At 44.5% G+C, this 138,507-nt stretch overlaps 38 protein-coding genes across 38 annotated transcripts in view; 16 read left to right on the top strand and 22 right to left on the bottom strand.

The window, feature by feature from the left end:
• Positions 1–579: 579 nt before the first annotated feature.
• AOL_s00007g330 (uncharacterized protein) lies at positions 580–5,958 on the top strand (the record flags this gene model as incomplete). The annotated part of the gene is made up of 3 exons (XM_011120231.1): positions 580–1,057; positions 1,164–1,499; positions 1,871–5,958. The coding sequence occupies 3 exons, from the start codon at positions 580–582 to the stop codon at positions 5,956–5,958; spliced, it is 4,902 nt and encodes a 1,633-aa protein (XP_011118533.1).
• A 549-nt stretch (positions 5,959–6,507) lies between these two features.
• On the top strand, positions 6,508–7,993 carry AOL_s00007g331 (uncharacterized protein; the record flags this gene model as incomplete). The annotated part of the gene is made up of 3 exons (XM_011120232.1): positions 6,508–7,129; positions 7,337–7,795; positions 7,887–7,993. 3 exons carry the CDS (start codon positions 6,508–6,510, stop codon positions 7,991–7,993), a joined length of 1,188 nt encoding a protein of 395 aa, XP_011118534.1.
• A 588-nt stretch (positions 7,994–8,581) lies between these two features.
• On the bottom strand, positions 8,582–10,222 carry AOL_s00007g332 (uncharacterized protein; the record flags this gene model as incomplete). The annotated part of the gene is made up of 3 exons (XM_011120233.1): positions 8,582–8,682; positions 8,796–9,278; positions 9,442–10,222. 3 exons carry the CDS (start codon positions 10,220–10,222, stop codon positions 8,582–8,584), a joined length of 1,365 nt encoding a protein of 454 aa, XP_011118535.1.
• A 1,221-nt stretch (positions 10,223–11,443) lies between these two features.
• AOL_s00007g333 (uncharacterized protein) lies at positions 11,444–13,180 on the bottom strand (the record flags this gene model as incomplete). The annotated part of the gene is made up of 1 exon (XM_011120234.1): positions 11,444–13,180. One exon carries the CDS (start codon positions 13,178–13,180, stop codon positions 11,444–11,446), a length of 1,737 nt encoding a protein of 578 aa, XP_011118536.1.
• Positions 13,181–18,898: 5,718 nt separating this feature from the next.
• AOL_s00007g334 (uncharacterized protein) lies at positions 18,899–19,882 on the top strand (the record flags this gene model as incomplete). Its single annotated transcript, XM_011120235.1, has 2 exons — positions 18,899–19,146; positions 19,258–19,882. 2 exons carry the CDS (start codon positions 18,899–18,901, stop codon positions 19,880–19,882), a joined length of 873 nt encoding a protein of 290 aa, XP_011118537.1.
• Positions 19,883–21,043: 1,161 nt separating this feature from the next.
• AOL_s00007g335 (uncharacterized protein) lies at positions 21,044–21,697 on the bottom strand (the record flags this gene model as incomplete). Its single annotated transcript, XM_011120236.1, has 3 exons — positions 21,044–21,358; positions 21,486–21,602; positions 21,671–21,697. The coding sequence occupies 3 exons, from the start codon at positions 21,695–21,697 to the stop codon at positions 21,044–21,046; spliced, it is 459 nt and encodes a 152-aa protein (XP_011118538.1).
• Positions 21,698–22,292: 595 nt separating this feature from the next.
• Positions 22,293–23,950, top strand: AOL_s00007g336 (uncharacterized protein; the record flags this gene model as incomplete). The annotated part of the gene is made up of 2 exons (XM_011120237.1): positions 22,293–22,511; positions 22,586–23,950. 2 exons carry the CDS (start codon positions 22,293–22,295, stop codon positions 23,948–23,950), a joined length of 1,584 nt encoding a protein of 527 aa, XP_011118539.1.
• Positions 23,951–24,612: 662 nt separating this feature from the next.
• AOL_s00007g337 (uncharacterized protein) lies at positions 24,613–25,358 on the bottom strand (the record flags this gene model as incomplete). The annotated part of the gene is made up of 2 exons (XM_011120238.1): positions 24,613–25,001; positions 25,178–25,358. 2 exons carry the CDS (start codon positions 25,356–25,358, stop codon positions 24,613–24,615), a joined length of 570 nt encoding a protein of 189 aa, XP_011118540.1.
• A 2,348-nt stretch (positions 25,359–27,706) lies between these two features.
• On the top strand, positions 27,707–28,700 carry AOL_s00007g338 (uncharacterized protein; the record flags this gene model as incomplete). Its single annotated transcript, XM_011120239.1, has 4 exons — positions 27,707–27,784; positions 27,843–28,007; positions 28,068–28,127; positions 28,203–28,700. The coding sequence occupies 4 exons, from the start codon at positions 27,707–27,709 to the stop codon at positions 28,698–28,700; spliced, it is 801 nt and encodes a 266-aa protein (XP_011118541.1).
• A 6,172-nt stretch (positions 28,701–34,872) lies between these two features.
• AOL_s00007g339 (uncharacterized protein) lies at positions 34,873–36,979 on the bottom strand (the record flags this gene model as incomplete). The annotated part of the gene is made up of 3 exons (XM_011120240.1): positions 34,873–35,300; positions 35,366–35,934; positions 35,988–36,979. 3 exons carry the CDS (start codon positions 36,977–36,979, stop codon positions 34,873–34,875), a joined length of 1,989 nt encoding a protein of 662 aa, XP_011118542.1.
• Positions 36,980–38,318: 1,339 nt separating this feature from the next.
• Positions 38,319–38,837, bottom strand: AOL_s00007g340 (uncharacterized protein; the record flags this gene model as incomplete). The annotated part of the gene is made up of 3 exons (XM_011120241.1): positions 38,319–38,538; positions 38,619–38,713; positions 38,799–38,837. 3 exons carry the CDS (start codon positions 38,835–38,837, stop codon positions 38,319–38,321), a joined length of 354 nt encoding a protein of 117 aa, XP_011118543.1.
• A 4,169-nt stretch (positions 38,838–43,006) lies between these two features.
• Positions 43,007–44,384, top strand: AOL_s00007g341 (uncharacterized protein; the record flags this gene model as incomplete). Its single annotated transcript, XM_011120242.1, has 4 exons — positions 43,007–43,130; positions 43,197–43,258; positions 43,342–43,703; positions 43,781–44,384. The coding sequence occupies 4 exons, from the start codon at positions 43,007–43,009 to the stop codon at positions 44,382–44,384; spliced, it is 1,152 nt and encodes a 383-aa protein (XP_011118544.1).
• Positions 44,385–49,776: 5,392 nt separating this feature from the next.
• AOL_s00007g342 (uncharacterized protein) lies at positions 49,777–53,532 on the top strand (the record flags this gene model as incomplete). The annotated part of the gene is made up of 4 exons (XM_011120243.1): positions 49,777–52,130; positions 52,188–52,360; positions 52,413–52,903; positions 52,957–53,532. The coding sequence occupies 4 exons, from the start codon at positions 49,777–49,779 to the stop codon at positions 53,530–53,532; spliced, it is 3,594 nt and encodes a 1,197-aa protein (XP_011118545.1).
• Positions 53,533–54,766: 1,234 nt separating this feature from the next.
• Positions 54,767–56,325, bottom strand: AOL_s00007g343 (uncharacterized protein; the record flags this gene model as incomplete). The annotated part of the gene is made up of 3 exons (XM_011120244.1): positions 54,767–55,560; positions 55,634–55,859; positions 55,939–56,325. The coding sequence occupies 3 exons, from the start codon at positions 56,323–56,325 to the stop codon at positions 54,767–54,769; spliced, it is 1,407 nt and encodes a 468-aa protein (XP_011118546.1).
• A 4,600-nt stretch (positions 56,326–60,925) lies between these two features.
• Positions 60,926–61,291, bottom strand: AOL_s00007g344 (uncharacterized protein; the record flags this gene model as incomplete). The annotated part of the gene is made up of 1 exon (XM_011120245.1): positions 60,926–61,291. The coding sequence occupies one exon, from the start codon at positions 61,289–61,291 to the stop codon at positions 60,926–60,928; it is 366 nt and encodes a 121-aa protein (XP_011118547.1).
• Positions 61,292–62,610: 1,319 nt separating this feature from the next.
• Positions 62,611–63,566, top strand: AOL_s00007g345 (uncharacterized protein; the record flags this gene model as incomplete). The annotated part of the gene is made up of 2 exons (XM_011120246.1): positions 62,611–62,863; positions 63,016–63,566. The coding sequence occupies 2 exons, from the start codon at positions 62,611–62,613 to the stop codon at positions 63,564–63,566; spliced, it is 804 nt and encodes a 267-aa protein (XP_011118548.1).
• Positions 63,567–65,285: 1,719 nt separating this feature from the next.
• AOL_s00007g346 (uncharacterized protein) lies at positions 65,286–66,355 on the top strand (the record flags this gene model as incomplete). The annotated part of the gene is made up of 2 exons (XM_011120247.1): positions 65,286–65,576; positions 65,678–66,355. 2 exons carry the CDS (start codon positions 65,286–65,288, stop codon positions 66,353–66,355), a joined length of 969 nt encoding a protein of 322 aa, XP_011118549.1.
• A 482-nt stretch (positions 66,356–66,837) lies between these two features.
• Positions 66,838–68,406, bottom strand: AOL_s00007g347 (uncharacterized protein; the record flags this gene model as incomplete). Its single annotated transcript, XM_011120248.1, has 2 exons — positions 66,838–68,034; positions 68,113–68,406. The coding sequence occupies 2 exons, from the start codon at positions 68,404–68,406 to the stop codon at positions 66,838–66,840; spliced, it is 1,491 nt and encodes a 496-aa protein (XP_011118550.1).
• Positions 68,407–70,775: 2,369 nt separating this feature from the next.
• Positions 70,776–71,290, top strand: AOL_s00007g348 (uncharacterized protein; the record flags this gene model as incomplete). The annotated part of the gene is made up of 2 exons (XM_011120249.1): positions 70,776–70,819; positions 70,903–71,290. 2 exons carry the CDS (start codon positions 70,776–70,778, stop codon positions 71,288–71,290), a joined length of 432 nt encoding a protein of 143 aa, XP_011118551.1.
• A 1,966-nt stretch (positions 71,291–73,256) lies between these two features.
• Positions 73,257–75,065, bottom strand: AOL_s00007g349 (uncharacterized protein; the record flags this gene model as incomplete). The annotated part of the gene is made up of 1 exon (XM_011120250.1): positions 73,257–75,065. One exon carries the CDS (start codon positions 75,063–75,065, stop codon positions 73,257–73,259), a length of 1,809 nt encoding a protein of 602 aa, XP_011118552.1.
• An 8,050-nt stretch (positions 75,066–83,115) lies between these two features.
• On the top strand, positions 83,116–84,487 carry AOL_s00007g350 (uncharacterized protein; the record flags this gene model as incomplete). The annotated part of the gene is made up of 3 exons (XM_011120251.1): positions 83,116–83,195; positions 83,302–84,220; positions 84,368–84,487. The coding sequence occupies 3 exons, from the start codon at positions 83,116–83,118 to the stop codon at positions 84,485–84,487; spliced, it is 1,119 nt and encodes a 372-aa protein (XP_011118553.1).
• A 328-nt stretch (positions 84,488–84,815) lies between these two features.
• On the bottom strand, positions 84,816–85,909 carry AOL_s00007g351 (uncharacterized protein; the record flags this gene model as incomplete). Its single annotated transcript, XM_011120252.1, has 4 exons — positions 84,816–84,923; positions 85,041–85,711; positions 85,802–85,813; positions 85,891–85,909. 4 exons carry the CDS (start codon positions 85,907–85,909, stop codon positions 84,816–84,818), a joined length of 810 nt encoding a protein of 269 aa, XP_011118554.1.
• Positions 85,910–86,994: 1,085 nt separating this feature from the next.
• Positions 86,995–88,104, bottom strand: AOL_s00007g352 (uncharacterized protein; the record flags this gene model as incomplete). Its single annotated transcript, XM_011120253.1, has 1 exon — positions 86,995–88,104. The coding sequence occupies one exon, from the start codon at positions 88,102–88,104 to the stop codon at positions 86,995–86,997; it is 1,110 nt and encodes a 369-aa protein (XP_011118555.1).
• Positions 88,105–88,945: 841 nt separating this feature from the next.
• AOL_s00007g353 (uncharacterized protein) lies at positions 88,946–91,461 on the top strand (the record flags this gene model as incomplete). Its single annotated transcript, XM_011120254.1, has 2 exons — positions 88,946–89,158; positions 89,224–91,461. 2 exons carry the CDS (start codon positions 88,946–88,948, stop codon positions 91,459–91,461), a joined length of 2,451 nt encoding a protein of 816 aa, XP_011118556.1.
• Positions 91,462–93,866: 2,405 nt separating this feature from the next.
• AOL_s00007g354 (uncharacterized protein) lies at positions 93,867–94,277 on the top strand (the record flags this gene model as incomplete). Its single annotated transcript, XM_011120255.1, has 1 exon — positions 93,867–94,277. The coding sequence occupies one exon, from the start codon at positions 93,867–93,869 to the stop codon at positions 94,275–94,277; it is 411 nt and encodes a 136-aa protein (XP_011118557.1).
• Positions 94,278–95,600: 1,323 nt separating this feature from the next.
• Positions 95,601–96,105, bottom strand: AOL_s00007g355 (uncharacterized protein; the record flags this gene model as incomplete). Its single annotated transcript, XM_011120256.1, has 2 exons — positions 95,601–95,776; positions 95,889–96,105. 2 exons carry the CDS (start codon positions 96,103–96,105, stop codon positions 95,601–95,603), a joined length of 393 nt encoding a protein of 130 aa, XP_011118558.1.
• A 2,279-nt stretch (positions 96,106–98,384) lies between these two features.
• On the top strand, positions 98,385–99,064 carry AOL_s00007g356 (uncharacterized protein; the record flags this gene model as incomplete). The annotated part of the gene is made up of 2 exons (XM_011120257.1): positions 98,385–98,680; positions 98,806–99,064. The coding sequence occupies 2 exons, from the start codon at positions 98,385–98,387 to the stop codon at positions 99,062–99,064; spliced, it is 555 nt and encodes a 184-aa protein (XP_011118559.1).
• A 263-nt stretch (positions 99,065–99,327) lies between these two features.
• On the bottom strand, positions 99,328–100,964 carry AOL_s00007g357 (uncharacterized protein; the record flags this gene model as incomplete). Its single annotated transcript, XM_011120258.1, has 2 exons — positions 99,328–100,578; positions 100,644–100,964. 2 exons carry the CDS (start codon positions 100,962–100,964, stop codon positions 99,328–99,330), a joined length of 1,572 nt encoding a protein of 523 aa, XP_011118560.1.
• A 959-nt stretch (positions 100,965–101,923) lies between these two features.
• On the bottom strand, positions 101,924–106,974 carry AOL_s00007g358 (uncharacterized protein; the record flags this gene model as incomplete). The annotated part of the gene is made up of 4 exons (XM_011120259.1): positions 101,924–103,143; positions 103,198–105,444; positions 105,502–106,268; positions 106,343–106,974. 4 exons carry the CDS (start codon positions 106,972–106,974, stop codon positions 101,924–101,926), a joined length of 4,866 nt encoding a protein of 1,621 aa, XP_011118561.1.
• Positions 106,975–110,899: 3,925 nt separating this feature from the next.
• Positions 110,900–113,464, bottom strand: AOL_s00007g359 (uncharacterized protein; the record flags this gene model as incomplete). The annotated part of the gene is made up of 1 exon (XM_011120260.1): positions 110,900–113,464. The coding sequence occupies one exon, from the start codon at positions 113,462–113,464 to the stop codon at positions 110,900–110,902; it is 2,565 nt and encodes an 854-aa protein (XP_011118562.1).
• A 4,328-nt stretch (positions 113,465–117,792) lies between these two features.
• AOL_s00007g360 (uncharacterized protein) lies at positions 117,793–120,117 on the bottom strand (the record flags this gene model as incomplete). The annotated part of the gene is made up of 1 exon (XM_011120261.1): positions 117,793–120,117. One exon carries the CDS (start codon positions 120,115–120,117, stop codon positions 117,793–117,795), a length of 2,325 nt encoding a protein of 774 aa, XP_011118563.1.
• Positions 120,118–123,029: 2,912 nt separating this feature from the next.
• On the bottom strand, positions 123,030–123,822 carry AOL_s00007g361 (uncharacterized protein; the record flags this gene model as incomplete). The annotated part of the gene is made up of 3 exons (XM_011120262.1): positions 123,030–123,118; positions 123,246–123,437; positions 123,558–123,822. 3 exons carry the CDS (start codon positions 123,820–123,822, stop codon positions 123,030–123,032), a joined length of 546 nt encoding a protein of 181 aa, XP_011118564.1.
• A 282-nt stretch (positions 123,823–124,104) lies between these two features.
• On the bottom strand, positions 124,105–125,691 carry AOL_s00007g362 (uncharacterized protein; the record flags this gene model as incomplete). Its single annotated transcript, XM_011120263.1, has 1 exon — positions 124,105–125,691. One exon carries the CDS (start codon positions 125,689–125,691, stop codon positions 124,105–124,107), a length of 1,587 nt encoding a protein of 528 aa, XP_011118565.1.
• An 896-nt stretch (positions 125,692–126,587) lies between these two features.
• Positions 126,588–127,433, top strand: AOL_s00007g363 (uncharacterized protein; the record flags this gene model as incomplete). Its single annotated transcript, XM_011120264.1, has 1 exon — positions 126,588–127,433. One exon carries the CDS (start codon positions 126,588–126,590, stop codon positions 127,431–127,433), a length of 846 nt encoding a protein of 281 aa, XP_011118566.1.
• A 1,343-nt stretch (positions 127,434–128,776) lies between these two features.
• Positions 128,777–130,361, bottom strand: AOL_s00007g364 (uncharacterized protein; the record flags this gene model as incomplete). Its single annotated transcript, XM_011120265.1, has 4 exons — positions 128,777–128,906; positions 129,031–129,157; positions 129,473–129,752; positions 129,975–130,361. The coding sequence occupies 4 exons, from the start codon at positions 130,359–130,361 to the stop codon at positions 128,777–128,779; spliced, it is 924 nt and encodes a 307-aa protein (XP_011118567.1).
• A 3,642-nt stretch (positions 130,362–134,003) lies between these two features.
• On the top strand, positions 134,004–135,281 carry AOL_s00007g365 (uncharacterized protein; the record flags this gene model as incomplete). The annotated part of the gene is made up of 1 exon (XM_011120266.1): positions 134,004–135,281. The coding sequence occupies one exon, from the start codon at positions 134,004–134,006 to the stop codon at positions 135,279–135,281; it is 1,278 nt and encodes a 425-aa protein (XP_011118568.1).
• A 539-nt stretch (positions 135,282–135,820) lies between these two features.
• AOL_s00007g366 (uncharacterized protein) lies at positions 135,821–136,909 on the bottom strand (the record flags this gene model as incomplete). Its single annotated transcript, XM_011120267.1, has 1 exon — positions 135,821–136,909. The coding sequence occupies one exon, from the start codon at positions 136,907–136,909 to the stop codon at positions 135,821–135,823; it is 1,089 nt and encodes a 362-aa protein (XP_011118569.1).
• A 599-nt stretch (positions 136,910–137,508) lies between these two features.
• AOL_s00007g367 (uncharacterized protein) overlaps positions 137,509–138,507 on the bottom strand; it is a gene marked incomplete at both ends in the record, with an annotated part of 4,438 nt that continues 3,439 nt past the window's right edge. The window contains one exon of the mRNA XM_011120268.1: positions 137,509–138,507. This exon is cut by the window's right edge and continues 842 nt beyond it. Coding sequence (XP_011118570.1) covers positions 137,509–138,507 — 999 coding nt within the window.

Below are 138,507 nucleotides of genomic sequence, written 5' to 3' on the forward strand. Positions count from 1 at the left end.
AAAATATCTGAATGGGACGAATCAGCTACCGGAAACATTGGAAACGCCGAAGGATTAATTGGCGGGATCAAACCCTCGCTATTGGTTCTTTCATGGGGTGAATAGAGAAGCCTTCTCAGCCGCTCGGCGCCAAGGGGCGCCGGCACTCGTTTTTCGGGGGGCAAATTCAACAAACTAGGGGCCAATTTCGTGTAACTGAGCCAAGGAAGCGGACGAACAAAGTCTCGGTCTGGTATAGCGGTGCAGGCGCATTGTGAAGGTTCTCTTGCCATGCAGAACATTGATTCCGCGGTCGTGAGTCGGAATTAACAGGCCCCTTTCTCCCCGATTTTTGGGGTCTGCGATTTCTTAAAACCCTCCGCATGCTTAAAGCATTTTCCTCCTGAAAGGTTTTCTTGCAAAGGTTCTCTGGAATATCATCTAAACCGACGAATTCAATCGAGACCAACGTGACGGACCCACAATATCAGCATTTCTGTTTTAAAACTTTCGCTAGGAGATTAAATTTAAATCGAAGCGAACGAAGATCGCTCGTCTTACCGCATAACCTAACGGGTCCTGGAATTCGAATCCTTTGCGATGCGACCGTCAGCAGTTTTATCGGCTCTTGCCCTTTCGACTTCCTTGGTCGCTGCCCAAAACCAGCAGAGCACAATCAACTTCTCGACCATCGAGATCTTTAACGATCTAAAGAGATGCCTGAAGGCCGTTTTCATTTATGATTATGGTATCAACAATGGCCCTGTTCAAAAGCAAATCGGCTGTGAAACCAATGATTGTATCTGCCGTGCCGATACTCTTCAGGATGCCATCTCTACCGCTGGCCTCCTAGCCCAGTCCGCCTGCAGCAACAGTGGCGACAGACTCACTGCTACTTCGATCCTCTCACAATATTGCATCGACAAGGGAATAACGGCTGGTGCACCGGCACCAACAAATAACGCAGGTGCGCCAGTCACTGTTTTTGCTACCACCACTGTCGCTCTGACCACTGTAACGGCGACGGTTACTGTTTCCTCTGCTTCCGAGCTTTATCCCATAGCCGGAGTGAGGAACAGTCTACTGGGCGCCAGCGCGGCCATCGTGGTATCCCTTTTTTTAGCCTAAACCTTGAGGCTGACTTTGTAACCCTTTTCTCGCTTTCATCGGTGTGGAATCAAAAGTATCGACTCCAGTATCTGCACCTAGTACTCCGACACCAGTTACGGAAACGAGAGATGTGGTCTCGACGATTTCTGGCTCTCTTACAACCATTTATTCCACGGTAACCACGATTCCAGGTCAAACCTCCATACCTCAATCCTCCAATAATGGATCAAGTGGCAATTCAAATATCGGCGCGATAGCAGGGGGCGTAGTTGGTGGATTAGTAGTTCTCGGTGCTATCTTAGGTTTTTTCATTTGGTTTATGCGGAGGAAGCGTAATAATTCTTACTCAGCGACCGAACAAGGTGCCCCTCCCAGTTACGAAAAAGACCTTCAACTGAACCAATTGGGTGGTATGGACATGGATACGCAGGTTGGTGGTATCCAGACTTACAATGACAGGCCATAAATCACATCCTGTACCTTCTTCGAATTTCCTCTGGACCCAGCATCAACCAACTTTATGTCGTCTCTTATTTTTTCTTAGCGGCTCATCTGTTAAAATTCTTGTTTTTTATATATACCGAAATGTAGATGAATGTATTTAATTTAATCACGCACATATAACTCTAGTTTTGTACTAATTGGCCAGGTCAGAATTAATTCATTTTAAATTTTGGCTCTTTAACTTTGTCAAAACGTTACTGAACTTCCAAAAAACGTGTTGCGAGTTGGATCTTATCTTATCATCCCACTTTCTTTCGCGCTAACCGGAAACGGACAGACTGCCTTTTCCAAACCAAAATTTTTAGCCATTCGCCCTCTTCGCCTTCGAGACGGATTAACCAGCTAATAACATCCCCACGTCTCAAACCAAGAAGACATCGACAATATTTGGTCAAGTACGTCGCCTCTGGGCCAGCCAACAGAACGGAGGCAGACCCTACTATCAATACTGTAGTACCTCCAAATTCCCGTTATATCAGTCCCAATGGTCTCCGAATGTCCATCGAATATCTCCGTTCCGATCCCACAGCATGCCTCCTCCTGCTGCCGTTCCTGCTTCCGCCCAGGACAAGGGTATTCCTTCGCGGGTTGCTCAGGAATAATACATTACAAAACCAATCGTTATCATCGAGAACGGTAGAACGGCAGCTATGGACAGTATCAAAAAGTTCGCCGTGTCTTGGAACTGCCAGCTCGGACTCTGGACGGCGGAAACGGGGCTCTGGTATTCAACAACGGCGGGAACATGGATTGAAAAAACTTCCTCAGATTTTTGCACGACAATACTCAGAGAGGGGAGGATGGAGGTCTGTCCGTTCCTCTTCGAACAAAAAATCGGACACCAAAACAAAAGAACAACCTGCCGATGGATTTTCCATGCTCGAAAACGCGGTTAAAGCAAGATCTCATAGGACCAACATTATCAAAAGGAAAAAGCAGCAAGATGCTGTGTTCCACCAAATGGCAGATGATAACGATAAGTACTATGCAGGAAGGGAGAAGATGGAGGAAGAAATCGAACAAATCAGAGACAACTTGGAAAAGTTTTGGAACGTACGACCTGGTCGTTATAATCGCTCCGAGGACAACGAGGACTTCTTCTGGCTGTTGGAGCAAAAATATCCTATTGGAAGCCCTTCGACCCCACAGCAGCTTTTCGATCTTCCAGGCGTAAAAGCTGCATTCCCGCCGCGTCAACCACCGAATATCTCAACGACGAAAGGTGACGAACCTGCGGGTGGACAGGATGAAGTCAAAAAATCCAACATTCAGCCGGTACCTGATGGCGCCCCAGATGAATTTCAGACAAAGAGCGGATCCGTATCTTTTCGAATGAACTCGCTTGACGAATTCGTCGTTTTCGCCCCACCGTTTAGTTCGCAGGCAGAAAAGGAAGACTATTATGCCTTATACCTCGACAAGTTCCTCCCACCTCATCTACAGGGTGAAAACACGCATCCGAGCCCTCCAGTCAAATCCAATTCAACTCCCTCACTAGCCACCGATCTCGTCGACTCCACTTATCCATCAGTTTTTGGATCTTTAGGAGAATCAAGTGCACCTATCCACCAGCGAGAAGATCATTTAGAATCTATATTGCAAGATCTAGAGGTAGAGTGGGATGCTCGATGGACACAGACATCCTTTAATAGGCTTCTATATACTCTTGAAATCGCTCGTGAAGACGGCGTTGACGTTCTCAACTCACTTTTGCTAAAGAGAAGACAAAGGGAAGTGATTTGGGTAGCTAAAAAGATAGTTGATACGATGCCCGGAATTGCCAACTTGAATCTCAATGTCTGGCGGCTTGTCAATGCTGTTGGTGATCAGGACAACCGTAAAAAGCCCGGCATAGACAACACTCTGCAGGACGGTATGGTTATGTACACAAGAGAGGAGCTAGCAGATATCGCTCGGCGAAGACGTGGTGTAGGTGTACTTCTCAGCAGCCTTACGTCTATGCTACTGAGTGGCTGGAGAGCAGAAAAGGCCAAAGCCGATAATACTGCTTTCAACGCAATTACCATGATTGATACGCCACCTATCCTCGATCTTTTAGATGGGCCATCGTCTCATTCTTCACTTCTTGTATCCCCTCTCGGGGGTATTCTCAATGAAGTTCCAGAGGGCGACGAAATGCAAATGACCGCTCAAGAATTATTTTCCACAGTTGCACAACTTCTCGCTTATCTTCATGTGGAAAACCATGTACCTCCTATTGTCTACTCTGAAAAGCACCCAAGGCTCCATGCGAAGCAGGCTGAAATCATACGACTGATGACGGCCGAAATAGAAGCAGCGTATGGACGGGAGCTGGGCTTGAATATACCGCAGCCGAACCGAGCCGAAGAGAGGATAGATTGGAGTCTATGGATCGAATTGGTCAATTGCATCGCTGCTGAACGAGGGCTTGGGGTTAGTGCGACATGGCTGCTACTCCAACACCGGGATGAGATATCATGGGAAGGAGCTAGCCCTCGTGGGCCATCAAACGATTTCAAGAATCCCGACTTGACCCAAATGTCCTTCGAAATCCCCCCGGAAATATCAACTACAAAGAAGCTTGTTCTTCCTTCCTATCTAATCCCTCAAGCTACATCCACCTGCCTCCATAACGCCGCACTTGATGCTTGGCCACCAGAGACCCCCGGTCGTATGATACGGCTTCTCACCAAGGTCGCTGAAAACACCGGGCCTTTCGATGTAACCTTTGCTCGTGCGCTCCTCGACCATCCTGAAGTCAACATATTTGCATCTTATGCAGAAGATATACTCAAAATCCCAATAGATGGCAAATGGACCTTGGATATCCACTATCAAATCCTCATGGGCGCTTGTATTCGCCGTGATCTTTCACGCACGATTAAGGCATGGGCAGATATCGAAAACTGCATGCACGGTTCATCTCCAATCCTCGAACTCCAGATCGACAGTGATACCGAACTCCCAGCCGTCGAATTCGCACCATACGGGACGTTCGCGCATCCTCTATATGTCATCATTGCCATGATCAGCCACTGTCGAAGCCGTAGAAAATTTGGTCTACTACGATATATTCTCAAAACTGCGGTTCAAGAAGAGCACATTCGCAACAACGGTAGCTTGTTGAATTTGATGTTTCAGCATGCCGGTGATACTAAAGATTTTGCGTTTGCGAAGTACTGCCTAGGCCTCCTCGCGCCACCGTTGGCTCACCGGACGATTACCTCAGTCTTGAATATGCATTTGTCTCTGGGGCAGCAAAAAGAAGCGCAGGCTATCCTGGACTTTATGAAGAGAAGCGGCATTGAACCTGATCATGTGGATCTTGGCATTGTTGCAAGGAATACATTCAAACAAAGCCACGAAGAAGGATATGCACTAATGGACAGAGCCGTTTCGAGAGCCGATGAGTATAAGAAGAAGGTTCTGGCTACAGTGACAACAGAAAAACCTTTCAGGGATGGCGTGTTTCTACCAGTTAAGAATAAAATTTCTGATCCTATCGGACCGGCTGCATGGTTTGCGACATTGGTAGCTGCGGTAAGAGGCAATAATAAAGAGAAGGCATCGGAGGCGCTAAAGGCTTTGGGAATCGATTTTGCGGACCCCAGAGCTGCGTCTAAGATGGGTGTCAGAGTATTCAATACTTTGCTCACTGGGGTATGCCGTCGGGAGGGATCTGTACAGGGCATGAGAATGTTCAAATTATACTGCCTGCCAAACAAGCAATTGTTAAAGATGATGGACGAATCAATCAAGTCGCACCGCAGCGGAGATAGACGCATTGACGACGAGCAAGACCAAGTCGGTAGTAGAGTTGGGCCTGGGATCATGGAGAATAGAGGTCCGCAGTGGGACTCAAATAACCCCAAGGTGGAAGAAAAGAAGAGAGAACTGGAGGGTGTGGTGGTACCTGACATAATAACAATAAGAATTATTGTTCATCAAGCACTCAGGGAGAAGAGAGACTACTACACCACTAAAAAGATTCTAGAAAACCTTCCGATGTCGGATAGCGACAGAGCATGGATGAGAAATGACGCATACTTCGAGACGAATTGGAGTCATGTCATCAACTGGGCGAAAGGGGTGTGGAGTTTGATGCAGTATGGGAAGCATGAGTGGCAGGATATGATGCAGGCAAAGATCTTGGGTAAACGATCACAGGTCCATGATGGCGGGTTGCGGGAGAGAGAGTTGTTAGAAATGCTTGCAAAGCAGGCTGCTGAAAAAGAAAGCATAAAGACCACTGATACCGGGATTGTTGGCGAGAGTGAAAGGAAGAATAGTGAAGACGATAACGACGATGATCTATTGAAGGATTATGACCTACCACCGGAGTTGACTATGGATGATTGGGAGAAACCCAAGAGGTCTAGATAATGCCGCGCACCATGCACCGGCGTTGTAAATATTGTAAAATAAGAGTACATAAGGGTTAGGGATACTGATATAATATAGATCTAGATGCACATTTTCAAGTTAAAGAAGCAATATTTTTATAATCAGGCCGTGCTTTGGGGCTCAAATTTGGAGCTGATCATGAGTGCCAAGTATTTTTATGTGAAATCCAAAATAATGAATCTAGTTGTGAAGCTCATTACCGGAATGCAGAAAAGAAAATACATATCCTGGTTCTAATTTATGAGGCTATGCTAATTCTCGAATCAAAAATAAATTTCCAACTTATATTTTCTGCTTTCCTACCTTACAAATGAATCCCAGACATGCATATGAGCATATGAGGCAGTATCAATGTCCCGAGTCAAAAAGTGCCTGAACTTGGGAGAGCCTACCAATATTTATACATGCTATTTCCCAACACAAATTGTCTATGATCGAGTACTCCAAATTAATCCAAGTACTTTGCACGGTCAGATATACTTAGTACTTAGTATCTTCTATAGCACGGGTTTAGGACCGCCAAAGAGTATGGCAGTGCACTCATTTTCTTCTTTAGCCGACTTAGTTGTCGAACTCACCGACGGCTCTGATGAACACCTGTTTCTTGTGTCGTCCGAAATCCTGAGGGTTGTGTCGCCCGTGTGGAGAAAGGCACTGGATCCTGAGTCCAAATTTGCGCCACTGGAAAAGATAACAGTCGATGGAACAGAATACCGAAAAACAACATTGGACGAGATCGATAGTACCTCTTTAACACATGTTTTCAATATCCTTCATCATCGAGCTGGCCCGACACCTCGCTCGATAACCTTCAAAAGTTTGCGAGATATCGCCGTTTTAGCTGACCAGTACGACTTTGCGGATGCTCTTGCGCCATGGCCACAATTTTGGATCGAAGATTTGGCAAAAGACAGTGCTAAACAGCTGGAACCTGGGTATGAGGATTGGTTGCTCATTGCGACTATTTTTGCAACGGTCCCCGTCTGCGAGACAATTATCCTCAATATCTCGAAGCAGCTGATATGCGATTTGGTGATCTCGCCTCCCGGTAATTTGGATGAAAAGGTAAATCTGAAACACGAAAGATGGAGCATGGCTAAGCAGGCAGGAGTGGAAACCAATCTTCAGCTTGTTCCTGAGAAAATTCTAGGTAAAGTACTTGGCTGTTCTTCATTATGTCCTTAAATTCCCAGCTTGTCCTTTAGGCCTTTCAAGTCCCACGATGTGCGCAACTACCTAGGTAGACCTCGAAGTAATGTTTCCCAAGCCTACAAAGTACTTCGCTATGGCGCAGAGATGCGCGGAAGGGGGTTATAACAAAAAAGCTAATAGTGGTATTCTAAAAACTGTAACATAGAATTCATCAGGGAGGAGCAGGAAAAACTGTTGACAACAGCCTTACTTCCTCTTTGGATCTTTGCAAAGAATATGACAGACTTCTCATTCCCGGGTCCAAAACTCGATGAGAGCGCGCGCTGCCGGAATCCTGAGTGCTCTTCGCTCGCGCTCGGATCACTACTTAAGTCTATCAATAGCCTGAAACTGCAAAACATCCTCATGACGGAAGAATTTAAGATACCCGAAGGCTATTCACCCGAAAGCCTCATCAGAGAGATAGAAAGTATAAGAATGACAACATTAACACTTGAACGAGATTTCACTTACAGGGAAAGCCAATACACTCTCAGCGTATTCTGTGTCACACATAATGCTAGTTTTGCTTCCATTTCATCCCGATTCCCGACGCTGGCCCAGAAAATTCCCGAGGATTTTTTTTTGGGTAACCAGTACGATTCCGTGACTAAACACACCTCTGGTATGTTCTAATGGAATTTCGGCGAAATCTTTCACAACTATTTCTATATGTCGTCCCAACTGATCATATTCATATTTGTTCTGGCATCTAGGTCGTTTCGCGACGTGTCCCGTGGCCCGTCACCTTGCCTCTCAACAAACGAATGCAGTCGCTCTTTTGCAGCGCGTCAAGGGTTACTCAGCGGCAATTAGTAGCTAGGCTACTCTAGGCTACTCTAGGCCTGGCATTCCGAGAGTTGATTTTTCTACGAGTTTATGAGGCCTGATTTGTCAAACCGTAATCGATATAAATCCTGTTTGGTCTTATGACTATAATCGATCTATGCGGCATTGGCATAACTACTAGACTCAAGACTCGTGATTCGATACGAAGGTGTTTTTTTATGGCGTTTTGAATAGTTACGTTAAAGTTTTTTTTTTTTTTTTTTTTTTGGCGTAGATACATGTTTCGAATTTTATAGAACCCTCTTCAAACCCGCTATGGGCCCTAGATGGTCATCGATAAGTATCAAGTAGTAGGTGTGAGCCTAAATTATAAATTGATTCCGGAAACTTGAGTATTTTACAATAATCCATAGAGGACCAATGATATTAGTCTGAGAACTAGCTCTAGTTAGCTTCAATCCCAATACAAAAGATACCTAGTCCAGTTAGATATCATAGAGTGGAAATAAACAGTCAATATCATGATATCAAGGGCCCAACAAAAACTCAAATGTTTCTTACATATACATAAACCCTAAAGCCTTGCCTCGTGTACTCAGTCCGAAGCTTGACAAATTCAGCCCTATGCCTCAAGACTCTGGTAGCCTTCTACTAAGTTCATTATTTCCTGAGCATTTTCTTTTATTTTGGATAGCTTCAGGGCGAGAGGGCAAATAGCCGTACCTAAACACGAAATGCTAAGATTAGCACCCACAGATAATTCCGTAGGGAGAGTATGTGATAAAGAATGCCTACGCCAAGTGCTTGGGATAAAAGCGAACAGCAAATCAACTTACTCTGCGTACTAGCGATATCCCGATCGTCTCGTAGGAATATGGGTCTGTTAGTATACGATAATGGTGTCCGCATAACCTTAATGTCAGAGTCGATTGTGGATCGCAGCTTGACAGCAACAGCATTCTTTATTGATTCTTCAGTGTCGCTAGACTCTATTTTCCTGTGGATATTACGTATTTTGAATGTTGTCATTTGGAGCGCTTGAATCTTTCGGGCAAGATCTTGCAAAGAGCATCGGCCCGGAGGTAGAAGTTCGTCTTTTGTTAGATTTTTCGTCAAAAGATGGTTTAATCCTTGTTGATTCAATGATTGAATCAGTGTTCCGAGAGCCATTGCGGAACATTCATTGTTTTCGCAGAGTATGATTTTATCGTTGTGCATATTTAGAAGCGGAGTCCCTGAATCCAACAGCTCTTGCACAAAAGAATAGAGCGGCGCGAGGATTTTATAACTGGTAGATAATCGCTGTTCAAGAATAAAGTCTGTTTAAATTTTGAAGATAATTCATTAGCATACTTGTATATTTGAGTCAAGAGAGTCAATATCCCCTATAAAGTCAATTCGGTAAACAATTAAACGGGCTGGAACCCGGGGCAGGTGCACGGGAACATCGAATTCAAAGCTAGTCCGTGAAGTTATAAATACCTAGAACCCTTTGTGGTACCATCTCTAAGTTCACGTGCACCAAGTCGAAATCTTTCCCCCCATGCTCTCGGGTTTCGATTGGCTGGCTCACGGGTACAGTTTGAGAACCATTATCTGCCCCGGCATCCCTCGACCCAAGTTGGGTTTCTTTCCACCTATAATACTTTGTCTCCCGTATATCGTTGGACTCGCTAGTATCCACGCAAATATCTCTGATCAACTCTTTGGAAACAAGCTGAATGATATTATCACATGCCACGCGCTCAAGTCGGCCGAAAACTGACGCTATAAAAATCCAATCTTCAAATCCAACTCTAACATAGTCCGGCCCCCAAAGGGAACTCAATTCTCCTCCTTTTCCGGAATCAATCCAGCCCTCCGCGAAATATGAAGTTACTGCTACACAGTCATACTGGTCAAGAAGTAACGCCAGATCCCGAAGAACTGAGAAATTAAATTTCAGGAAGGCGGAACCAGTTGTGGCGACAGGACCTGGCTCCCGCCCCTTCGGTATGTTTCCAGTACTATAATGAAGAATGCCTAATAGTATTTGAAGCGATTCGGGTTCAACTCCCTCGACGGTTATCCTTCTATAATCGTGGCCATCCACTGATACAGTTTGTAAGGGCGCAAATCTGGAGTCCGGGTCCAACAGCTTCCTCCATACTGGCGAAGCCATCCTTAAAGCTGCCGATGAGACAAGAAAGCTATGTTGCTGCTGCTTTGTGTCTGTCAGGCCGACCAGAAGATCTGCAATTGGTGTGTAACTGTATGCCTTCATGATTTGATAATACTTTTTTATTCCCCACCTCGATTATGATCTTGTCGGTGATATAATTTACTTTGTAGTTTCAATTACGATAAGAAGACTTCCAGGCCAGTAGGAAAAGGTCTGATTAGGTGTAGTCTTGTGCGGATTATTTATATCTCTGAGGCTAGAAACGCCGGAAGAGGCTTTCCATTTATTTTGGATCCTTGAGTACGGGGTAAGCTCTTCGGCATGGGACTTTTGTATGCTTGGCGGTACTGGTACTGACAAACAGTGCCTGAATTCTCGTACAGGTTCCGCAGCTGCCGATATAGTGTGTCGCATTGAATTCGATCTATGGAAAGATGACTCTATGATTAATATCAGCCCCATGAATTGAACTTCCACACAATAAAACATGGTTATTCGCCCATGAATTTTAAGCAATGACATCAGGTTGACTAGCTTTCAATAATGTCGATATTTGTGTTGCCGTTAACATTCCATTGATATTTATTAACCTGTGCCACTAGCTAGCCGGTACGGTACGAGCGCGCTGGCTAACGTTGGGCTCCATACTCTGTAAAGACTTAACCCACCAGTCCATCTTTCATCTTCTCTCCTATTCCAAAAAATAAATAATTCATGCCCGCTCGAGTAATAAAAGACGAAGGCTCTATAAATATACCCGCATCACAGCCGTCAATCGAGTTGCCCTAGAAATCAACTAAATTCAAGCAAAACCTCAGCCTCACACCAAGAGCCTCGGAAGCCACAAGTGCAACAAATCAATAAAGAGTCATAAATTGAAACAAACCGCGATTTGGAGCAAAAATGAATTAAACCCCCAAAAATCAGGTTAGGATAGGAGAAGAGGATTCCAGTTTATCTCCCCTATTGCCACGAAGACGGCCGCGTAACAATTACTTAACACGTTATTAATACCGAAAGGTATCAAGAATATATTAACTCTCGGTACAACTAACACGTACGTATATATAAACTGGAAGAAATAATGAGGAAAGCCCTCAGACATTTTACTCGCTACTAGCACACTATCACACTGACATTTGCTTGATATTACAATACGATAAACCTTTGAAATAAGAATAGAAGAAGTGGAGTGTTGCATTTTTCGTGTTGCCTGAATTGTGTAGAGTAAGCTCATCAACCCGCGCGAAACGACTCCTCTTTTCTGCATCATAGCACTACCTGAGTACTAGCCTAACTCGCTAGGTATTTAATGCTGTGAATTCACTCCACTACCGCCTCTGCCTCCTTTGGACGATTTTTCCATTCGCAGGTTCTGCCGCTAGCTTTCTGCAAAACATCCTTATTATCCTCAGTCCACCATTTCTTCAATATCATTTGTCCCCTCCTTGCCATTCCTGCGTCTCGATTTCGATAGACACTGTCAATAGCTCTAACATCCTCTTGATCATTCACCAACCATCTCTTTTCCGTCCCCACCCACTCTTCATAATCCATTCCTGGCCATTCCACCCTCACATTAGCAGTTAGCCTATCCTTAACCAATCCTTTCAGTTTGTTGGCTTCAAGATTTACGGCTTTTCCCTCTCGTGCTTTTTCATCGTTTTTCAATGATCTAGCGTTGTAGAATTGCAAGTATCGGCTTTTGCTAACAGCTTGTGATACAATGTTTAACGATGCCTGGCTCATATAGGCATATCCAAGGTCGATGTATCTTAGGGACTCTGAGGATTTTATGAGGTTTACTGCACTTTCAACGATATCTTCTTCGATCCAATTGAACTGCATTTTCAAGTCCATGGTGGCATATGATTGACCGACATCGATCATGCGAATAGATGGGTGTCCGGCTAAGGCATCAAATAATGCTGCGACACCGGCTGTGCTAGCACCCACGGATTGTAATGATAATCGTTCGACCGATGTATTCTTCTTCAATCCTTCGGCAAGGACTTTTAAGCCGCTATCTCCAAGAAGATTATTGGACATGTAGAGCGATGTGAGCTGGCATGTCTGTTGTGAGATGAATTTTGAAATGTAGTTTATGGCGGACATCTCGCCATCTTTTGCTGGTAGTATACCAACACCGTTCATGTACAGCGAATGGAGTGGGGATGGTGTAGCAATTGGTAGAAAATCGCTGTAATGGTCCGATAGTTTCTCAAAAACCTTGGAGAGGCAGTCGTCTCCCAAGGCAGTTTGGTCGAGATCCAAAGTTCTGAGGCGAGGTAGCTGTGAGAGGAGTTTGAAAAGAGATTCGTGAGAGCCTGGGCCAAGCGGATTGCGTTTTAACCAAAGATTCTCGACAACTTTCGATTTCGACATGGCATCGACTAGGATGCTGAATGATTCGGTGTCGATGCAATTTCCAGCTAGATACCAAGTCCTCATGGCATCCGGTCGTTTCTCAAGGAAATTGGCGATTGCATGTGCGCCATCTGGCCCAATGATATTATTCCCAAGTAGGAAATGCTCGATAAATGTATTCGACTCGAGTGACTCCATGAGCTGGGATATCGACGGGCCAACAACCATTTTACAAAGGTCCATCCGACGGTCGGAGTACACTACTCCACGCTTGAACTCAAGAAATTCGGTTTTGTAATACGGCTCATATCCCGGCTCGAAGTTCTTCCCAACCGGTCTATCAACCTCCTCTTTAATATGTTTCGATTCATCAAAATGTGCATCGAACTCGTCGGCCGACATGTCCTTCATGAGATGTGTAAAAAATGGCTCAAGCTCCTCGTAAGGTGCTACCTCCACAGGCATCGGCAACGAAGCTGGCTGTAAGACTGTCGACGGTGTGATCTTTTGGTCCCATTGACCCCATCCTTTTATCTTCTGAACCCACTTCGCACTTGGGTTCACTCCCTTGTCGCCGCCTTGCGACCGCATTCCGCATGTTGGACCGACAGCATGCGACGGAAACAACTCAAGTCGGTCCATTATCCGGCTGGTATCAAGACCTGTGAGGTCCAATTCCACAGCTGTTGCCATTTTATGGAGACGTGATAATATTGGTCTATCCTTAGATTTCTTAAGAAATTTTGTGAAAATATTCGGAAATACTATTGCATTTTGAACACGTGAGATTAGTACTGAGAGATTCAACGGGGGTTTTGCGAAAGAGCGACGGAGAACATGAGAATGCATACTTGTTGTGGGTGATTGAGAAGAAGTAGAAGAAGCGAAGGTCTACAAATTGTCGCGTACAAAGCGAGAACTATTTGGAAAAATGAATTTACCCTGCTTGGAATGACCACTGACTACTGATATGCTGCGTCCCAACTTGCCGAATTTATAGACGACGTTTATTGGCCATGGTTGAGGGTGTGCGGGGGAGCTTACTGTTGGCGTTTGACTCAATGGCCAAACGAGGGAACGTTGTCGAACTGCCAAGGAGATCCTTCACCTAACTATGAAGCGGAATCACATTAATTGCCGTGCTGGAAGAACTTCGAAAACTTCGTATTCTTTAATATAGTAAGTTGACACGGTGATATCTAAAAAGTATGAAAAATCGAGCCAAGAAATATGCAATTTAAATATTTACTCATTGTTCAATTTTATAAGGTAAGTCCCAGCCTCGGACTTTACAACGTATGGCCCATCTTTGGAAGGCTTCGAAGCCGAAGTTTAGACTTTTGGCCAGTAGCCGTGATGAACACAAAAAGTTCAAACCCACAACAATTGCAATTAATTGATGTTTTTAGTTCTTCGGGATTGCATATTGCTGAAGCATCGAATTTCAGGTCTAGCTAGGACTCTGTATAATATGTTGAAGAATTCTTCTAGTACACCGATTAGAGATACTTTTTGTTAAATTCTATCCTTCTTTTTAATTAGTTAAGTTGACAAGAAAAACCTGGTACTAACCGAGCGCGTCGAGCGAAATATGGGAGCTATGGCCTATATAGCTATTCGAAGCTTCGAAGCTGCCTAGAAAATCTCTCTCCGCCATCGAGATATATAGTCCCTATAATAGAAGCACTTTATCCCGTGAACTAAATGCAGAGTAATATATATTGGAAGGATTCAACTCTGTACTAATCGCAACTTCAATCGATCGAGTTTATAGTCCTAGTTAAAAATTGAAAAGATAAATTTAAAATTGCCAAGTGACCGTGGGCCTAGCAGGAGACCCAAATCTATACCGTCATATGTTAACCTATTTTCAAGGTATTGACGCCATAGGCACTATAGTACTAGCTTCAACGGCGAGGCGGTTTACGGAAGCTAGACTTTTACTGGCGACGAGACAAGACTTTTACTATTTTTTTAAAAGGTTTTTGTGTCTCATAACCAGCGTCACACAGTCCTCCGTTGTTTCTCATGCAGGGTGATGAGAGGGTAGTTGAAAGGTGCTATAACCGGTCCTTGCCGAAATTAACCAACTGTATAGGCATAATACTAGCGTGAGTATCGCCAATGGCTATCGATTCCGAATGGTTTTTCGAAAAGTGGCATAGACGCCTTACCATTGAGATTTATCTCGCCGTCAGAAGTACTACTGCTCCTCAACTGTTCGTTGAGATATTAATATATATATTGAAGAGAAATTCAGTATTCTAATTTGTCCGAGGGGGGTACTTTCTATGAGACAATTGAGGCTTTAGGCCTATAGTTATCAATGTCGATTAGCTCGAGAATTAAATACTGGCGGTACCGTATATATATATATATACCGCGGTTACCTTCGAAGTCAATTAAATTTCCTGCACATTTACGAATAAGGGGGGTGTGACGAGTTCACAACCTAGTGATTTCACCATGGTACCGGCGTAGCCTTCAAACTCCAGAGGTTGCCTCGTCGCTAGTCCAGAGGTAACCGCCTTTACACAAGGTACCCGGAGAAGCTCTATCTGTTAGTCTGAAAAGAGAGTAACTAGAATTAAATAGGTAATTTGCAATATTCGCGATGAAGATTTTGAATCCATTCAATATTCCCACCTCAGGCTGCTCTGCTGAACAATAAGAGCTAAACTGGTCGACTTTGTTATTAACTATGATCCTCTTCATCAATTAAACGTACCCACAGTCAGCAAATTAATTTGTGAAACTCGAAACTCGTAGCTATAAAAAGGGCTTGTGTATGGCTAAATCTAGAAGGCATGGCCCGATGTTTTGACCAGTGGCTGACTGCTGTGTTAATCAGCGGTGGAGTCACATTGTCGGGAAATTTGTGTTGCAGGTGCGTGGGCTTTTTTACCGAGCTCGTCGCGGTTACATCAAAAAAGGAACAATGTCAGGGCCACACCCACCGCCAAAATCATGCCACTTTCTCGTCCACAAAACGTGTCGAGGCTGGTTGAATATCTCGATTTGAGCCGAACAAAGAGCGGTTGAAGATGCTATACGGGTTGACGACTTGGCCAGGGAGGTGCATCTATACAGGATACCTGCACTCCTTCGCACACCACGTACGAGGTACATATGCATGCATGTTACACGGGATCCAACCGGTCTTTCGATTCCAACATTGAAGCCTGTGATTTTTTCTAACTGTCGGGATCCTTTGTTACAGGGGCGAGCTCTTTGGGGAGAAATCTAATACGAATTCATGTTCTTCCGGAATATGCCAGAAACCCAAGGTGGTTACTATTTCGGATCCGGGTGTCAAAGCGGGCGAGGAAACTCGTCACTGGTGGCACGAGCTATGGGCTGCGTTTTGATAGACTGCGCATCCCACCCGCCATGAGATATCCTTCCCAAGGGTTTTCTCATTCGGAATTCGATGTACCCCAAGTTCATTTTGGCGAGGTACTTACATCACTGTGCTACTTTTTGTTCAGCTGCAAGTCTGGGTGGCCCCCATCATTACGTATATCTGCGGTCTGTTCCAGATTCAGATATTGATGTGGGTCATGAGCTCACGCTAACACCGTACGAAACTAAGAGACCTGGATATCATGGGAGAAACATTCTCGTGCCTCAGCCGCCACAAAACCGATTGGACGATACAGAAAAAGCTTGCCCTTGAAGGTCCCCTCTCCAAGAAAAAGGTCTTGTCTACACCGTTTGAACTTTCGCCCGGCACGCGCCGGACACTTCTCCAAGTCTTGGGATAAGGGGGCCAAAGCCGCCAAATATAAACAAGCATTTGCCAAGTTTCCTATCCGCTGCCAGCCAAGAAAAAGCTTCGCTCCTCCAAGTCCCAACCTGGTGGGATTATCCACAAAGAGGATTCAAACTGCAGCACTAAAGCCCGATGGCCAAAAAAAGGGGAGGCTCTTTCACTATTAATATATTTTTCTATCTCTTGGCCTTCATCTGATATCGTATTCTTTTTAATCTTCGATATTCTGGCAGTTTTATTGTCTTATCGACGTCCTTACATATCCGATCTAGTTCAACGCCCTTTCGCGCTGGCTGACGACGACTTCTAGAAACTAACTTTTCTTATTTCTCTATCCATCTTCCTTCCCACCCCCAATCTTTTTTTTCTTCTGTGTACACGGAAGATCGATCGAATTAAAGCGGGGCCAGTTGTTGGTTCCCATTTGTCAAGATCACGACTAACAGGGTTGAGACCTTCCATCGTTCTGGTTTTGCTTCGAATTCGCTACGCCTACGCACACCCTCCCAGCCCAATTGCAACCTAAACCACCTTCCGGTCTAGCCCGCAAGTCAATTTTCAATGGAAAAGAAACAGACAGCCCTCCTGAGGTCCTGAGGTCTGGGTGAGAGTGTCGATTCTAACCGTCTCCGGTTTCACAGAAGATCAGATCCTTAAATCATTTTTTTATTTTTATTGTGGTTACAATTTCCCAAACCCTCGGAAGCGCCTCCCACTTCCAATCGGTTGAATACAGAAGGGCGCTCGCTCGCTCGCTCGCCTTTTTTCCCTCTTTACACATCATTCCAATGTCGGCAGATGGTCATGGTCACGGTCATACAACATCACGGCACTACGACATTGCAGGACCAGGCCCCAGGGAATCCAGCCAGACTATAGAGTCGAGGTTGACACCATCTTCATGTACTGTCCGTTCCACAACGCCGTTTGCTTGGCCACTAGGTAGCAGAGGGAGGAGGAAATCGTGGCATAGTATGATGGTATCAAAAACGCCCCGCGTGCTGTTGAGATTCACTAGAGCGGTACAAGTATTCTGTTCCGGTCTTGTTTTGGCAGCTGGTGTTTTCTCGGTGGTCAAGTTTGGGATACAGCAACAGGAGGTGTTGGTAGTCAAGGATGGTTCCAGTTACGTGGACGTCGACTACAATAGTCTTCCAGACGGAAGAGGCGATTGGCGACCTGTCCTACTAGTAGCCCTTGTAAGCGTCCCTCTTCTCCGAATTCTTCCTCGTTCTTCTTCCTCTTCTTTTTTCCGGCTTAATCTTTCCTTGGGTTCGCGCTTTTTTAATGGTGTTCGCTCCCTACATATATCTATCCCTTCGTATCAAGTGTCGTCGCTTGAGGTTACATTTAAAGGTTGCCCAGCCCGGCCCAGCCCAAAGATCAATACCAAGAATCTTCAAGTCGATCGGGCAAATAGAAGGGCTCGAACTTTATCCTTGGCTTCCGAACGAGGGTTCGGACGTCGAAAGCGGAATCTTGTTACCTATTTATATCCCTTTTTGCTTCTCGCAAAGCAAAGGCTTTACATTACGTTTCTTCTGAGGTCCTCTGGAAGGCCGAAGGAGTCTCGAAGGCATTGAAAGGCAAGACGGCCTGGGTACCGGGTTTACCACATCCGCGACACTTTACCCTTAACTTACCTAAGAACTTTGTTTTTTGTTGCTGATGAACAAGTTTAAAGTCATGCGGATGTTTTCATTTTTCTTCCGAAAGCCTTTTTACTGACCTGACTCTATTATAACTGGGGCGACAGTCTTCTGTTTCTCTGATCGTTTTCCCGTTCCTCGCCATATTTAGACGCAGACGTCTTAGTGTCGTGATCGAGGTTGTGCTCCTAAGCCTTTGGTGCTCCTTGTAAGTGCAGTCATTCTTTAAATACCGAACTTCCTACTACAGTTGACTCTTATCACCGTTTATGTTTATCGTATTGCTCCTCCTCCTTCTCCTTCCCCCCATGCCATGTCCTTCCTGCAGAGCTGTTTTTATCTAGCGGCTTTCCACGTCGCATCCCCTTCATTCCTACCTGCCTTTTACTTGCGTAATCCGCAATCATTTTCCGAAAGGCAGACTTCCCCCATTGGTGTTCTAAACCTGGCAGCACAACACAGTCCAGGCAACAACCCCTCGGCTCCCATTTTCGACATCAAACCGTGAAGGCTTGTATGTTCCACGTGCGTTTGGGGCTTGTCACAAGCATTTCCTCTGGCCCTTCGCAGTCGTGGAAATGGCGCTGTCTCCTGTCCCATTCTTGTCAATTATACCCGACGGGTCCCCTTATCCCTTCACCTGACGCCTATGGACCGTTACATCGAGTTCATCTCACAAATAACCTTCTGCAGGGAATAAGTGGCTAACTAGTAATAATTCGTTTCTCTGCTACGGTCGGTTCCGTATGTATGGTGTATCTGAGAGTTGACGAGGGATAACCCTTGATGCATATTACTATATTCCGGAAGGGAATCATCGGAAAACCTTTTTTTACTTTTCCATTGGACACTAGCGTTCCTTGGTGTCTTTCCTTTCCCACAATATATATATGTCAATCAGGATCCCTCTCTCTCTTGGCATACCCCAGCATCTAGAACCTACCCTAGGCGGAGTGACTTTTTACTTTGCTTTTCGTTTCTGCATATAGTATGACATTATATGTTCCGACTATCTTGACACCATTTGAGCCAAACTGTTTACGCCCGAAAGCACCGTTCGAGTTTTTGGATGATCATACGAAGGAAACTTTAGCGGTTGGAATTGATATTGGGCGAAATACAACCGGAGACTCGTCGCTGGCGAGTGCTTCATATACAAATCCCGGGAAGATCAATAGCGAAATATATACGTATTGCGTCATGTCGCAAGTCGGGGTTGCCGCTGGATTAATCGTGATGTAAGGATCTTTTGCTTCTGCTTCTTCTGCTTCTGCTTCTTCTTCCTTTTCCTCTTGTCGACTTCTGTTTTGGGAGTCGTGTTTTTCATGCTTACTAACATCCTATCAAAGAGTATTCACATTCCTCTCTATTGTCCTATTGCTTCTCTTATCATACCAGGCAACCGATTATCTCATAGAGCGTAGAGCTCTTGAACTTCTTCAACATCATACCCTTCCATCAATGGTTCAGCAAGGCATCTCACCAATCTCAAATGCATATCAGACAATCACAAACTCTCTTCCTCAATTAAGATCTACAAATCAACCCTTAGACGAAGAAAACAACTTCCATCCCCATAATCATAATCATCACCATCGTAATCATCACGACAATAGAAATCTTCAATACCACGACGATATGACACCCATTCACAATAACCATCGACAGAATCACGACCACCATCACTACTCTAAAGAAAAGTCAAACTCATATTCTTGCTCCCATTCACAATCTACATACCAGCCGACCACTACAACATCAATAGCGCCGGCATCCGATGCTACAACATTAGGAGCTACTGCTCCTACAATATTATCAAATCTATCCACTGCTACAAGAACACATCTAGAACAACCGGAGAATACAAACCATGACCGGATACGAGACGAAGATGATTCACCTAGACCTTTACAGTTAAAAGGCTGGGTAACACAGGGTTATCAAGTCGATCGGCTTCCCAGTCGGAGACAGTAATTTGCATTTTTTTTTTTTATATAGACAAGATCCCCTTTGGATCTTCTTTCTTGCATTTATGGTGGGAATTTGCTATTTTTCTCGTCTTTTTTATTTATCTACATATATCATTACATGCTTATTATTACTTTTATTCATTTAATGTTTATGAGCCTAAAATATTCTTTCTTTTTTTATGTACATAAAATGAGATTGTTCGCATGTTTTTTTGTTGTATTTAGCGTTCGTTTTTTTTTGTTTTGAGTTTCTTTAAACTTATGGGGTGGGATACTTATCTATAGTAGTAGTATATATACAAATGCTGGTGTTACAGTGGGTGGCATGCAGTTGAAGATTCTGAGATACATAGGAAGTTACCTAGCAAGTAGCTATCAGGGGTTTGACCGGTAACGAAAAGGGTTTTGGAACCTAGATATTCAGAAGAGAGCCCAATTCTAAATTTCTTATAGTTCCATTACTAAATTCGTTTTAAAGGTTACATCTCTCATATTGTGAAATCCTGAACCGAATGTGGGTTCATGGGTCTAGTTACCTGGACAAATCTCGAACTCTAGTGAAACCTATGTTCTTTGGAGAACGGGAGGGATCGAGGTATTAAGACGGTACGCATATTCATGCTTGGTCTGGAACTCACTCACGACACATAGTGGAGTGGGGTTTTAAAAGGTTGAAAACGTTCAAACTGTAGAGCACCGTTGTCCAAAGGTTACAATAGTGTCTCAAGTATACAGTGACAGAATAATTTGAAGTATACTCTCTTCGACATAAAATAAATTGAGACCACGCCGGCCGTAGGTATATGTCTTGATAGGCTACTCCAAGCCGTTAACTAGGCTGTGTTCTCCCAAGACAGTTTTGCCTTCTGTAGAACCCCTACAAAAATAAAATAAAATAAAATGTAAAAAAAACGATATCATTTCAATGCAAATGAAAACGCCGAATGTACTTTGCACCTCATCACACAGGTCCAAAAAGAAGCTTCGAGATCATCCACAAAAGTAAATCGTTATAATAAGACAAACAAGCCAATGTGCCCCTTTCCCACGAATATAGGAAGAAAAAAAGAAAAAAGAAAAAGATAGCAAAGAAAAAAAGAAACGCCATATATCCTTCGTATAGCTGACATCACGATAGTCCTTCTATCCGCTCTCTTTAAATAGTTTATTTGGCGTACTTCCTGGTCCACTCCCTTGCTGTCTTTTCAAAGGAATCTGGGCTGTTCTTGAATTCATCGGCAATGCTTGTCTCAACGGCATCGTCGACATTGGGTTCCTTTAGCAGGCCAGCCGCCATTTCAAGAACCTGGGAGATCTTGCAGGATGGCTTCCAGCTCTCTGAGCGGAGGATGCCAAGGCACATGGATCCCTTGTCGTCGTTCGATACATTTGGGTGGTAGATCTTGGTGGTGAAGTTAAGGGTTGGTGGTTTGAATGGATATTCAGTTGGGAGTGTAAGGTTTAGGGTGAAAACACCGCCCTATTACGTCGATAGATATACATGTTAGTCAAAGGAGCTTGGAGATTTCGGTTTGTTTGAAAAGTGGTGTTGACAAGGAAGACGGCGATGGCGGGGTTTTGAAGAGAAGAGCGGGGCAAACACGTACAGAGTATGGCGACCCTTGAGGTCCAGTGAGAATGACATTCCATTTGAAAACATCACCTTCAGACGCGAGACCAGCGGAGACACCTGGTACCGGATTGTTGGAGAATTCGGCAAGCTCCTGTGGGGTCACGAAACGTGTTAGCCTTTATGGATCCTGTGGCCTTTCCGGGCGGATAATGCACACACCTTGGTGATTCTCTTGACGGCGGACATAGTGACGATGTTTTAAGGTTTGAAGTTGAAGGTCTAGGATAAATTGTAGTTGATAAGATGTTGTTTTATCGACGGAGAGGGAGGGTTTCTGGGGTATATAAAGGGCAAGTGAGGGCGGAAGGTTCCAGTTGTCAGAACAGGTGGATTGAGTCAGCTACAAAGGCGCAGCTTCAGGCAGGTACTAGGAGCCCAAGTGTGACAGGGGTGCCAAGGTGGTCTTGCTCAGCAGCAAGGCGGATAAGGGGCCAAGTATTTGATAACTTTCGAAAAATCTCGAATATACGGTGAATAGCTGGCCGTGATGATGTGGAGAGGAGGAGGAAGAGTGGAAGGATTCTAAAAGTGGTGATCTTTCCTTTGGTGTTTTCGGAGAAGCTGTGGACTCGTCGGCCGTCGGGGAAGCACTCTGGGCCCCGGGCTTGGCATTTTCGGACCTCCCCGGAGCCTACCTTCTGTCGCAAATTTCGTTTGAGCTCGCGCTGCTGCAGACAGACAACCACACCTTAAACCTCCCACCGACGCCAATATCAAATACCCACGATAGACGAACCGAATCACTGTTCGAGCCCTGCAAGAAAGGGTACATGTCCAGGGAATGCCGTTCGGCATTGGCGGCAAGAATGCCATTCATGCCGTTGACAATGCTTCGCCTCAATCGACATCTGGGTCTCAGTTGGCCTCATTAGTTATACCACAAAATGCCCAAGATTCCGCGGCAGCCCCGTCGGACATTATTCCAATAGTCAGGGATATCAAACCGGAACCTCCGAAATCATGGAAGGATAGCATAGCCAGCAATCCTCTGCTGACAGCCGTACGTTCGTTACACCAATGTTCTAGATCAAATGCGCAGCTAATTGATTAACATAGCATTATCAATATGAATAGGGAGTCGGTGTCGTCGGCTTCACAGCCAGCTTGGCAGTTGCTCGCAAGTCTGTGATGTTCCTGGCTGATGCAGTTAAACGACACTACTTGATAAAGCTAGAGATACCTATTCGGGATCAGTCATATGCTTGGTTCTTACAATGGATTCATCAGCACCAACGGAACCTCGCACAAGCAAATCGTGGCGGAATAGCACAGGCAGATGCACCACACGTATCGCCATTCAGGTCTCCAATCAAATACTTGTTTACCCGCTATACACCACGGACCCATTATCTCTCAGTAGCAACAACACTGTCTCAACATGAGAACGGAAGCATTAGCACATCGTTTGCTTTACTACCGGGTATCGGCAACCACATCTTCCGGTACAAGAATGCATTCATTCGAATGGAGCGTACCCGAGAACTTAAGAATCTTGATCCTCAGGGTATCCCATGGGAAACCATCTCTCTAACAACTCTTTACGCTCATCGGAACATCTTCACGGAACTTCTATCTGCCGCACAAGAACAGGCATTAAAGAGTCAGGAGGGAAAGACGACAATATACACATCCTGGATGACAGAATGGCGGACATTTGGGCAACCAAGGACGAAAAGACCCTTGAGCTCTGTTGTCCTAGATCAAGGCATCAAGGAGAAGATTGTTCAGGATATCAATGACTTCCTAGCTTCTGGCAAATGGTACCAGGACCGTGGTATTCCATACCGTCGTGGCTACCTACTCCATGGCCCCCCCGGTAGTGGCAAATCTAGTTTCATAAAAGCTCTAGCTGGAGACCTTAGCTATGATATATGCCTCGTCAATCTTTCAGAACGAGGTCTCACAGACGATCGATTGAACCACCTTCTCAGTAACATGCCAACGAGGAGCATCGCTCTACTAGAAGATGTCGATGCGGCGTTCAACAACAGGAAGCAGAAGAACGAAGAAGGATATTCAGGCGCCAACGTTACGTTCTCCGGCCTTCTAAACGCGCTTGATGGGGTTGCTAGTAGCGAGGAAAGGATATTGTTCCTGACAACAAATTACAAGGAGAAGCTAGACGATGCATTGGTTCGACCTGGAAGAGTTGATATGGCTGTGGAAATTGGGCTAGCAACAGAGTGGCAAGTAGAGAGGATGTTCCAACGGTTCTATGGTGACGATGAAGCAGAGCTTGAACCTGAGAGAAGGGAGAGAGTCAAAGAGCTCTGTCAGGAATTCATAGATGTCCTAAGAGCGTCTGGGGCATTTGAAGGGGAAGGAAAGAGCGGCATCAGTACTGCTGAACTGCAGGGATTGTTTGTCTATCACAAACATAGTCCTGAGGATGTTGTGGCTACTGCCAAAGCGATGGTACAAGCTAAGCAGGGCAACTAAGTCCCGTATCTTCTTCCAATTTTTATCTATATAGAAAACTTATACCTGTATATATATTGCATGGGGACATCTGATTATCCGAGTTCTGTACATACAAGCCGAATGAAGCATCCAGACGAACAACAGAAAGGCTAGTCCAAGTTCTTCTGAGAGACTGCTGCTGCCCTCGATGAATATTCAAAGGCCCATAATTCAAGCTCGACTACTAAGTAGAATAACCAAGTCTTCGAATTCCCAGCCCTTCTAAGTAATGCCCTCTTACCACAGCTAAAACCTTCGGCGGCTTCAAACTACAAGAAATTATACAGATCATCCCCCTGTGTTGATTCATAATTCATAATTCTTGTAGATTAAGATATATTTTATGATATATTTGTCTTTATCAACTCGAATCAGGCGCATATGCCACAAAGAATATATGTTTCAGCGAGTAGACGGATATATAACTGTATCCTTTAGTAAATACATGTATACTAGTGAAGAATGTAGTCTAAAGAATGTAAGTTAGAAAAGGATAGAAAATAAACGAACAAACATTATTCAGGCGGTACTTAAGGTTCGCAACCTGTATTCAAAATACCAGCCGCCTGAAGCACGCAAGTTATAACTCATGTCGCGACATCGAGGTGTACGTGTTGCACAGAGGCCTACTTGTAGATCAACTAATAATATCTAATCTCATAGTTAATCGTAAAATTCCCAGTGCTGTTGTAATACGTCCACCCAGTCTCCCAGAGGTCAACCCTCATCCCCAAAGTCCCCTCACCGTACCCCTCAGCATCCACGCCGTCGCTATAACTATTATCCCAACTCCATTTCAAATCTCCGTCCGTTCCGTCGAGAACGTAGGTGATCCACCCACTGTAGGTGTAGCTGTCGCCGCTGGGCCATATAGTCCAGGATGCGGAACCCTGGGAGTTAATGTAGTCTGGGGCAGTGTAGCGCCATTCAGATTGATTAAAGCTTTTAGAGCCCCAGGAAAATGTGTGGTATGTTTTGTTCGTGATATTGAAGGTTATGCCTGTTGCAGCGGTGGGGTAGGATCCGAAGACTAGATATTTAGGAGGAAAGTATAATATTTGTCAGTAATTGATTTTCGAGCTAAAAAATATTATAATGAAGAAACAGCAGTAGCATAGGGTAAGCCTTTTTTAAAAAGACTTTGATGTATATACAACCGAATGAGGGTGCGGAAGGGTTGCTGAAGAAGTAATCTTTTATACATACCACCCGCTTTGACTTGTCTTTCGACTTTCGACTCGACAATAACTTCTTTGTCGTTGTCGGTGAGGCTTTCACGATGTGCGGCGATTCCAATTTCTTGTTTCTCTTGTCCGACCTCAACGACGGTAGGCTTGACGACAGTGAGGTCGACGGCACTGGGTTGAAGTACTGCTGCGGTGCTCATGGCTATATATCAAAAAGAAGTATTTAGGATATGTTGTATGTTTTAAAAATTGAATTGCGGTGGATGCTGCTGGTATCAGATCTGAAATCCAATAAATGGGAGCTTGCTGATTGACAGAATATTCTGAAGAACAAGGAGGAAGATAGAGTTCTTATTTATACACTAGGATTCGAAGATGCTGCGACGCAAGCTGTGCCTGTGTTCTAATATTTGGATAATCGAATCGAGCTCATCACCAACTTATCCTATCATGGCCAGACTACGGGTTTCCTATCTAGACATGTCACCATATTGTGCATTCCACTCCGCTTTGTGCGCGCGTACGCTGTTTGAGTATATGTCATGAGATCACAATATTTTTACCGGCCTATATTGCGATAAATCGATAAGAGTATCTAATTCTCTCAGCTGAAAGGCTTCGGACTCAAGGCCCCGTTTGTCGCCATTTGCACGCATCGAAATTCAGAATCCGAACTTCTACGGACCCTAAACCTGGTATTATATTCTGGCCAAAATGTACGATTTGCGGTCTGCATATACAAGCAATAATTCTTGAATCATGCTTGAATGGTATGGTATCTACGTCATATCGTCAATTGAAGGGTACACACATACTAGTCTAGACTTGTTTCATAGGTAGTTCAAACTTTCAAAGTCCAGCTGACCCGATGCACGGAATTCTGGAGTGCATTGACAGCTCGCTTGTACACTCGTGTGGGGACGGGTGGATCTTTTTGATTGTTAGGAGTACTAGTTCAAAAGCCACATACTAACTAGAGGCGTCGTGAATGCTGGACCCTGCGCATCTGCGGGAATGCGTGCTATAGTATGCATATTGGACAAAGATACACTGCCCTCATCTACGCCTATTCTCGAGGCTGACAAAGATGGTCGAATTCGCGAACCGTCGCAATTGGGATATATGTTACCATTCGCAATCGGAGTTGGAATCGGAATCGCGACGGAATCGGAATCGCAATTCATGTCGCAATTGGAAGCCCAAATAATCCCCATAGGTTTATTTTAATATACAAAAATTTCATAACAAGCTACTAAATATCTGTTTCTAAATGCTATAGAAGCAATTGGATAAATCTTATAACTAAATCTATATCCCTCACTTTTAGTACTTTATATATCTGCCTGTTAGCTGCTAACTAGCCCCTGTTGTAATTTCTTCGAATTCCTAACTAGATTTTCCAACATGTGCAACACGATATTGCAATTATGATGTGCATGACAGCTAGACATGACTTTTAATGGGGTATTGGATATCCGGATATGAAGTAGTAAATAAATTTTGGCTTTCCATAAGCGCCTAGGATGAGATAACGGGGAAGCAAGTATCGGATTTGGGATTTTAGATTCGGAGGTTTGGCCAATTTAGGTGTCGCATACATTGGCTGTGGGCCGAAAGTTTGTGGTGGATATTCGCCTTGAATTTGTCATAAGGGTGAATCTATACATCTGAGAGGGTTCTGGAAGTACTGGCGGAATGTAAGCCCTCCTGGCAATCTTTTGGCAGATTAGTTAGCCTCCATCGATCACGTTAAACGATTACACAAAGCTAGGGTTGAGTAGCTATTGCTACCGTTTTGTAATTTGAGGGTATATACCTATCTCAAAAGCACAACTGTAGCTATGAATTCATGAAACATAGTTATTTTGCATGCCCATCGCTAGTTACGCATAAGCTCTGCTCGCTGTATCGTGCGCGTGCTCTTCGCCCGCTCTTTGGTATAGCCGCCTTGATACAATTGACCCTGAGGCCTCATAGATGAAAGATATAAAGTAACGATAGGATTTCCTCCGCGGATACAGTTTCCTGAGTGTTTCGTAAGCATCATGCCTTGGTTCCCCGTAGCTAAAGAGTTCTAATAATTGAACTTACTCCTGTTAGCCTCCTGGAGTTCTAAGAGTAGATGGAGCTGCTCATGAGAGCGCTTCCTAGTTGAGGAGGGTGTACTAGTAGTTCTATACGTATATATACTGAAGTATCGGTAATTAGGTTGGCGTAAGGTTGAAGGTGAGGTTTCTATGGGAATACACGGCCGTGGAGAAGCCGGTAATACAGTATAGATGCCGTCATAGACGTCTACTATCACAGCAGTGATCCGTAAACGGAAATACAAACCCGCTGAGAAAGTTTCCCTCGAAACCAGTTGCACTATTTAAGGAACCTCCTCTCACATACAATCCTCCCTTCCCTCTACTTCTTTCTTTTTCAAACACTCTATCCATACCTTGAAGTTCCTGAGTTACCCTCTCAGCCTCGAAGATTCTCCCCAACCACTTCTCCCACTTGACTCCTCCTCTGACTGTGCACATTCACGACCCCACCTGCAACAATGCGTACTACTCAGGTCTTCCAACTCGGCTTTGCCGTTCTCACTTTCTTCCTCGTTGGCCTTCTCCATGGTGTAACCGTAAGTATTCCCCCAAGCAACTTTTTGGTCTCTTAGAGGTACTAACGGCCGGTCTCAGTACGCTGCTGTCCTGCCAGCCAACAAAGTTGTTGCTGGGAAGAAAGAATTTGTCGACTACCTGACCCATTGGTCGGGTGAAATCATGCCTTTGGTTCCTCTCAGAGTCGAAGGTGAATACTATCCTGGTGGCCCGCTCTACGACTTGCAAGGCAATGGTCTTGACGTAAGTTCTCCAACCCAGTAAATCTCATCCACCAACCCCGTGTTGACAGAATCCCTATAGGCCATTGAATCGCAGCTGCTTGAAGACCCGCGTTTTAACCTAACGGCCTTTGGAAACTCCGTAAGTACTTCCAGCACTTTTCCAAACTACGTCATCAACAAATTTCCACTAACAATCACTGCTTCTCTCCCACAGACTCTTGACTTCACTGGTGAACCATCTGATGGTGAACTGCAGAAACGTGATCGTCAGGTCTACTTGTGTGAACGCAAGCCACGTGATTTCGACGGTATCGTTCCTGAGGATGTCAAGCCTGTCATCGACAAACTCCTAAGACCCCCATGGCAAAAAGCATTCTGCTATGCAGACGCCAATTCTTGCACCTTCTTAGGTTGTCATGGAGAATCTGGGATCTTCCTGTGCAATCATCGCAACACCAACCTCCGTACTCTTTGTGGATCTGCTTGTGGTCGCTTCTCCCTAAATGTGTATAATCGCATGATGAAGGATAAACGGCAACACTCCCTCAAGTTGCCTGCCCACGGTGAGCCTATCTGTAGAGGTTGGAACCTCAACAGTTACAGATACATTGGCTGGTCCTGGCTAGAGAGTGATATGTCCTGGGAAGTTGATCTCATTCCCTATCGTGGCAAACCTTGCCCTTTGAACGTTAACGCTCCTCTTCCTGGCTAAGGAGGTGTTTTCTTTGATCTTCTTTTGCCTGTTCTCCCTCTTTCGTGTACATAGACCTCTTTTTTTTTCTTTTTGCCTAAGGAGCTTAGCTTTTCTTGCTCCCAGAACAGGCCTTTCTAGCGTTTCTTTTCTGTCAATTCTTGATAACGACCACTAATGCCTGTCATGATAATGACTGAATGAACTTTTTTCTTCCCTGAGAGCCAAAGATTGTTTCACCTTCCTGCCTCCCTCTTGCAAAGAAGACGCGTGACGTCACTCATTTAACATTCTCTGAGTATCCAACGTCATTTCTTGTAGGTCTACCATTGCATCCTTCCACCTCTTCCTCTGCTCCCTTCAACCCCTCGTTCAACTCCTTATTTGCTCCCTTCCCCTATAAAGAAGGCAATACCAAAAACGAACATGATTCCCGTAGGTTCATTATACTAGTATCTCCCTGTCGAATCATCTGTTTCAGCGTACAGTATTTCATCAACTCGTCGATGATCTCCAAAGTAAACTCGGTTCAAACCGGTTCCATCAATTTGGAATCCCACCATCTGCGAACCATTTTATAAGGCTGTAAGTGTAGCATATCGATATAAGATGCTTCGAGGATTCATCTGCCACCTGATGCAATTGAAAAGCGGAGAGATATATATATAGGTGTGTATCGGTTTCATAATGTGACCGGAGCAACGGGTCCCACAACTCGCACCTGCTACACCTTGGAGCATTGATGGTACTGAAAATAACGCTTGTTCTTTCTCGGGTCTACTAGCGTCCGAAATTGTATTTTCCATCGTTTCGCCCAGATGGGTAACCAGCTGCTCCGAGCTGGAGAATCACCGATGTGGTGGATATGTTAACCGCTTAGCCATGAGTCCCACAGAAGTATCTAAACCATTTGATTTAGAAGGGTCTCGTTTGTAGTCTGATCATCACCATCATCACCAAAAAAATGATCTTCGAGCAAGCAAATGTCTTCAATGGATCCCATATGCCAGCCCTAGGGTTCTTAGGAAACAACTAAGGCCGTTTCAATGCTGAAAATGGAGTATTCCAAAGTCGAGATCGAGGAATGGTGTATAACAGGTTCGATGAAGGCGGTTCTATTTTCATCCGGCGTTGGGTTTTCAAGATATATATTTTCATTGAGCGTATAAAGACTTGTGTCTGAAGGACATATCTCGTCGAAAGTTCGAGGGAAGAATATTTTTCTTGTTTGCTGCCATGACTTGTTGACCTGTTTGGTGGTTTCATGCAATTGCATTGCATATTCGCAGCGTATGCCCAACATAGAAGTTTCGTTGGGACGGGTCCATTCGACCCGAAGGAAGAATAGAGGAGGCCAACTGGACTCTGCCGGCCGGCCGGCTTTACTTTATATATAAACTTTCATGTGAAATTAGCATCAAGAATTTGCGTAGACTAGATGATATTGTGGTGCCATCCGTTGTCTTCTGCTTTTTTTGACGACTTGAAAGTTCTCCGGCGGCGTAGAACCTTGAGCTCTTTTTTCTTTTATCTCTCTTTTCTAGAATTCTCAGTAACCTCGTGGAAATTAACATTGTGATATCAGGGAAAACCCGCTATGGAAGTGGTTTGATAGGGTTCACATACCGCTTTTACGACCACGGTTGGGTACCGTGAGATTATTGAGCTAGTATTGTCGAATCCATAGGGAAAATACGAGGATATTGCATTCTGTCTGTCTACCACCGCCCCTGCATAGTCTAAATTTCCCTCGGAGGCTCGTCAAACTTGATGTTTCCTGTATTTGGTAGAAGATTGTGGCCCCCTTCTATACGTCTAGACATTGAGTGACCTAAATCCTTGTATAAGAATATTGCGTCAAAAAGCTCATAAAGGATACTTACTAGCTTGGGCGGATCTGGGCAAACGAGAAAGTTGAGGGGAAAGGGACTCGACATGATACACCCATGCTACATGCGCATGTCGATATCATGGTGAGAGCCAAGTCATATTTTTGCTCATTCAGCTTGTAGGTTCGTAATTCAAAGTAAAAGTCGACCCAGCATCATAGTAGAATATTGCCTGATCCTCATCTGTGAAGTCCAACTGGATAAGTCTGTGGTATTTCCAATCAGTTTCCACAAAGACTAATCGAAGGCTTTAGATTAACTAGAATAGTGAGAGCGTGAACATACCTCAAGAACTGCCGCGGTTCAGCAATTGCAGTATGTGAGAACATACAGTCAATTTATAACCATATAATAAACTTAATGGGTATCTCAAGACTCTCAAAATATATAGAATCGTCGAATTTATGATTGCAAGCCGTGAAAAACGCTATAAAGCGGGATAAGTCGAATGCGAGTAGATCAATGAATGTGAATCATGCCTTGTGATGGCGGCAGGACAAGCCAGATAAGTGGCACGATTCATATCTAAATTTTGTTGTCATTGGGGAGCCTCTTTCCTGTGTGTTCATGAATCCCAAGCTTGTTCTCTAATTGCATAGTCTCCAGGCTTAGATCGTTGCAAGTTGGATCCATTTTCAGAATCCATCCGAGCGTATTCTCAAAGTACTACTTCCAATGTTGTCGTCTATCGATTGCGGTTGCTTTTTGTTGGTATATATAATCGCATAGATTATGCCGAAGAAATCAAGTTGGTTTTTGATTTTTATACTTTTGCCATAAAGTTATTGTTTAGTTTTCTTCTCCTGTCTCTTGAAATATACTTATTGGTTTCCAGTGTCATCAGATTTTCGAAAAAAGCCTTTGCAGAGAGCATCTTGACTGTATGAGAATGTAATTGGATCCCTCACTCCATGGGGGGTTTCTAGAAAGGTTGTGTATAATCGTAGCTGACTGGAACACATCCAGTAAAAAATTTATGTTTCCCTAGATGCCTCTGCGTTATGCCCCAGAGCACTTGCCTTGGAACAGGATTGTCCAAATCCTTGGAACAGCGCATAGAGTTGTCATTTGGTTTGTCCGAACTTGTTGCGTATCCGAGCGCGCGAGGTCATTGGTGTATTTTCAAGTATATCTGTCTAGAGACCGGTGGCTTGTATGGGTTCAAGGGCCGGAGGATGCGCTCTTTTTCTGTAATTCTTTTGGTGGCTTATCATCGTACGCCCGTTATCTTCTCCAAAACTTCATGCTTCCGGGACGACTCCGCCGGCATGTATAACACTCCGGAGCCCCCGAAGATGACTTGCACCTGGCGCGTTATAGGTGGGGATGTTATAACCTGATATGCCACGACTAATTTCTTTCGATTAGCCCATGAACTTATGGTTCCCGTGTCAGACTGTGGAACATACCGGAAACAAGGTTGTGCGACTATGCCAAAGGTTGAAAATCTTTTCGGTCATGACTCTTAGGCATTCGAAATGTAATGCATCCGAATATATATACCCCTATCGGAAAATGAGCCATGCTCAGAGAGTTCACTGTTTGTCAAGTGTATATCATGACGAGTGTTTATGAAGTTGCAGGGGCTAGACGACGTGTCAATGGGGTCGGTCGATATTCGCCGATATGAGAATCTAGAGATCCGAATGTTTCGAGAAGAAGCTGTGAGTCGAGGTGTTTTAGGTCTTCCTGTGAGACCGGCTCCTACAGACCATATATATATTAGTGCTGATAAAATTGTATATGATTTTGGGGTAGTCTTGTAGCCAGAAGCTTACTTACCGGTCAAAGCTTTTCCGAATTGTTCTCCTCAGATCCATAGAACTGGTACATCATTATTCAGTTCAAAGCTTTTTTCCCCTTTAGTCTTTCGATGTATTCGATAGTCAACGTTGCAAAATAGGGGCCAATGCAATCTTGGACGAAAACAAAGAGAATGATGTGCCATGGATTCAACAGTCGTCAAAGTTCCCGCCGTAGGTCGATGACTTGAAAAAATCATAGAAGAGCCGTCAGATAAGGTTTCTGAAGAGAATTTGCTGTTATGAAGCATTGATAAGGAGCTGGCGGTTTCCACACTTAATTATAAGCGTATATGCTTTTGCGCATTCTTTTATCATGGTATCAGCGCCATGATACCACGCGCTGATTACGTTCCACCCTTCGTTGAAAAAAAGACCGTAAAAACCATCTGACGAGATCATCCAGTTAAATTTCAGCCCGATGACTTAACGTCGTAATAACGCAAAACTCCTTTGCACTGTCTGAATACGAGACTACGTCGTAATATCAATTCAATATCAAGTCATGTGTGGTTTCGGTGCACAAACATTAGCTGTAGGGGATCGAAATCTGTTAGCACATATGTACTGAGTTCGACACTTATGGCAACTTACATCCACCTCTTTCCTTTTAGGGTTGTAATATAAATTACCGTAGAAATATCTTTTTCAAGTCCTACCATAAGTAGAAGCATAATGTCCCACCACAGAATACCCTGTCAGTAATTTTTGATAACATGGGAGTTCAGGAACCCCATTTTTGAGCTGCCAAATTATATACATAAGATCATGGAGATGAGTCGCCGTTTTTCGTCAGTCGTTAGGAACCAAGTCTGCCTACCAGAGGGTGGGTTCTATATATATTCGTAGATACTAGCATAACCCTGCGACCCTAACGCATGTATTAGAATGGATTATGATGTGGTGGTTTGGTTATTGGTACTTACTTACTAGTCTCGAAGCCAGAGTGAGTTTGGACACGGTCGTGTTAACCTCCCATGATGGTGGTATAAAACAACTAAAGGCCTTCAGCCTGGTCTCCACATTGACTTATGATTTCAAGAATCTCGATAGCAATGAAAGTTTCTCGCTCTTCCATTACCATTAACCCTTCAGTCTAGCCGCCGTGGCCAGGAATTAGGTGTTAACATGTTTTCCGATCTCATTTGGATGTTAACACCTTAAAGGCTCGAAAAGGTTCGAAAGGTTCTCGATATTGGGGTAGCAGTATACGTATTCGGCATAAGAAGGGACCAAAAATTTTCAAGTGTTTTTATATATATAGTGACCGGCAGTGAATAGAAAGAGAAAGGAAGTCAAGAAATGATTCGGGGGGGTGGGACCTCTTTAAATAGGCAGATAACTTTCCACGATTAGTTGGACTCACGATCTGCGTGCTGGCGCTTGCACGAGGTATCCAGGCAGTTCAGGACACTATAATTACATTCCGGAACCCTCTGAAAGCGTGCCCCGGATCATACTGGAAGTTTTTATAATGGGAACATTGAGCTCTCCTAGATCACAAAGAGTAGTATCTAGCGCACGCATTAGTATATTTCATCACTAACAACCAATCAAGTACTAACGCTCTTCGGATTTTAAGACAAGAGGGTATATATAAGGAGTAATTTGAACAGCATTACCAAAAGCAGGAAATCTTTTGAGCATACATGTACATACATAGCTTCAAGACTAGTACACACACATAACTATAGAATAGAACACACTAGCCAATCCAGAAGTTTCCCGAATTCTCTAGGCAGACTTCACTTAAAATCCGTATGTTTTAAAATTTACCACTTGTACATCCAATTAGAAATTCCAGAACCACCCACAATCAAAATCTCCTCCTCAACAAAACCAGCCTCACACGTTAAGTATCCTAAAATCGAAGCGGATGATACATCATGAGAACGAACCACAGCCTAGTTGTGAGAATTCGAACGAAACAAGGCACCATCACGGAAAAAAAATCCAACACCCAGCCCGCGTTGCATGTCGTCAGGTTAAAGCGAATCAAGGACACAACCTAATGTTGGCCCAACATAGCTGACCAGGGCACCGGCTATCTCGGAATCCCAAACCCTTAAGCAAAAGTAGACAACCTATTGGTTGTTTAAGTTATCAATCTTACCACCGATTTGATCAGTACTGTGGTGCGTGTCTAACTAAATTTAGTAACGTTAATACGTTACAACCCCCACTCTATACATATCACCCTACACTACCTTTAGATGGGGGCGTGCGCTCCAGCCAGCCAAAGATTTACCGACATTGGGATTTATCTAGACGTCGATTTAAAAAAGCTTACTTCTAGTGTTAATTCTGAACCTTAGGTAAAATGAATGTATATATAGTATTCTAAAATCTAGCATCTCAAAAACACAACAAACAATGAATGCTAAGTCCACTAACAAGCTAATGAATCCTCCCAGTTTCCCCCCACCATAACCCATTAAATCTTCTCTACAGAAGTCTATGCTCCAACGATTTGTCTATCACCCTCTATGCGTTTGAACACCTCTAAAAATCCCTAAAATATCTATCGCTCCAACTCGCCGCATCCCCTTCAAAGCTGAAGCCTCCAAAATGAACATCGTCCTCCCTCTTCCCTGCATCCCTGCCCCACCAGCTACTCCTAGTAATAACAGGGCTGAAGCTCGCCTCTGTAAATTCAGTGGCAAAGTTCTCGGCCATGGCGGGGTCGGTAATCAGTGGTGAGATTGGCGGTTCTAATTCCCGACGCTCCAATTTCTTCCAATCGATCTTGCGGAAGAATCTGTGCTTTTGGATAGTGGCGAGGTCCTGCGGCATTTTGTAGCCTAGGCGTTTTGTTGGCTCTTTGCGTAGAAGCCGTGTCAAAAGGTCCTTGGCGTCAGGCGACAGATAAAAAGGAAGTTTGAGCTTAGTTTTATTAATCTTATTAAGAATTTGTGTATTATTTTGTCCGGCTATGGAAAACAACTAGCATCAGCATCATGGGTTTGGAGAGAAAGAGCTATTAGATAAAACTTACGGAATGGAGGACTCCCCGTGAGCAAATCAAACAACAAAGCCCCAAGACTCCACCAATCGACCTCGAACCCGTATGTCTTGCCCTCCAATACTTCGGGTGCCATATATTCTGGAGTACCGCTAAGGCTCTTGCACCTTGCACCATCTTCAGCAACCTTGCTCAGCCCAAAGTCCGTCAGAAGTAGGTGGCCTTGGGAATCGAGGAGACAATTCTCGGGCTTCAAATCGCGGTATACTACGCCCACATTACGGTGTAGGTGATCGAGAGCGAGAATTATTTCTGCAGTATAGAATGCTGCTGTATCCTCGGGGAAAATCCGTTCGGCAGCGAGATAGTTGAAAAGTTCGCCGCCTTGGGCATATTCGAGAATTAAGTAAAGCTTTTGATGGTCTTGGAAGGCATAAAATAACTTCACAACGAATGGATGACGAACAGATTCAAGAATTGTTCGTTCGTTCTTGGTCTGTTCAATCATCCGCTTGTGAACTTTGATTGAGGCCTTCTTAAGCTGCTTCTGCGCATAGAGGCGCCCGGTCGCCCGGTGTCGAACAAGTATGACAGTACCGAACCTTCAAACACGTTAGCACAATCGTAGTTTAGATCAAAAATAGTGTATACTTACGTTCCCTTCCCAAGCATCGTGAGTGGTTCAAAATCTTCAGCACACATCTTGCGTCTATCGGGTACAGGGGAGGTTTGGCCGATCGCGATCCCGTTAGTTGAGCCCTCTTCAACATCGCTATGTTGTCCACTACTAGTTGGCGATTTCTTTGATTTTGCATACGACGATACAAAGTCATGTTCCAGCGGGATTTCATAGGAATCATCTGGTTGCCCATCCGAAGAGTTCGAACTGCAGTTATGAAGAGAAAGCTGATTGGCCAACTGCTCCGCTCCGAACTTAGTGTTAAGCGTAAGCTGTGGAATCTGGGCGGCCATGCTAGCCTCTCTCAATGACGTTGATAGAGAAGACACGTTTGACCGAACGGGAGCCGGTGAAACCCCGCGCTTCATAAAGATAGGAGAAGTATGAGGGCTGTTTTCCTTCTTAAGGTCTAAGGAAGGCACCTTGTCGGTAGCTTTTAAAGTCTCAACCCTACGAGGTGCCAGGGCTGGCGACTCCTCCGTAATTTTAAGAGGCATAGGAGGCGCTGGCGACCGAGAAGCGTTTTGTTTACTCTTCTTCTTCCGATCTTTCCTCTTGCGGCTCTTGGACCTTGATTTCCTATCTCCATCATCCACAGCAAGAGAGTCAGCGTTGGTAGGTTTGGCAGCTCTAGACCTATCCTCCTTCTCGGTTTCGACAGCCGATCCATTGACGATGGTTCCTGCCTCTTGATCGACGAAAAGGAGTGCTCGTTGACCTTGAAGGACGACACTCGAGCGTCGCCTATGCGCTGGAGGTTGTGTTTGGGTAGATTTAAAGACGCTCGCTGTGCTGCTTGTGACAGTGATGGATCTTTGAGTTTCCTTCTGAATTGTAGTTGTCATGGTAGTTGTCGAAGAAACACTTGCGAATCCAGGGGAAATCCAACTGTCATCATTAACTGAAACTCGGTGCTGGGAAGAACTCCCATGTTGAAAATCCGGGTCTACGGCGTCGAATTGGAACATTTTGGCAACCAAAAACCCCTCGGTATGGATTAGAAAACACTCGGTCCCGCCGATGTCGATGTCAATGCTGTCGGGTCTAGACCCCGATCTAGGGAGAACCGCCGAGAAGGCGGGGGAACCACGGTACCCTCAAAGCCGCAGCTTCCTCCGTATATATTCAAATATTAAAATAGAGGTCTAAGACCCCTTCTTTGCAGTACTCAACCCCAGTAATACTTGTACACAGGAGGCGCCGTTGATCAAGGTGCAAGGCGCCGTACCTTGGTAATTGCAAAGAATAGGAGGAAGCCGCCTCCGGTGAAGAGGGACGAAGCAAAGACTGGAACGGAGACCGAGGAAGAAATGTTGACGCCCATAAAGTGCAGATTCGTCATATAGAGATGTACTGGGTACTTGCGAAGGCTGTTGTATGCGGTGAATAGGTCGCTAGGTCGCTGAGAACTGCGGTGATGATGATGGTTTGTGGGGGATGAGAAGTGAAGAATGTTGGACAGGAAAAGTCAACTTAAAGAATGCCCGCCCACACAAATTATTTTTTTTTCAATTCTTATTTTTCTTCCAGGCTATTTTTACTCCACTTCTGGCTTCTCGAGCAAACAAAAAGGCATTAACAAAACGGCATCCGACAAACCACAAACCGAGTGAATCGGAACAAGGAAGCGGCGAACCTGGCAGGACGACCAGCTGGCTCCACCGCAACCTCGCATGCTACATCCTGCAACTGGCTGCTGGTCGATGCCTTTCATGCGGGAATACGGGACATCTGGCACCTGCCCTGGTGGTCGTATATCCCTCAGAGTCAGGTTGTGGAGAAGCTATTACCTACAAAACGGCTAGACATGGCCGAATCTCTAGCGATGGCTGGGACCAAACATCCTTCCGGAATTAAAATTTATAAGAGTTACAACATCGATTCGATTCTCTGACAAAACTCACAAGGTAGGACCGTGGCCCTGCGATTGTCCACCATTGGCTGCGTCGGTTCACCTGATCCAAATCACTAGTTTGTCCAAAAATGGGCGGTTACCCGATCCAGCACACGAACCGAATTCACAAGGATGCAGCGAAACTCGGGTTCAGGTTGGAGTTGGTTGATTCGATTCGAGTTATCGATAGTAGTTCTTTTTTAAAAAAATAAAAAATAAAAAAAAGTTCAGATGAAACTGTAAAGAAAGTTGGTTATGACTTTCCCTAGAAGAGGACTTGGTAAAGACATATTAGCTTATTTATTTAACCTAGCTGAGGGACCAGTCTGCCAATATCTAACCTGGACTTGTAAAGCTTTCCCTTGCTGGCTTTGAATATATTCGTTGATTCAAACGGAGCAGGCAGCGAACTGCTACAAGAGCAAAGCCTCCCGAAAATGATGTTCATGCTCACCAGCAATATGGCGCCACAAGCCCAGATATCCATCCGCAAGCGTGGAAGTGAATTCACAGGGTTTGACTGGACATTTGAAACCATCAAATGAAGCAGGCCAAGGACGAATAGCACGGCTTCTAATGGACTCCATTGAGTGGGTTGCCTTGTGCTCGTCTAGTTCTGCCTTAGTTGTGTAGCTGTTAAATCGGAGCCGTCAGCTTTCAGCCCTATCCAGCCACAAATTAAATTGAACCAGATCATGAAGAGCCTTGAATACATCTTGATTCGACTTTCAGGGGTTCCCATTGCATCTCGGACGCAGATTTCGCAATGTCCGAATAAACCAATAGATCTATCACCCATTAAAACATCCTATAAAACATTAAATTTACCGTTGTCAGTACTGATACATACAACTCAGGTGGACTTTTCACGGGTATGTAATGACAGTACTTACGGTAACGTCAACCTGGTGAACATCTGTAATTTTCGACATACTGACGATTGGTCAAATTTCGAGGAAGATACTGGAAAGGGTCTCAAAATAGCTGGTTGGCAGTTTTATCAATGCAATCCGTGAAGAGAGAGAGATGGTAGTTGTTCTCAACTCTCTGTCACCTTGTTGGTGTCAGGTGTAGTTCCAACACAGAATTCCATACATCTCAGAGATGGCTAGTACTATAATACTATAGCCAGTGTATACGTGTATGTAATAGAATCCAGCGATTTTTCAACCACAAAGGATCTTAGATATTTCCAATCAGATAGACTCCATAGGGATAATCAAAAATATATATATTCTGAGGGTGATATCGGAAGGTTTTTAATGTATATTTTGGAATTTATTATCATACTTTCGTTAGTTTAGTCTCGGGACGATCCGGTCCCGTTTGATCGAAATTTAACCTCCTTGACTTAGGTATCGTAAGCTCCTCTAAGCACCTTTTGGGGTTTTCGAATATATATCTTGTTGGGCGACGATAGTTATAGACTAAAATATTGTAAAATCCCAAACATCAGTCCGATCAATAGATCCTCATATTCTAGGACTGGCAATAGTTCATTATAGCAAGAGTTCTGCCAATTCATAAACACAATATTGGATATTTCCCCTTCGTGGAAGAAGGTCATAGCTGTATACGTAAAAGCGAATTTCATCCAAAATCCAGAGATATCACAGACTTGATCTATATAATTTAATAATTTAGGATTGTGATGCGACGACCGCTTGGCCGTGCGAAAATGCATGCCCTCAAATATTACTTCGTCCTACGGGACGCCCATGGACCGGTTTAATACGAGTGCCACCCTCGAAAGAGCTTTTTGAAAAGGATGTACACTATGAAATTCAATCTACATCTTCTAAAAGTTTCAAGGTATGTCTTCAATATCATAATTATCTCTATCTAGATCTATAGATATCTTGACGAAGATATATAGCTTTCTTTAGATTTATAGATAGCAATATTATATAAATGGGGTAGTATGTTCATGTTCGAGGCAAGAAAAAAGTCACTAGAATCGATCACTTCTACTTCTGGGTGTGATTATGCCTCCGCTGAACCACCAGTAAATACCTAACCTTGATCAATCGAACCGCCCTGTTAATTATTCGATAAAGTGCATATCTATATGTATCGGTTGCTACTCTGTATACATGTAAAGATAACAGTATTCGCCCACGACATCATGCATACCCAGGTTATATATGAAATCGTTCTTTTGCAATTGTGAGAATAATTTGCTATCGAACCACACATCTCAGATATCAATCGATCATGACTATGATCCGCATCTGTGCTAAATTGCATTATTTATATATCTTGAAAATTACAGAATAAATGTCCCCTAAAGCATTTCGCAGAAAATTGATACATAAATCAAGCCTGCTATAGAAAGGAGGGCAGTCATGTAGTCTGCCTTATTATCGCTGTATCTTCAGATACATTCCATTCAGTCTGCCCGTTCGAACGGTCGGTTTTATATCCGCCAGCTATTTGACAGTATTTCAATTCAAGTTGGGGTTAACAAAATTTAAAAATATTATTGTTCGGTCCCAAATGTCTTTTAAGAACGCTAATGGCGGCAGCGATTGGATATATAATGAGACTGGCGAGTTTTCCACAGAGAGCCATTCGTATAGCCGTCTGGCACAATGGCTCCTGAATTGGTTTCTCACTTAGCGAACAGCTGAGCCGTCTGGCGAGCTGGTCAATGATGACCGCAGTCATCCATCTGAGGCCCCGAGTCTTTGATGATAAGTCATTCTTTTAGGTCTGACATGACACGCTAAGCTTCTCTTCATAATTCCAGATGTTTAGGGTCTAGCCACAATATATACCCGAAGTGGGTCGGCCGGCCGCTTCGACTGATTACGATTGATCACCTAAGGATCCGAGTGCTTGTTAACCTTATAAACCATGTTCTCAGCGGGCCCCAATGCGCAATTATGCGATAATTAGGGCAAGTATACCCATTTTGGCCTTTCGGCTTCTTCGGCTTATCAAACGTGGGGGTAAATATAGATATCGATCGACGGTCCAGGCCAGGCCAGTGATAATATTTGTCTATGGCGTTCAAAGTTTAGACATCAAAGTTCCAACGTATACTTGACTACTCGTCTATATAAATTTATTGTATATAACCAATTCCTGAAGAAAGTTTTGTAGATATCGGGCTTGGGTAATGATATATAGGATTGATGTATTTAATATATTATAATATAATTGAGCGCTTCAGCCCTAAAGAAGTCGTTTGGATTAAACCCGAGTTCAACCCAAGCTTAAGAATTCCGAACAGAATATAAATATTTTAATGTCTTGTTTAATTGCGCTGTGACGCGGCTTGGATCGGGGGACAATTCCCCATTAGAAATGCCTCGCAAATTTATACATTTAGCTATCGACTTGTTAATATTGGCCGCCATGCACGGCCATGTGGTTGGCCCTGCTGGGTATCTATAAGCCGGCTGTGTCGTTTTTGTTAGATCTGACGTCCGGCTTTACAATGCAATGAGATGGTCATTGCATAGATTGTCTCGTTGTCGCCTTTTCGAGACTCGACCAGTACTTGTTACTAGCTGTGATAATCGGCCTCGGAACTCGACAGCTTGCGAGGGACCAATTTCCAGGATACCTTCCAGTCATGAATATTCCCTCGAGCAATTACCTTACATCGCAAGCGTCGGCACTCATCAAGGCATTAATATTAATGCCTCCTCACCTGAGCTTAGCTTCGTGAATTTGAAGGCCCTGAGCTCAGGTCTCTTTCTGTCTCATGACACAGATTGCAACACTTTTCTCATTCGCCGGCCCTTCGTGGTATAACGGAAGATATTTAGTTGAAAGGGTTGTTATTACATCCAAATTTCTTGAGAAGTATGCTTCCAAATGCAAGCACGGACGCAATGGGGGGCCTGTCGATCGCAGTCGACGTTGGGAATAGGCATGTCAACGGAGTTCGCCCGTTCTAGGTGCGGTGAAGCTTAAGTCGCCAAAAGAACGACAAGGTTCCGACGGTAATGTTTGACATTGTGGACCAAAGCTGGAATTGTATTGGAAGATACTTACAAAATGGTAGTGCTTGCGGGAGGGTGCCCGGGAGGAAGGGAGGGTATATTGATATACATAGAGATCTGGTGTGCATATATCATCTCATCAGTATTAATGCACTTATAATTATGACCAACGGTTTTTGGGTCGCGATACTAAGTTACGAGAAGTATTGGGGTTCTGGTATACTTTTAAGCCTGAGATATACACATATACTTGAAAGTACTAGACCCCTGATATACTTGAAGTCCCAGGGGAAAAATTCGCAGACTTGAAATGTACAAGTACTAACATGCGAACGAGTAGAGCAAGATCCCTAGTAGTTGCAATTTTCAGAGACCGTTAAGAATAAAAATCCTGGACTGTGGAGGAGTACATCGAACTTAAGGAGAATTCGTACTCCTTTCAAATGGATCGGCTCGACAAGGAGTGTGCATATGATAATAGTATTGTTCTGAGCGTAATACTGTATACCTTCTATTATCCCTTGTAAACTCCAATTCTTCGATCGAGGAACGCCCGTTTATCCTCCCTTCGATTCATGGGTACATCAATTCGCCATGGTACCACGGCACCGAAATAAGTAGAATCTGTATTATTATAGTATATCCTCGGGGACCCCGCGACCCATTAAGAATGATCAAATGACTGGAAGTTTCTGATGAATAATTTTAAACCGCAAAAGCTAAGGTTCGGGTCTATATCCCCAAAGCGTATTCGCCGTTCGATGGATAACATGACATCAAGCTAATATATATGCCTCTGGCGAGCATTTGCAACATAAATATAACCCATAGTGTGAGATAGGCTTCTTATTCTGGAATATGTTCGGATTGCCCGTGATTTTTGTCCAACTCCAGCTGAGTTTGGTCTAGACGTCTGTGGACTAAGAATCCTTAGTCGCAATCGATTCACGGGCTCAAAGAGTAGTGTATATCGTCGAAGTCTATATAACAGAGGTTATCTTCTAGCTTATGTTTGATCTCACCATCCTCACAGCAGATATTCGAGACCTTCTAGTTTAACATCAATATTACCGCTTCGCTATAATTTCTACTCTTTAGAGTCATCTGATCTCTATATATCATAATTTACATTACAAGTTCTATAAACCATGCGTTGGATACTATCTTCACTATATGCTATCGGGTGGTGTGCTTTCGGGGTGTCGAGTATCGCCATCCCGAACATCAATGCACTCGCCGAAGGCATCAACATTGAAAAGAGACAGTTGACAAGTAAGTTCGTTCAGAATCACGAAGCAGGATACCTGAAAAACCACAGGCCAATCTAACCAGTATTAGGTGTTCCCGAAAACTCGTACCCAGTGAAAAGCGCTTTCGTCGGAACTGCTGGTAATTGGGCGGTATGTTTCACTTCCAATATATAGCACTGCCATAACTATATTCGTTACATAACCATAAACCTAACATTTATAATAAATAACAGAAATTCTTCTTCTCCACTGACAATGGAAAGCTATACATGGGAACCTGGACAAACACAGCGCCGTCGCTTGCATATGGCTACGAGGAACTTCTTCCCGCGGGTAGCGTTAAGGCTAATACTCCGATTGCTTCCACTATGTGGGATTTGAATGTTTCCGTTGGCTCTGGCCTCGGCTGGACTAATGCAGACAAACGAGCTCGTGTCTATTATCTTGACTCAAATGATATTATCCAAGAGCTTATCTATGGTGGTGGCACTGCTGGTTGGAGTGCTGGTACCATCGGCGCCTTGAATATTGCCACCTCTGGAACAAATGGCATGAGCGCTATATCCTTCAAACTCAACAGTGCCGAAAGCGTCAGGTTCGTAGTATATCTCAAATTCATTTCGAGGAAAACGTTTTCTTGTCCTAATCATTTTGTAAATTTTACATAAACAGTGTTTACTATGCCGAGTCATCTGGAGCCGTCAAAGAAACCACCTGGACTGCGTCCGGAACCCCCCAGTGGACCACAGTAACAGTCGCCTCCAGTGCATCCGCTGCATACGCCTTATCCCCAATCACCTTCGTCAACACGAACACCTGGTCCGCAGCCGCGCCCTCCATCCGTGGATTCTACGGTAGAGCTAATACCATCCGTGACGTCGCCTGGGATACCACCTGGTCTACTGGCAACGTCGCACAATCATTCATCGACTCCACCGGCTCCACCAACGGGGGCTACTCATTCTCCGCTTCAGCATGGAAAGTCGACGCCGGCACTCCAATCGTTCACCTATTCTGGTGCGGTGATGGTGCTGCAGCTGGTACCCTTGGAACTGTTTATCGGGCACCGTATAATATCACAGCTAAGACTTTGGGGGCGTTGACTGCTATTAGTTTCACACAGGCACCTCATAGTTTTATTGTTACTGGTGCTGGTACAAATGTGGTGACTCCTCCTAATGGGAACCATTTGTTTGCTTGGGGGAACAGTACCGGTACGCCGGCTTTTTGGCATTATAGACTTAATGGGGATTCGGCTCAGTTGGCTCTTCATTGAGTTAAGATCCTGAGGCCTGGCGACAGCATGCTAGAATTCACACATCCATGAGTTCACTAGAATACATCCGAGTACTTTATATCACAGTGTTAGATAATATCACTTAACTGTACAACAATCGCATTGACCGCCTCTTAATTTAATCTCAAACGAAACACTCCCAACGTTGCGACTGTGTTGTATACGTTGCATTCCACACCACCAGTGAGCTTAAAAAAAGGAAAACTTTGTGTTCGACAGGCCTTTGACTTCAACTATAAGTTAAGCGACCGACTAAACTTCTTGGAACCTCGCCCTAATAGCAAATGGAAAAATTGGAATCGTGATCAGGCCATTATATGTTCCCGTGTGCACAGATAAAAAAATTTTCATTTCATTTCGCCAATTTGAACGTTGGGTAGACTCTCGTATTCAGTTAGTATACTGTTGGGTTTTGACATGCATGTTGGCTCTCACTTCTTTTCTTCCGCTTTACTTGATAATTTAAATTTCAAAATTCATCTCTCCGTTTCTCCGAGCCATAACGATTTTCGTTAAACGACATTACGTTGGGCGTTCTACAACATGTTGGCGTCTGCATCCGTTGGCGGTGGATAAGTACTAGTTGAGTTCGAAAAGTTTGGTAACAGGTAAAAAGCCAACGTATGCGTGCGTGTATATGCATATATGGCGCCGGGTGTGTCGGGATCCAATGTCGAATTTCGGTACACTTTTTTGAAGCCACTGTCCAAGATAGTATCGGTTATGAGAGTTAGGTTTTAATCCTCGGTTATGACGAAATTGGGAAGTCAAATTTTATATTTCGGGGTACCGCGCGTGGTATCTTGGATGCCGTGGGCGCGTGGCAGTATATTACCTTTAGGATAGAGGGATCCAAGAATAATCACTTACCTCTGAATCTTAGATGTTGCGATTGGTCTAGTAATTACGTTCGCGTTAAGCGCATGGTTTATGTTGAAAATCAAACTGGTTTCGATTGGAAGGTCGAAGTTGTCCCAATTAGAAGATCCGAATCTAGATATACATCTAGGGATGTAACTTCTGATGACCATGGTACTAGCGCCGAAACCAATCACTCGAGATCTTGGGGGAGACCAATAACTCGGACAAAGGATTAATTTAATGCCGATTGGAGATATCCGATTTGAATCAATGAATTTGTGAATCAGACAAATTCGTGGAATGCTGACAAGAAACTCAAAATCACATGAAAATCGACCAATTTTATAAATTTACACACCCACATTACTAGACTAAACCAAGGAAACTCGTCAAAGATATGAAGATGTCACTAGATTGCGAGGATTCAAAATCCGAAACGGATCTTTATGACATTCCTCTCGACAGGCCTTAAACCAATTGCAAAGGTCCTAAATACAAATGCCTCTTATGATCCATCTCAGCCCAAAATCTTATAAGCGAGAAGCAGTTCAAGTATTACGCTAGACATGATCAAAGGTACTCATGGCTCGATTCTTTCTACGTAGTACATCTGCACATTCAGAGCATACGCCACTTTAATGGCGCTTCACATCACCTTCAGCGTTATCGGCAAGCGGCAAAAGATCAGCCAATCTATTGCCGAAGAATCCGGACAATTCGCTGTCGAAGTATTGCTATTTCCGATTTTTTGCGGAATCAGCACGATCGTGAGTTGTCGTAATCAGTGTCGAGGTGGCTGATATCAGCCAGAGGCAAGTTGAAAGCGGGGAAGCAGTGTGGAGACCGTTATCAAGTTGACCGGAAGGAATACCTTATAATATCATTCTAGAGTTTAAGTTGTCGATAGCGATGCTGGTTGTGTAGGGATTGTCGTGATATCGATATGTGAAACCTTGTAAAATCAGGATTTACTATAGCTACATAGCAAGTATACTAGGGTACTTGTAAATCGCTACGTCCATTGAATTTTACTATATTAATACTACAACCATTCTAAGAGTATTGATATATTGTAGAAATGAGATTCCCGATACGATGGTATTCTCAGCCCATTGACGGAGAGTTTGAAAATGTTCGATACCTTAAATGATATCATATCATGCTTTTTTGACCTTTGTAATTTCGGCCCTCTCCTTTATGTTTCTCCATCACGACCCAACGTTCCGAGACCCCAACAAGTCTCAGGGGACCGGCAACATTTATCATCCCGAGTCTAATCTCAACGGCCTCGCTCGGATGTTCTAGCCAACGTTCGCGTTCATGATTATCGTCGCTGGGACAATTATTTCAATATAGCGCTCATGAACGTCTGAGCTGAGGAACTCTCCAGACTTGAGCGTAACGTGCACTCCATATGTTAGCACACAATTATAAGGCTCAGGAACACACAAAAAACTTTCAGCAAGGCGAACCCACACCGGACCCACTCAGTTTTCTTCTCCTCCACCCCCTGCTGGGGGGAGATCAATCGGGTGGAGCGACCGAATAGGAAATTCCATGGAACAAGTTCGAAAATCCCACATCGGTGGCTGCCCGCATTGCTTTGGCCGTTCCCCAGTTCTTAATCTTAAGATTGCGTTGAACAAGGGCATGGTTCTTCCAAAGTACCGGGCCGGGATCATAAGTAAAGGAAATTAAGGCTGATCGAAAAAAATTCTCTCCTAAATTTCGGATTGAGTTGACCGACTTGTGGTGTTTTCGCCCTATGGATTCGTGAAGAATGGTCATTGAAGGTGCGGAAAATATTTCCTGCAGTCGCCGAGTCATACATGTACACGTGTACGGCGGCAGCGCTGGTAATGATTAATCATTATTAACTGTGGAGTGTCTACGGGGGCTTATGAGTATGGGATAGAGAGCTCTGGAGATGTGATAACCTATTATTCCGGTCGTGTGCAATGCAATGAGTTCAATGCACAGTACTAGTTCGATCACACTGTATGTTGAAGTTAATTACATACGTGTGCATGCGTGTGATCATTCAATATTGCCCGATCAAGATCACGATCACATAGCCAAAATGTTGGGACCTGGGGTCGAAGGCTAAGAGGGAACAGAAAATATCTTAACAGAGAGACTTAAGAGAGGGAAGAAGAAGTCTGAGCGTTTTAAGCACGCAGCTTCCAAACGTTCTTACCAATTCCTCGGGTACAGCATGCAGAAAACGGGTTCCTGATCTCCGCCGAACGGGGGCTAATTCTCCTTGAAACGAAACAGGCCGGGGCCAAGCTCTTCGTTTCGTCCAGGAGGCCAGGAGGTTCAACTTTCCCTCGACATGCCAGATCTCGTATAATTTTCGAGGTTTGCTCTGCCACGGGAAGAAAAAAGTAACATCATAATAATGATTAAGTATACATCTACGAAAATTTGCAATGCAAGCAAAGCATGGCAGCGCAAATCTCGAACTTCTGTGGCTGTGGTTTCTCCTTTAACTCGCCTAACCTTAGAATGTCGACGTGCACGACTCAAAACCGTTAAATCTGGCGAGGGAAAGCAAAAACCTTGGGCCGAATAGGTCTAGCCACGCCTCCTAGTGCTTCTAGCCCGCCCTTTACGTACGATGGCCTCCATACGGACGGCCTGTATCCGGTCCCTGCCTAGATTCCCCTTCTCTCTCTGTGTTCTTTTTTTTTTTTTTTTTTTTTTCACATTTGTTGCATTGTCGCCTTGCAACATTAGCATCGATTAAGGGTACTACGGCCACGGGCGGCTCGAAAGTTTTTTGATTGAACATATGCATGTAATATTATATATCCCAACATCGTAATCGGTACCTGATTTTGGATTATCATTAACAAAAGTGTTAAGGGTTGGGAGTAAGCCGCAAGGTAGGTGGTATTAGACTTCGTCATACGTCAATCTTATTTGCAATGGAGAGAGGTACATGTACACGTACTTTATAATGTGATATAGACGAGACAACTGTCTCAAAGCTAGAGACTTCGTTGAATCGGTCGATTGAATTCTGTAGGTCAATGCTTTCGAACGCGGCTCGAGGGAAGGGTTATCCCCTGATACTTAGATTCCAGGCTACGAAAACTTTCCCACTGGCATATTGTGGCTTCGATTGTGTATCGATAGATCACATCGAAGGAGAAAGATGCTAGACCACTAGTATACCACGGAGTGCATGTAGCTGCGGCACACCTGCAGTCGACTACTCCTTCCTCGGACTCCTCCTCGGAATACGGAAACATGCTACCTTGAATTTGTCTCTCTCTGTCACCAAACCCAACCGAAAAATATATGTTCTCTGCAGAAAATAGTAACAATCGAAATAACCCCCGCTGAAGAGAGGAGAAGCCATATCGCAGCGCGGCGTTAACAAAGTCTATGTGTACCCTATTGCAATTGCAATTGCATGGATGCATATGATATGAATACCTAATGTACCCCATTCTGGGCCTTCCTTTAATTACTCTAGATAATTCTCAAGATTTCTTTCCCCAGTTTTTTGTTTGATTCTAGTAATCAATAATTTTTGCATATCCAGTTAATTCTATCATTCCTTTGTCGTCGTCGTCCAATAATTACGCACTCGCTTTTTTCAAATCCGGCACCAAAAACATTGTTTCCAATCCAGTAGCAGAATCCAAATTTCATGACTTCGAATTCGCTTTCGTTAAAATTTGACACGGATTCTGAAGTTATTCTGCTCCCGCCAAGTATCGAATTCCGGCCTGCCTAAATAGAGAGAAACAATAATAATAGCAATCAGTTCATTATATGATCGTGCGGATTGCCAACAGTGCAGCATCGACTCCCTGCAAACTCCTCCTTGTTAGCCGACGGTACCAAAAAACAGCCCAACAACCCTATTGATCCAGCAATTAATTTCACGCGGGTCAGTTCACAAGACCATTGTGAGGAAATTATACCTTGCAGATATACCGGTATATCGATCGTACATACATAAATACGTTCATTCGACAATTACGGCCCATAAGCCCCCAGAGGAGGTCGAAATTTGGAACGAAACTCTGCAGACCTATCGACAGCGCAGTGCAGCGCAGTGCAGCAACCTTGAAAGGATTCTACTTTAAACAAGTATTTTTGGACCAACTGCAAGGGAGTCTCAAGCTGTTTCGCAAGCCTTAAGCGCTAAAACGTGAGTTTTCAGTTGAAAGAGGTGTTCCCGAGAGGAGAGACCAGGCCGGTTATTAATTGTATCCCGGACCGTTCTCCGCTTCCGCACAGGCAGGCACAGGAACAAGGCACCATCTTGATTGGGAGTGCCTCTGGATGAGAGAGAGCCACCACTCGGACGGTAACATACCCTGTGAAACCTGACTTGGCTCGCATTTTGATTGACGCAGAATAGTGTTTTCTTTTCTTTTCTTTTTGAGCGTATTTGTGTTTTCTTCGTTGCCCTTTTTCTTGGGCTCTCTTCTTCTTCTTCTTCTTTTTTTCCCTTTTAATCCCTCCTTCCCGAGGGACTTCAAGGCATTGAATGCCTACTGCAATTCTTCGAGCCCGCAATATCGAACATTTGAATCGTATAGAACTCAAGTATCACCATTTCGACGAATCCGAACCCCGGCAGATACCGAACCAGGTTCGAACACCGAGAGCTGGAGCGACTGGAGTTGGATGGCCCATTAGTGGTGGTGGTGTAGAATCCAATATCAAACTTTCGAACAAGGGGAAAGATAATTCGAGAGCGGGAGCCACATCGAGGGGTGGTTTAAGACCAGGAACACCAGCAAGAGCAGCAACAGCACCAGTCCCAGTACCGGCACCGGCTTCGATAAATTCGGGATCTCGAATCCAGAGATGCGAAACAGCAGCGAGCAACCGATCTAGACGTCCGAAACAGCGTCAGGTGCCAGTTGTCGAAAAGCAACAACCTGCAGCACGCCGGTTAGTGCCTTTCACAAACACTAGAGTGCCGGTGCCGACACCGATGCCGATGATAATGGTTGAAGAGCGCCGCGGGACCAACATTGGCGACGGCCACATGGCCAGCCACGGTGACCCGGTCATGCCACCGGCACAGGCACAAACACAGGCCCAGATGCAGACGCAGACGCAGATGCAACCGCAGATACCGATACCCACCGACTACAACAAGTTCTACAACATCAATTCGAACCATCAGGGCCAGCGGAGTGGCATTGGAATGGCAGTGGGTATGGCGGTTGGAGTTGGAGTTGGAATTGGAGTTGGGGCAGCTGTTGGAGCAGCAGGAACAGGAGCAGGAACAGTAACAGGAACAGGAGCAGCTTTCCCTCCGCGCAGGGATTCCAAGAAGGGAAGCAACCCAGTCGACCGCCGTCAACCTCCAACCTCACATCCTTCCGACTGGCCGCTCGACTCTTCTTCCTCATCTCAACAACCTCAACAATCTCAATCTCAACCTCCAACCCCTCGCCATCATCAATACCATCACAACCACCATCACCACCATCATCAAAATCAGCAGCAGCAGCAGCAGCAGTATTCCTCTCATCGGGTACCCTTGCAAAGACAGCTCTCTCAACCAAACACTCCTTCCAGACGTCATCAAAGTCCCGGTCGGCCTCCTACCGCCGGCAGCAATACACACACTTCTCCTGGTCCTCCTTACTACGATCATGACAGGGGACATGGTGTCAATCCTCCTCTGAATAGTTACCGGTCTACCGAGCATATGCCAAATGCTTCGTCTCAGAGGTCTTCTCCCGTTCCTTTCGAAAATCATCATCCCGGCCAGCGCCACAGGCCCCCGCCTCCGAACGGTCCTACGTCTCACGGACAATTTCAGAATAACCAGCCGAAAGGCCTAAGAATCCGAACTGGTCCCACACCACCGCATACACCCTCCCAGAATCGAGGTCGACCGACCCCTGATCAACGTTTTCCGACCGATAGGAACGGGAGACTCCCTGAAGAAAGCGGCATGAAGTCTCCTATTATCCAAATGCCGTTGGCATTTAACAAGATTACCACCTCCAGGCAAGACCAGTCTCGTTCATCTTCCCCCACTACCACAAGATCACCCATCGAATCTTTCCATTCATCACTTCCGAACATCCGTCCACAAGGTACCAGACGGCCGACCGTTCTTCGTGAGGAAGTATCACCCCAGGAACGTTATTCGCCACGTGGTACATCCGAAAGTTTGACCATGAGTCGACACGATGAGATTTCCCATGACAGGCCCCAGTCGGCTCCGAGAAAGCCATCGCCATCGCCAGAGAATTCTCAACAACGACCACAGTCCCCTGCAGTTAATGAAGCTAATGCCTCGGCACGAGGCTCCCCGCGCATGATCGGTCAACATGACGACGCCGTTCGGTCTTCAGTTGTCACGAGCCATTCCGCCACAACCACATCGGCTTCAGAACCTGGTGACATCTCCGGCGAAATGTCGGTTGAAGATGCTATCGATATGTACGGCTCTGACGACGATGACTGGGATCCCACCGAAGTCCCAGTTATCGACAAGCAAAAACGGACCGACAGCGGAACACCATTGGAAGGAGGAGCAACGCCCAAAAAGGTTTCTATGAAAGAGGATAGAATGAGCCGAAGTGGTTTGGCCGATTTTTTGATCAAACAGCGAGAAGAGGCTGCCTCTCCGTCCTCCCCTACGTCAGATGAAAGAGGTGTCAGTTTGGTGCTAGAAAACGGTGTCAACCTCGAGGCCGAGCTACATGATGCTCAAAATAACGAATGGCAAGCAATCACCGATAAGAGAAAATCATCCATTCCAGCCGAGGCCGAGATAGCCGATGACTGGAGCGAAATTAATCGTCCTGCTCCAGAGGACACACCTCCTAGATACCCTCCAATGAAGCCATCTGCACCTCGTGATCGATACGGGTTAGTCTTACCGAGCCGCATGTTTTGCATGAATTCCCTAGTTAACATTCGTAATAGGTTCCGTACGGAAACTCAGTATATTACTGCAGCTGAATACAACGCCTGGAATGTCAAATACGAAGATATTCTTGTTCGCCGGCAGAAAAAGTGGAATGGTTTGCTCAAGGAGGCCGGACTGACCCCCCTGGATAACGAGGTTCCCGTCCGATTCCCACCTCGGTCTCAGAAAGGTATGGTCCGCTCTTTCTCGTATCTGGAATCCGGTTACTGACTCCTACATAGTCAAGAGGTTCGTTCGAAAAGGAATCCCGCCAGAATGGAGAGGCAACGCTTGGTGGTTCTACGCTAGTGGCCAGAAGTACATCAACAAACATCCGGGTCTTTATGAGAAACTTGTTGCTCAAGGCGCTCCAACCGATTCTGAGGCCCCAGAACTTATTGAAAGAGATCTCCACCGCACTCATCCCGACAACATCCATTTCAAGCCAGAACAAAAATACCCTCTCTCCAATGGCGCCAAGTTAACAAAGCATAAGCAATCCAACTCTAAGATCGTTGAAACGCCTATAATTCAGAGTCTTCGACGTGTTTTGACAGCATTTGCGGTTTACGTACCCAGAATTGGCTACTGTCAAAGCTTGAATTTCTGGGCTGGCATGTTGCTTTTGTTCATGGACGAGGAGAAGTCGTTCTGGATGCTTTATATAATCACACACCAATACCTTCCTGGCACGCATGAACGTAGCCTGGAAGGTAGCAATATTGACCAAGCTGTAAGTTCTCTAATCTAATTTATTACCTTTATCTCAAGTCTAACGCAGCATAGGTCCTGATGATGGCTGTCAAGGACGCCATGCCTCACGTCTGGGCTAAGATTAGCCTTTGCCTCGACGGTACCTCCGTCAACTTCAACAACTCTAAACTGCCGGACATCACACTTTGCACTGCCTCTTGGCTCATGTCTGGTTTCATTTCTAACCTTCCGATCGAAAGCGTTCTCCGTGTTTGGGATGCCTTTTTCTACGAGGGTTCGAAAATCCTTTTCCGCGTATCCCTTGGCCTTTTTAAAATCGCCGAACCAGCTATTCGAGCTGTTGGTGATCCAGTTGAGGTCTTCCAAATCGTCCAAACAACACCACGAAAGTGCATTGATGCCGGTGCTCTTATGGATCTCTGTTTCAAACGGAGGAACGGATATGGTCACCTGAGCCAAGACGATATCGAGAACAGGCGACGAGAACGAAAGGACCTACTCGACCGCGAAAAGCGAGCAAATGGCGAAGATGTCCCCAGGACCAGCAGAGATGATATGTCACTTCGCAAGGGCTTCGCTAGAGAGTTGATCGAAGAAGGAGAAGACAGCGTGAGGAGATTCAGGAACTTTATCCACCACAAGAGATAGTTTCCTTCGTTCGGTTTTGAGTTTCGATTCCGGATCTTCTAGTATATCAGTATATACCCCTCAATGAGGGGCTCTACTGAATCCGTATCCCCAACTCGTGGTCACTCACAAGTTGTGACCTCTTCATTTCATTTGTGTATATCATTACCCTTAATATTCTTTCATGTCGCTTTTGTTTTCGGCAGCTTTTCAAGCGGAAAATTATCTATGGCGAACCGGCGTTTCTTTCAAGGAGACTTCTGCATTTCCCCCTTTGCTTATTTATTACCCCTGCTTTACATTCCCCTACAACTTTATTTCCTTTGTCTAATGTCTTTTTTCCCTACTTATTCGGGGGGGCATTCCTGCCTCGGGAGGCGTCGCTGAGGTTATTTCTCTTCTGTTTTATACACTTTACAAAAAAAAATCCGGGCAGGCGACAATGGGCTATTCTTTTATTCTGTTCATTATCCTTCGATGTCACAATGCATCCCAAATCCACTTTAGCCTTTGCTTCTGCGGCTGTGACTTGTTTTCACTTCGTTTTCGTTAGTTCTTCTTCACTTCTGCATGTCTTTCCCATTATGAACCTGGGACTGGCCACCTTTTTACCGCGTACATACCTTTTTTCTTCTTTGTTTTTAATTCTCTTCTTTTCTTCAGCCAGCCTCTTTTCCTTCTATCATTTTCAATTCATAAGATCTTCAGGTTCTTACTCAAGCCTCCCCCCCTTATTTTCTATTTCCGCCCACATTCTCTGTATGACCTTTTTTTTTTTCCTTTTCGTCCGTTTAATGTGGGATATTACTATTATTACTAGGATAGACAAAACTGAAATATATTCAAAAAAGGGCGAGAGAGAGATTATCTTATGAAACCTGACTCCACATTGATCCTTTCGTATCGTTAATATATTAAAAGTGATAGTAGTATTGATTAACTTCTGATTGCTTAAATTTTAGTTTTAATGACGAGCTCTTGTTCACAAAACTTTGGCCGTATCATTGGGATCTATATTATAAGAGTAGTAAGAACTAGACCCCGTGTCTTGAACTCTGTATTGTTTCAAAACATATTATAGACCCCACAACCTTCCCGCCACGTTAGCACGTAAGTATTATTAAGATATTTCCAAACACACATTAAAACACCGTAGACAATAAAGATTGCAGACTCGAAACCTTATCATGCGTATCTTGGTAAAATTTCGAGCCCTTGCAAAAGCTGGCATTGGGACGTAAGGGGTCCGTACGCTTCAAACAACAAAATCACCAAGAACATATCCCAAATCCATCATTGGTTGTTGCTGGGGTTGTTCTTCAACTTCAGTCACCAGAGTCGCCCTCCTCAGTCTTTCTTCTTGTATCATAAATATCTGTTCTTCTGTCGGTGGGTCGGGCCCATACCATGGTTTTAAAAGATCATCTGCAGCGATACCCCCCGTTCTTCTCATTAATGGAGAATCTATTACTGCCTTTTCGAAGAATCTACCCAACCGACTATTCGGTCCGATAAAATCATATGCGACCTTAACACCGAAATACATCCCCGTAGATCCGAATTTGAATTGCGGAGCCCGTTGATAATCCACGGACCTAGCGATTTCACGACAAACAAGTTCAACTTCGAAGGAACCGATCGCTTGTTTCAATTTTTCTGTCAATGGGTCGTATTTGCCAAAGTATAGTTCGAACCATGGTATAAACTTCGATAGGTGGGATATCAATACTAGGATGTAGACATTGTATTGATATACTGTTGTGGAGATTGAGACGTTTTCGAAGAAGAGTATGGTTTCGAATAAGGGTCCTTGTTCGTCTATTGCCGAAAGGTAGGGTATCGAGGTTGACGGGATTGTGTAAGTGTATGGTTCTTGACCAAAGGTTTCGTTCCATTCGCGACGCCAGGCGAGGAGTTTGTGAGCTACGTCTATACAGCGTTGGACGTGGAGAGAGCCGGCTTCGCGGGTGATATTTTGGGAAAGTGCGTATCCTTCTTCTACTAGACGAGGGAACGGACAAGCGATGTCTATTAGTCGATTCCAGCAGCCTATAGGTTGTTTAAAGTAATGTAAGAATTTGTACGTTGAACTGGTTTCATTTAGGGGCGATTAGGTACGCACTTTTACCGCCGGGGTAGTACTGAGCTGGTATGTTTATCCAATCTTCACGTTCTAAGAAACTTCGCTTTCTTTCCAACATGGCGTTCATGAGGATGTATGGCCTGACTACTTCAAGTATTGCGCCTGCTAGTGGGTCGTGGAATGCATATGGTCCTAGTGACAATATCAGTCGACCGAGAGCGGCAAGGTGGTATAGCCATGTCAATGCTGACGATGAAGTTAGGACCTAGTCAAGATTTAATTAGTAAATCTCATGTTAAGGAAAAACCGCTGCTCATGATCATGCTTCAAAATAGCGTACGAACCTCATAATGTGCAGCCATCATACAGGTGTATAAAAACACAGCCGGATCCGAGTTTGCCAGCCCATTCTTGACATAATTTTTCAACTGTCTTAACAGTTTTAGATATAATATATGCCCTTGGATCTTTGAGTTCACGTCTCTCTCCTTTAGTGCAAAATACGTGGTAGCACATGATGCATAAGCGTCCTCGAGTTCCTTGCGGGTCTCTGGAGAATCACCACTCCTGAAGTGTGTTGCGTAAATGTGACCGAAACGGTACGGTACCATAGCGGTCTTGAAGACGGATCGATATGGTGCAGAGACATGGATGAAGTCCTGGACGTAGACATTGACATAGACTTCGGACTTGTTGATGGGGATGGAGATGTTGAAGGGCATATTCTGCATTATATTGGGCGTGCTGCTTGAAACACAGGTATCCTGGATCGAATTGCAACGGCCAGAGAATTAGCCCAGCTTCCTTCTGTATCCGTATTCCTTATCGATAGAAGAATACGGTAATGTGTGTGTGTGCATGCATCTGTGCATATGTAGGTACCGGTTTCTGCTTACAGATCGGATAACCTCCCCTTGACGGTCCTTCGAGTTCTTCCCCTTCCTGGGTGCGCCATTGGCGACGACTAGTTGCAGCCGGCAGCTTTCTATCGTCGTCGTCGGAGTTTCTTCCCACGTTATTGGTGACCCTTTCTGCTGGGAAGTATAGACAAAATGGATCGGGCGAGAATAACCCGGGCAGTCCTTGCCTATCTTTTGACACCTGATGCATCCCGGCCGTGTTTCATCTGATATTTTCGCGGGGTTAAGATGTCAGTTATTATAAATCTGCAAATTTGACGCAATGCCGCATTTTTCTGCGAGGTAGACGTGATTACTATTCTGTTGTTGAGGGTTGAAGGTGGAATTTTGATACAAATTGGGAGAGGATTTGGTTATGATAACTCGCTGAATACAGCCCGATATGGAAGCATTCTGCGAGGTGCCGCTTTTTTCTGGTACGGCTGAACCTGAGAAAGGGGATATCATGGAAGTAACTACTTTACATACCGCACTTTATTTTCCGGTCTCGACAGGTCTTGCAGCCTTTACTGCGGCCGGCAACTCCCACCATGGCTGTTTTTGTGATGCGCCAAACAAGTATTCGAATGCTCGAATGAATTGAGGATAAAGTTAAGATACTGTTAGGTAAGGGATCGATGCAAAGATTACAATTTAACAAGTAGGTGTCTTGTGAGCGGTAGAATGCTTTATCAGATCCCGCAAGGTGCTAACCCACTTTTAAATCCTCTGGCCTTTTGCCTTTCTCCGCAAAACGGGACCCTGAGGTGTTTCGTTGCTGGCAGAGGGGCGGCAAGCTAATATAGGGTATGGTCTGACTATAGAGGCTTGGGAGAGCGCCTTTGTAGTTATCTCGAGTAGGCAAGGTCCTCCAACATTGCATGCGCATGGTGTGCGGTGGAAAAAAACCGAATTGGATTATGCAGTCTTCGAACAATCTAACAGAACAGAGGCGTGGGATACGACGGCCATTGTGCACAACCTTGGCGGCTATGTACTGTACTTACATATATGCAAGCCCTCGCGTATGGTATACCCTCAGACTCCTTTTTTCTCTAGATTTCTTGGAAGGTACTTTGCAATGTTGTTATTGCAGTTCAAAAAGTCGGACCGATTGTCGCGACATTCAATACCTGGATACCTTTGTACCCCTTCGCCAAGTCCGCAGTGTTCCAATCGGTGGGCCCCCTTCGCTTAACTTGAAAGTTATCTATCATGGATCCATGACTGACATGGAATAGTTAGACTGGCTGGGGCTCATGATATTTGCCTTAACTAGATCCAACGAACCATCGCGCACGGTTCAATGCAAGTCGGGCAGAACAGGAATTTCTGTCCTTCTGATGGCTTATAATTAGCTCCCACACTGTCACAAGAACAGAAAAAAAAGCCTTTTCCTCCGGGACATAAAAAGGAATTTTGAGAGCCCCACCTTCGTTATATTTCTTTCCAGGGTTGTATATGTGTACGGTGAGTAAAACCTGCAGAAAACTTTCATGCATGGAAAGGAAGAAGCGTTGTTCGGCCCTTCTATGGAACCCACTTCGCAAGTCGGATATCTGGGACACCGAAAAACCTTTTTTTGTTCGGATCCTCTCAAGTGTTTTACCTTGTGGGGAAAGTTCTGGGTGCTACCTCGCTTACAGGTTGGTATCCACAGAGCGCTCGAGCTAGCAACTTCGTGTACTCTGTAGTTAAGTACGATGAAATCGGGTAAGCTCCTGTGGCCTTACTGACTCGTGATCTATAACTCTCATTATTGGATACTCTAAATTTCTATATAAGGTTGTGTACTTGGGTACGTAACATCCGCGATTGCCAAGGTGCAAGGTGCTGATGAAGTTCTCCAATGACAATTGCATGTTGGATTTTATGGCGATATGCTCCCTTGCACTCGATTTGAGTCACTTCAGCCCTGAAAATATTTCTATCGGATCGTCTTAAATTTTCAGGAAACATTGCTGCGGATAAAGCAGCCGGCGACGGGGTGCAAGGTTATTTCTAGTTGTGAGTATCATGCATGCAAACCATAGGCCTATATCCACAAGCCCCCACTGTACTATAGGTTCCATTCGATATATTAGAAGCAATATAGGTGCATGTTGGATACCATGGATAGATACATATGTTTAAACGACGGGGTATTCAGTCAAGCTGACTAAAGAACTGGGTGGCCTTCGTTTGTCGATCGTATGTCGGTGCCAGGAATGGGGTTTAATTTCAACCTGCATGAGGAAATGACTAGGCTTGGAGACCAAATGTTCGGCCCTGCAGCTCCCTGCCCTCATATGTGCCGGGTCTGGAGGCTAAGCTGGTGTAATTGCCTGCACGTTGGAGGTTGCATGAAATATGGGCATCTCCGAACGCGACAGATATCGTGTCATGGCCGTGAGCCTATCGGATTTGCGTGGTAAAGGGGAAGGTATTGGCTTGGATCGTCGCGGTAAATACTACCTATAGGCCTCGTAACTATGCATAACTATATAAGCAAAAAAATCTAAGCGAACTATACAGGTAGTTAATATCGATCTAGTGTCTGCATACGAGCACCCGCAAGGCTTGTAGGCTTAGTGTAGTTTCTTTAGTTTCCATTTTCTGGTTTCTTTAGTTTTGATTGAAGAAATGTTAAACCTTACGATATACTAGTTGGTTCGGGTGCCGATTTTACACTAGTGAAACGATTTCGTGATATCTAGTGATCGTGGGTCAGCCGCAGTAGTCCCTCTATATCAACATTATGTTAGTACATATATACATGCCTACGGCTTCTTACTGAAGTTTGCTGACGCTAACCCGGAAGGCACGGCCCTAACTAAGCATGGGGGGCATATCCGGATCTCCATGATTCAGTGACCCACCTCTTTTTTTACCGGATAGTTAGCAAGACAGACAACGGTAATTCCCGAAACAAGGAAATACAGGACTTCTATATCGAACGTCATCACCTTCCTAAGTAGCTAGATCAATTGAGAAACATTCGAAACATCGACATCTGAATACACTCTGGCACAATTTCTTGGTCCTTGATGACTTGACCGACGGCCTAAAAGTCATTGATCATGAGACATGCACCTGCACGGACCATAAAGAAACCATGGCATTCTCGTATAGGATTATCAGTTCCATAAATCTCCGCTCGTGCAGTTGCTGATTGTTTGCTGATTGTGCAAGCGTACGTATGCAAAACTTGGCTAGCCACGGCGAGGTCACTAAAAGGGCCCGTTCCGTTTCCGTGTTTCAGTTATTGGAGTGACACTCTTATGTTTCAACCCGTATATATACAATCTTATCTCGTTAATTGCAACAAAGGGCCCGACCTAGAGATGATCGCTGCCTTTCTAATTAATGTGTCATATCTAAACTGCAGTTGGCCCTAATCACCATTGATCTCTAGGCCCTCCAAGAATCATCTCGAGATCTCGGCCTTGATTATATTATGAAACAATTTGTTCGATAGTTTGCATGAATGTAAAAAAAAAAAAATACGCACTTAAAACTCTTGCATATTCCTATTCTGTAGATTGTCTTTGGCCCTAGGAATTTACTCTACGATGTGGAGCCAATCGTTCTTGACCTTCGATCGAATGGCTAGGGGGCAATCTAGGGTTGGTCGCAAGGCACCGATGCACTCATGTAGTTGATTAACCACAGCTGATCAAAAGCCATGAAAGGGACCTTAAAGGAAGAAATAAGTCTATTAATATTAAGCCGCCGTAGATCCGGTATATGCAATATGCAATTGTGTTATAGCATATATAAAATTTACAAAATAGCATTTTGTAGTACCGTCTCGTAACCAAACTATGTACCAGTATGCACCTATACCCCAAGACCACCCGAAGAGTCGAAGGGTTTAGATCCGAATGACGTCCGTAATAACCCAATGCCGGTCTTTCTTTGATCTTGCAGACCTGGCCAATGACTGGTTGGCCATGGGTTGCCAATGTTGTATTTTTCCGCGGTTAGCAACACACCTCGGAGCATTAGCTCAGCCCTTCAACAGAGTCAAGGATTCAAATCCTACTGCATTGATGACATGACATGATATTCTCGTCTACCACCTCAAGTCTAGAACTTAAGGGCAAGCTGAGTTTACTGGTACATGGTGAACTGCTTATTGAAACATCAGGTCCATATGTATACTAGCCATAAAATATAAGACATGGCTGATATCCAACCCTATACACATGCGTGACGTCGACCTATAGCTTAGTTACACAAAAGCTCATTGCGGGAAGTTTATCAGAAATGGGATTCATGCAGCTGCTGACGGCCTCAACTGCCAATGGTGATGTAAGCTGGCTTCAAAACCTGTTCCCTTAGAAGGTCTTATGACCGGATTACTAGTTTAACATCCCAGTTTTTGGCGGACATGCAAGTTATGAAACTTGCCGACTTTTCCCATCCATCTACCCATTCAAGAATAGCTCGTTTAACTTCCACGGTAAGTACTATAGCTCCATGGTGCTAATAGGACGGGTACATGGTAGTGGTCTCTCCCATCCTTTTCCATATTGACCACGAATGTAACTTCCACGTATGGGAAGAAGGTATTCCCCTTAAAGTACTCCCATGTTTCGAACCGAAGCTTGTAGACTTGACCGTTCTCGATCTTGAAGTCTGACGACCAGGCCGTTATCCTTCCATCGGCGTTTGTGCTAGCCGTAGCGACCTGAGTAGGCTCGGGCGATGATGAGAGAGCAGCGACTGAAGGTGATAGAAGGCTTAAGGTAACCGGTACCGAAGCTGCTGGAGCGCCAGAGGCTGTGTCGAGGACGTGACAGGTGATTGGAGGCATTTGGGGCGTAGACGAGGCTATGGAAAGGTGTGAGATGATTGTTTGCAGCCGTGAGGTAGCTGTTGAGTTTGGCAGCTGCGGCATCCAAGCGGCAGGATGTTAGATAGAAAGAAGTTTCCCGACTCCGGTCAATTGAGTTTTCTAAGCTACTCAGTCGGACAAATAAAGATAATTACTATGAGCGAGACGCCTGTCTTATAAGAATTTGGCTTCGGCAAGGAGAGAATATTCGAAATCGAAAGAGCTATCGGAAGTCGCCGATGTGCAATCCAAGATAGCCAAGACCACCATCCATGGTGTTGGAAAAACCTTCAGCAACACAATTCCAGGGGGCTCTTCGGCTCGAATGCGGGACGAAACCAACTTAAATGAAGTATATAAAGTAAGTAAGTATGTACTGAGAAAGGAATAAATAACCTCGAGGCTAAACAAACGAAACGCTGGGAAGGAAGAATTTGCAGTTTGATCTTATCAAATTGATACCAAATCAACAGCTTGTAATTGGGTTATTCATCTCGCAATTTTCACTTGTCTTGATTAACCGAAAATCGAATAGGGCAACGGCGCGCCGGCGAGGTATGCAGGTATTCCTTTGGGGGACACGGGATAGGCACGGGGTTGTCCTTATCTTGGAATAACGTTAGCGAATTCTCAGGGAAGGTAGCCAGATCAAGGAGGCTCTGCACGGGGACCAAAAGTATCGCACTTCATGCATGCGGTACTGATTAGTCTGTTCCTGGGGCCAATTATAAGTCGCGAGCCACGAGGAAAATCTGCGGTTCCGCGATATCGGCATGCGTTACGGTAGTTAATCGAACAAACGGTGCATTTTTAGTTAAAAGGCCATGGTTGTATCATCCAATTGTTCTATAGATTGAAACGATTGCCGGCATATCTTCCCCACTTTTGATTGAGAACCGGAATCCTCACGATCGGGATGGTGGTTGTTGAGGTCCATGTACTTTTCAGCCTCCTGGGGAATAATTTCAGCCTCTCTTCACTATAATTTATATAAGCATGCCTAGGGTCCCTTTCGCTTGATTTGAAACAAACTTTTACAGGCACCGTCCCGGCCACGGAACAAGCCTAAATACCTGCTCATTCAAGAAATGGTGTATTCCCCGCTACGAACCCAGGTTTTCGACAGGTTATACCATAGTTCGCGATCTGCAATAACAATCCTTGCTATAATAATAATTTCGTTTATATCCGATACAAGGGGCGCATGTTATTTTCCCGATGGCTCTCTATCTAATGACCTACCCTGCGACCCGAGTGCCAGCAACTCCATGTGCTGTGCATACGGTACTGACTGCCTTATGAACGGTGTATGCCATTCTTATGCCAATACCGATAAAGGATATGTATCAATTTATGCAAGAGGTAGTTGTACGGATCAATCATGGGGGTCTTCAGCTTGTTTAAGCGAGTGTATCTACGAAGGGACATATAGCCAATGGGGGCCCCTCATCCCCTGTAGTAACAATGTTGATGCGTTCTTCTGTTATTTTGCGGAACGTGACAATGATGGAGAGCATTGCGAACAAAGAACTGATGTTTTTACTTTGGTTGGTAAGTCAGCACCATATATTCTAAAATCTCATAAATCCACCATTCATATATCATGGCTAATTGAGCTTTAGGCGGGAATAGCATTAGAACCACAATTGGAGTCGCCGTATCCACCCAGGTATCTACACAGATATCTACACTCAGATCAATAGAGACTTCTATCGAAACCACTATCAAAACTTCAATTGCGACTATCTTCGTGACACCTTCTCCAAGTCCTTCGCCGACACCAGATTTACCTTCACTCGATACATCCCTACGAAGTACACCTTCGAATATCGTTTCAGACAGTAGATCTAAAACGACTTCAACTGATGCTAACACCCCAACGAATGTTTCGTCACCCGCCTCATCTTCCGGACCTAATCCCGTCATCGTTGGGGGCGCAGTCGGCGGGTCTATAGGGGCACTATGTCTATGTTTAATCGCCTATCTCGCATACGCACTTGGGAAACGGCGTCAGGCTGAGAGAATGACGCCTTCGGAGCCTATGTGGCAGTTACCGCATGGCCCGAGTCAGACTCAACGACATTATCCTACGAATATGCCTATACTTCCAATGGCAGTACACCAATATCCGCATCCACCGGTATCTCCTAGACCAGCATTGTCTCCGGATAGTATTCCCCCACCACCTGCTGGTGGATTGCCACCCGGATATACGCCATATAATGCCCAGTCATTCGGGCCGCCGTTAACTTGATTACGGAAGCTGAAATTTATGGACAAGGAATTATGATTGGCGCGTTAGATATCGATATCGAAATTTCATTAATCGGCTGTGTTATCCTGTCTATAAGTATTGTATCGTAACTGTACATGTTATATATATAATATCGATATATCTTGATCCTGGATTGATATTAATATTTGAAGGGGGCGTAATAAAGAAACTTGAATATCAATCGTAAGTAGAATTAAGTATAAAACTGCTTATTGACGTGTTCATGAAATTTATAGGGGGTTTTAGAGTCGGCTCAGGAGTACAAGTTAATAACTAACTACTTGGAACATCTGCTTAATTAATCATCGATCCTCTCTGCGCAATGCTCGTAGTGGGGCTCTTTGGCCCAATGTCCCTAGCGGCGGCGTTTTGGTTGGGCCGAACCAGTCCGTTTAAAGCTCGAGACTGCGTGCCCAAAGTCTCCTTCGGCTCTCAATTATCGCCCGACTCCGAGGTTCCACTTACTTTTTATTGGGGGGGTTCAATGCATCTAGTCCATTGTCCGTCGGGAAGCATCAGCCGGACGGGCTAGGTAAAAACAGGGAGCTTTCGTATTTCGTGCAAGCTTGAACCAAAATTAATTGTAGCATGTCGCATAGTGCAGATAACCACGATCGAACGAATTAAGTCGGAGCAATTAAGCCCTACGACTCGGAACCACCCAGCCAACTAACCCTATTTGTAAACGAGACGTACTAGTTATCTCCATAAACTCCATTCGAAGTTTATCAAGCACGAAAAAGCGGAGATAAGTTTTTCCAAGATGTCAGCGGTTTACATGAGAAGCTATGATAGCTCTTAATTTTTGTTCAATGTATTTAGTTTATTCAGTTGTTTTTGTTGTTTTTTTAACGTTCGCTCAACCGTAATTCTGAGATGAGCGATATCCATGTCCCTTTGAGAGAAATTATCCCTTTCAACTACCGGACACCCGGTTTTTCGGGATATGTTTCTATGCCGATGCTCAGCCAGCTGCGCGCTGCACGAAGCAGCATATGATCGTATACGAATGTATAATGCATGTAAAGCACGACTCATGATGGCAGCTTTACGTCAGGATCCAACGTCGCACAAAGGGTAAGCCGGCCAAGGGTTGGTATTAGAATACGAGACCGAGCTGGGGGAACCAGTTTAGTCATCCAGGTTAAGCTCTTTGCCGACTCTCGGCCGTACATTAATAGGTCTCCTTTCGTATGCGAGGCAATACTATAACCGCGGCCCGATACGAAGGTTATTATTAAGCTTCTTCGTTCTGATTCGAGGATTCCATTTGTGGTATCGTCTACACCAACACATGTGACGGATTTGGATTTCTTAGTAATCTTGATCAAGTTCAGCTAGCTTAGCCATACGCATTGCATTGGGTTCCACATTTTTCGATTCCGCAATTTTTGGGCGGGAATACCCCATTTTTGAAGATCACACTGGAGAGCTAGAGGACCAGGTGTTAATAATACATGCCATTATAGGACTGCATTGCGTGTCAACATGGATTCACTGTGTGTCCCGAAATTGTATATAAAGGGCACTGGATTTCGTTTTTGACCCGGAATATTTTATCCTACATCTCATTCAATCAATATAAAACGCATTATTCTATAGAATATATCTTCGAAAGGGTATTCTTAACTGAATACTACATCTTCCTCACCTTCTTAATTATATACAATTGGATATCGAATAATAACTTATTTCAACATGTCGACACCAGTCAAACTTATCTGGGGTGCTGCCCAGCTCTCTCCTCATCCAGAAACTGGAGAAGTCACCCACGTTCATGAAACCCTTGATCTCCTTCGTAGTCTTGGTATTGAAGACCTCGATACCGCTCAAATCTATGGCGATGCTGAGGAAACCCTTGGGAAGGCTAAGGTTGCGGATAAGAAATTTATTATCTCTACCAAGCAAGGTGGTGGGTTTAAACCTGGTTCTGGCACCAAGGAAGGTGTACTAGAGCATGGTGCCTATGCAAGTGAGAAGTTGGGACCTGTATGTACCTATTGACTCTTTGGCGGATTCCGATCATGGGTCGGGGGTTTCGCGAATTCGGTTTTATCTGAAAAGCTAATTTTCCCTGCTTCATGTTTTAGATTGATATCTATTATCTCCATGCCCCGGACAGCTCTATTCCATTGGAAGATACTCTTGAAGGTATCCAAAAGCTCTATGAAAAAGGTACATTCAAGCGTTTCGGTCTATCGAACTACCTCCCAGACGACATCCAAAAGGTCTACGACATCACCTCGTCAAAGGGTTGGGTCAAACCTACCGTTTTCCAAGGGAACTACAACCCCTTCGCTCGAGCCCAAGAATCCACTACATTTCCTCTCCTCCGCAAATTGGGAATTTCATTTTACGCCTATTCCCCACTAGCCGGTGGACTACTAGCCAAAACCAAGGAACAACTTGCTGCTGCTGCCGGCAGATGGACTCCGGGTACCCCGCTCGGTGATATCTACCGAGCTTTGTACGACAAGGAGGAGCTGAGAAGTGCTCTTGATGACTGGGAACAGGTTGCAAAGAAGGAAGAAATCTCATTAGCTGAGTTGGGGTATAGATGGGCTAGATACCATAGCAGCTTAGAGTCACAATATGGTGATGGTGTTATTTTCGGAGCATATGACGAGGCAAGGATTAAGCAGACTATTGGATGGTTGAATAATGGCCCATTGAGTGAAGAGGCAGTGAAAGGGATTGATGCCATCTGGGAAAAGATTAAGGATGTTGCCCCGGTGGACAACTACAACAGCTTGCCTCGAAAACCCTAAATATTTTGAATCGATATTATCGGGTTATAGATTATTTAAATCAATTGTTAACATAAATTGATATACAAGTTTACGTGTACAATAAATAAAGAATTTCACTGTTTGCAACATTGACAAAGATTTGATTTTACAGTTGCTACAAAGCTACGAAGTAGATATACTACTCAAAATATATCAGTAATTACGGTGGAATTTGTGAACCTGCATGAGATGGCTTCGGGATTAATTGGGTTAAGTTCCCTGGAATTTGTGGGGTTTATTTCCTCTTTAATCTTTTTTTCTAGCTATTATACTAGTTTCAAATAAAACTCTAATCAAGGAGCTAAAGCCCTGAAATAGCTCTCTCAAAAAGATATTCTGGCGAGGACTATGAGGTTTCGGAGGTAACTTTACTCAAGAAATGATTTTCCAAAGGAGGCGAGTAGTCGATGTTGAGTATGGGAGAGATATTGATCGACATTTAGTGCTGATTTTCAAAATGGTTAAAAACCGCGTCCACGAAACCCGCGTCCAGAGCCTCTTCCCCCTCTATCACGAAATCCTTGTTGAAAGTTTCCTCGCTGAGAGTCTCCTCGCTGAGACTTCCCTCGTTGGGAGTTTCCTTGCTGATTGTTTCCTTGCTGATTGTTTCCTCGCTGAGCGTTTCCTCGCTGATTGTTTCCTCGCTGAGCGTTTCCTCGCTGAGCGTTTCCTCGCTGAGCGTTTCCTCGCTGAGCGTTTCCTCGTTGGATATTTCCTCGTTGAACGTCTTCACGTTGAGTATTTCCACGTTGAGAGCCTCCTCGATGAAAGCCTCCTCGATTGCCCCCGGTATTCAAGTTCTCGATCTCAGGCGGTGGTTGGTCAGTCAAGGCAGATTGGTGATTGGTATTGTTGGTCGATTGTGCGGCACTAGTTCTTCTGGCTTCGAGACTAGTTCTTCTGTTTCCTGGATTAAGATCTTCAAAGGTTTCGATCTTAGCAGCTGGCTTTCCATAAGCTGGTCCAGATACAATTCTTTTATTCGAATTACCCCGTTTTCCACCACGACATCCTTTCCCAGCTCTTGACCCTCGTCCAGAGAAGCTATTACCACGTCCTCTGGAATTTTGACCCACCTTCATTTTCACATTAGAACCTTGGCGCTGAGTTTCACCGGTTCGATTATCGTTGGTTTCATGACTTGCTTCTTGCGAAAAATATGGTTTATTTCCTAGTCCTAGAGATCGTCTTTTCCTGGGTGGTCTAGTGCGCGACGGCTTCTTGGGGGTTGAAGCCAGGTTCGAATCAGATTCACTGCTGAAGTCTGTGGCTCTTTTATCATTTCGTAATGGTGATCTAGACATCTTAGAGCCGATTTGATTTTTCTTTGTGGGGTTACGTTGCTCTTGTCGGATATCTTGCTGGAGAGCCGTACGTTCTGGTTCAGGGTCCCACGTACGAGGAGCCAGGGCTTTTTGCACAACTTGGATTTGATCAGAAGCCCTCTCAATATCCTGAAAGAACGCAAGCAGGTCCTCAGACGAATTCGTGCACTCGCGAAGAATGATCAAATTATTGGTAACATCACGAAGGTTTATTGGCTCGAGCCTGACAATTGGTGGTGGGGTTTCCATCAAATCGACTCCTTGAGTTTTGGTATCAATACAAGCGTAACTCGAAAAATTGCTAGCGACGCTAGCTTCAGTTGCGACGTACAGCTATAATTGTTCCGTATCACCGGTTAGCTACTCTAATATTATATTATCGAAATCGGGAAATAGGGATGCGGAACTTACCGTAATCTTGCCATGCTTCTCCAAGTCGTGCAACGCGATGTAGACCGTTTCGTCGGTTAGTAAATTGAACAGAGCCGCCTTGGCTGGAATCGTGAGTCTGCATCGTTTGTTATTCCAATTGGTGAAATCGATGGCAATGAATCTTCGTGACTTGAATCTGCCTTTGGTTTCGAAGTAGGAGCTTAAGATGATGGGTAGCGTCTGCTCCGGACAAGGGTATTTCGTGAGGATAGAAGCATTGGCTTCATAACATCCAGCGCAAAGGCGTCCAAAGCTGAGATCTTTTGGAGGCATTTTTAGATCGTATCGCTGATAATACTGTGAAAGAGTTGAGAGGTAGATAGGTATGAAATAGGGATGGCGGTAGGGATAAATGGATGAAGAATTGGGATTGGAGATCGTTGGTGGTTTGGTGAGTGAAGGTAGAGGGAACTAGATTAGCTCAATTTGTAATTGTTTTGGTAGTAGTTACTCGTGCTGGAGGAAATAGAATGCTGGTGAGGGAAGAATGAAGAAGTTGAAGAAGATGTTGAAAGATAAGCAGAGACAGGATAATAAGAGATGATGAAAGACTGAGAAGTGCGAGGTTGGGAGTAAGATGGTGATTTTGATCCAGATAGTTGGGTTGCCGCGATAGAAAACTATGCTAAATGAGAGAGAGTCCATGGCCCCTACTCCTATCGAGACTGCATAGAAAACTCCCAAGTCGGATGTTTAAAATCAGTTTGCTCCCCTCAATTATTATGCCAGTTTCAGTGTTTTATAGAAAAGCGAACAACAGAGACGTCAGGGTGGTAGTCGTGGCGATAATGAAATGAAGGTGTAGCTTTGGTTTAAGATATTGCCAGGCATGTATAGATACCACAGTACCTTTCCTAGATTCTTAGTCCAATCTGCATGAACGAGCCATCTACAGGCTTTGATGAACGCTATCGAGGTGAGCAACATCTAAAGACCTCGCTCGGGGGCGATATTGCCGCGGCAAGAGCAGAGGGTAGTAGACTATCTAAATTATAGATTATACATTTGAAATGTTAAGCTTGATAATTAAAGAGTATGGATAGTATTCTCAGAATTCTCAGAATTTTTTACAGTATTCAAACCATATCGTATATTACTTGGTCTAGAAGTGCTTATGGTCTGTTCTGGGTACTGGCACGTTCCCACTTAAAGCAGGCTAAATCTCCCTTTACACATCACGAAATAACGATTATGTTGAGGCGAATATAATTAGAGGACCTCTTGAGTCCTATTACTCATTAACTTTGTTTTCCAGAGCTTTTTATGAAATGTGATCCTCAATATCCTGTCACTTGATAGGGTTATATTATATATATTACTGATTTCCGGAGATCAAAAGAGTGTTTAAATTCTAAACACCTTAGCTTGTCCAAGAAGCAACTCACCCGGTCACCTCGAACGAAGCTAGTAGTACTAAAATGTTGATTTAACGGAAGTCATAAATTCGAATGACTTAAATAAGCGTATTATCTATCAACGAGAGACTATAAATATATCTAGCCCGCATCGAGAGCGGCTTGTTCTAAATTCCAACATCTCTGTTTTGTGTTGACAGTGTTGGCGTTTTAGCCTGCGAGCACAGAGCTAATATGCACAGCGAACTCGGTACTCCAGTATTCACGTATTAACTACTCAAATACCTGTCTAACTAGCAAGTATTTAGTCTCGAGACTTAGAAACCTACTGTATAAATACATAAATCCATAAAAGGTATGTTAGTACTCTAATGTAAGTTAATCCTCAAGTAGTTATCAAAACCTGCAAATACGACCCAAAGAAGCCAGTGCAAACGACTCAGAGTCGTACGTACTGCCAATCAACTAGGCCCCTTGACCTTGTAAACTTTTGTGTAGCATTGCGCACAAAAAAAATGCAGGGATACAAAGTGGCGAGTTACAACCGTTCGTCAGATATTCAAACCTCTTCGATTGGCCTGATATACATGTGAAAAAAAAAAAAAAAGTCTCCAAGAAGTAACTCATAAAAAGATCCTCAGCTATTCACTCGCATTTCATTCTTTAAAACTAAGACAACTGATTTACCCACAATCTAGAACCCCGCCCCTCGCGTAGCATCGGGACTGATAAAGATCGTGGCGGTCGAAGTAAAACATCCCTTGCCGGCATGCCCTGGTAAATCATGATTAACTTGACTAGGAAGGATCCTTCAGAATGTAACCAACCCCAGATTCCTAATAAAGAAGCATCTTGTAGGCCTATCTTGTGAGCCTCAGAGAACGATTCCGTCTTTTTTCCCGTTCCCCCTGTTATTAAATACTTTTTGATAACGATTAACGGATGGGTTTAGCCTGAAACGTCGTTAGTTCAGTAACGCTGCAGATGGCATGCATGTGTCGTGATTTTGTATATCGAAGGCTGCCATTTATAAAAATTTACAAGCCCTTGGTGGTTCCAAGACCAAGGGCAGCGATGGTTAGAATAACAGCAATATAGAGTATATAAAATGGGAGGAGTCTGCTCCGATTTATCTTAGTCCTTTCATTTTCTAGCGGATATAAACTCCGAGGACTACCATTCGACAACTTGGATATTATAAAGCTCTAGCTCCATACTATTTCAATCCCGAATCTATACGTGCTCTTGAGTTCTAGTTCCTATATAGATCAAAGCTAAAAAGACAAAATGCAATTTTTCACTACCATTCTCGTCGCTCTCAGCCTAGCTAGGTAAATAAACACACATATCTCCAAATACGAGACTTTCAGTCCTCCAACTACAAGGGTTCTAACATCAGTATCTCTATTTCCAGTGCTGCCATTGCCGCCCCTCACCCTGTTTCTGAACCCATCATCACTAGAATCACCAATACCGACGCCAGAATCGAAGGGCCCACAGTCACTAGAATCGTCAATCCGGGTGTCAGAACCGGCCCACCCACCGTTACCAGAATCACAACCCCAACTTGCATCACAAGGTTCACTGTCACAACATCCTACCCACCTAAAAATCAACGATACACCACTACTATCTACAAGACCTGGGCAGCTATCCCCCATGATCTCGATTGTAAGGGTTGTAACTTGGATGTTATCACCAAGACAATTAATACCTCAAGGCGACCGGATGCTACTGTTACTAGGGAATCGACCTTGACGAGGGTTCCAATGTGTTATTTTTTCCCCACTCCGCGTCCTTAGTTGGATAGTATATTATAGGTGATAATATACTTCCAAAAAGCGGGCCTAAACTGCTAGTCTCGTCCAAATATAGGATGTGAGGCCCAGGGAGTGTTTCTGTACATGTATTTGATTTTTCCGGCTTTTAATTTGCTTTTGAATACCCTTCGCAAGCGTCTGTACATATATATCCACCAGAATGTAGAAATCAACACCTTATTTTACTCGGATACCAAACATATATACACAAATACTAGCAAAATAGTATTTTGCATGTTTCTAACCCCATCTCCAAATATTAAATGACATAACTGCGCCCCACCACATGTGTACAGTATGGGTATGTACTCGAGATTTACAATAGATGTTGATATTGATAGACCCTTATTTGTCTTTTTAACGTCCCGAGTTTTCACGTAGTTAGTATAAAAGCTAAGTTCCCGCCAGATACAAAGATTTCAAAAGAGCCTATCTAGATTTGTAAAAAAAGATCTAACATTAATTTATCGTTTAGAGAAAAAAATAATAAAGAATGGGAAACTAGCAACGAAGCGAAAGCCCCCAGTTTTATTCTACATCGTAGTTGTGTAAAATGTTCAAAGTTCTCTTCCAACTAGGGTCCACTTCCACAGGATACCCTTCTGGGGTAGATAATCTCTTATGGAAGATAAAATTTCATTCTGTATGTCTGACTGCCGCTGGCCAAGTTTAGTAGATTGCCACCCAAAACGGCCCAGCCCCGGTCTAGTCAAGCGCGCTTGAGTTCGCCTGTATGTTCCTAAGTTCAAGACCACTAGAGCAGCCGTCCCGTTCCGAAGTTGTAAAATAGCCCAACCTTCCTCATAGCTGTCCATAATTGAAGATTTAGATGAGTATATAGTGTGCATGTACAAAAGGATGAACGGGTGAAGGATTGGAGAACAAGAAAGATACTCCAAACCACCGTAACCCCCCTAGCGAAGTCATGCATAACGACTCTCTAGTGAATATGACGAGACCGGATATTTGCTAAACTTTTGCTTCGCCCAGTTGTCCCGGGGGTAGACTTCGCTGGGAAGGAGGTCTCCCTAGAAATATGAACAGATGGGATTAGATTTACCAATGTAGCAAACCTAGAATGTTGCGAATTCAGCTCCCCGCATTTTTTTCTGAAGGTTGTAAGGTCAACTTCGGCCTTAACTAGACTTGGATTTAAAGTCGTCAAAATGAGTCTATCTAAAGGATGGACTACATCTTATTTATATATCCTTACTGTTCACATTGAGAAGCATCTTCAAGTCTTGTTTTTTTTATATAAATTTATATATTGTATTTCGCGTTTTTCCAGCTTTATATAACATTTTGCAAGGACGTACATTTTGCATCTCATTTGCAATTGGATATCAGAGTAATCTCGGAGGAAAGCTCATGATGAACAAGTTGAAAAAACAAGAAAAGAAAAGAAATCGTAATAGACCCCCTCCCCTTTCCCAAGCATATAATAGTAAAACCAAAGCATAGATCTCAAAAGGACAGGAATATAAAAAAAGCCCCTTACCCTTTTTTTTTTTAAAAAAAAAGAGATTCTTAAAAATAACAAAATTCAAAAACTCCAGATTTGTCGAAACACCGTAAAGAGTCGAAAGGATGATGTCGATACAAGAGAATAAAGAGAAGAAAAAGCAAAAACCCCCTCCAAATTCGTGGCAACGAAAGGATACCCAAAGATAGGAAAATAGTGAAATGAGAGAGCCAAGGCAAACCCCATGACAATCGTAAGGAATAACAGAATTTTGTCTTCAAGTTTTCGAAGGAAATGCGAAAAGGAATACTTTTCCATGCAACCGGGAAATTTTGAAAGGAATAAATAGCAATAAACACCAACCATATGACCAAGGATAGGGGATATCTTCAAGGAAATAAATGCGCGAGAGAGGTATAAAAAGAGGAGGTAGGAGGGGGCAGCTAACTAGGCCGCTGGGTATATAAGAGAGGGAATAGTGATAGTTTAGACGGCAGCGGGGTTCGCACTAATACGAGTGTCCGCAAATAAGGGTTCCAAAGGCACCGGGAATGGTACTAGTGGCATTGGTGTCTTTTGCCTTCCTGGTTGCGTAGCATCCGATTTTCTCCGCTGAGAAGGTGTGAGTGACGAGTCCTTTCTGGGTGCATTCTTCTTGATTCCAGAGGAGTGGATACCACCAACGACACTATTAGTTCGAGAGAGTGCGTTATTCTGGTTTGCTCTGAACGCTGTAACAGGAACAGAAAAGGCACGAATAGGAGAAGATTCAGAGCCTCGGCGGTCTTCGGTAAAGAGAGCAATTTCGTCAAAGCTGACTAAATCCTCCGGAGCAGCATCAAGGTGATGTTCAACGATATAATCACCCCACTGAGTAGTGTCGAAAATGGATGAGGCGTCCCATTCGGAACCCACGAAAATATTCTTATTGAAGGAGGAGGAAGAGTCCCAATCATCGCTAGGAATTGAGTTACTGTATTGACTTTGGGATGAGAGGTAAGCGAAGAGTTCTTCGCTTGCTTTTCCACTAGGAGTCGTGACGGTAGTGTTGCTGCTCGAATCGGCCTTGCGGAAGTAGTCATCGGCGGTCATGGTAAGGACGCGGTGGAGACCATCGACGTTCTCGACAATGCAAATAAGACGCTCGGGGTTGAGCTTGAAGAAACCGGACTTTGGTGGGGAGAAAGCCTTAAGAGACTTCGTCGGGGTCTTCTCATCAACGGATTCGGGGACTGGGGTCGGAGATGGTGATCTCGAGGGAATGGAAGGTACTAATGACATGTTAGAAGGACTATCGATCGTGTAAACAGGGGTCTCCTGCTCACCATCGTAGATCGTAGCATCACTATCGTAATCAGAATCGTCAAGGGCTTCGTCAGAGAAGTATTGCTCGAACATGTCGTCCGAATTTTCACCGTTATCACCGCTGATCGTGTATGAATGGTTCATTATTTTCTGAACTACCGGATCATCCATGTCCATATAAATATCTTCACCTTCATCATCGCTGTCTTCTGAAAGAGCAGCGGGTGAGTGTGGAATCTCACATTCAGTAGGAATAGCCTCTAGAAACCCATCATCTGAAACTGGAGCTGGTGCCCCAATAATGAAATCGGTCTCCTCGTCGAGGATACTCTGATCATCTTCATCAAGGTCATCCATATCATCATCTTCATCGTCTAATTCGTCAATGTCAGATGACAAGTCATCGTTGTCTTCAACATCGCTAGCTTCGGATTCGGAGATCAGGCTATTGTACTCGTTCAATGCACTTTCATCATCATCAATCTCAAGATCCATTGTCAAGGATGAGCAGTCGCTATCGCTTTCGTATGCGAAAATTGGAGCTCCGGTGCGCTTCTTTGTGGGTGTCTCGTCCTGGTGGTGGTGGCGTGCAAACGTCCCGATTGTAGTAGGCCCCGCGCTGCCTGTCTTCTTATTGCGGATTTTCTTGGAGGAATGTTGTTTTCTGCCTTTAAGATGACCTCTTGATGTCAGTGCGGGGCCTTTCACATAAGGTTTGTCGACTGAGTCTTCGGAGCCATCTTCGCTGTCGTTACCTTCTCCCTCGGCGATCTGGCTCGAGTCGTCTCCAGTATGGTCCCAGGATCCTTTGATTTCACTCTTCTTAGGAGGTTTGTTGCTGGAGCTGTGCTTCTTGCTTTTCGGTTTCGAAATCCGGTTGCCACCAGAGCTAGGCTTGTGGAAGATGTCTTCGATATCCTTGCGAGTGCTTCGAGGGGTACGGCATGACGCCAAAGTCCACTCCATTCTCATTCTATTGTGACGAGCCATTATGGATGTGAAAAGCCGAGATCAACACGGCCGGAATGAATATATTTCTTTTTAAAGATGTATGAAATACCTCTTCACGGGTATACAGAGAATATGGGTATGTGTGATGTCAAGGGTGTAGAGCCTGGGAGTCTGCCGTTATCATGTTAGCATCGAGTAGCAGCATATTGGGCAAATTAATTCTTGGGATGCCAGCATACCTCAAGAATTGTATATGCCAATTGCTACTCGGCAGGATCGGCAGTACTGATTATATATATCAGTAGGAAGTGGTGAGAATAAGTGAGAATGGTCGGTATCGGGTTTGAGGTATTCGTATAGGAGAAGGGGGTAGGAAACTTTTGGACGGGTTTGAATTCAAAAAACTTTTTTGGTATGAATGAATCCCCAATATCACAGTGTTCAACGCCGAACAGATGTATAAATATATATCAATGCAAGCGGAAGACGGAAATATCACTTTTGGTGTTCACAAGGTATTAAGTAACCGAGTAGATGTTTTAAAGGAGAAAAAGGCCTGTCTGTCTCTGTCTGTATATGGGAGAAGAAGGGCTTCACGATAGGCAGAATCTGCGGGTGTTGGGAAATGTGTTGTCGATGAAGTTAAAATGGCTGTTTGCGACAGAAACGCCAAGAAATGGACCGGAAAATTCTGTTCAGTAAGGGACCGGTACGAGCGGGAGGAAGAAAAAAGAAAGAAAGAAAAAGGTAATTGGGATAGAGTTGGGAGAAGATGTCTGAAAAAATATATATTTCAGAGATCAAAAGGGCAGATAGTCACTTTATGAAGGTGGAAGAGTTTTTCCTGCTTTCTTCGGAGCTCGTGGAAGGGGACGGGGTGGTGGTGTTTGGGAGTATATGTAGGAGAGCGAGTTAGAATATATTCGGTCTCGTCGATGCGATGTGTTCTTGTCTTTGTATTTGTCTTTGTCTTTGGTCTCTCTTCTCTCGACTGCGACAACGAGATTGAGCAATGATGATAAGATAAATGATATCTGTATCTGTATCTGTCCCGCTCAATATCGTTGGGATAGTGGTTGTAATTGGTTTGGGTGCAGGTTGAGAGCTTCTGGATTCGATATGTAAGTGCAATGTATACTATGATCCTTCTTCACCAAAGAGATCACAGGCACCGATAGATCGCGTGTGTGTAGTTGTCGATGTAGTACTTTATATGGGATACTTTGTATTCAATTTAATTCAATTAATTAAATCAGATAGATCAGGACGATGATTTAATGATCAAGTCGTCCAATATTCGTTCCGTTCTTCGATATCGTTCGTACTATGTTGCTAAAGCTGATGGCTGAGATAGCGGAGATATACTTCGCTACCCCAGAGGGGCATTTACAGCTCTGCGACAACCTGCATGTTGATGTACTAAAATCTATGGTTTCCAATGTTGAATTTCTTGCTTTTGATTTGGGAAAGAGTGTTAAATCAGATACCACCGAGCAGTTTGGACCCTGCGAGACGAAAGAGTGCTAATAAGTTCCGAAGGGAAGAAGAGGAAGAGAATAGAAAAGAAGAAGGAGAGAAAGAGGATTTTGGGGAAGCGATGGCGGTTTAAAGCCAGCTGTGGTTTCGTAGCACACGCACACACTCACACACACCTCTCTTTTCTTTCCCGTTTTGCCTGGGGGGTTAATCAGCACGACGGTTACGTTAGTTTCAGAAGGACTTGTCAAGCAAAGAATCCATTTCTGAGTCGACGAGCGAGCTGGTTTTCCTTTCTTACTTTCTTTTTTTCTTTTCTTTCTCGTCTTGTTTTCTTATTTCTAAAAATTGTTCGAATGCCGCTCAATTCAATCGATCAAACAGGCAAACTACTCGGTGTTGGGCAGGATGTCACTCGACAATCAATCCATCCGAGCCTCTTCTCTCCCTCTTCATCTGCACTACGGTATACACTAAGGGAGGCTAGGAGGCTAGGGAAAAAAAATTATAATTTTTTCATGCCAGGTATCGATGCTTTTTTTTTTCATTTTTCGTGGGCGTCAGACAGGTGTGGGATGGGTGCTCAAGCTAGTTGACTGCAGTGGGGCCTTTCTAACCGGATCGGGTTTAGCCGGCTCATGCATGGCTTCATGGACCCGCCTGATGGAAGCTTTGGTCAACAAGTCCTGGGAGCTCTATCTTCAATGACAAGGTACCTTGCAAAAAGGGTCTTCGAAGTGGGATGTTGGGTATATCGATACCGTCCCGCCATTTTCATGAATTAACCAATAGTCTCGAAACAAGGGGGATGCTGGGAACCATGTCTTGTGTTCATGGATTCTCCAGAGCACTTTTTACCAGCAACTACCAGCAACGGCCAGCATTGCAAAGCCATGTCATTGATGGCAATTAATTCTGTGCTCTGTACTCTGTACTTCGTCCATACTATTCTCACACATGCACATATGTCTTCCACATGTCTGTATATGTGGATGTATGTATGTACTCTGTATGCGTAAGTATGTGTATCTTGACCGATTGCAATTGCATCTGACAGACATGGAAAGACAGCCTTAGTTTTCGGCCAGGATCTCATCCTACGTCTTTGGTCGTGTGTCAACGGATTATCTCCATGCTCCCACTTACGTGCCTCCTTCATTCTGATTCATTCTCTGACTCTCCCGGGTTGAATCTAGCGTCCTACGGTTGCGGGGTAAATCAAAATGCTTTGACGTGAAGATCCATCGATTCAATCATCACAGTCTTCCGAACCTGAATCCAAACGGATCAACCTTCTCTTATGGCGTCAGAGAGTCTAGAGTCCCGCGATCCCGTCAATATCTGCTCAATCTCCCCTCCAAGTAAGGGCGACTATCAGCCACTCGAGACGGATTATATTACAACTTTTGACTCCCTTGCATTTAACTTTTTTTTCTACCATTTGCATGCAGTTGCCTCCGTCTAGTTGGGATCTTGGATGTAAGTACTCAGTACCTCTACAAAATTCTAACAGCAAACAAACACCGTTCGTTTTTTTTTTGACCCACAGTTTGTTCATACATATAATGGGAAAATCACAATCTTGAAAAAGATCCGATGAATCGATTGGGCAAAGGGTGGGACCGACCTGCTCGACCTTCCCTGTTAGTGCATCTCTTTTTTGCAGCTCAAGCAAAGAAGACGTTTGAATGCACGAATCTGCAGATGTACGGAGTAGACACAGTACGTATTTTTAGGATTCTGATAAACAAGTTAAGATGGCCCGCCGTCAGACCAGAACTTTGGTTTTTCCACGAAGTTTCATTGACTTGGTCTCTTCATAAAGGTGGAGAAAGCAACCCGTTTATGGAACCCTAAAACCTTAGAAAAAGAAACGATTCCTTCTGAAAACAGAGGTAGGCGCGGCAGAACGAATTGCGAAAGGGAAAAAAACAAGATGGCTTTTAGCAAGCATTATCAGCCAGTATGCAATGCAATGGCAAGAGGCGGCATTTGTCGTCCGCGTCCCCTTCTCGCTATAAACGGGATATTCCCTAGCTGGGAAACAGGATGTGATCTTCAAGACCCTCGAAATCCAGGATGCATAGACGATCCTTCTCCTCGGCCTCGTTTTCGCCGTCTGGTAGTCGTTACCGGAGCGGGAGGGAGGAGAATCGATTATCCTATTCAACGTACCACGCTACAATGCATACAATGTTAACTTCGGTCTCGAGACTGTCATGTTAGCTTTTCGCTTGTGAATCAATTAGCCTTAGAAAGGCAAAATTCTGCAAGCTAAGGTTCTCAATTGCAATTATCCGACCCCCGAAACAAATTTCGCCCATGGCTGAACCAATGGAAGCATTCCGTTATTCAGGAAGCGATGTCATAGAATTAGCAAAAATGTGGAGAAGCTTAATAGCTGCTTGGGTAGTATACATGAACCTTGTCTCGTGATCATCTCTGCTGACGACTGGTGGAGTTGTGCATTAACACTTCTTCCCTTCTTTTTAGCCTTTGATGCACATAACATTTCTCGAATTTCTCGAGATTCTCATTACAAAAAAAACGCGGGGTGATTTTTTTTTCTCGCTTGTTTCCAGGATTAGTTTTTGACAGTCGCCTTGGCTCCTCCCGCTTATCGATAAGGGCTTTTTTTAATTCTTAGCCAGGGTTAAATCGACAGGGGTAAGCATTGGCAACAAAACGTGATCTGAAAACTCTGCATCACAATTCGGATATATCGATATATCGACGCGAAGGCGTGCTGAAGATGTTGATATCTTGACATCCGACGATACCGAAACCAATGTGGGGGTTCAACGTTTGCATGAAGATATAAACTAGTCGACCCATTTACAGCTGCAAGCATTAGCTAATATCGTCCAATACTCGCCACCCAGCAAGGAAATTCAGGCATACAAGCGTAAAACAGCCGATAGGAAAGTCATGGCCTTCAAACGAAATCATTCACCTTTTCCAGTCACGGTGTCGACCAAATGGGCTAGCTAATCTCATACTGACACCTGTTTCCTGCATGGGGAGCTCAATCGACTCGGACTGTCAATTGTTCATCTTTTGAATTCCCTCTCAACAATTCGCTCCTTCGAAACCCTTCAGATTCAAACCCATTCCAAATGCTCACCCCATTGCGACAGGCTGTAAACCCACCAAGCTATTTACGGACACATGTACAAAAACCATTGGCATACAGGCCAGGCAAAGGAAATGAGAGAGAGCGCTGACCAGTATAGGCAACCAGGTTATCCGTCTGCACTCTTACCTCTATAGCCTAGAGTGCTGGGCTATAGCATGTTTTTCGGGAGCGCTCCCCACACTGCACGCTAGTGTTATTGCATGAGCCGACATTTCGCTGATGCAAGCATTAACCTGCCTTTTGGAAGGAAATCCAACCAAGAGCTCGTTTGCTGGCCTGTCGCACTAGTCGCCCGGCTATAACATCTTGCCTGTATTCCTGGCAATATGCTAGCTATGTTAAGCACAGGCTGTGTGTATTTTTTTTGGCATGTGGGCTGTTTTTTTTTGCGGAGTTCATGCAGGGTCGGACCGGGTCTTGTTTTCGAAGTTTAAAAAAAAAGATTAATTGCGAAATTCCTTCGTTTAGCGCGGAGCGCCTTTGAGGGGGCGGTGATGCGAAACACACGAGCAGATACCATTATCCTACTAGTAAAATATCGATAAAAGCAATGCTTATTTTTTTTAGCTTTGTTTCCGGAAAGGACACCAGTAGACAAAAGCTGTTAGGTTTACGACACTAGACAAAAAGTTCTAAAACATTCCAAAACCTTCGATGCTTTACCAAAATCTAACATCTCGAGTCGAAGCCTCCCTTTCCAGCCTCCCTTTTCCATTGGCTTTTTAATTTTAATTTTTTTTAAAAAAAAATAACCAAAACTTGAACTACCTATGTCTAACGACGGAGCGGGGCGAGACGCAACAGGTTGATGAGGGGTGGGAAGCATGTCAGAATTTTCCGGACTGGGTGGCGTTATTCTTGCCCCTCATTGCCTTAATCCTCATTGTTAAGAAGTGGGGACCCTGATCGGAAAAAGTAACCGCTCTTCGCTCGCCTGTGGCAACCTTTCTGTCGGAAGCTACGTTTATTTGGCAGGTGGATTTTGTCGCCATCTCAGACCTACAAGCTTCTTCCAAGGGAGCTGCTTGATCGAGCTCCCGCAGCGCAGGGCGCCGGATGCCGAGTTTTAAGTTTCTTGGTTAGTTGTTCAGCTTAATGGTAAAGGATTTTTCGGTAACGAATGCTGCTGTTCAAGGTGCTAACCTAAGATGGGAAGCTAGTTAAGATGGAGATGCTGCACGTGGCGAGCTTCCTGCTTCGTCGTTTTTGTGCTATAGCGAACTGAGGAATATTCGTAAGAACCATTTAAGCTATTGTTATTGGATCAACGTTCTATATTATTTAGTAAGAATCTAGGCTAATGGTTTAGTATGAAGAAAGTAGCAGATCCAGTCCACCGACATCGGCTGCTCTGAATGCAGATGTTGGATGCCATGAGTACCCATGCTTCCGAAATTCCCCCGTTGAGCTGGAGATACCCTGCAACTAGGTCTCCTAAGACAAATACTACATTACTAGAAGGGATACCGAAAGTGCCAAGCTTCAAGGCTGTTGGAACCTATCTTCTTGAAATCTAAGTTATAAACTGCAAAGTTTGAGCCCTGAAGCTTGGACCCACGTGAGCAATTTCATGATATTAGGCGCCCCCGTGAATAAACTCCGATATAATTATTATAATATGAGAAATAAGGTTCTGGCTATAAAAGCACAAGACTTAGATCACAGTCTGAGTGAAAAGAGAGATATTAGGAATTTATATCTACTTAAGTGGATATGTAGATACGCTCGTTCGCTTCTAGCACTGGTCTTGAGCTCGTTGTAAAATTTTTCGCACTAACTATAACCAAAGGACTTTGTTTTCAGCACGATAATAGTTATCTCTCGATCATATCTGTTCAAGTAAAGATACTCTTGTATTTTTCAATTACAGTTCACCTCGAGGCCTCAAGGATCTAAACTATTATATTTTCTATTAACCATCACTTCAGTTTATATATCCAACATATGTACATGTATAAGTAGATAAATAAATGGTTACACACATGCACGATCCCCGGAAAGATCAAATGCACATTCCTTCTAATAAGAATGGCTCGTAATGTGTAACCTCGCTTGACGTGATCTGCCATAAACGACCGAATTGTTTCTTTCCTTTCTTTCCTTCTTTCCCTCCTTCCTTCTTTCCTTTTTTCCCCCCCATGGACGGTTGAACAATGCTCTGTCATTCGCGTGGCAGTTGTCCTGACGCAAATCGGATTCCTCCTCCAAACAGGTTCTAACACGTGGATCATATCATGCGTATCAAAAGTTGGCGTGGTACGAACAGCAACATGCTAGTTTGATGGCTTGATAGTCATTGGTAGCGAATGTAGCACAGCTGCTGTAAATTGATAATTGGTTTCGGGTAGTGGATGCATATGAGTAACATAAGATCACAATGAATTCAAGGACGTGGGGGTTGTTGCACGTTGATGTTGTCGAGAAGTTTGGTTACATAATAATGCAACAATGTGCAACACAACGGGCCTACTCAAGGCTCTTCCAGTTCTAGTAGCCCATTACGAGACTAGTAGCTGATAGATATTGCTAGAAAGCGTTTTACTTCCATCAATATCTTGAATTAAGTAGTGGAGCCTATTTTTGTAGGCATTATTTCAAGGTTGAGGTTGAGATATATCGTGATGAGGAACGAGCTACTAGCTTTTAGAAGCAACATAACTATTCAACCCAGCGCTAGCTATATAGGTGCCCAGTACCTGTAATCCCAGACTAACTAAAACCTCATCGATCATCTAGATTGTATTAATCGCTTCTCCAGTGAATAAACCGACCACTTAGTAGCTCCTCTAGGTAGAGGGCAGTAATGCGAGCATATCAGCTGATAGGCATCTTTTCTAATCGAACATCTGATGTGGGGAATCACTGCAGACGGACTTGGCGGTTAGGAGTATGACCTGTCTAAGTACTCATATATAAGCTTACTTAGTTATATGAGCTCAAATGATGATATGATATCATAGCTGTAACTCTAGTACTACCTAGACTCCAGCTAAGCTCTATGAAACAGCCAGTTTCTTCTGCCCACCATCATCACTACCATCACCGCCATCACCACCACGTGCTACATCTACATCTACACATAACTTTGACCGACAACGTAATCTCACTCATAACGTAACCCACGCCCTAACATATTCTTCAAGCCCTCAAAGCTCCGCGCCATCTACGTCTCGTCGACCCACCCTAAAATCCTTATTTTTTCCCTTGTTTGCCCGCGTTCCTCACGTCCTTGAGTCTTTTAATTTCTTTCTCATGACATCCAATCCTTTCATCCCCAATTTCAGGCTTGGTCCTACCATTCGACTCCCCCCCACACACTACCCAGACCTCCCCAGAAACCCTTATCACGAGAACGATCTTCCTGCAAACTACTTATATATCACTGTCAGTCCCTCAGACGGGAGCAGTAGTTGCAGTTGCTCTTGTTCCACGTGTTCAGATCTTGAGCTTAAGCAGCCAGAAATACAATACGCTGATATGTCTGCTCCGACTACCTCCAACACGAAGGGGGTTGTTCCCAAGAAGGATGATGAATCTCCACCTCATCAAATCGGATTGTAAGTCCATTCAATTTCTGTTTCTCGACTTCGTTTGATTCAGTCCGATGAATTCAAGAAATCTAGGTGGTTGTGAGTCCAAGTTAACTGATTAATGTGATTACAGAGTCCTCGACTCCGAGGTAATCCGCATCACGGCTGGTGAAGACAAGCCAACCTTCTATGTCCACCGTGCGGTCTTGGAAAAATCCGACTCGCCCATCCTAAAGCAGGTCATCTCAGGTAAATTCAAAGAAGGCCGAGGCGAGAATGGGTTGGATTGGAGCTCTGAAGATCCAGAGACCGTTCGTCGATTTTTGACGTACCTCTACTCTGGTGACTACTACGTTCCCAAGCCTGAGCTTAAAAGGTCCGCCGATGAGCTCCAGAACGGTGTTGAATCGGGCTCCGGGACAGCTCAAGCTGGCAACGCTACCGAACAAGGAAAGAAATCCAAGACTGATCCGGATGAACAAGGTGTTGAACAAACCGGAGCTATTGTTCGTCCATTGACACCTGTCCAATACCATCTTGAGCACATTCGTCTTCCAACTTGGAGACAGAATACCGATGCCGGAGATCTCGAGCATACTCCACGCGCCGGGAAAGAGTTCGCATTCGGCGAGGCCATGCTTGCTCATGCTCGCCTCTACGTCTTCGCCCAATACCATCTCCTTAAACCGCTTGAAGTTCTCACTCTCCAACGTTTGACTCAAGTGATGGTTCTCGCTGAGACCCACTCCCACAACCTCGAGGCTGACATTCTCCCCATCGTCGAGTACACCTACCATGCTGATGATTTGAATCGCCCAGGAGACCTCTGCGAACTTGTCTCGCAATTCGTAGCCATCCACTTCCATCGTTTCGAGGGAGAGGAATTTTACGAAATCTTGGAAGCTGGAGGTGGCTTTGTTCGAGACGTCTGCTCTAAACTGGGGCGTCAGTTGATGGCTAATGAGTTGAAGTCTAGTGGAGGGCGAGGAAGAGTCGCCCAAAAGGCCTATGGGAAGGCGGGGAAGTTGAATCGTGTTCACCCACCCGGACCAGTAAGTTCTAATCGTCCTTTATCCTACACGGGATTTAAGTCAAGGAGGAAATCTTTCTTTTGCATCAACCCAATCTTCTCTTCTTCCCTTTTCTGATCCGTCTCAATTGCCACTATTATTATTACAGGCGAATGGAAACTAAAATAGTGTTCGGTTGGACCCGTCCTCGACAGTATCGACTTCCCCCTAATGTTCGCCCACCTGCTCTTCCGGAGAGTATTGCACAATGGTACAGTATCCTCGATAATCAACATGGATGGTGAATAATCTTTTCTGTGATATTTCGCCTTTTTTTCACGAGTTTGCGGTGGACTTACTAGTGTGGACGATGACTTTTCTTGTTTAATGCTTTTTTTCATGTCACAATGTTATCATTCTTGTCTCTTTATTTTCAAAGCCTAAACATCTTTTTCGTACCCCTACAAAGCTACGAGAAAAATACTGAGCAGCTTTCCCCTTAACGTTGTTTCAATCAAAACACCGGGACAGGGCAACGCCGCGATGCTCATGGCATGTATCTATTACAAGAAATGGTCTTTAAACCAATAAAACTATTGCTACTCCGATAAACTCCCCACCGAAAAAAAACCCGTCCTTAGCCCTGAAGTTGTTTGAACTTCCGCTCTACAACCGTCTCAATAAATTTTGTGAGCCATTCGACATTCCTAGTTCCATCTCCTGTGAAGTATGCCTCGACGCTTTTCTACAATTTGGGAAGAAATGTCAGTTTTCAGGATATTCGCCGCTCCAAGCCAGTGTAGATTATAAAAGACTCTAAAAGAAGAAAAGATGGAAGGAAGGGATGAAGCAAAATACATACCTCAACATACTTCCCAACCTGATCAACTTCAATATTTACCAACTCTCCAACCTCTTTCTTCGCGGTAACAATCTTCTCTTGAGTATACGCGATTAACATGACACCGAATTCGCCTTTGACATGATCAACATGAGTGATGGTCAAACTGGTACCATCAATGGTAATAAAGCCCTTCTCGACGATGTACCACACATTATGCATAAACTCAGCTGGGAATTTAAACGTAAAGCTAAGGGAATTCCCATCCGGAACCTTTTTAATAATAGTAGCAGTGCAATCAACATGCCCTTGTACCAAATGCCCACCGAAGCGGGAATTCGGCGGAAGCGGCTTGACCCCGCCACTACCACCACTACTACTACCTCCCGCCAAAACCTCAGATTTTAGATTTTCCGCAAGTTTGGAGGATGTAGACATGGCACGTTCGAGGTTTACGTGTGATCCGACGGCTAATTGACCGAGATTGGTACGTCGGAGGGTTTCGGGTGCGATACCGAGTTTGAAGGAGTCGCGTGCCTCGGATAAGGCGGTGATTGTGAGGCAGGTGCCATTTACGCAGATACTATCGCCGATGAGGGCGTCTGTGAGAATTGAAGCACATTCTGAGATTGTCATGGAGCAGCCATTGCCGCCGGAGGAGGTTGTGTCGAGGGGGAGGAGTTCGGAGACGGCTGCGAGGAAGGTTTTGATGTTAGCAGACTGTAAGACATGCGACTTTTCGTAACTCGAGTTTCTTTTTTTTTCTTCTTGGGTCATCTTACTTCCGACGGTTTCTAAATTGACATTTAACTTATCAGTTTATGTATTCTGGAAGAATGTTATATAATAGGTAGAGAGTGTTTTTGCAAACCTACGAGTCCGGTGAACATCTTTGCGGATTTGTGGGTTGAATTCTGATATCGGTATTGTTTTTTCCCTTGTGAAGCTTCTGGGGGGACGGCAGTTGTCGGTTATTTAAATAAAAACCCCAAATTTAAGAGCCGTATCGTAAATAATAGAGCTAATAGAAGCTAACTAAGGCGGTCGAGGTCTAAACAAGCCTTAAGCTACCTGGTCTCGATGTCATGGAATACACTAGAATCGAATCAGAAATCCAAAAAAAAAAAAGTATAGAAAAAAGGCGGCGGCATCGGAAGCCGGATGTCAAAGGATGGAATGCATACAATGCAGCCAAGATCCGAATCCATCGAACCCGCGGAGCTCGCGCAAGTAGCTCGGCCCAGACAACGCAAACCAACCGGGCAGCCGCGTATATACACTTAGAACGATGCGGCGGTCGAGACGCTTAGAAGCGCAGACTTCGTTAATTATTACTGAACTTATAAGGCTTATTGATCAATTGAGTTAATTAGAGAATGTTTAAACTTTTGTTACGAGCTAGAGGTCGGTCTAGCTTTATCTCCGGAGGTTATTTACTTTGTAATTTCAAACAGTGTATCATGTTAGTCTTAGTTCCAGCAGGATATCTATACCATAGCCTCGAATTATAAACCACCGTGAGAAATATATACAAAGACTTCTCTGTTAATCAATCACCGCTGGCCGCAGCTGGTCTGTCTGCAGAACGGTGTGATATATCAATGGCCGGCCAGTAGCCAGTGGGATTGATTATTTGGTAGCCGGCTGTTACACGACGTGCACATTCCGGCAGCATGTGACCGACGTGACACCCCTGTTACTGCCTCCGTCTGCCCTATTTCGGCCGATTGCCAATCCCGGTTAGGTGACACACGGCATGCCGACAACATACCCAACACAGGAACAGGAAACTCCAAACCTTCGAAAAACAATCCAACAGATCGAAACGGATTGTTACCTAGGTATCCTTGTATAGATTCGCGAAGACCAATGTTCGATTCTTTCAATTTACTAGCCGATGCGAGTCTTGGTCTAGTAGCCTGAATTAATATTACTATTGCTATTTTGATTAATCGATTCACTGGCCATAGCGCTACTAGCTACTATTCTTACACCATACCATCCCTTTCAGACCGACACAAACCCTCTCCTCATCAAACAACCAGAGTTCCTCCGGGTCGTCTAGCTGTGGTACCCTGACTTTGTTCTCAGCGATGATAGACTCGATTTGCATATCAATCTCATCCATACCCAACAGTTCTCCATAGATAGTCGAAATGTCCTCAATCTCGTCCAGTAACCAATCGTCTAATTGCCCTCCACTAGTTTTCATCTCGTTCAAGACTTCCTCTAGAGCCACTATCTTTGCCTCTTCATCAGTAGCTTCGTCTAAAGCAATATCTTTTGCTTTTTTCAATTTATCCTCGATTGTTAGCCCTGCTGTATCTGGGGTGGTACCGTAGCTCTTCCCTTCCTGTTGCAGCTGTTTGACAGTTGATATGTCCTCCTGGAGTGCGAATGTAATCGCCATCCTTCTATTTTCGATGGAGATATTCAAAATGACAATTCTCGGTGACATTTGAAGCATTGGTATCGTTGACTTCCATCCGATTCTTGAATTGTTGAGGAACAAGCGTAGCTTATCCACGCGGAATGGATGTTTCAAAACTTTCTTCTTCTCCTTCTTGCCCTTCTCAACAATTTTAGCAACAGTTCCGACGGCAGTAACTGCTTCTGCTGCTGGCTCTTTGTGAGATGGTAACAAGACGACGGATCGAGGTCGAGGGGATTCATTCTCGACAAGTGTAGCCGATTGGGAGTGGAAATCTTGGTCCTGATCGGTTTCAAGAAAGGTTGTAGTAGTATTTGAAATCTCTATCGGTTCGCTAGAGAAAGAATCTTCGATAATTGGAACTGGTGCTTGAAGACCTCCTGACGATAGAGAGCTGGCTTCGGGTGGCCGGCGGGAAGATACTGCATGTAACTTAGCACGAAGCCTTGCAGCAAGATCCGTTTCAGCACTAACATCGTAGTACCTTGGTGCCGAAATTATTTGGTCGAAGGATGACGAAGACCCATGGCCCTCATGTCCTGCTTGAGGCGCGTCCAGATTCTCCTTTTTACTGTTGGAGAAGCGAGGAATTCGACTTGGCCTTGGAGGGCATATGGAAAGGGCTGGCAAGTTATGTGGAGATGGCCGAGGCATTTTGAAATCAATGCGACCCCCAGGCAACTGTACTGGAGAGACGATGATTATGATGATGATGATGGTGATGGTGATGAGGGAAGCAAGGAACGGGAAAGAATGCAAAGGAATTGAGGAGGCCAGAGGAGTTGGAAAATTGGGCATAACGCTGTTCAAATACTAGGAAAGTGAATCATTATGCTCGGCTTATAGTTATATAAGTTCAGGAATTATGGATCCCCAGCATCTCTCAGATTCGAGGGCGCTGTCACCACCGCTACATCTCGTAGAATCACCCAAAGCAACTACTTTGTCTCGTATACGTACCCTTCCAGGCCTGGGTACGAGACAAGCAACTATCTGATAAACTTCAAAATTATTTCATAAAGCCGCATTTGTATATACACTTCTTAATCTTGAAGGAAGTCAATCGATAGTGTACTATAGACAAACCATAGTATCGAATATATAGTAATCAAGATCTTGGAACTAGGATTTCGCCCAGTAGCCAAGCGTAAAAAACTAACCAGTTCCAAACTCGTGTAACGTTAAAAGTGGGTTTAGCCACAGTTGATGAGGTCTGGGCTACAGTTCGGCAAGGCAAGGTTTAACCGTGGCAAGGAAAATCGGGCCTATACTTACGTGTATTCCAACAAAGTGTTCGTTTGAGCCTTTTCTAGATTCGATACCTCCACCTAGTAGTCTTGCATTTACACCTAGCTTTGTCAGCTCGTTACGTTCTATTCTTCTCATTAAAAGCCCTCAAACCTCGCGGTTGCTAGCTTTTCACGCAGACTTACACCTTAACTCATATAATAGATACGTATATTGAGCGGAATAAATACTCGACGCCTTCTCTCCCATGGACCCACGAGGTCCACCGCACAAGAGCACTTTTCTTAACTGTTTGAGCAATATCGAAACCACAAGGGAAGATCCCTATAAGGACATAATACCAAAAACTCGTACGCTTTATCCACGTTTCCAGAAGATCCCCAAATCCTTACAGCCTTCTCAGGCTTTCAAAAATCCGCCAAAATCTAACGGCACTCGCCGCCCGCCATGTGGCCAAAATGTACTCGTTTTTCTACCACGGCGTCCATACTGTTGGTCCTCGTTGCGCAATTAACCAATACCCAGTTGGTTATTCCGGAAACTGCAGAGTCAACCAATATCGCAACTCAGGCTCTTGTCTTCTACTTTTCTGATGGGACGACATACGGTTATACGGATTACGCATATGGATGGAATGGCAATTGCAATAAGCTATACAGCCCGGCACCTGGGAAGGCAACTGTGGACTACGTTGAATACTTACCCGAATCATCAGCAGTTCCTGGGGTTTTCTCCAGGAATGTGGATGATCCAGATATTGGGCGGACAGAAGGTCTAGAGCTAAGGAAAGTAATAATATATCGGGACGCTCACTGCACCGAGGAGATCGTGGAGAAAGTCCAAAAAGAGGAGAGCGAAGATGGAAAAGAGGTTTCGGAAACTATAGAAGTTCTGGAGTCGATTGAGTTGGATGTTCAGGATAAGATCCAGGAGAATGGAAAGGGGAGTGAAGGAGAACAAGATGCCGTTCATTCCGATTCAACACATGTATTCTTAAACGATCAAGGGCTAAATTTAGATTCACCGGCAAGTTTCAGGCTCATACTTGGAAGGAAGACGACGTTACCTACCCTGATTGACCAAATCCCAATAGAAGGAGCATCAGAAGAAGGATCCTCAATAAACGAGAACCCGGCCAATAACGAAACTCAAGAACAACCGAACCCACCCGAGATCGCAGGTGAAGAGACCTCAAATGCACCAACGGAGGAGATACTAACCGAAGAAGAGGGAGAGATTATAACAGATTCCACATCCTCAGACGGAATCCTTATCGAAGAGCAAGCAACTGAAGAGTCTAATACATCAATTACTACCCCGGGTCAAGATCGCGATTCCGAAGAAACCAGCTCTGACGGAAGCTCCCCCAATAAGCACTCCGATGAAAACAATTATATGCCCAGTATTAACGAAGAAAGTCGTAATGACGATAAGGGACAGATCTTCAACGAAGGGAGCCCCGAACAGCCCGCTTCAGAAGATCAACAATCTAGAGCAAATGAAGATACCGGAAAGTCGTCGACCCCACAAAAAGACGATGAAGGTAGTGCAGAGAAAAAGTCCCATGAGGAAAACGAAAAAATAAACACGACAGATGAGTACTTTACTGAACTCGAGATTGAGGAAGATGATGACGAGGAAGAGGAAGAGGAAGAGGAAAGGGGGGAGGGGGAGGGGGAAACCGAAGGTGAAGAAAAAAAGGCTGAAGATGAGGATGAAGAGAAGGAGCAAAGGAACAGCTCCAAACGACCAGTATACAACATCTTCAAAAACATAGAAACAGTGGTCGAGGAGCAGCATGACGAAGAATTCAAAGAAGAGATACATGAAAAGCCACAGCCCGAGGAGGTGCAAAATAACGAAACAGAACAAATAGAAAAGCACAAAGAAACAGAAAGTGAGCCGTCTGTCACTCCGACAGAAAATTCCGCCTCAATGCCCTCCGAAACCGTGCCCTCCGAAACCGAACAGCTAGAAGGAGTTGAAAACAATCAGACTAAAGAATCTGCCCCGCAAGAGCCTCTCCAAGAGATACCCACGGAAAACCAGGAAAGCCCGCCACCAACCGAGGAACAACAATCAAAATCACCATTTGAAGAATCCGAAGAAATTACCGCAGACAGTCCCCACCCAGAAGTTACTCCGCCTCCAAAGGAAGGACCCTCAGTTGCTGTAGTCACTGTAACAGTCCATGTCGGAGAAGAGAACACCCCAGAACCAACTTCAGTTGAAGAGAGCCCAACAGCCACCACAGAAAATACGGAATCCCCCACAGTCGAAGAAACCGCGGTGGAGACGACCCCTAATGTTCCAGGGTTGACTTTTACCCCCGACTCCGAGTACTGCGATCCGAAGCAGCCCGACTCTTCCTGCTATGTTGAATGTGACGTTGAAGATCCTTACTGCTGCCACCCGACAGACAAAGACTTCCCAGATTGTTGCGATCCTGATGATGAGGAATGTTGGAGGCATCAGTTCATTCTTGACAAACCCGATGAGGCTACACCTGCCACTACCGAAAGCCAACCAAACCAAACCACTGAGGCACCCCCTCAGGCGCAAGAGACACCAGCAAAAGAACCAGAACCCACTCTAAATGAAAGCGCACCGGAACCAGAAAAACAAGAAGTTGCTCCGCAGCCAGCAAAAAGGGACCAGATCCCGACTGGCCCGAGTGTAGGACACTTTAGCAGAGAAATTTCAAACCAAGATTTAACATTTAAGCAATTAGCGAAGTCAAGGTTATTAAGGTTCTTACGTTAGAGAATGACTATAATTATACGACGGGGATGTATGTCATATACTTTTGCTTGAATGAATTAATGAAGAGTAGCCTCCTTTCCCCTTGCTATTGCAAATCATGAATATATTGCAACAACTTAAATAAGTAACGGTACCCATCTATTTTTATTCAAACCGTGATTTAGGGCGATGTTGGGACTGAGCCGCCTCTTGCCTCCTGTGCGACGAAATCCTTGTTGCATTTTAATGCTTCGGGGTGTTCGACTTGTGTTGCCCGACCAATTCGAGCTAATTCTGGTAGCAGGTCCAGAGTATGGAGAGCAGCCATATCCGATGCATGATGTGCCCCCAAGATGATGAGTACATTTCAGGCCTGGGTAACTAACTCCAAGCCAAAGGTGCTAACAGTTGCTAAAAGTTGCTCGAGTGTGTCAACTATGAAACCCTCCCTAGAGCCAATTATGTATATAGAAGAGGTAGTAAAAAAAGGTAACAAACCTCAAGCATATGCGCATGGGCCAAACAATATAATATTATCAAGCTTAGCTTATGAGCATAGGGGGATCGAGCACCCTGATAGAATAAAAGCCCATCCGTAGCCTAGTTTAGCCCATTCGCATAATCTCTATAAGCCAAGGACAGTAGCTTTTGAGGTAGTACATTTGTGAACCTACTTGCCGGCGGCCGTGGCGGCACTTAAACCCAACTGCCGTAGATTCAGAATTATAACTTTGAACCACAGTGTTATCACCTCATAGCTACTTAATTACTGTTACCATTATATCTCAGTTACTAGTAGGTTTACCTACAGATTTGTCTATTTTTTGATTTCATCGAAGCAACATGTATGCCTCCAACACGCATGTATCATGTAGTTATCAACAACAAACCAAGTTGTAAGCCGTCAATAGATACCGTTCTGGGAGCGTTCGAAATTCTAGGACAGTAATATAGGAGCGCTTGCGGCATATCCTGAAACCGAGACTGTGATATTCTCGCCACAAAGTTGGCCCAATTTCGAATCGAACTGCTATTTTCCGGTAGTTAGGAGTTGAAACCTTAGGCCTTTGGATTTTTGCCTTTAGCTAATCCATTGATTATGAAATTAACATACTTTTTTTTCTAGCGAGCTCCTTTTCGGGCCATGTGGAGAACATACGAAGATATCTGCATGTCAAAAGCGCGATATATATGATAGCAAATTGTAAAACTAGGGTCCAAAAGTTCCCGGGTAGAGTTTCGAGTTTTTCCGAGGACGTTACATTAATTACATACACATCCGTCTACATAAGTCGAGAGACTTAAGTACGCATGCAGTAGCATCTATAAATTGAAAGGCGCGATCCATGTTAAAGCCGGTTTTACGTTCAAACATATGCATTTGCATGTACTCCAACTTTAATCCGCATATAGCTCTTGAGTTTATTTACATGCGCCACAACAGCAAATTTCACCAAATCTCAGAATATATCTTACGTATACGCCAGAAATTTATTTTTTTGTGCAGTTTGCACAGAGATCCATATGATCACGCCAGAATATGGTGGGCCCGTACCCAGTGCTCTTCTTCTTCGGCGTGATATAAACAGGAGCTGATCACCAGGTATTTTCTATCATGATTGCTCGAGCTCCAGAGATTGAATATGTCATAAATATTAATATTACATCCTACAACTAGCTATATACAAATATAACCTCTCTTGAATATTACAAGAAAACAAAATCCCACTAGTCTACGCGCAAAATCTTGTGCGTCGTATTCAAAATATGCTTTTACTCTACATATTAATATTTTATTCACTGTTTCCAAAAGGATTGTCGGTGCCCTTCTCAGAAGCACCCACTTCAGTCCTCACATCAAAACAAGCAACTACACTCGCTACAACCATACCATCTACAACTATTAATGCGAAGGTGACAAACAATCCCCAAGGGGAAAAGCCCCCCCAAGAACATAATCTACCAGATGTGGGTTCCCGGGATAGCCTTGAAAAAGAACCCAAGCGCGCGATCGACCACACCATTTTCTGGGCTCCGTGGAGAGTTATTTGTCCATCTACCGATGCTATTTTAGCGATGCCTCCAGACCCCAGATCATATCAAATGATCAATAATCTTCGGAGACCTGACTTCCGATCACAGAAAACTACTAGGGTGCGACTTAATATAAGCTCCCGCAAGTACAAGTGTATTCATTGCATCTGTAGCGCAGATGGCGATGTAATTCCGAATGAAGCCAATAGCCCTGATCCCCGTACGAACCCAGGGCAGTATCGTGTGAATTGCAACACGTGGTCAGATGTAGAAAAGTGCAGAGATTGGTTTAGTAAGACCGCCTTTACAAGTCCTTTACAGCACCAACTAGGCTCATAAATTTTAAATAAAATGATACTAACTCTTCGACAGACTGTCGTTGTCGTACAGAAATGCTAAATCCTTTTCGGGACAAAGGTGTCCCACTGTCTGAATATCAAGACGCCCTGAACAATATTCCCTTCTTCGTCAAGCAGCATTATCCAGGCTTTCGCTGGAAAGAGGATGGCTTAGATATGAGTTGGACCAGCATGACTGCTGGAAACTCCAGAACTCCCGAAAATCAGCAAGTAGAGCGATGGCTGGTCCCTGGAACAGCTGAACCATACTACCTAGAAGGCAAGAACCAGAATCCCCAAACGGAGTGGATGACAGGTTTACTCCCGGGGCTCAAAGATGGGTATTCAACACCGTGGGCCATGAATCGGGAATCTAGTTTTATTAAGCGGCGTTCAGTAGATAGTTCGGTGTTTGCTAGTAGTTCCGGTCTTGAGAACGACTCTGAAGGGCAACCGCCAGTTTGAGTCTCCAGACGTGGACATCCCTATGCTTAAATTATAGGCTGGCTCGTCAACTAATAGCCTAGATTGTCTTCTGACTCACCCTACTACCAATATCCTTATATGCATATGGGCAACTAAATCAAAGCAGCCTCGAGACCAGGCGCAGGGAGAGGGCGGGGAAATCAAAGTTTGTAGCGGAATCGATGATGCATGTACTAGCTAGCTAATTTCCTATAGGGTTATATGATTGTTAACTTTATATCTGTTGGTTGAAACATAGTTCCGGTGCGAAATCTTCCCTGTAGTTCCTGAATTGAAAACAATAAATTCATGTACGCACTTATATAATATCTCCTTTGCGGCCATACCGGAGGCGCTGTATAGGACAATATTATCATCAAAACCGTTCTTTCATAACCGATTGTATTCTGGAAATTAAATAATTAGATAAATCCGAAAGAAAGAAAACTGTAGCAGATATATTGAGATTTGAGCAGCATGCAAGTCTTGGGGCGAGGTTTTCCAGTAAGTCCAGTAGGTATAGTGTAGTCGCCAATTGATCAAAGCGTTTACATATGCATATGCGAATTTAAGAGAGGTTAGTAAGGGTTGGTAAGGTATTAGGTCGGCGCCGGCTACTCGTTCGTTTTAATTGATAGATCACATGATAATTTTACTATTTAAAATATGTATCGAACTACTTTTAGTGTGTTGGTATCTACCGCATGCACAGTGTAAATCTAACGACGAAGCTTTTTAATTTATGTCTACCTTGCAGTATTGGCCCCCTTAATTAAACCAGATTTCATGGTCTACAGGAAAGCTCACACCCAAGTGGTATATATTCGAGATATAAGAATATGACTGCACGAATGATAAATTTGAAAAACAACAAAACGGCCAGCGTGGGACTGAGAGAAGAGAAATGCACAGCTGGTGTTACAAGATAGAACTTTTATTTTTATTTTTCATTTTCCGTAAACTTTTTTTAAGCGAAAGACGAAATGAATCCTCCAGGATGGGGGGATAGGGCGATATTCCTTCATAATTCTGAGTTCCCCCGTCTGGCTTCGAATCTCCTGTATTGGGGATAGTGCATGAGTCCTACGTTCTCTAGATTTCTGAACAAAGATTCCTGTTCCAGATATTGGAATCTCGAAATCTCTCTTAGAGAATTTTCAATTCTTTGTTTAATTGGTTACTGAATTGATGCATGTCGAAGGGATAACAAAAGAATCGAGAGACGTGGAAAGTTCTAACTGACCAAAAGTTAGCCTTAATATATCATAGTAGAGTTTTCTCGGAATGTGTATCAAGTCTACCCACCTTATTGGGTGAATTCTACTATGGATTTTCACTGTCTCGAGGGCCCAGCAACATCTCAAGGGTGATAGATTCCCTGGATTTATATGCTGAATTGACCTTTCCAGAGCTAGAATTATGATAATGCCTACTTGAAGCATCCAGCTCGTAGACCATGGGGCCAAAAGTGTCAATACCCGGAAGCGAACAGGGGGTATCTAGTGAGGCGGAAATATTAGTACGTAAGAGCTTGGGGGTCAACTTGGAAGCACTGTAGCATGCACAGGCTTGGTCACCCGATAAGGCTGGGTTTGGTAGGTGTAGACGTACTATCATATCTTTGAGTATCCTCACCCACCCATCCCGTAGTCGCACGTTCGTCTGTATGCGTGGAGGCTTGAGTACTCGATGGTGTAGCAGCGAGACTCGGCAATGGAGCAATAGGGCTACGTAATTGAGCGACACTACCCCGCAGCATTGTGGCTAGCCAGGTCAAAGCATAGACAAGGGCCTCCCCAACGAAAATTAGACTGTCTACAAAAGCCATTGTACTTATGTCACCGGCGGGGGTAGTGTTTCTAAGGAAGAATCAGAGTCTAAGGATTTGAGAAATTTGAAGCGCTGAAACTTTTTTAAGAAGGCCGATAAGCTAGTATAGGTAGAGGCGGAAATGATTGAGCGACCGATTTACTTTGTAATTGGAAAATAATAAGAAAAGAGTAGAGAAATCTGAAGGGATAGAGGTAATATATACCAATTTTCACGCCCGGGCCGGTCAAGGGGAATGATAAGCTTGGAAAATCGATAACACGGTTACAGACCGAACTGCATCATGGTCTGCCTTAGAATAACACCCGACAAAAGTTTGTAATGCTAGGGACTGTGAATCTTGAGCTCACGCAAAATGCTAGAACTGCCCTATTGGCCGAGATGATGCATGGACTCAAGGGGAGAAAAGATTGCTTCCAGGCACATTATTCTATTGGTTTTTTTGCGGAGTTGTACAAAGCTCGCACCTGCAGCCTCCCGATTTGCTATCTAAGCCAAATTCATGAGCGACCGTTTGAGGCGAGTTTGTGGCACATTGTTGCTTTTGTCATCTAGTGCGTCTCTTTTTTGGCATCGTTTTACGAAGCTACTGTCTTTCGGAATCGAAAGATCGAAGAGGCATGCCACTAATTGTTGAAAATTAATTCAATTGCCCAATTCTTTATGTGGGCCATCAGGGCTTGGATTCTCTTTTGGGAGCTTCAGGGAGAATTTGCATGCACATATGCTGTTACCGACCTTCTATGATGCCCTAACAATCAGAGCCCTGTTTCATGCTAAGCCATTGAACTCGTCGTTTACGTACATTCAAGGTTTATGTAAAGCATGTAAACATTGGGGCCCAAATATTGAACGAAGCGTCAGTTATTATCATGCCCTAGCGAGCCAGAACTGAGCTAAAGCTTAAGGTTCTCCGGGCTTAATGACAATAACTAGAATCCTTCAATTTACACATGAGCACACCTCAAGATTAGCTTAAGGTACGCGAGCTTGCTCCTATTGATCAATGAGCCTTCCTGCAATAAGAATTACACATATGACCCCATCCAGCATTCCTCGGATGTTAACCAATGAGCTAGGTGAAAAAGCAGGCAAAGTGTCGCGCCGGAGAAAAAGCAAATAGGGTTCTCCACCCAAGGAATTTACTACTTCCAAGATTTTCCTTGCGATAAGAGCTCTCTCTTGAAGCCATTTACAAACGATTCGTGTAACCGACAATCATACTTCTTAGGCTAGTACGTTCTGAAGGGATGGGCTTTCCTTATTTGAAAATGTATCATGCCATAACCCGATCCAAAACCACCTGAAGTCTTTACGCCCTTGGACAAATGATTAGAAGGTATGTACTATTGAACTATTACATCGAAATAATTGTGATATCTCATATGATCACCCCAAATCACCCATGAGTTGCTAGGCAAATTGTACGGCGTCGCCTTTGGATTCTCCCGAAAACATACCAACAGGAGCGATACGGGGCGTCCGCCAGACTATGCAGGACCATTTACTGTGTAACGACAAATTGGAGCAGAATGAGTGTTAATGCTAAAGGATCCCTTAGGATTTCTATTTTCTGTATTTTTTTCTCTTTTTACGCGTTTTCAGGTACGGGACAAGGGTTTTCATTAGTGTTTCTATTTGTCTTTTTTTTTTTCTCCCTTGCTGATTATTGTAGACATGTACCACAAGAAAGCTGCAGGAACAATCAGTAGCCTAAGGGTCACTTTGATAATATCACAGTCGCTTAGTTCAAGAATCGGAGGTCTGAATTCTTCATAGAGACATATCTTAATTAATTTTGACGGCGAAGATTTCCGATCCCAAACATTCTGCTCCGAATTTCTTTTTTTCTTCTAGTTTTTTTTGTTTTTTTTTTGAAAAAAAGAATAAGAAAAGAAGAATTAACAACAGAAAGAAGTGGAAGAGAAAAGATAAGTATGAAGATGCTGAACCAGCCAAATATTCGCAGCCTCTGATTACTACCATGAGGTGTCCAGTCCGGAGACCAGACTTATGTCCGAGCAAGGCTGAAAATACAACAGAAGAACCGAGTTGTGTTAGTCACGTGATTAGAATGAAGGTTTGGCACATCTTCGCTTTTGTGTTGTTCCCAGAAGGACCAGAACAGAACAGATATCACGAAGTTTAATACCTAGTCGCGCGATCCTCAATCCAGCTCCACCAGCTCCTCTGAAGCTCTAGATCCGCCCGCTTCACCAGAAATTAGCACCCGCTTCTCAACCTCCTCCCTTCTCTCCTTCCGCTAGGAACAAAACAATGCTTTCTGCACTCTCTGCCTACCAGCCCCGCCAGCTTTTGGCGCAGGTTCTCAATTTCGGTCTGATCCTCTCAACGGCCTTCATGATGTGGAAGTCTTTGTCATTGGTCACCAACTCGCCGTCGCCTATCGTCGTGGTACTTTCCGGATCTATGGAACCGGCTTTCCAACGTGGAGATCTTTTGTTCCTGTGGAATCGAGGTGTAGATACACAAGTTGGTGAGATTGTGGTGTTCAACATTCAAGGGAAATCCATCCCGATTGTGCATAGGGCCTTGAGGAAGCATGTTAGCCGGTACGTTGGAAAGCTCAGCATAGACCTCCCCTCCCCCTCCTCAGGCGGATCTATATCCAAATACTCAAACAAGTTAAAACATACCACTAATCTCAAGTATCATTGATTTATTCATGTTTTAATAGACCATCGGCAAAGCAATCTAAATCTCGTGCATATCCTCCCCTCAAACTCCTCACCAAAGGAGACAACAACGCCCAGGACGACGTTGTCCTCTATACACCGGGACAGCACTACATCGACCGTGAAAAGGAGGTCATCGGAAGCGTCAAGGCATATGTACCTTTCGTCGGCTACGTTACAATATTGTTGTCCGAACACCCAATGGTGAAGACCGTGGTGCTGGGTATTATGGGCTTATTCGTGATACTTCAGAGGGAGTAGTGTGTACTTCTACGGAGATAGACAAGTTCGACATGTTAAACAGTAATTTGTAGCATCTTATAATGTTTGATACCTCTACGGAATGCTTTGGGCTAAATCAATACGGCAATTACAAAAGTTCAGGACCTTTATAGGTAGTTAGTCCTTATTCATTAGTTTTCTAAGTACCTCAGTATTGCAATATCTTACAAAGTCTTCCATGGGTATCACGCTTTTGAATCCGCACACACAATGCCAGGTTGCATTCGAAAACCGCCTTACTTCTAGACCTCTTCTTTATCCATGTTATCTCTCTTCCCCGTTCTCATCTTCCTCCCAGCTCCCTTCTCCTTCTTCTTCTCTTGCCATTCTTTTACCTCTTTAATCGCTTGCCTCTGCGCCTCACCCACACTTTCAGCCAGCAGGCTAACCTCCCCCTTCTCAACTTCCAAAGCGTCTAGCTTCTTTCCCAATGCCTTCTCAATCCTTGTGAACTCTTCAATATCGTACTGAGTGACCAAATTCACACACACACCACTTCTCCCAGCTCTCGCCGTTCGGCCGACTCTATGGATGTATGTCTTAGAGTCCCCCGCAATATCGTAATTAATCACATAATCCACAGTAGGAATATCTAATCCTCTAGCAGCAACATCTGTTGCAACCAGAATATTCCTAGCTCCAGCTTTAAACTTGTTTAACGCCCCCAGTCTTCCGGTTTGGCTTAGTTGTCCATGGAGTGGAATTGCCGAGCAACCTAATAACCGTAATAGGACACTAATTCTTTGGGTGTCCATAATCGTCCTCGTGAAAATTATCATCGTCTTCCCAGCAAACTTTTCGGCAACGAGGTAGACTAGATATGTATCCTTGTCCTTCTGAGGGATGAGCATGAAGTACTGCAGAAGCGACTTGACAGTCTGGTATTTTGAAGACACAGCAACTCTGACGGGGTTGGTGAGGGACATCCGCTGCAATCGCTCAACTTTGTCGGTCATGGTGGCGGAAAATAGATATGTATTTCGCTGCGGCGGTAGAACTTTAAGGATCTTTTCGATAATAGGGCCGAAATCGAGGTCCAGGAGACGATCAGCTTCGTCCATAACTAAATATTTTATGGAACGTAAAGAGAAGCCCTTCGTATTTTCCAGATGGTCCAAAAGACGACCCGGGGTAGCAACAATGATATGTGGGCGTTTCGAAAGCGCTATAGCTTGCGGCATCATATCCATTCCTCCGACTATAACACATGTTTTGACACCAAGCGAACCGCCAATAGCTTCGGTTTGTTCCGATATCTGAAATGCCAGTTCACGAGTCGGAGCCAAGATGCAGGCAAAGAGTGTGGAATGGGGGGAATGGTATAAAGCTTGAAGGATAGGAAGTGCAAAGGCCGCAGTTTTTCCAGAGCCCGTTTCAGCAAGACCTATAAGATCTTTACCCGCTAGGGCGAGTGGGATGGAAGCTTGTTGAATCGGGGTGGGTTTGTGGAATTTCAGAATTTCGAGGGTTTCGCAGAGTTGGTCAATGATTTCCTATAAATTATATCAATATAACCGCAAATTTAGAGCAGAAGCTGAATGATAAGCTATCGACTCACCAGCTCCTTAAAAGATTTAGATTCTTCTTCTTCCTCTCCTTCGCCCTGGACTACATCCTCGCCAGCTTTCTCTGTACCAGTTTCCTCGACATCGCTATCCCCCGACGACTGCTTCTTTCTCTTCTTAACATCTCCATCACTTTCATTCTTGGTGCTACTCGACTTTCCAGAGCTCGCATTCTGCGCCTGTGCCTGTGTATTCTTCTTGATCGAAGCGACAAGATCCGACAAGGATGGAGTTGTCGATGGTACTAGCTCGTCCTCATTCTGAGGTTTCGAAATCTTTCTCTTCTTCGTTTTATGCTGTCTATCGCGTTCCATATTGGTGTCTCTCGGTATTAATTGGTGCTTGTTGCTTTATTCCGTGCGGTCCAGCGTCAGAGATTCGGTAATAATAGTACTGGTCGAAGCAGGCGCAGGATCTCTGAGAAAAAAAGGTTGGACTGGAAAAATTTCAAGCCGCGAAAACTAAGTCGTCGCACAAGCTTGGCTTGGCGATCACTCTCGCTAGTCCTATTCAGGTAATATGGCAGTTTATAACACAAACAACGCGAAACTCGACCTAACAGGTGGCAGGCAACACAAATGCCACCAGCTTTGTGTTGTGGCACAATGCAAGAGTCCCAATCGGCTTGACTTCATAGTGACAATTCCTCACCTCGGGAACAGTTACACGGCAGCAACATGTTCGATTGCCGGTCCTAGTCGTCCCGCTAGCACTGCTACAAGGGCCGAAAGTTCCACAACCCGGAATACCTTGTTCTCGTCGTCTCACGAAGTAGATTATGTAATATAAGGCTGACAGGGTAATTCGAAGCGAACTAATGTGTATTAATTATGTATTACAAGAATTTAGGTATGATATATATTCCTCCAAAGTATATCCAATAGATATGAGAGCTTCAGCTCCGCCAAAGCCGCTAAGAAACGAAACTGGCCGACGCTTTTCAGTTTATAAAAAAAGTATCAACCGTGGTATCATAAAGATGCGCTTAAAAAAGACAAAAATCCAAATCGCCTGAAAATGAAGGTGATGCCGACATCAATGCCATGCTAAAATGCTAAACGAGAAAGAAAGAGGGTAAGAAACGAAGATAAATATAAAGGGAACAGAAAGATAAACTCCAAGGCCGCTTGCCTAACAATTATGCAATGCGTATTGATAAATAGCATAAACCCGAAATATCAGAAAACGGAAAGAAAGAGAAGAAAAAATACCCAAAAACCCAGTTGCAAATATTGAAACGTGCCATCCAAAAATTCGTCGCTCATAAAATCATCTAGACCCCGTGGTCTTTTCGCATGTGTGTCTTTAAATTTCCTTTTCCTCTTGGGCCGTAGAAGACACGATCGCACCCACGATTCTCGCAATGGTAACTTGCTTCTCTAGTCGCTAAATTTCCATGCTTCGTCCTTTTATGTCTACTAAGATTACTAGACGTAGACGCAAACTCCTCACACCCAGGAACATCACAGTACAATCTTTTTCCCGTTGTTGGAACAACTTTTCGCCGTCTGGCAGGGAATGAAGTGGCTCCATCACCCTCAAGATACTTCCTCTTTCTCGACTTCGATGCTTTGCCTTCCTGTACACTGGCAGCTGGTTGGGGTTTGATAACTGTCGGCACTGCAGGAACTTGCGGTCTAGAATAAGAGAAATAATCTGTTGGGAAACTGCCGGCGTTGGCCCTGCTCGGGTTGGTATAAAGTTCGTCGGGCGTAATGTTGGTACTATTCGGGTTACTAAAACTCGTTTCACTGCCCTGATGACCTCTCGGAGAGTTCTCCCACATGCTGTCGTAGTTATTTGGTGAGCTGGAGGAAGCTGTGCTATAAGGTGGGGAATTTTCTTGTGCAACCACCTTTTGTGGACTTGGTGGTAGTAAAAGGTTGTCGATGGTGCAGGTGCTGAAGTTCGTTTTCTGTGGGGAGAGATCTTCCATTGAAACGTCTTTGAATTCGTCAATCGGCACTCCCAAGTTCTCCGGAAGCGAGACATGGCCAACGGTTGTTGGCTCCTCCTCGACCCTATCCTCTGAAAACCAACACAGCTCTCGTCGAACCCTCTGATCCACATACTGCAGACTATAATCCACATCTTCAGGACTCCGACAAGCGCCCCAAAGACTGTCGGGAACGAAAGTCGCACATGAATTGCAATGCCATACAATGGCATAGACGAATGCATACAACTCTTCTTGGGTCCTTCGGCGGACACGAGCGAGATTGACCATGTGGTTCTCAAATTCCCGGATAGTAGATATGTAACCTTGCTTGAGCATAGAGATTGCGCTAGAAGTCACGCTACTTCCACCAGAATAGTTGTAGCTATTCAAATGCGACACAACGTCTCGTTGGAGATGGAACTCCAGTTGGGTTGGCTCTGCGGAAACGGCCCTATCTTTAAATTTGATTCGTGCTCGCTTCTTGAAGCTCGAGGCAAGGGAGGTGCATAGACTCCCGCACAAGTACGCGAATATCACTCCAGTTTCCTTAAGTTCTGTTATTCGGTTAGCCTCCATTTTCGCTCCTAATGTTAATCCCGGGTACGTACCTTTCAGCCACCGCACTAGTATAGCGAATACACCGCACTGGATCACATCCTCCCACGAAGACAAGACTTGCGATGTTTCTTCTCTCCCCTCAGAGGGCTGTGTTTCAGTGCCACCTCCAATGCACAATAGCTTTGGATCGATCGTCATCTCGGTGTCTTCACTGTCATGCTGAGTTTCGCAATGATTCCTCATGAAATCCTTGAGACCTTCAACTTCGTTCACTGTGCAACCCACTTTGTTCAACGCCCCATTACCATCCCAAGTCTCGATCCACTTAAGCGCAAATTCTAACTCCTCCCACATAACAGAAGCAATTTCATCAAAGATATCCCTTTCACTTGGCATCCCCGGAATCTCTGAAATTTCTGGGAGGCAAGACCGGAATACAGAAAGACCTGCTTGAAATTCCAGAATGTTTGACTTTTCAGGCGAGAGGGACTCAGATTGTGAGATTGCGTACGCGACATGAAGGAAGCAGTAAACCATTTTTAAGGAGCGAGGGACATCTCCAGCAAGGATCATGTCAACCACGTCCATACCGACTTCTATGATATCGGATACACTGCGAAGAGATGCGACAAACTGTTTGAACTCGCTGGAGGCGTTCGTACGCATCGTACCAGCTTGAAGCTTTTCGTACGCCTTATTCGCTGCTGTGAGGAAGCGGGTGTTCATTGAGGCTAGCTTCACTCGAGAGACCTCCTCGGCTTGAGGATCCCGAAGTTCAAGGTGTTTGGGATCGGTAGTAGCGGGGTTTGGACCATTAAAAGCCGGCTGGGACCGATACTCTATGGCCCGTTCTTTACCCTTCTTAGAACCCGCGGGTATAAAACGTGCCAGCTCACCCTGTACCTTTTGTACCCAAGCGGCAGTATCCGTATCCGTAGCCATATTCTCATAGTAGGTTGGACGAGACGAAACTAGCGCCTCCGCTGCGTCTGGTCCGATGATATCTAAATAGTTTTGCAACCATTTATGAACATCGAAAGCATCTTCCGAACTAGAAGAACCACTGTCGCAAGTCTGCTGAACAACCTTGAGAAGCTCGGTCATAGTTTGATTAAATAACTGGTCATCCCCACCAAGGTTATTGAAAGGCCCCGGCACGACGGTACTCTGTTTTTGCTGTGTGGAATCGGAAGCCGAAAAGACATCCAACTGTCCATAAGAAGAGGAGCTAGATTCCCCCATTTTGATATCCTCTTCCATTTTAATCGAAGTTGAAAACCCCTGCCATAGTTGCTTGAATTCAGAGGACTTGGCTTCATCGGTTGTTTTGAACGGCTCCAAGTACGGTTGACTTGGGTCGCCGAAGCGCTTGAGATGGTATAAGGGGTAATCGTCAAGCTCAGCATTGCCATCGGCTACCGAACCGGATCCGAAAATTTCGTTGATTGCTCCTTGAACATCTTCTAGGGGGCTAATCTCGGCTGCGAACGGCCGCGACTTAATCCCATGGCATGTTGAAGCATGCTTCTCGCGTTCATCATAAGTAGCAAACCAAGAATTGCAGGCAAATGTTGGGCACTGAAATCCTTTGGAATAATGCTTTCCCGCCTGGGATCGCTGCGGATTGCTGTTGGCGCTGGCTTTAGAGGTGTCGAGTCCGAGCGGTGTTCCTCGCATCCCGTGGCGTTCAAAGATATGAAGATTGAGATCTTGGAACATGGTAAATGACTCCATGCAATTAGGGAGTGGGCATTCATGCTGGGTGACCGCCTTATCGCTTTCAAGACCCTGTGGTGGTTCAGGTAATTTCTGCTCGGGGTTGTTGGCCTTTCCTTTTTGTGAGTCAGTGTCTGCGGTAGTCTCCAAATTAGAATCAAGATCCATCTCCACCGGCTCAGACAACTCTGTCTCCTGTAGTGTGGCAGACGAGTTTCCGAACCAATCCGGCATTCTCGCCGCCCAACTCCCGTGGGCGACCTCGAAGTGGTTCTTGAGTGTCATGTACCAATCCACAGACGCTTCACCCTCATGGTAATGTAGATCTGTACCACAAATTCCACAAACACCAACAGGAGAGTCCGATCCCAGTTCGCTCGGCAAAAAGAGAGGACCTGAGATCTCCCCTTCTTCAGAGGCAGTATATGCCATTTCTTCCTGCAGGATATCCTCAATTTCCAGTGGGGGCGCCAGAGTGGGTACTTCCACGTCATTGCTTGGTGCCTCCGTAGCAGCAAAGGCAACAGTTGCAGATTGCTCTTCATCAGGCCCGTCTTCTGTAACCGATCCTGACTCGTTAGCTGTAAATGTCAGCAACCTACACAATACACAATCCATCCTTTTTTGATGACGCTTACCGTCATTTTGAATCCTCGAGTTTCGGCTATCTCTATCATTCCACCAAGCCCCGGTGTCTCTCCGAGGCCTTACAAAATTCTCATTGCTGTCTTCGCTAGCGCTATCTCTCCTCCTACCAGAGAAAACAACGCCGTCCCGCCTCCTAGAATGTCCACTTCTAAAGGCCTCCACCTCCGCCTGTTTCAAGATATCCACTGCCTCCTGGTCTTCTGGATTTCCCACAAATCTTTTCCAAATACTCTCGTCCTTTCCATCCCCTGCCCATGTATATCTCTCTGGAGTTTCTACTCCGAGCGAAGGATATGACGGCGGTTGTAACTCATCCAATGAGTGGAAAGACGCTCTGTTTCCTGATACATCATTATACCAGGGTAATAGTCCTCTTTGTGTAACACCCTCTTCATCATCCAACGCTCGAGATGTCGAGGCTTCACCGTCCCCTTCAGTATCATGTTTGTTACTTTCATCCATACTCCAAGAGTTATACGGCGGCGGGCTATCAACTTGGAATGACCTCCCATTCGGTGTTCCTAACACTGGTTCCGGTGTTATATTTAAACATCTGAAATCAAACCCATCATCCAGGCTTGGTGTCAAGGGTCTGCTTCGAGTTTTCCCCTCCGGTGATACTGGGCGTTTTCCGTCAGTCTCTGGTGGGTTTTCGAAGTTTTCGGATGAGAATTCTTGGAGAAAAGAGTTGATCGAGTTGTCTTGGTGTTGGAGGTACGGAGAGGGCGAGGTCATGTGGGATCTTGAATCTTCAGGACTGTAAAATATTAAAAATAGATCAAAATATTAGCCACTGTCCGTAGTTATATATATAATGCGGATATGGCTTACTCAATCATCCTTAAAAACTCTGCCATGGTGTTTTCCCTTTGTTTCGAGGCTGCCATCTTTTCGTTATAATTGTAAGAACTCGGGCTAACAGCGATCGAGTGTCTCTTGTTGAGTACACCCGCCCGCAGATGCGAATTCTGCTGTAGATAAAGCTGCGAAGAACGAGTTCCCGGAACACCCCTAGCAGAGTGGTTATATATATCCTCGATATGTTCAAAACTATCCAAGTCTATATTCGGATTATAGAAATCCTCAGAAGTAGTTATCGGTTCTCCTTGGCCTTGTGCTTGAGAACCAGACGACTTCCACCAGGACGGAGTACCAGCAGCCCCTCCGTGTGAGGATAAATTTAGCCCAAACTTTAACGATAATCGTTTAGATATGGACTTTGCCTTTGACTTCCCCTTGGAATTCGAATTCGAGAAAGTGTTCTTTGTCCGGGGTACAGCGGGTGCTGAGATCGTACTCAACACACTGACTCGGTTGCCGGCGGTGTTGCCGTTGGTTTGTAAGCTGTTGTAGAAGCTGACTGGATCTTGGAATTGCTGATCAGAATGATGATTTGGTTTTTCGAGGAACAAGGACCACCTTTTGGGGCTTGAAGCTTTCCGGTCGCGGTGGAACAGCTGCATTACTTAAGAATGGTTTGGATACATGAGGGAGCTTGGTCAGAGCTAACTAGGGGTGGCGGTGGTAGTGGGTTAATTAACTGTACAGGGCGGGACGTTAACGGTTAGTTATAGCAAATAGGAAACAAAAAAAAATCTACAGGCTCGAGAATAGCATGCAGCTGGAATAATTAAGAGTCAAAGAACGAATCGGACAAAGCAAGGGCTTTAGGTAAGACGACTGTCATTGGAGGCTGAAAGGGAAGGGAAAATACAGGTACAGATGGGATGGACTCGAACAATAATATTTAAGAGGAAGAAGAGGGAAAGCGTCGCTTAAGCCGCCAAGCTGGGGTGTATCAGAAACCTGGGCTGTAGGTATTACCTGCAGCGAAGAAGTAGGATTCCTGCATATGTACCGGTCCTAATAAGTACTGACTTCCTGAGGGGTCTTAGTAATTAGCGTCGGAGCTTGGAGATACTTCGCACCTCGCCTTTCCTGGCCGTAACTAAATACCTAGGTACCTACTTACTTACTTACAGATGTAGTACTTACCTTTTAACATTCTTTGCAATTGATTGCAATTGGTAGTGGTCAATGCAGGCGTACAAGATGTATTAATTAACTGCCGTTAATAGATCGAGAACAGCTACTCAGCTTGATCGAAATACTTATTCACGCCCACCAGGTTTTCTTTTCTTTTAATTTTTAATTTTTATGCATATTTTTTATTTTTTATTTACTTAATTTTTTATTTATTTTTTGAAGAAAAAGCCTGTCTTCAGATCAGATCCTTCACTAAACTTCAATACTACACCGTCGAAGAAGGTTCAGGCAGGTTGGGGAATTATTTCAAATCTATAAACGTTTCAGAATATTGAGAGCAATCGAACTCTCAAACGTCCTTTCTGCTTGGTTTACCTGTTCAGGTGGTGCATTGCATCTTTGGTCTGGTCTAATGCAAGTACTCTGGCGTAAGGCTCTCTCTTCCCAGCCGTTTCGTCCAATCCGCAGCTGGCTTCGCTTGCCTGTATACCAAGTAGTTTTTTTTTTTCCACACCAGAGCTTCGAAAGGAAAAAAAGTTTCTGGCAGGTGATCACGATTGTGGTCCTTGACCTATTATATTATCTTCAAAGAAGTATAGGAGGGGGTACATGACGTAAAGAATTGTTACGGAATCTACTAGGGTTCCGGTCTAGCACTTTGTATGATGATTCAATCGGTTCAAAAGAACTCCGGGGTATACGGTACCTGCTCTGCATGCGGTGTCTGAATCGAAGTGGGATGGTGTCGGTATGGCGTTTTTAGGGTGTTAGGTTAGTCAGGCCTGCTATTACGAACGCCTTACGGACAGGTTAACAGCCGACGTCAAAAAGTAGGATCCTAAATGCGGCCCAAGGGGGTGCGCTCCACTAACCGAGATTCGAATCGAATCGTCACATCAAATCAATAATCTTATTATCACCATCATGACTACCTACTCACTTTTCATATTGTATCTTGCTTATCGGCACCAGCAAACGACCGGGTAGGGAATTATCGGTGGGGAAGTCGATTAGACACATGACGCTCTCCCACAGGAAAAGATTGGTTACGTACTTGTTCTTACATTGCATTGTACACTAAGCAGCGGCCTATATCTCGAGGGATATTTTGTGTAAGCCTGAGGAGTGCCTGAAAAAAAAAAGTCCTAACGGAGATAATGCTTAGGGTGCACGTATGTAACATCGAAAGAGAAAAAAAATGATGCTACTGGCATGTTGGCTAGCAGCTGCTGTAACATCCTACGATGCACCGATGTACAAGCAAGCAGGTAAAATTAAGAAAGGGCAGACTAGAAAGAATGTTGACTTTTGGTTTTGAGGCTATGCGAGGCATACTCTCGAATTCCCAGTACTTTCTCGTCCGAATCCTACTTTTTGGGCTGGCGTTTGTTTGGGGAGTCTGGAAGGGACAGGGGTTTGATTTGTTCGACGGCCCATCGATGGCCGTCTGATGTGGGGCAAGCTCCCTTCTTTGCAGAAGATGGACGGACCTCATCCCAAATTCAATCTATGATCGATTATTGATTTTAGGATATCAAAGGGTAATAGTTGATGCCTTTTAATTTTCGATCATCACTCACGGGATCCTAGGGCAGTACCGATCATTCGAAAAAGTCAGGAATTTCGAAGGAAAGCGCATTATTCAGGTAACAAAATCTCGATGCCTTGCGGACCAGCAGTACGCAGTCTGGGTCCATGGAGCGAATTAGTCCCGAGGATTTTCCGGACGTACCGAATCCAATTCCAGAGCTGCAAAGTATAACACCCCCAACACGGTTTGAGTGAGAAGAAACAAACAGGATAAAATTCGCCAGCTCCTATACAATCCAGTATCAGGCCATGGTATAGACATACTCTACTTCACTTTAAAACATGTATAGATATCACTTAAATAATATCTCCGACCGAAAGTGTTTATAAATCGGATACTCCGGATCCCGTTATAGCCACGAGACATGAGCGGTATTCTATAGACCTAAAACTTTATTCTATGGACAGTGTGTAGCGTTCTTTGAAATTCATAAATATATTGAGTTCCTATGTCAACTTCCGAGTTCAGAACCTGATTTGAAGACCCGTATGGGTTTCATTGACTTGAGAAGTATTCTCCGCGGGCATGCATCTAACTAAAGTATACGGTATCAGTGGCATTACCCAAGAAATACAGGATTTTAAACAAGGAAGATGGAGTATGATTTTCAAACTATTTGCTCTAGTTGCTTGAGATCGATTCCTTAAATCCTTTTTACGGATCCCTCTCAAAATTGAAGGGTTTTCTACGACTAATCATAAAGAAGCTTAAGGAGTGAACGATGGTATTATGGTGGGCTCTCACAGCTATAGCAGCAAGTAGGTACAGTAACAAGTTAACATCAAGAATCGATTCATATGTTCGTGTATACGATTTTAAAGCCTTTACATATATCTGCAATTGGAACTATACAAAACCGGTGCCCAACAGCTCCCGCTATGGTGCGCGACTCAGCCTTCTAGTGATATTTTAAATTTTACAAACATAACTCAATTCATGTAAAGTGAACGTAGTCCCCGACGCCTTTTTTTGTAGACTTAGGACTATTTCTAAATCTCCCTATTGCCCACCCCGTACGGCTAGCTGTGTGCGGCAGTGAAGGATCTGAAGTAATTTTCGAGGTCTTATTCGCTAGATGTACCAGGTCGTATATATGTACTTATATTTTAACTTACAGGTATTGTATACAGGTTAAAAAGTACGGTATATATCAATAGTATAATTAAAACAGCCCTTCGCCCCCTTGGTCAATGTGCCCGCGTTTACGTAACTAAGTATGCATATGTGAATACGAGCCTCGACATCTCTCTTCTGGATGTTTCGATCGTTCCCCACAGCACTGTATACATGTACAAGGATTGTATCCCTAGGAAAGAGGCATTAGCGTACAAGGCTTACCATACCAACTTTGGTATCATGAAGATCCCAACCTGCAGTGCGTCCCCCAGACTACAACCTGCACTTTTCTTTCGGACCCAGCCCCTCCACGAAATCCTCACCCGCAACACAAAATCAGGTAGTACCATCTATCCGAAAAAGGTAATCGCGAAATACCACAGAGTCAACTCCCAGCTCCTCTCAAGTTAGAGCAACACGTCTACCCAAGAGTTAAGAAGAGAGGTGATATCGTATGTTCAAAGAACAGTCTATTCAAGCTTGGTCTTAAATGCTTAACACTTAAACAATAATTTTTATTCGTATGCTCTCGATAGCAATGTATGTATAGGTCAATAATATCTAATCTCAAAGACGCCCGCAAGAAAAAAAATCCTCCAAATCCGAAAGGAAATCCAAAACAAGGTATCGTACAACTCAGGGAAAGAAAAACATTCGTTATAAAAGGAAAAGGACATTAAAAAAAATAGAATGAACTAAGTCGATTTCAATGGCTGGAGAATGTAGTTAACAATCTCAACAGTATCCGGATCATCCGGGACATAGCCAGTGCTCTCCTCACCCCTCTGCAATCCTCCAACCGCACAACCATCAAAACTCGACCCGGTACCCCACTTCAACTTGCTCAACTCTCCCCATAGGGAAATACTATCGGTGAATCCGATCGGGCTAAAGTATAATCTACAATCTGCTGGTTCCAAAGCAAATTGTAATGGTGTAGCAGTTTCGTCTTCAGGCCGGATCGCATCTCTGAAATTGATAGCAGCATAAGTGAAGCCGAATGGAAGAGCGAGAGGAATGTTATCAACAAGATACTGCTCTTGTTCATCGGTTTCTGGGTTAAAGAGCTGTACAACCCGTTGAGAGTTACGGAGAAGATTGGCGAATGTGAGAACTCGGCTGCCGTGGGTACCACCAACGTGTGCGGATGGGCCATCGTTTGGACGGCCACCCATGACGACGGTTGAAATATTTGCTTGTTCGCGCTTAAGAAGCTCGGAGAAAATAGTACAGGTAGAAGCGCAAGTTCCATCAGAAAGGAGCAGAATATCTTCCCTTCTGAATGGTTGTGGGGAGGATGTAAAGTTGGCGCGAGATCCAAAGCCGGAGATGTCAGTCCCTTGAAGTGGGAAGTTGAAGTTGTTTTCAACAAGCAGAGAGACGGTGTCATTAACGAGACCGGTAATATTGTAAGGCCCGATCCAAGTTTCATAGTCTTCTGGCTTTTTACCACTGATGTCAAGTGTATTTTGACGGCTAAAGCCGCTGTTGATGGCCAATGCGACTTCTAAAGCCCGTCCGGGTGTCTCTTCATCAATAGCATCAAGCCCGATCCTCTGGATAGTTTCAATCAACGCCTCAGTTGCACTATCACTTGCAAGGGTTTCAGCCGCTGTGGCGAATATTTGGGCGGCTTCGTGAGCGCGGATACGGTAGTAACTATTTGCCGGGGCAGAAGGGAAGAGTTGCTTGTAAAGCTCAAAGCCGAGAGCAACAAGACCACCACCATTACCACGAACGTCAAGAATCAACTTCTTAGAACCGCGGCGGCGAGCCTCGGCAAAGAATGTGGTGAGGGCAGCTTGGAAACCTGGTACCTCAAACTCAGCTTCGTCGTCGTCGGCTGCAAAGCTGGAGATATCAAGCACGGCAGTATCAATTGTGTCGTTTAGGAAGTAGCCGCCGATGATACCATTCAAGTCTTGAACATATGGGCCGACCCTATGCCTCATATATGGTTCGTTGAAGTAAACGAGCTGAGGAACCTCTGGTGTTGGAGAAGGGCGTCTAGATGTCGTCGTGGTTGCTATTCCAGTGCGCATCTGCCTCTTTCTAACCTTCTGCTTGTCATGTACATGGTGGGCGTTACCAGAGTTGGTCGGCTCAGGAGCAGGGGCATGCGCACCCGCGACTCCCTCCTCATCCGAAGAGGCTAACTGGAAGTATGCAGGGTTCAAAACAATATTGGCGTAGAAATCTGCTCCAGTTCTAATACCAGTCCAGTTGAGTGCCCTGTTCCAACGAGCAAATGCGAGGTAATCATATTCGACAGTCGAAGTATTTGAATAAGTGAGCGAGATGGTGTTCTTTCCAGGATACCAACCATAAAGTGTATAAAAAGTTCCATCGGATCCAGGATCACGGTTCGCAAAGATGGCGTTGTATCGTGCATCAGGCGACTGCGAGCTGCCATAGTCAGCAAACTCGGCAAGCCAAGCTTCGACGCCGTATCCGTCGATTCTTGTAACATAAGATGCATTAAGTCCGAACTCTAGAAGGTCGGTTTCGACGTAAACTTTTGGCTTTTCGATAGCATCAGGACTGATAGAGATGAGACTAAACGGGCCACGGAATGAAATAAGGCTGCCCGAATTAAACGAAAGGCCCAAGTGACCATCGTGGCACCGTTGAAGGAGCTTTCTAAAAGCATTTTCGAAGCGGATGTGATGTGCAATCTCACCGCTACGAACCTGTTCTGCCAGTTTTTCCAAAGATCCAATGATATCGATAGGGTCTTGAAGAGAATTTGCTGGTGGGTTCTTCAAGTATTCAATAGTAGATTGAAACTGAAGGTACTTTGCGACACCACTGATGAATTCTAGAGTAAGATCACGGTTGATGGGAATTGAATATAAACAGTCCCATGCCTCACGTGGGCGAACAGGTACTCTCGTCGGTAATACGGCACTGGGGTCAGTTGAAGCTCGGCTCGAGTAAACCGATAGCCTGCTTGCATAGGAACTACTAATCTCTGCGCATGCTGTACGGAAAACTGTAGGATTTGGTGTATATTCTGTCTGTGTGTATGTAAGTGTGCGAGGGGCCGAAACAGTCCCGGTTCGAGTTGCATCATTGTTGTTTCCAGTCTGGGTATATGTTGTATTCAATGTTGAAGAGTTTGGAGGGGAGGTAGTGTAGAAACCTTGTATAGGAACGGCTGTTGTAGTATATGCCTGTGCCAAAGCTGCAAAGGGATGAAAAGAAATCGCGGCAACTAAATTTGCCGCGGATAGCAGCTGGAGGGCTGCTCTAGCGCGCATTTTGGCTTCTCTATGGGTATATTAATCCAATATAAGAAAGAAAGAAAGAAAAACGACGAAAGAAACAAAAAAAATGAAATTCGTTATTTTGGGAGCCCCGAAGCTGGAAAGGGGACGCTACTTAAAGCTTTTCTCGATACTCCTGGAGAATTTGACATAAACCTGAGGCTGAAATATAATAGCAAGATCTTCCCGCCATTTATAATAGTCAAGCACCGCAGAAATTGACCAAACAAGGATAAACGATACACTCAGTGATTTAGGTCTGACATGGAATGTAGTGGATGCAAGGCTTTCTAGTGTTCTACTATGTATAACCAGGGCGGGGTGGGCTTCGAGGCAGTGGCTTGAGCGGCGATCCACCCCTGCGACTGCATACTTGGTGCGGGGCATACTAGCACGCTCTGGCTGCCGATTCGCTGGCCCATGCAAGCTACCATTCAACCGTATCGTCAAAGCAATGGAAGCTGTCAGCACTTAATTCCTTGTCGGTCGAGCCAAGAATCCCGTTTTTTAAGGCGACTGCAGAACAATTTTTGAATACAACTGAAGAAACAAGAAGTTAGTTGGGTTCAATTGAAAGTGACTACTTAGGTAGTAGGTAAGTAAGTATAATCTATTTACCACAATAACTATTGGAAGCTTCGGTCCGTACCGACCAATTCCTAAAATTCCAACATTTCCATAGCTCCGCGAATTCAACAAAACTCAGAACTCACGATTTTCATGAAGAAATTTGAATTCCTTAGCCTAAGCTGACGAGTACTAAAATGACAAAAATGACAGCGTGCAAGCTGGGTACTCGTTAGCTGCGTCGAATCAACCCAATCCAGGGAGCCAACGTGGGTACCTCTCCACCAAAAATCACACCTTCTGCTCTCCAAAATCGCTAATGAAGCCACTAGCAGACCACAAAACTGCACCTCTGGATGGTCCCTGGTATTATCGATAGAGGTTTGTGCATATGCCGCAAAAAACTGTGGATCTCGGACCAACACAGCCTTCAAGAACAGACGCCAAGGGAGGAAAAAGCACCAGGGCCTTGGAGTAGTGTGACAAATAGCGTCCTTTTAACCTCTGGATCAACCACCCAGCCAGGCAAAAGAGTCCCGCACACACTTTTTTTAGATACTCAAAAGAAAATTCGAGGATTTGGTGACGAGGAACATAAGGCTGGGCTTTCAGCCGCTGTTAATTTGGACAAAGTCGTGATCCTTTTTGCGATCTTGGGATGGAGATTCGAGTGGGTCGGGGTTACCCGAGATGCGGCTCCGCAGGTCTTAAGACCTATTTTCGGTATCAAAATCCTGCGCGTCCCATGCGAATTCTTGGTCCATAGACTAGTTGGCTTGGATAGCTTTGGACTCAATCTCCATGGATAGAAAAACGCGTCGAGACAATATTTTTGGGGGCCGGAGTAGTCTCAGAAGTTCATTCACCGAAATTTCGGTTCCTATAACGTTACTACTATTCATTTCCCGGAGCCAAAAGTTCCTCAAGCGACAGTTTAAGCTTACTAGTCATGCTAATATCCTGACTTGCTATAATACCCCTTCAAAACCCAAACCCAGCCGCACTTCATCCGCACCTTACATATGGGTCTCGGGAAGCCTGCATGGAAACCAGGGTCCACGAAGGTTTCAAAACTGCAATACTGATAAACCCCATCCCGGATTTCCAAGAAAGGGTGGAATGAACATCAGGCCAAAAGGCAGTTTGAAGGCATAAGGATTGGCCTAATTCAGCAGTATACTCGTTCGCGGTTGACATGTCGGCAGTTGAGCTGTATATCACTTGTAAGCTTTATAATTGTTTCCCGGTGGGTAAGCTTAAGCTCCGGTTAGGCTTATTGAGCCTTATAAGGACATGTCCAACGATGGCACATTGCAAGCACGCAGAAAATACCTAAATAACTATACATATGTCTAGGTGCACGGCCACCACTCGAATACTTTCACACGCCTCTAAAAGTGACTCAAAAAAGACAAGCGCGTGTGGCGAGACTAGGGTTGCCTATAATATTTTTTCGAGGAGTAATATTATACCATGGCTTCTTCAAAAATTAGTTCAGACAAGCATACGCCCCAGTACACCATAAGCTGCTATTATACGCCCTTTCCTGAAAGTTCATCATCATCATCATCATCATCATCATAGTCAAACCCGCATGCGCGCAGTGTATTGGTCCTGCTTACATTCGTGGTATGAGCACAGTAAATGATCCATTGTTATCTATCCAAAAATAGCCTTCTATAAAGCGTAAATCAGGTGATATCGGGTTTTAAATTTCTAAACAGGCTCCGACAATATTGTTGAAATATATATTAGCAATTCTGAATAAATGTCTAGACTAGGTGACCGTTGTACCCTCCTTCTACAGCGGCGCTCGTCAACTTATAGCTACTTAATTACTTGTATATATACGTATGTATATACGGTATGTACTAACTCAGTGGTTCTCGAGATCTCAAGTAGTTCTTACCATGGTACCACTGCCTCTTCCTCCGCGAGAGGTAATAATAGATCAACGCTAGAAGCCAACTGCCTCCTATTTCGGATAGATTTATGCATACCTGGTTTTGGGGAGATACTTCACATAGACTTCTATCGTACTATAATTAATATTAATAGGCTCGAGTCTATCAGTATATCGATATCGGCCCTGCTGTAATTGTGTATCGCAACGCAGCCAGGTATACAATATTTACCACGCGGCTCGCGAGCTGGGGTTTATTATATTATCTCTATCATCTAGGATGTAGCTAGCTGACCGCACCATTGGCAACGTTAACGCCGCAATATCTAAACCAATATTTGAATTTAGTATTTCGTCGAACTTAGAAAATCGCATTTTGCGTGATTGCTAGTATGGACTAGTATCTTCACAGCAATCTTTTTCGTTTCTGACACCGACATCGAGGCAACTCATGCAATTGATTGCGCTTCAACCTAGGCGAAACTCGCAACATACTGCATCGGCTGTTCAGACGCTCGAGCTCCTTACCATCTATTAATTGAAGAGATCTGCAATTACATTGCAAGTGTCGAGAATAAAGCTGAGCGTGGAGAAAATCAAGGGCTCTAGCTAGGTCAGCTAACAGACCAGTTCAAGCGCCTGTACTACACTTTCTTCCCTCTTGTAGGTCAGTTTTCAGTGGAGGTTACCCAATTCAGTCGGAGGACACCTACCTAAGCATATATAGTAAGAGTTGGTTACAATATTATCCCTCATGTGTTAAAAGTAGTGTAATCTGAATGAGTCTATGAGCCTAGCACTGGGCAGGCGGGCTGAATTGCATGGATTATAAACACGCACGTCAACTCCAAAGCCTAAGCAGGTTGAATGATTATCGATAAAGATACATATAAGGGACTACATAGCTACGCGCTACGCCTGATACTAATGATACGCTATATACACCGTACCGTGTAAACTAGATAGGAATATCGGTATAAGCTAATCTGGAAAATCTTTCATCTCAAAGATAAATATAAAAGAGGTGGTTATGGAACAATCGAACTTTTTTTTTATTATTATTCCTTGTAAGCTAGAAAGCTTTCAACAAGATCCGAAGAACTTCGCAAAAATCAAGAGCCTTCGATCGGCAGGCCTGGTGTTACACGAATTCTCGAAAATGCATCCAACGGGTTTGGATCCCACGCGGCCACGACGAATTGCCGCTTATAATGGTTAGCAATGTAATTGCCTGGCCATCGTGTATCATTTGCTAAGATTGCTTTCAAAACTCACAAGTTCGCTTAAACTATTTTATAATTAAGTACTTAATTAGCTATATATCGAACTGCTGTATACCTACCCACTTATAATAGGCAATTGTGCCCTATAGGAGTCATTTATAATTGGTGTCGAAACATCATTGTAATTATATATCGATATATCTAACTCGTATTTAAGTTATACTTTGGCCTGGGTATCGTGTAACCGATATCGCGGTGTCTAATTAATTGGTTTCAAAATCACAGAATGTTTTACATGCATAAACTGCATATGTACATGTAGGTACGCCTAAAGTTTTAAGAATGACTCAATAATTGGGGAACAGCCATCACACGGATGCCTTATATATCAACCTCCTAGTAATACAAGAGAGAATATACCAGTCGTAATCGACGCCATGATCCATCGATCCAATGCCTACGCTCGCCTAACAATCCATACCCTTCATATATGCATATCCGCTAGCATAAAAGAAAGAAAGAAGAAAAATAATGATATAAACATAAGAAAAAGAAAGAAAAGTATACAACTTCCAAATTCTCCATCCAAAATATCTACATTGAAAAACAGAAGTCCCCTCAAATCTTGGTTAAATCATTCCACCAGGGAGTACATTCCCCCATCGACTGTTATCCCTCACGATCTCCACAGGTGGGCCTGAATAGTCCATTCTTTGCGCTTTCTTCACCACGGTATGGATATTCCCTGCATTAGGTCCTCCTAATCTTGGTTCTGGGCTCTTTATCCTCCCTCCTAGAACCATTTCGGGGCTCTTGACCCTTCCTGTAGCCCTCCCGACATTTGTGATCTCTACAACATCTCCATCATCTTCGTCATCCGTATCGATCTCAATATCCCCCATATCGCCTTCTTCAACGTCATCGTCTAAGTCATCACCACCCTCGCTACGACTAGAAACACTAAGTAGCATACTACTAGTCCCCATCCTGCCCATGGGCGGGCTTGAGCTAGTAGGGCTCCGTGGCATCACGCCTCCGACAGCCGAAAGTCTTGGATTTGAAGTCTTCATACTCGGTGCGATGGTACTCGGTGAAAGCAATATTGTGTTTCCGTATAAACCTGTACCCATCGGACTAGTCGTAGGTGATATTGGGAGCTGCGAAGTTGGCAATGGCGGTGGAGGAGTCCAGATATACGTTGGTGGCGAAGTCTTCTTCTCATTTCCGTTACTCGAACCAGTCTGTTTGTTTGCGATCTTATGATTGCGATGGCTTTGGTAGCTATCGTGATGGACATGGCCTTCGTTTATAACACCATCTTCGTCCTGGGAGTATCTTGAGGAGGCAATTGAGAACTTATCGCTTTCCTTCGCGCCTAAAGCTGCGGTCGTAAGAATAGGATGTCTCGTCACAGGCGAATTTTGATTAGACCCAATGCTAAACGAACTTGTAAGCCCACCCGGCGAAGTTTTTAATCCATTTCCGGCGGTATTCCCAAATGTCGGCGAGGAAGTAATGTTGGTGGAAGTCACTCCCCAGGGTGCAGATTTAACGTTTATAGGCTCGACCGTGGGTTTAACCGTTCGGCTAGATTGCAAGCTATCGCCTCCCACGCTATTCTCGGGAAGTCTAGGTACACTACTGGCGGGTTGCCCGCTCCAGTTTGCTTCCTTAAAGCTATTCGGACTATTGAAGCTGTCTACTGGCGTTTCGGGGTGATAGAATGATATAGAGACAGATCCCTGACGCGGGGGTGGTGGTGGTGCAAGGTTTTGTTGCTGTTGCTGATTTTGCGTCCCACCCCGTGCGCCTACAGATCCGAACGCCGCAGCGAAATTTGACGAAGGTCGCAGCTTTAAGGGAATATCCGCTTCTTGGTTTGGCTTATCTGTTTGCGAAGCGCTTCGTTTCCTATGTTTCTGGCTGCGGCGGGAGGCTTCGTAAGGATCCGGTTCCTCATCGGACAACCCGTCATCTGAGAACGCCGTCAGATATTTGGCCGTTTTTGAGGAAGGATATATCGATGAAGAGGCACGTCGAACACTCTTCACATCTTGGTTATCGGATGCCAGAGTCTTGAAAAGGGCTGGAACAGGACGCTTTGTAGCGGTGGAATTGCTGCTGAATGACCCTCGTTTGCTAGGCCTGTCACCATATATAAGTTTCGTAGCCTCGGCTATTAAAGAAGATGGGATCTCGAAATCCTCCTCTCCTTCTCCATCAGCCTCGGATATCGTTCGACTAATCTTTCCGAGATCGTTTGATGGTGCATATCGTGGACTATCAAGCTTGCCATTCCTGGTACCCTTGGGCGAAACGCTTTCGTTAGGCATGGAAGAGCTATCTGCACCATGCGACATCCCATGCTTTAGGTACCAGTTCATCCGTAAACCGGTACTATCTCGCTTCCTCACGCTCGCGACTGGCTCCGGCAGCGATGCAGGTACAGGTGGCGGCAGCATAGCACCCGCCGCCGTTTCCGCTGCTGCTAACGATTCAGCCATGGAACTAACACTCAAAAACCGTGTTGGGTTGTTCAATGGTGCCGATTGTACCGAAGCGCTCGAATCCAGGCCCTTATCTCCATTGACGGCCACGGCCACGGCAGGCGTGGCAGCCACAACATTACCGCCAGTAAACCCCGGAGCAAGTAACCGCCTTTCTTCCTCCCATATCTGTCGTTCCGTAACCCATAGCTGCCGTTCAAGTTCAAATACCTGCTTCTGCTCTGTGGAAAGAGCTTCCTGACGTGCCAAGAGTGTTACTGTCTGTGTACGATAACGATTTGTAAGTTCCAGAATACGAGCAAGTTGCTGCTGTTGCTGTTGCTGTTGCTGCTGCTGAGAAGTATTTGGTGGAGGAACAAACGATGCCAATGTCGGACTCCGGATGTCGGTGGGAACTGAGCCACGACGAGGAGGAAGAGGAAAGTCGAGAGTTCTGGGAGAAGTCATCGTGTTGACGTGAGGTTTGTCCCTTTAGCCCGAGATCTGAGTGTTGGCTTGCTTGCTTGCTTGCTGCACTTCACACTTCACACTACTTCACAGGCTGGCGAGGAGCATGCACATGTGAAGACAAGAAGTGATGGTTTATGACATCAAGAAGAGAGGGATTGGAGGCCCCTTTATTCCAGTTAATATATCTGGGGGGAAGGACAAGACAAGACAAGACAAGACAAGGACCTGACGTAGCCGAAGTTAATACGACGATGATGATACGTAAGAACACCGCTGCTTCTGCGATAGTATAAAAAATAAAAAAAGTTTGAAAAGAAAAATGAGATGAAGAAAAATAAAATAAAATTTCAACCAACGTGGAAGCCCCAAGCGAGGGAGATATACGTCGTCGATAGATGCATGAACGTACTCCGTACCGGTCCTAATATAAGTACCTACTTAAGTAGTATGTAAAATGTAAGTATCCAAAACCTGATATGTCGGAAGAACTCAAGTCAGTACTAATAAGTACTTATTCCATATGTATGTATGTATGTATGTAGGTAGGGTCATGAAAGAGGAGTTCAGGCCGGCCAATGCACTCAGATAAATATAAACGGCAACTCCACCGGAATTTTTGAACGTCGACGCTAACCTGACCCGTTGCTTAGTACTTAAACATTAAATGTGGCATGGAGCATGAACATGGGCGTGCTCGATAGGCGAGATTAAAAGCGTGCCCTTCAACAGCCAGACCATTCCGAATACTGCAATCAAAGTGGGTCGAGTGTGCTCTGGATTGAGTGATTACATTCATGCCTTCGATGCATCCTCTGATAATATATACCATATACCTGATACCTATGTACTCAGGTATGCGAATTAATTGCGAGCTGAAGTGCCGCCAGAATGCAATGCTGAACTAGAACTCGAGTTAACCATTGTGTATTGTAGAGGGATATCCCGCATACATACCAACGAATACCTATTACAATTCAGCAATTTGACAGTTTTCCAACATGCATGAGCGAGTGAGTGAGCGAAAAAGAAACAAAAAGGAAGGAAGAAACCCATCTGCAGGGCCTGTGGTCTGTGGGCCAGACGCAGCCAAGGGCCAGCAGCAAGAGGGAACATGGTCCCCATGTGAGGGCTGCGGACCCACTATCTTCCCACCATCTTTTAATTCTCGACCGGACTGCATGATCGCAAAGTCAACTTAAGTCCAGGTCCAGCCAAAAAGCCAATTCGTCGACGTCTTTGGCCCACCGATGGCCCCTCCCCAAAAAGGGGCTGCATATTCCGATACACCTTGCAATGTTGAACGTTATTGCAGCCGCATCGGTGCTGCAGCGAATGCGGTTTTTTTTTTTTTTTTTTAACCACATCAATCGATCTCGAAGTTTGCTGCCTAAGCAGGCTCGCAGGCAAATTTGCAACATGTTCTGATTATAGATCAATCCTTTTCCTTTGGCCATAACTAGTGAGTGTGTGCATGCAATGATCGATATGATATCCTCCGTATCTGAGCGACTTCAAGTTACCAAGACTTAGGTCCTGACAGCTGTTGTTCGTACTGTGTGTAATGTCAGTACCTATTAATATCGAACTGACATTTTTGAAAGGCTGCCGTTTGTTGACATGCACATTAACCAGTCGATCTTTCATACATAATTCTTTCCTTTTTTTCTTCGATGAAATTAGCAAAAAAATGCGCCTCCTCGTCTGTGCCAATTGCTAAAGTCTGGGGTAATCCAATCTCTTTGCTGCAAGTCATTGGCCTCGTGCCTGCGGGGATCATGGTTATTCGGCTTTTCTCATAGCCATCATGAGATCGATACGAAAGGAACGCCTTTTTTCCCTTTCGTTCCCCATCATGGGAACATGAATCCATGGACTGACCGAACTCTCGATCCGAAAGTTAGGAACTGATATTGAGAGAGAGCGGGAAGGCATGGGGTCTGGTCGACCAATTATCATTTGACTAATTCCGACGGCACAAGGGATCTAATTTCGCAGGACTCCATTGCTCTCACACAGCTTGCATTGCTCTCTCATCTCAAGGGATCATGATATCACAAGTAGCTATGATCATGTGAGATGGGTTCGATTCTCCAATATGCAATCCACAAACCCGATCTTCAAAAAAGGGGGTAACCAGAAGATGGGACGGCGCGCGGCCAGTTCATGCCGTGTGTCGCCAAATAAACCACTCTCGGTCGCTAAAATCATGGGAACAAGAGTTTAAGCATAATAGTACTCTCGATACCTGTCTACCCCCGGCTAGCGAGAGTTCTCCCGAAATTATGGGTCTCAGCCTTCAGTGGAGCTTTCCGCTACCTCCGTTGAGAACTCAAGTTCACCCGACCGACGAATTCGCAGAGAGGAAAAATATAAGAGCATAATGAGGTCTTCATGACTCGACATTGAGACCGACTCCACTCGATCTCTCCGTATACGCCGGCGTCGACAAGGCTTAAGGCAGCAGCGACGGTCGGACTGCCAAACCCTGACGTATGTATGTCTTCGCTTTGACTTCCGTGCCGCGTGTTTAGAAACATTGTCGACGTCTATGCTTAACCCCTTAACATATAAAACACCGTATCCACATTGAACCTCTCCGCCATAGAGAGAACGATCGCGAAGCCGTTATATCCCCACATCTTGGGTATATATAGCACATTTATCTCTTTAGCCCGCTCAAAAGGAAGCGAGGATTCATGCTTTTAACACATACGCAGCTCAATGTTTCTTTCTCTGCATTTTTTCATCTCATGAATATGCAGCTAAGTGGTTCAATAATCTCCCATACATGCGTGTTATGTACTCTCAAAAAAAACCTGCGGCTGCAGCTTGCCCCACCATGCACCTTTGAGAGCCTTCCCCACCTTACCACGCCGATAAGCCGCATCCTCTCAATATCACATTTATATTTACGACGTTGACGATATTTTCTCTCCCTGGATTGTCGCAACAACACTTCTCCTATGCTTAGAGTCTCTGAATTCCATATAATATATCCCTATATCATATCATATCATATGATAAAAAAGGTTAGTAATTGAGGGTATACTGGAAATGGGGGAAATAGAGTTTCTTTAAAATAAAAGTATGCAATTTAAACAATGCAATCATTCCTTTGAGCTTACCTTGCCATGTGCCCAGATTGAGTCGTCCATCTGTGATGGGGACTGTAATGCTCACACCGATCAGGCTGCTCTTGACATGCCCCGGCATATCATCGCTCCCTTCCGCATCATGACGATAGATTCCTTCATACTTTTTATCTTCAACGACAATCCGATTCATGGCATCCGTCATATCCAGCCGAACATCACTATCTATAAATTTCGCAATAAAGATAAAGATTGATTTAGTGACACAGCCTAAAATAAATATTTGCATAAAAATATAAAAAAACCGGAAGCTTTTTGTTAAAAACAAAATATTAAAATTCGTACCCCAATTTTCGTTCAGAGATAACGCACAGCTTGTGTGCTGAATAAACAGGTTCAGAAGCCCAACCTTGTAGTCTCCGATTTCGGGAAGGTTTGACGTGATCTCAGAAGTTATGAGGTAAGAGCCACGGGATTGAGCTTTAAGTGAGAACGACTTTTGAAACCACGACATCTTGGAAGGTTTATGAGTGTATATGCGACGAAATGGGAATCGGTGAATGAAGCAGTGAGTCGAGTTGGTGAAGGGGTATGGTGAGGGGAGAGACATGCGACAGCTCAGATCAAAGATGTCGATAGAGCTTATAAGTAACTCTGTTGAGCAGAAAGCAACATCTCCAACACAGAAGTAATATGATCCAGCTGCAGGCTACGAAATGCCGGGGAAATATCTTACGAGACTACTCGTATACCCAAGGTACTGACTACCGGGTTAAAATACAATACGAAACTAGTTAAATTAAACCTGTAGTATTGAAATTTATAGATCTCTGAACTAAATTAGATGATTCAACCCGAACCCAATAAGAGGAATGTCAGAAACAAAAAAAATTTACAAATTCGCCGCCATATACTCCAGAAACCTCTCGATCCTGAACCACCTAAACTTCCAGACATGTCCCTGAATAATTTTTAGAATCCGATCCGCTTGTTCCCAATACTCCAAGCCTACGCAGTCCCTAGGAGGCATCATAATAGTATCAAAAGCCGGGCATGATGCCCTTATAGTCTCTAGAAGCCTTCCTCTGGCTTCCACGTGTAACCTTATATCCGAGGCACCGATAAACTTTAGCATACCGCTTTTATATGCCCCCTGAAGAAACGCCTCGGCTCTAACATCTGATCTTTCAATAAACCTCAATGTTTCTTCCACTCTTTGCTGAAACAATGAAGATGAACTTATGATATGAGCCGCGTGCATGCAGTTTCTGTTCTGTTCTACCACGCGCTTCATAATGCCCTCGAGCGCTAGCATCCCCTTTCTAGCATGTTCGTATACCAGTCCTTTTTCTGAATCTTCTTCCTCGCTTTTCTTTTTCATTTCTTCCAATTTCAACTCCAGATAATAAATCGACAGATCCAATGGCTCTTCCTTTCTCACAATCCTTACTCCTCTTTCAATGGTATCCTTCGCACGACTCAACGGATTAAACCCCTTAACCACGATATGCTTATCAATAACCTGTTCGACATAGCTTGCCACCCCATCAACAGCCTTCCATTCACCAGACGAATATGCCCACGGGCCTAACTTCAACAGCCTATCGTCCATAAAAATCTGACTCTTCAACCTCATAACCCCCACATCCCTAACCACCCTTACTTCACGTTCAACGGATACTTCCGTCAAGGGCTTTATAATCTCGATCTTAGCCGTCGTGTATACAACGCCAGCAGATGCATGATGACGCTGCAATTCTGCGATTCCCAATTCATCTGCCGCTTCCCATATATCCGGTATTTCCTTCCGATCATCTGACCCTGCTGCAATGTTAGCAATAACCGCAGTGCTTCGTAGCGGTAAGCTGTCGATGTATTCCATTATATCTTGATTTGTAATCGTACGGCCGAGTACTATGTATCCGGAAGTATGTACGGCTTGGGCACATATTATGATTAGAAGTCGAGATGATGATTTGAGTTTTGGGGCGAGGGCTTGTAGGTGGCTCCTTAGCTCTAATTTTATGTCTTCTTGTTGGACAGAATGGTAGAATGGCCTGAGGACGTCGAGAATCTCTTGTGTTTCTTGCGGAGTTAAAGTTGGAGTCGGCTGTGTTTGGTTAGGCGGAAAGTTACCCTCTTCGTTTACTGTAGGTATAGAGTCCGACTGAACGGTTTCCGGAAGAGTTTCGGAATCTGTTATGGGTGGCACGACACCTGATTCGAGGAAAATCTCATGATCCTGTGATGAAGAACCCAGTTGTTGAGAATCTTCATTCCCGACTTCGGAACTAGTAGAGGTTATAAGCTCGATAAGCTCATCACGACTACATGTCGATAAGGTGTAAGGTATGATACTACGAGAGTAACATGACCTTATAGCGGAAATAAAATTGTGGGTACAATTTAAATCCCACTTGTCGCTTCCGTAGACAACAATGGCGTGAACATTTCGATTATGGTTTTTCGGATTGCCCATAGCTTAGCAAGCTAATTTTTGATAGGAAATTTTGATAGATTGATACTCCGATACTGTATCATAATCGGTCATTAAAACCAGTCTCTTATATTGATCTTAATAAATTTATAAAACGAGAGTAATAAGGAGTTCGAGTATGTCAGTGTTCCACCGGTCATCAATTACAACTTTCGTGGGACACGCACAAGTTAAATGTCAATGGGCCCCCCCTCTTAGGGCAAAAGGGGGAGTCTATTAGCAACACCAAATAACCGATTGATGTGCGAGAGTATGTCATGTTGAAGATAGTATCTCATCAGAGTGGCATAAACCAAAATACAATGTACCCCCTCAGTAGATCAGTTAATGAGCCCTATACGGGGCGAGCGACTCTACATATCAACAAACCCTCAAACCACGTTTTGAAATCAACCCTGTACCCCACAACACAAAATCGTGTTGCAAAATTAGCCCGCATATTTAACTTTTTCCGCGCTGAATTCAGCAATTGATGGTAGATAATTGTCGATAACAGGATAAAAATATCTTACTGGTAATAGTTCTGTCCGGAGAGAAAGAAAATAAGAAGAAAAAAACAAAAAACAGAATAAAACAAACTCTAAGTATTTTCGGCAGACTACATTTAAGCTTTTAACACCCTCCACAAGTTAATCCTCCGATGGTTTTTTTTTTGACAATTTTTTGCCCCTGTCAGAGTGACATGTGAAAAAGCTAAGGGCCTGCTCGACGCAATCTTTTTTTCTTCGTTAAACCATCAGATACACATACGAACCTATACCTATCTATCCATAAAGTCGTTCACGCGAGTCGACGATTACCCTTTAAATTTTATAGCGGGCTTATTATCTTTATTTTATTTTATTTTATTAGTTTTTAATCTACGAAATACAACCAAAATGGCCAAGGGCAAGAACAAGAACAAAAAGAAGAACGCAGCTCCAGCTCAGAATGCAAGCACATCTAAAGCTGCAGAGCCTAAGCCGGTGGAGCCGGAAACTATAGAGTCAAAGCCAGTGGAGGAGGAGCCTACACCTGCACCTGTAGCGACACCTGCGCAAATATCAGCAACATTGGCACTCCCAGAAGAACCTACGCCCGCTAAACCCCTCGTTCTCGGTAAATCAGCAAACTCTAGCACTATAGATCTGAAAGATGCCATGAAGATGTCTCCTACGACGGAAGAACCGGTGGCTAAAGAAGATCCGATTGTACCAAAGAAATCCGTCGAGTCCTCAAGAAAATCTCTATCAATTGCAAAAGAATCCGAGCCAGAACCTGAACCCGAAATAAAAGTACTAGAGCAGGAGAAGGCAAAAGAGATCCCACAACCACCTACCATGGAGACACCTCAGGAAACCATGAAAGACCAAACTCCTTCGCAACCAGAAATTCCAGCTCCTGCTACCGTTCCATATGTCTCCCCGTCAACTGAAGCTTCTTCTTCTAGACCACCTACCGGAGTTCAAGATATCCATACCGATGTTGCAGACGTAAAGCTACCTGAACCAGCCCATACATCTGCTCCGAAGAAGAATGAAATCGAACCTCTTGATAACGAAGAACCCAAGCGCCCGACTACTTCTTCGTCTTCTGCGGGTGGAAAAGCACCGAGTGCTATTGGCACTGCTGTAAATGCTGCTGGCCGGTCTTCGACCGCCGAAGAGAGAGAGCCAAAGAAGGGAGATAAGAAGGAAGGTGGATTCAAGGGGCTGTGGGGTCGTATTGTCTCCGCGTTCAAATAAAAGGGTTTCTAAAAAGTTGGTGTTAATTTTTAATCGCTTTTTTACATGAGAAACGTTGATTTCATCTATATACTACAACGTCAGTCTTATCCTCTGGGTAATTTCCGAAAAGAACCAATCTATGAAAATGAGTCTATGGAAAAGAAAGCTCTTACTATTGTATATTCATATACATGTAATGTATGATTGATATCTTTCATCGAATATCTCTACCAGATATTGCAACATTAATTAAGGATATATTCGACTCAATTAATTGCTACCCCGCAGAAATTTAACTTATGACCCACTCGGTATTGCACCGCCTACTAAATCGTCGTCAGTGAGCGTTAAATCCATATATTTCATAAACGAATATCATATCATGAGTCCGATATTAAAGCATCGCCATCTCGGTTTATTGCCGTCTCTCACGGTAAGAGCGGCATACTAACCATATTAATGTCTAAGACTCGCGTGAGCTCCACCAAGTATCAAGAAAAGCCTCAAAACCAAGGGTCCTTTGCAACGTTCCACTCCGATCGATCTGCAACTTCAAGATTTGTATTTTGTTATATATTTTTTTTTCCAATGGTAACGGTAGATTTCTCAAGCCACGCGGAACCCCTTCTTTCCATGGTTCTGAAGGATACGTTGACATTTTTCACAGGGAGAAAAAAATTTTAAAAATTAAAGGGGGCGGTAAAAGTAAGGTCGATCCCGCTCCTTGCGTGGCGCCACAGCGAGTGTCGCATGAAGTTTTAGATGTTGAGAAGTGGTGAACCCGGATTTTGGAACATTTAACGAAGTCAATTGCAAGACGCGGGGCTCGCCGAATTTCACCTGCCGAAAAAGTTACTTCCACCGAGAAATCGAGCGTTATGTTTATGTAGATTGTGTATGTACCTTGTACCTGGGACAATATACAGAGAATATGGGGAACGGCAGGATGTGGGAAATATATCGATACATCCTGCCCTTCCTTCCTTCGCGCCCTTGGTAAGGGAAAGGGAGATTGTGTTGCCTACGGTTGCCCTTGCCTATTGCGGAGAAAAGTGGGTCCGAAGGAACCAGGTCCTCGTCTCATGCTCGCTTGGTGTATCGAGTATCGAAACTTACGCCTTGACACTGGATGACAATTGGTCCTGACCCATCTAAATTTACAGTACCCGAATAATTCGATCGGCAATATATGCAAGAAAAGCGGTATACACGTTTTAGATATACACATAGCAATCGATGCCGACATTATTCTCAGGGTTTGAGGGTTAATATGTATTTTACGTAAGTGGCCCTTAAACTCCACAATTGACATATGTACTTGATACATGTATATGTATACAGGCCGTATACAGGCCGTACCTTTAATGATGTTTTCCTTTCTTCTTCTTGCCTTTACCGCTGTCCCCGGTGTCGCCCTTGGTATTGCCATGTTCATCAATAAACTCTCCAAGAACGAGGGCTTCTCGTGCAACCTGGTTGATGATTCGGAAACTAAAAAAATAAATGAAAATTTTTCAATCGAAGCCGTCAATAATACTAGATCGTCACAAGGATGGAAACGGATACCTCGGGGTACCGGGTACCGCGGTACCAAGTAACAAGTTTTAAAACGTACCGGTCAGGCCCAAGTTTAATGCCGCCGTACCAGCGACTTACGATAACAAGAACATTCCAGACATCAATCATGTCTAACAAGTGGCCAAGCCTAGACCCGGCGGCAGTTTCTCCGTCATCGTCGTTATCTGTCCTGGAATGTTAGCCAAGTTTTGAGGCAATATTGCAAATTTAAAACTCTTTCTAGCATTCTCAATTGTGAAAAAGTAAAATTATGAGGTTGAAAAAAGCGTTGTGGATGTCGTGAATGAGTGGTTATGGTAGCACGAGGCCATGGTGGCATTATTACCTTGGTAAATTATCCCTTCCGACGTGCGAATCCTGAAAGCTAAAGAGCCATATCACGGGGTTAGTAATGAATGATAAGACCCCGATAATATCAACAATAATATCAAATTCTAGAACAATCAGTTAAAGCAAACACGCAATTAAGCAATTCTCACCAGTGATATTGTGAGTCGCCCTAGCGACTTTTCGGTCGGTGGAAATGAGTTCTGCGATGTGCTGCTTAGCTGTTTCAGCCGAAGTCACCCGGACACACCAGCCCACAAATTGAGATTTTGATACTGTGGTAATCGGCGTAATTGTCCATGGAATTGAGGAGACAACTGTCACGGCCGCAGCAGCGGTACCACTAGCATCGGGTACTATCTCTTGTACTTCGACAGATTCTGGAGGCGAGATTGGCGCAGCATCTTCAATGCTGTCTTTATGCAATAGCTCCTGGTGAGGCCTTGTGATGTCAGATATCGATCATATTCGGCCGACCAAGAAAACAACTTTGCAAGGCTGATACACCGCCTGTGTGGGATCATGAACGATTTATCGATATGCTAGTTCAGTGTCATCTCGAAACATTGCAACTAACGGGAGTTAAAAAAAAAAGAGTAACAAGAAAATAAGAAAATAAGAATCTGGAAATTTTTTTATAGTTGGATGTAATACCTTTAGACCTTCGAGTAAGTCGAAGAGTACCACTACACCTTCAAGCCACACATTGTGTAATACGTCCCGAGACAGCTGAGTGACCTCGTCCTTGCTTAATCCCTTTCCGAAGGTAGTCCCTGACAGGATAGTCGGAGGGGATGCCGGATAGTCTCTCGGGAACTTAATGGTTAATGATACAGGCGGATTGATTTCACTTGACGGAGGTGAAAGAATGCAAACTGCTTCTCCGGCTTCTATTCGGTAGATCGACGACGAAGTAGAACCAGAATTAGCAATATTAGAAGCCTGAGGCGGCTGTTGAAGTTTTAGCGTATCCTCTGCATATATTGAATTAATAGATGTGATTTCGTCGAGTAAATCCTGCGAGATATCACACGAGGACATCTTTCTTTGGAATGCAAATGCAATGAACGAACTTGAACAATCACTATTCTGCGGTTAAACGCAGGATAGTATAATGGACCACCTGAGCTCTGTGTAACCGTAGACGCCTCAATCTGCGTTGGAATGTTGGAATGTTGCAGTTTTGAAGCTGTGATTCGTCCAGACCATCGATGAATCGGTTGAATCCCGTCGGTAAGCTGCTTATCGAGGCAACTGCTTTGTTGGCCTTCTCTAAACCGACAGCTAAACAGCTCAATAAACTTTGATATGTTTTAGCTCCGGCGCTACGGTTCCCCCCTACTGGAATTCTGCAGATGTCGTTAACCCTTTAGCGAATTCCTTGGCCTTAATGAAATCAGATCTCCGGGTCGTGAAGTCGTGGTGGCAGGCTTTCCAGCGATATGATTCGGCGGTTGCGAATTCGAGGGCGCTTGAGAAAAAGTATGGCGCACGTGGAATGCCAAGGTCCAAAAAGTCTTGGTTCGTCCGACCTCCTTTCTGCTTGACAGGCATCTGAAACGAACCCGAAGCAATCCTGGGAAACAAGAAAGCAAGGCGCCACCCAACTAGGGGATTTCGAGGCTTTGTTCCGGGGGACAGGTGCGAGACTGGTCCATTGTATACAGGTACTCGGGGGCAGTTGCACCAACCACACACAACACATCCTGGATGGTCTTGTGCTGGGTATCGGTACATAGACATTGTCGACCCTGTGATGTATCTCAACAAGAGCCTTACTTGACAAATTTCACCCACACCTCCGCTAAACCTGAAACTGGTGGTTAGCCACTCGACTCTCCGGAAATACAATAGCTCAGTATGCACTGTCTTTCATCTTTATGGATTGGTTTTCATCTGTCGCTCGATTAAACTTTCCCTAAATTAACATATTTCGGTATAGGTACATACTTATTTGTGTCCTGCACTATGGTTTTTGATCCCTGAATATGAAATCGAAGTCGCTGGAGCCATTCGAGCCTTGATGAACAGTCGTATCAAATAGTCTCAGACTTTCACGCTGAAATCAATAGGATCACCTGAACGGCTATACGGAAAACCTCTCAGTAAAGTTTCCACCAGACAAGGTCCAGAAAGGTGTGATTCTATTCCGACAGAAAAACCGAACGTGCCGGTTAAGCGTAAAAGTTTCACGCCAAGTTTCGTGATTTCTAGTGGCACGAGCTCGCCTAGCAAAGAGCTGGCGGATGATAATCGATCACAGTGGCACAGCTGTGACTACAAGTCACTTAGCTTTCACTAGACTTCGAACGACAGTTAGCGTCTCGAACGTTCCCTAGAGCGGAAAAGTGATAACCTAGACGCCGATGATCACCTGTCGGGCGACCAAAGCAGCACGAAGGTTTATGTGGTTTCACACTTGAAAATAAGGACAAGGTCTGAATTACATATCTACAATTGTGAGTATGCAGCTAATTCATTGTTATGTAAAAGGAACAATACCTCATTGGGCTATTATTATTTCTATTTTAATACACAAAAGCGCCTTCGAATACAATCCTTAGAATATACACTACCGATATACCCATGCTCGTGCTGACGTGGAATTAGAACAGGTCTGTTCGACAGCTTAGACAGTAAGGCATGCCTGCGCTTTTAGAAACGTCACAAAAAAGTAGAGCGGTTGAGAACCCTTGTGGCCATCACGCTGCATCTGCCGGCTGTTCGACAGCTCAGTGTATTTTTTTCATGTGCTGTTCACATATTAATGTTCACAGGATTGAAAACGAGAAAGGGGTTTTCTAGAGTTGTCTGAAGATACCTTATGACCCCGAAAGCCCAGGCCTGGGCAATACTCTCCGCTTCCATGGGTAGCGCTTGGTGGTGCCACAGTAGCATCGCATCAAGCAAGATCAGGCGACCCGACCGGCCTTCTTGATAGGAATCCGACACACTCAACGTTGACCAAGTTGTGCAAATTAATTATTCTGGGATAACGATGATTCTCTCAAAACTGCTGCCGGGAAGTGGGTTTTAAGCAAGTCCCCAGTGTCATTATTGAAGGCAACTACAACAGTTCGGGGCGCAGTGTGACAAAAACAACAAAAATATTGTTCACCTTCTTAGCGAAGAGAGCCCAAGAGAACCCCAAGGCCAAGGCGGGATTCCAACTAAGTCCCCTTTCCTCGGGAACCTGCACACATGAACCCGCATAATTCTGCAGAAAGGCGATGCAAAAGTTTGTCGACTTCTCGAAAAAGCATCTGTCGATATCTACGGGCGAACCGCGCCTCTTCTTCACTAATCAGCGGGCAGAGCGTGCCTACATGCTTCAAGACACTTGATGCAAGGAACCATTCGGCTCTGTCAAAGAAGCCAAAAAAAGACTGAGCTAGCGACTTCGACGGTAGCATCGATGGCGGTACTTTTTTTTTGCCACTGCCCGCTTAAATCAGCTGTTGTTTCAAGCTTTATGCCTCCTGAACAAAAGGACAGGCTTGGACAATCTGGCAAGAATGTAACCTCCTATCTCAACACAGGAATTTTCGCGCGCGGGCTTTTAGGAAAATATACAAATCAGAAAGGCTAGCTCTCTCGACTCTCCTCTAGAGAATAGGTCAAGCCGTGTCTATGAATTCTGCTGGGTTGTTAGTTATGGATCGATTGGTCCTCAAGACATCTGGTCAATAAGCTTGGGCGTTTGTCTGTATTGGCAGGGGTTGGGGTGAAGCTCAGCTAATGGCAAGCCCGAGTTTTCGCCATGGTGAAGAATGCCAAACCACTTGTCTGAATCCGGCAATTGAAAAGACCCCGCTTCCTGGTCCGTTTGAGGGGCTCCCTACATGACGAATGTGTAGAATTTTTGAATCGGATTCCACACTAACGCGGCCACCCAGAGCGCCCAGAAATGCCCTGGCTGGCAGCTTTAGCCATTTGCTATGAAACCCTGTCATGTTTTGACCATGGCTAGCCACATCCTGCTGTTCAGGTACCCGTACTTCGATCAGTTCATTCGGAAACAATGCTCCCCTATCCAACTGCCAGGAACAGATGCAACGCCGGGCATCACTATCCCTCCTGAGACTCCACATCGCCCAATGGCAGACTCCATCCCTTTAGACACGGAAGAGTGCCCTGAGTTTAACCCTCGCAGAAAAGCTTAGCCCTCTCTTGCATCGAAGTTTGCAGATGGAATGCAGATTTATAAAGTGGTTCGACGAGCCACTTCTTGGACTTTCCCTCCTTCTCTTTTTCCACCATCATCAAACAGTTCTTCCACTGAGCTATAGCTCATCTATTTATTATATTCGACTGGGTCGATCACGTTCCTTACACATCATTCCCTACCAGCCGAGCCGCTTTGATAGCACGCAAATATCCTGCTTGACGCATCGATATTCTTCTATCTAAGGTTTCTCGACTTTCCATTCATTCCAACTCAGGAACGCAAGTGTTTTATCAGTGGCTAGTTCCACCTCACGACCTCCCTCTATACGAAACAGGTTTTGACTCGAAACCGGTAGGCAGTATCTCTGTCATCGTATAAAATCTTCGCTCGCTCTCTTTTTATCTTCTCTAAAAGTTGTTAGCAAATACTATCGTCTGGGTACGATAGATTATACCTCAGTGGAAACTGTTCTTCAAAACTCCGAAACTTCCCCCAAATATCAAAACATTTCAAAAATGCATTTCACAACATCTTTCATCGCTGCCGCAGCAGCCTTCCTGCCTCTTGCTAGCGCTCACGTCAAGATGGTAACCCCTTCAGTGTATGAAGTTAACAAAGATAACGCACCGCTAGATCCTAGTGGAGCAAACTTCCCCTGCAAATTTCCTGGTGGCGTTGGATCAAGACAGGCTCCAAATGCATTGGATACCTATACTCCTGGTGTCTCTGGTTCATTCAAGCTTCTCGGTGGTGCAACCCACGGTGGTGGATCCTGTCAAATTTCGATAACCTACGACAACCCTCCCACGAAAAACAGTGTCTTCAAGGTTGTTCAGTCATATGAGGGTGGCTGCCCAATAGTCGCTTCCGGAAACCTTGGTGGTGACGCCTCTATGCAACTCCCAGTACTTCCAGTACAACTCCCACAAGGTCTTAAGGCCGGCGAGGCCGTTTTCGTTTGGACTTGGTTTAACAGAGTCGGAAACCGAGAGATGTACATGAACTGCGCTCCAATCACCATTGGAGGCTCAGGATCGTCGGATTCCACTTTCAACTCCCTTCCCGATATGTTCGTTGCCAATATCAACGGAGCTAAGAATAACGCCTGCACAACTAAGGAGAACTTGGACATTATTTTCCCAAATCCTGGATCGAATGTTAGAGTTGTTGACGATGGCCACTTCGGTGCAGCTTGTGAGGGCGGCCCCAGCACCCCTGGAAACTCTGGTAGTGCTCCAGTTGGTGGCGGTGAAGAGACTGTTCCATCCTCTACTGCTCAACCACCGTCTGTTATCACTCAACCTGCTCTTATTGGTGGCCCAGCTGTCAGTGTCAGCAACATTATCATTGCAACTTCTTTCAGCGATATTGGTAGCCCATCCGAAACTCCAGTTCCTCAGCCGGTTGAGACTGAGGCACCTTCTCAAGTCGCACCACCTCGAACTACTCTCGTGAGAGTCTCAACTACTGTTGGTATGCCTATGAAACCTGTCAAACCCACCCCAACACCAAGCAAGGGCAACGATGGGTCCAAGAATGGATCTGGTACCTTCCAGGTTGGCCCATGCGACTCCTCCAAGGTTATCATCATCTGTGGCTCCGACCCATCTAGCTACACCCAATGCTTCGACAACAATATGGCCTACGGACCATTCGCTGTCCCGCCTGGCACTGAGTGTGACAGCACTGGTATGGGTGGATTCAAGGCCATGAAGCCAGTTTCCAGCCGATTTGCCCGACGCTACCTTGGTCGCAACCACCGAAGAAGTTTTGTTCACTCTCACAGCTTCTAAGCTGAGCTTAGTCTAAGCCAATATGAGTTGTGTAAGACGTATCACATCTTCTTTCTACCATATACCATAGGGCATTTTTCATGATCGGAGTTTTTTTTTCTTCTTGGTTTCATTTTTGGTTCGCGGCGTTTATCATTTCTGTTTCCTTTGTTTCGAAAAATTTCATTTCTCTGTATTTTTATAGTGCACTGTGTTGCGCTAGAATTATACCTTTTAGTATCAGATGAATGCTGGTGAATCTTCTGTACAATATTTTTTTTTTATCTTTACCACAAGAATACAATGGTGGAACTTACCCAAACAACCTAACTCTTTCCTATTTCTCCTTTCCGGACAGCCGGTGCATTCTGGGTGAGTATTTCCTTTGTGGGTAGAGTGACTTGTGGTCGAATTGCCCAGCCACACATCTAGTTATGTGAAACTGTCTCCCCCTGAAGCCAACGTAAGGTAGCATTCTCTTCGGCAGCAAACACCACGACCACTGCGCACCGCAGCAAGGGTTGATGCACTGCACTGCCGCTAGATTTTTCTTTCTTTCCCTATTCATCTTCATATTTTCTATCATACACAAGTGCGACGACGATATCGTTTGACAATCCATACATGCATTCCCAATCTGTCAGCCATTGAAAGATGCCGCTGCCGCTCGCAAGTTGGGCACCGAATGGGTTGATTTCGATTGGCTCTACCGACCACCCGAATCTCTTTTGTGCTGCCGAATTTCCTGCTCCCTGGGACAGAAGTCGAACATGCACGTCAAGGACATAACCCCCTTTGGGTAATTCCTTCCCGGCGTCTCGAACTAGTGCCCTAAATTTTGTGTTGCATTCTATCATGCACGGGACCAAACTCTTGATCTTTTCGTACTTGTTGTTGGAATCATTCGCCCATCCACCACTCCTGACGGAATACTGGCTTATAGCTCTGACTTTTCCGTTCGGGGGAACAAATATCCTAAATTCGTTTAAGGTTGATATTTCGTCTCTCCAGGGATTCAGGTGAAGGATTTCGTAGGTATCCAGCTTTAAATTTCTTGAGTTTTCGTTATCACCGCGAATTCCATGTTCTAATAAATCCCGTAGAGCTTTTTGAACCCTTTCCGAGGTGCAGAGCGAGAGGAGTATTGGCCACGCTTCCTCAAAGGGGCCATGTTCTCCCATTCCGTCTTTCGGGGAGCAACTGTTTAGGCGCACAAAATATTTGGGACCTGAGCTAGAACTAGATTGTCGTCCGAAGCATGGAACTAGGAGAGGAAGGACCTGTTCTTCGAGGTCTTCTTCTAAGCTCCTTGGAATTCTTCCCATGAGTAGCCCTCCATCCGCTGCTGATTTCAGTAACCGACATAGACTCGGTGTTAAGATGATTTCGTATCCCTCATTGCAAGGGGATGTTGGTTCCTGCATTTCCTTGGCTTCACGTTGCATTCTTTGCAAAATAGGCTTCCACAAATCGTACCCGGTTTCGGTGAGGCGTCGGTAATATTCAGACTGGTCCAGAGCTTGCTCCATGGCCTGAAGCTGGGCTGGAATTTCGCAGTACTTGTGGTTGTTTGTGTTAACATTGTCTGGATTCTCTTTTATCCAGGAGCGGCTGACTATCCGGACCGTTATTGGAGTTAGCTGGGCCATCTTCTAGGCAGTTTTGCGAAACAGTCGATAAAGTCTTTTGGTTGATGTTTCCAGAGGGTTTAGGCTTGATCAATTGAAGCTTGATTGGTGGGTGCCGGATGGATAAGAGGGGAAGTGTCGTTGGTGTTTCAAGATGCGATGGTGTTAGGGTTAGCATGTCATGGACTGAGATCAATCACTATGGTTACTAGGTAGGTAGTAGGTAGGTGTCCATCACACCGACTTATCTCATAAACCAAATGCTACCGTGTTCTACACCAACCATATCGATCTGCAAACTCGTGGCAGTCAAATAGCAGATCGCAACTCTGTTCTCTTCAATTCCGCCCAGATCTAGAAACTTGATCATTGGTATACCTATATTCAGATTTAATGTAAGTATGGCCTTCTTAACACGTACCCCGCAAAGTACCAGGTAGGTAGTTTAAACTCAAAACTAGTGGACGGTTTAGTCTCATCATACAAGAGGAATCAGTAAATCCCTCCAAAGGAGATGAAATACCTAAGTATATATATTGATACACTATTTATAATACATTAGCAGTATGTGAATATGTTAAAATGTACTCTTATCGTAGTAAAGTCTTGCATATACTATACTATCCTATTGTCCTCTTGACCCACTGAAGCCAATATTCGATGGTGAGTCCAAATTTCCCTAGTCCTTGGTTTCTAACTTCTTGATTTGACATGTGGTCCAAGAGCGGTTCTTGTTCGATTCCCACTCTGACTATGCTATCTCTCCCAATAAATCGTCCATACCCGTATCTCCGATTTAACTTGGACAAGTGGGCTTCTCTTTGTTGTCCCGTCAATAGCTCGGTGCCTCTAACATCGTCCAAGACAGAACTTTTATGGAATAGTTGGACTTCTGAGGCAATCGAAGTCGGGAGTCGTTGGAAAAGCCGGGAAACTCGAAACAGATAGAAGTGTATCGCTAGTATAAAATAGAAGCTAAGCAAGGTTGCCGTGAGTGCAAACATTGATAAAGACATTTGAACTCGGACAGTTGGAGCCAGCCTTATTCCCTCAAACTGTGGTGCGGAAGACGGGGCCCCTATAAACATTTGGCTATGGTATATACCCAGGGTGGCGGCAAATGTTCTTCTGTAAACTTCGCTTATTTGTTCACCGATCAAATTCATATTGATATCCTGAATGGCTGTTTGAGGATCGAACGCTTCTGTAGACTTCGAAACAGTTTGTATCATAAAATCAACCCAGCCCGTCGGCAGCGAGTTATCAGTGAAATACAACCAAGTACCTCTTTCAACACTTAGGGCCTTCTCGATAAGATCGGAACGAAGGAGGCTCTGCATGCTAGCTAGGAGTTGTGATTCTGTGATTGCCCCGGCGAAAACACGTGGTTTTTCGTCTTCGTTGCTGTTTTTTAGCACCGCTTCGATGATTTGATTTGAATCGTCAAATAAAATTTCATATCTGCTGACATCGAGCTTGGGCCTGCAGACGATGGTTTTGTGTTCAAATGTTGCAGCGTCAAAACGGGATGTATTGCTAAGAGCCTGCGTCCGACTAAATATAGCCGGAACGAGCCCACTGCAGATTTCATTTTCCCGAGTGTCATTGGAGGCTGCCTG

This window comes from Orbilia oligospora (assembly GCF_000225545.1).
Source record: "Orbilia oligospora ATCC 24927 unplaced genomic scaffold scaffold00007, whole genome shotgun sequence".
Lineage (NCBI taxonomy): Eukaryota > Fungi > Ascomycota > Orbiliomycetes > Orbiliales > Orbiliaceae > Orbilia > Orbilia oligospora.